This window comes from Protomyctophum bolini (assembly GCF_963924005.1).
Source record: "Protomyctophum bolini genome assembly, chromosome: 4".
Lineage (NCBI taxonomy): Eukaryota > Metazoa > Chordata > Actinopteri > Myctophiformes > Myctophidae > Protomyctophum > Protomyctophum bolini.
The window spans coordinates 6,252,476-6,396,654 of NC_137865.1; the positions used below are offsets into that span (position 1 = coordinate 6,252,476).

Below are 144,179 nucleotides of genomic sequence, written 5' to 3' on the forward strand. Positions count from 1 at the left end.
ATTGGCTAATTGGTTTGAAATGTCGAAATGCCTACGGTGGGTGAACGCAACAGAGGCTGCTGCCGGTCAGAACAGTGGAGCAGCATGGTTCAGTTAACCATGCTCTAAATCTTCCGTTGTTAGCTGCTAGTTGTTAGTTAAAATGTCATCTGTTACTTTGGGTTATACTAAACTTCAGATGACTAAACTGTGGATAGAATGGTAATATATGCCAAATATTTTACAGTATATATATATGAGCTTCTGGCTTGTGGCAGATGGATCTAATTACCTGGATTTAAAGCTGAAACTAAGTGACTTTCCTCTCCTACCCTGGATTTGAACCCAGTTTGATTGATTGTATACTTGATTTACCGTTTGCAAATAGTACAGTGGTATACGATTATGAGGTACGTGATGCTAAAAGGATATGTCCTAAAACATTTGAAGACGTATAACATACAAGAAATCATCGACACTAGGAATAAACATATACCGGTATGTAAAGAAAACAATTGGGAGGGGGGGGGGTCATTTCTGTTGTCAAGTTTAGTTAGAACAGTGGTTCCCAAAGTGGGGTCCTTGAGGGAGTTCCAGGGGGTACCCAGCTAAGTGATAGTTTATGGGTCTGTAACTCTGAGAGTGGCTCCATTTGTACACTCTCAGAGTTACATTAACATTGATTTTACAATATAAATTGGGGGTCCCACTGTCCAGAGATATAAATGCCATTCAATGGGGGTCTGTAGACTAATAATATGCATGTCAAACTGGGGGTCCTTGAAATTAAATGGGTTGAGAATCACTGCTACAGCCGTCAAAATCTTCTCTTATGGGAGTCCCTGGCATATATTTTTCAAATGGGGGTCCGCTGGCTCATCCGTGTCAATTTGGGGGTCCTTGAGATGAAAAAGTTTGGGAACCCCTGAGTTAGAAGACTTCTAGGACCAGTTGTGAATGGCAGACATGATGGTAGGGAGGGTAGGGAGTCTCTTGAATAGTTTTCAGTCACATTTTAGTCACCTGGAATGTCTTAGTATTAGTCTAGTTTTCGTTTTTAGTCGACTAAATATCATAAGATTTTAGTCTGTGACGCGTTGTGAGCTTGTAGATCGGCTATTTTCAGCATGCAACCAATTGTAAAATGACTTATAACTGGATCTCTTGTCCACTCGTCCCTTCCTAACATTTTAGTCCAGTTTTTATTTGTTGATGAAATTGTCAGTATAGTCGTAGTTTTAGTCATCATAGCTTTAGTTTCCAGTAGATTTCGTCAGTGGAAAAAGGTAGTCGACGAACATTTTTCGTCTTAGTTTTAGTCAACACTGGAGGGTATATGGCATTCCACAATTTGGTGGAAGTGCTGAATATATTTTTTGCTATTGAGCTTAATGAGCAATTAGAACCTGCCAGGTTGCTCAGGGGATTAATTAAATCTTGACCATTAGGTAAAAATGTGTGTCATGACCTTTGAATTTGACACGACCTAATTGTATCAATAGGAGAGCAGGGAGACAAAATATATGTTATAGTTACGGTACTGTACTGTGCTCTGTACTGTATTGTAGTGTACTGTGCTCTGTCCTGTGATTATTTTTGGAAGAAGTCTTTGATAAATGACAGAGTTACCTTGTGGGGGCCCGGGTCCCCGGGGGGTCCCCAGAACATGCGCCCTGTTCCGGCGTTTCTCGCGTTTCGAAACTGTTGAGAAATGACAGAGTTTTCCGTGCTCAGACACGCATCCGTGCTGGGTCGCGTACACATACATAGGGACACACATAGCTGCGTAATGGAGCGGAGGCACCGCTCAAAAACAGGCGAAGACATATTCGAATATTATAACCACACCTGGGGTTCTATTAGAGTAATGTTAACTCCATATTAGACACGTACAAAACAGAAACAGTACAAATATCACGGCACTCCATCTGTGACAGAATAACAGTCTTGTACACTCAACTCAACAACTTTTATACAAACCTAATGAACCACCATGTTTCTCTGTCTGGGTTTATATTTAGCTTTGTTGATGTATGTATGGTACAGTATGTAAGTAAGGGCGGCAAAGAGCTCCAATGAGGAGCCACATATGTTTCAAATACAACCAAGAGTACATGCATGGCCGAATGAAGCTCATTAGCAGTGTGGACTGTAGTGTAGAGGCAGCCCACATGAGTGTGCGTGCGTGCGTGCGTGCGTGCGTGCGTGCGTGCGTGCGTGCGTGCGTGCGTGCGTGCGTGCGTGCGTGCGTGCGTGCGTGCGTGCATGCGTCTGTGTCATGCCATAGTTTGAGTGAACTTGAATGCCAACTCATTTGAAGTACCTCAACACATTCCTGCTCTTTATTAAGCTGATCTGTTGCTTGACCCTGTCTATCTCAAAGTAGAAAGTCTGTCTTTTCATTGTGTGTGTGTGTGTGTGTGTGTGTGTGTGTGTGTGTGTGTGTGTGTGTGTGTGTGTGTGTGTGTGTGTGTGTGTGTGTGTGTGTGTGTGAGATAGACTAATGCATAGCATATTGGGCCTCTTGCACCCAAAAAGGGCCCATTTGAGAACAATTCTGACAAGAATTAGTGGAGAGTCCACTTAGTTTGAAGAATACTGTGTTTCTCTCTCTCTCTCTCTCTCTCTCTCTCTCTCTCTCTCTGAGCCACACACACTCACACACGCACACCTTATGCCAATTGGAAGACTTTTGATTTAAAGTCCTCCAGTGGAGTGTGTAAGGGTTCTGTTCTGGTGTGGTATGCAGAAAGCTTTTAACCACAGTGGTTTCCACTCAGGTCTTGAACATGAGCTGCAACGACAAGGACACACACACACACACACACACACACACACACACACACACACACACACACACACACACACACACACACACACACACACACACACACACAGAGACAGACAGACAGACACATCATAGCACCAATCTCACACAACTTTGGTTCTCATCAGGAAAAAAATCTATTGAATTACCATACTGGCTAATTTAATATTTTCATTTTTGCGGGGGCTTCTCCTGTCTTTATTGATAGTACCAGTGGAGATTGACGAGAGAGAGAGAGAGAGAGAGAGAGAGAGACAGAGAGAGACCATGCAGAAAAGGTCAGTGTAACTTTGGCTATAACAATAGCAGGGCTTAAGTAGGTTAATGGATTTTTGTAAAGTAATTAGCAGCAACTAAATGTTTCAAATAATTGTAGTGAAGTAAAAGTACAATATTAGCTTCTGAGATGTAGTGAAAGTAGTGGAAGGAAAAGTATAGAACATTTGAAATACTCCCGTAGATTGAATACAAATCCTAAACATTTTTACTCAAGTACAGTACTTGAGTAAATGTACTTAGTTACGTTACACCACTGGACAGTAGTAGCCTACTATTCTCTATACACCAGGCCAGGACCCCTTAGCTGAGAGAGCGATACGGCTTCATCTCTCTTGAGATAGACTCATATACTTGTTTCACAGCACTATCATGTTGGATTCATGTTGTGTATTTTCAAACACTTAGCCACTTAAAAAAAACGTCAATTGTCAACTTTCACACTGTACATTGTCTGCTCTTTTTTCCACTCTACGCCAAACCTCTTTGCTCATTAAACAGTGGATCTATAATTAAGTTCACAGATCTGCTATAGGTTTGGCAAATTAAAGCTCTCCTGGGGAAGTGATTAATGTAAAACGATTATCCTATCACACAAATATGTGGCGGCCACTCTGTAGCAACCGCTCTGAGGACCCCCTGCTGCTGAAGACCCCTGCTCTGCACTGTTGCTATGACATTATGTGGCGTGGATGACTAAACAAGTCATCCATTGATCATAATGCTTCCCTGGCACGGCAGTGCGCGCTGTCTGTGTGTTGTTGTTGTTGTTGTTGTTATTATTATTATTGACACTTTGGGTGTCGATAGCTGGGGTTGGTGTTTCAACCCCCTCTGGTGTCAATCACTAAAAATGCAAAAGGATATTGAACCAAATAATTGTGCACATGTGTTTGTGTGTGTGTGTGTGTGTGTGTGTGTGTGTGTGTGTGTGTGTGTGTGTGTGTGTGAGTGTGTGTGTGTGTGAGAGAGAGAGAGAGAGAGAGAGAGAGAGAGAGAGAGAGAGAGGGGGGGGGGGGGGGTGAAGTTAAACCCCTGCCTATTTTGTGATGTGACCTCGTTACCTTAATCCCTGCATGGACACACACACACACACACACACACACACACACACACGACAGTATTAAGCATGCAATATCAATCGTTAAATTGTGTCGTAGTATACATGCAAACGGGGAGAAAACACATCAGGATTATCCTCTGTCAAACATAACATTGCGGAATGTAGTCCTCGTTAAGATTGACCATATGACAGGGCGCTCGGCTGGAGCAGTCAGTGGTGAAGTGCCTGCCCACATAACCTCGGTAAAACGGTGCCAAAGTCTATATTCCTAAGCTTAACCCCAGTAAAACAACGCCTAACCCTAAACTAAAAACATTATCCTCATTAAAACAAATAATCAAATACAAGGTTGGGGGAGAGCGTGTTTTTTGGGGCAAGCGTTCCGGTTATACCGTAACTCTGAGAGTACCTCTTAGGGGTCCCGGACTCCCTGTTGAAGACCTCCGGTGCACAGTGAAAAGGAGTGATTGGCCATTGGACACAGCCAGGACAGTCCATTCTCTGTAATGGGCATCCTTATCTGATGTCCTCTCAAACACGCCCTGAGAAGAAGCTTCCCTTCAGGGATGTGTTTGTTTGTTAGTATATTTCAATGCCAGGTGCATTTTCCCATGTAACACTATATCCAAAGGGTGGATCCCGCAAAGGGGCTTCTGAAAGGGATGTTTACTGCAGTGTTATTTGTAGTTTGTATAGAGTCTATAGAGAATCTATTTTTTTTTAAATCACCTCACAATTATTTCTATAATAGTTCTGTAAGAAGACGGAGAACAAAAGAGAGCAGTGATTCATCCTATCAATACTTAAATTACTTTATGTTCTGCTTGGTAAATCATTATACCCACACTATAATACAACATCATGTATCACTTAAAGCTGCACTAGATGTCATTTTCCTCTTCTACCGTGACCGAAGTGCAGAAATCTTTACCATCGACCTATAGAACCTGCCTGCTTGCTCAGGGGATCCACTTAAACTTCACCATCAGGTGTCAGACGCATTTCCAGACAACGTTACACTGATAAGATTCAGTATGTTCTGTTGGCACTGTTTCTTTATTGTCTATGCACCGTGTGATCTGTTTGTTTGCATATGTTTTATGTATATCCTGATGACTGCTGTGCACAAAACAAATTTCCGAAAGGACAAATATCTATCTATCTATCTATCTATCTATCTATCTATCTATCTATCTATCTATCTATCTATCTATCTATCTATCTATCTATCTATCTATCTATCTATCTATCTATCTATCTATCTATCTATCTATCTGCACGCAGGCTGGGGCCAAGAGAAACCGGCTGCTCATTAGATGCAATGTAAAAGCGTGTAAAATGCATCCCATTAAATTGTCAGAAGCTGTTTTCCTCCCAGTGTGGAGGAAGACGTTTTAGGATCGATGTTTGTTTACTCGCTATTGCAACTACAGTATGTCAGCTTCTCGGATATTTTCATGTCAAAGACCCCCAAAATTGTATGTATTTGGCCGCTGATCCCCATCTCAATGTATTTTGTTCCAGGGAGGACCCCCAGAAGCAAAGATTTGAGTTAAGAATATATTTATTCAAAGATTTGTAGTGTGGGGGGGGTCCTTGCTTCATATCTCTCTCTTTGAGTTATGGGGTCCTTGACCTGAAAAAAACGTTGAAGACTCCCGGATGATAAAGAGCAATACTTTTCAAGCTCTGATAAGCCTGTGTGTCATCATGTTCACATCCTACGGTCATTTACAGAAGAGTGACCTGAGCTGCTGATCTGTTTTTCACAGATCAATACGTCTCGTTTCGACCGAACGGGCTCGTTGTAGACAGTCTCGCATCACAAGAAATTGTTTTCTTAACTTGCCGGGACGGCATAATTTGTCTAACAAATGCATTTCGTCCTTTTGCTTTTCCACAAGGGCGCTCTAGTTACTGAACCAACACATTGTATGTAATCGTGAAGAATATGTGCAGGTGGAAACAAATCAATCGCAGAGATTTATACCTCCCTAGCTACACAGAACAACCACTGAAGAACAGTACAACATCATGACGTGACACGCAAGCTTAGATCTGCTATTTTTTATATTGGACAATTCAGAAGTTTCTTAAAACTTTCACCTGTAATGATAGGACAACAGGGTGAATGTGTTTTTTATTTAATTTTTTTAAGTAATTACTTCATAAACATACGTCATAAATGCGATTTGAAGTGAAGTCATATATTATTTGTCTTAACCTTCTAAGGTCGTTACTACATCCTTGAATGCCTGCCTGCTCTGTGGGGTGTACAACAATTTTATTAGGCGCCCTGGAATCATGCAATTTAACAAGTGAAAGGAGGCTTCTGCATAAATTACCGATAATCCACAGTAAATTATGCAAATGTATTCCAACTTTATCCAAATGGATAGAAAGAAGTGGGAATGTGGTAGTAAAGTTTTGAAGTTGAGAACTTGAACCCATGCAGTGGGCATGAATGAATCTTGAAATCTAGGAAAACCTTAAGGTTTGTTTCTCGCCCTCTAAGGGGAGTAGCTCTTTGTTATTTGCTTGACATCTCATCAAGAGAGGGAATAAAAAGACGCTTTAAGGGAGCTTTTCTGTGCTTATATTCTGAGCTGTAAATTCAGTCAGGGGGGCAAACACATTATGGACAAAAACATCCGGGTCAGTTGCAACAACAGCAGTAACAAAGTTCTTTTATGTGCATTAGCTGTCTGAAGCATTTATAAAAGCATAGCTAATCTGAACTCCTCTCTGTTTGTGCACTCTTGAGAAGCAACTGATTCAGTAAACACAACCTTCTGGATGTGGGGTGTGCCTTCCTCTAGTCTAAATGCCCTTGCATATGGTGATTTTCGTGGTAACTTTACCCCAAGGAGACAAACAAGAGAGTCTTGTATCTAAACACTGCAACAGATCTCTCCCATTAAATGGAAAGTACCTGACAAGTGACAACTCTTATTTCCTTTTTAGGAGTTCTATACAGTCTGCTTGTACTGAATGTGCTGCTGAGGCTGTAAGGCCGATGCGGTGTGATGCGTTTGTGAAGAGGTTACGGTTGAATTAGAATGTGGTTCCCAAACGTTTTATCTTGAGACCCAAAAGAGAATAGTTTAGGTCCCGGGTAAAACGTCTAATTTCTCTTTTGAAGTTTAGTTCTTAAGAGTACATTTTAGAAAATATTTTGAAATAATAACTGATACCGTAAATAGGCTACATAAAGAAAAGAAGTCCAAACCTTTTGTATAGTATATATATATCCAGAAATAATATATGGTTGTCACAAAATCCCTCTATAGGCACAGTGGACTTGTCCCATAGATAGCACACCTGCATGCCTCGCACACAGTTTGGAAACCACCTGACTCACTACCTCACCAACGTGCGTGACACCCACCCACAGCCACTATAGAGCACCGAAGTCTGACGTCAATATCGGTAGAGTGCGCAAATCCATGGGTTCATGTACTTGCATTGTAATCCCCATAGGGGGGATTTTAGATCGCCTCATATAATAACTGTGTTTTTATATGTGTTTCTGTGTTTCACTCATATGGATATGAAGAATCGACTGACTAAGAGAAAACGCTATTGTTACTGCTACTGAATTAGTTACATTTTCGCTAGAAACAGACCGTATATCATATATGAGTGACTGACTGTCCTGACAATAACGCTGAGACAGCTTGTTTATTTTTGGACCACAATGCTTATATGAAACGATTTTAAGATGACCCCATGTTGTTCTCCATAGAGAATTGACTTCCGTGAACCGGGGGAAACCAGGGGATGAGCGAGTGACGTCAGGACTTCGGCGCTCTATAGGGAGAGACACCAACGGCCTGATACCACCCACCTATAGAACAAACAGGGTAAATTATCTTTCTATTGCACTCACATATATGCCCATTATAGCGCTATGGTCCCATGTGTCACCCCCATCAGCCACAAGCTCATGTGGGAAGACACACACACACACACACACACACACACACACACACACACACACACACACACACACACAGGTCCTCATTTGCTGTCTGAATTGGTGTTTCTGGGTCAGTGGTGATGCAGCCTGTCTCCATTTCAAGGGGGGGGGGTTAAACTCGCTCCTTGAAGTCAAGAGGTCAGCCCCCTCCCCGCCAAGCGCCAACAGACAAAAAAATAGTTCATCTCACTCAATTATGCCTTTTGAACGGCTCCATGCTGCTCTATCTATTTATCTATGGGTGTGGGAGTATGAAACAGCACTTTCAATATGGCTGTCTGTCTGCGTCTTTTTCTTTCTCCCAATGAATGAGTTCAAACCCCACACCCCTGCTGTGGGGTTTACCGCACTCCCTCGAGTAAGTCAATCGCCATCGGTCCCATATATATGCACGTCAGAATCAGAATCAACTTTATTTTCACATCACACGTTTACAGGTGTAAAACAGTGCACTGGAATTTGTCGTTGTGCTTTCCATTTCCATGCAGTTTTTGTTATTTCCATAAAAAACAAACAAAGGGAAGCCACATAAGGGGGTCCAGGGGGAAGCGAGATCAATCAGTAAGACATTATCTACATGACCATTGGGCATTTTATACAGTAGCAGCGTATTGGGTTTGTTTATGGTTATGTCTGAGTCCTATAGTGGCATGGTATCAGGTTTGTTTATATGGTTATGTCTGAGTCATATAGTGACATGCCTATAGGGGTATGAGGTTTGTGCATATGGTTATGTCTGAGTCATAGTGAGTATATAGTGACATGCCTATATACAGTAGCAGCGTATTGGGTTTGTTTATGGTTATGTCTGAGTCCTAGTGGCATGGTATCAGGTTTGTTTATATGGTTATGTCTGAGTCATATAGTGAGTATAGTGACATGCCTATATACAGTAGCAGCGTATTGGGTTTGTATATGGTTATGTCTGAGTCATAGTGAGTATAGTGACATGCCTATACACAGTAGCAGCGTATTGGGTTTGTTTATGGTTATGTCTGAGTCCTAGTGGCATGGTATCAGGTTTGTTTATATGGTTATGTCTGAGTCATATAGTGAGTATAGTGACATGCCTATATACAGTAGCAGCGTATTGGGTTTGTATATGGTTATGTCTGAGTCATAGTGAGTATAGTGACATGCCTATACACAGTAGCAGCGTATTGGGTTTGTTTATGGTTATGTCTGAGTCCTAGTGGCATGGTATCAGGTTTGTCTATATGGTTATGTCTGAGTCATATAGTGACATGCTGCCTATAGGGCGTATAAGGTTTGTTATGTCTGAGTCATATAGTGACGTGGTATGCATGCTCTCCCACGTGTGCTATATGATTATGATATAGTCTGTACATTTATTATTATTAATTATGAAATCATTAAAGGCGTTGCATGTGAGAGTAGACTGTAGACAGAGAGACCAGACGTGTGTGCGTGTGCGCGCGCGCGCGCGTGTGTGTGTGTGTGTGTGTGTGTGTGTGTGTGTGTGTGTGGGAGGCGCACAGTCTCGCGCTGCGCTGCGGACTCACTCCGTGTCTCTCACTCCGCGTGAAGAGAAGACACGCACCGCACCGGGCTGGAACTTGAAGGACACACACACACAGCTAGAGAGTCAGAGAGAGGATACCATCCGTACAGATACAGCATGAAACTACTGTGAAACCTACTTCACTGGGATTTATTCCCCCGGCAACTGAACTGAACACTTAGTAGTGTTATTTGTCCACCTATAATTCTGCATCACAACATAAGCTGCAACATGGAGGCGCGTACAACAACAACACCAAGAGGCTGGTTAGTTTCTGTCCAGTTGCTTCTCATCTGCCAAATAGGTAAGGATGCTGTCAATTACGTTAATGATGACCGACCGTCATATAATCATATGAAGTCTGTTCGTTGTTATTTCACAACTTTGTAGTTTACGTGCGGTGCGTAACCAAAGAAAGGCAATTTACGCACGAGTTTCACGTGCACGAAAAACACCACAACAACCCCTTGAAAAACATGACATGTATTCATGTGTGCTGCTGCTGTTGCTTTAGTCGGTGGTTTCTTGTTTAATTGCTTTGCATGTAACATTCATGATGAGAGTCAGCTGTGCGTTTTTGAGAAAGTCAGCAGCGAATGCAAATCTCGACATGTCCATATCTTGGGTGAGCGTTCCGGTTGGGTTTGTTTTGTTGTTTACTCATCATTAATAAATTTGACTATGTATCCATATATTTCATAATATTAAGCGTTGAAGTTGTCTTGTTAGTTGGGCGGAGCTGACAGCTGAGCAGGTCTCACGCAGCATATACCGGTAGACTATAGTATAATAATGTCAGTGCACTTGGTTTTACATTTGAGTGATTTGTCCTCACGAACTGGCCGTCTTGTAATTATTTGGTAGGACTAGCCTATACATGTCACGGCTGAGGCTCCCATATCATATGTATCCAAACTCCAAAGTTTTAAACTGGAGCTGTCAGTCATGCACGAAGTCTGTAGGTTTATAGACAAGAAAGTTAGTCAAGCGCTCCATCTGGCAAGAGAGCATATACTACAGTATGAATGGTTAAAACTCCTTGCGAAGTTGTATGTGGAGGTAAAACACTTAAGAGAAATTGGTTATTTGGAGCTGTTGGACATTATGTTGACCAATGAGGCACTCTATATATGACTCAATTAGAAGGCTGTAGCCTAATTTAATTCCAACCAGATACATTTCATGGTAGGAAAAAAAAAGTATCATATCATGGCAGTGATGCAGGCACAGACCAATAAAGCAAGGATGTAGCCCAGAGTTTTTAAGCTACTTCATCACATGTTAATCAGGTCACACAATTCCCACTTCAAGATTGATGCCATGTTGAATAATTTAGCAAATGATCTGTAACTAACCACACTATATTGACTATAGAGTGGTGATGCACGAGTAAGCCAGGATAGGATCGATCTGATGAGAGGAACAGAGCTATTTATTTGAGCTCTTTCATTTATTTTTGACCATATTGCTCTTGTTTTGTGAGTGATTTTCACAACTTAACTTGAAACGTTATTTCTGCCTTGGTACTTGCAGTACTTGCTGTTGATGCAAATTTGAGCAAATAATAGATCATTATCCCACAGTAATTAAGGTATTTCTCTATTTTCTTTTGGACCTTTCAGTCTGAAAATTATAGACCATATACTGTGTACAGTCAGAGATATAGGCTACTGTAACTGATAATTGGTTTAACCTTATAAGCTCATAGTTTAGGGGGCCTATACCGGAGTCCTGCAGGGCTCTGTACTTGGTTGGCCTTAATTGAAAATACCCAATCCACACGTATACTCGTCGTAGATCTTCTATTTTTGAGTAATGTCTGCTCCTGAATAGTGACGATATAAGAAGCCTTTGGGTGAGACGGAGATTGTGAGATATGTACCAAACATTTGGAAAAAGATGGGCGAAGCCAGTTTCCTTAAAGATGGAGTGCCGTGATTCTTTCCCCCCTAAAACATGATCATCAGGTATTAATGAGTGGTGCAACCACTCCAAGGAACAGCAATGTCCTAACGGTTAGAACCTATATGTGACTATGTCCTAACCTATGTGACTATTATTAGAGTACCAGTAGGGGCAAAAGTGGCGCTGTTGTGCCAGAAACAGAGAGAGAGATAGTGTTGCACTGTTGCCTGCTAATTACAGAGAGAGAGAGAGAGAGAGAGAGAGAGAGAGAGAGAGAGAGAGAGAGAGAGAGGCAGGGGGAGAGGGGAGTTGCAACACTCAGTTCACACGGGTGTGATTTTTATTATAAGGAGGAAGATTTTCTTTTCCAATGTGGACACACCCACCAATTCATTGAGTTTGCCTGATGGGTGGTGATCCACCTGAACTGAAGCTGCACCCACAGGTTTAGGGCGGTGGTGGCTCAGGGGTAGAGTGGCTGTGGATGGTAACCGCAAGGTTGCCTGTTCGAACCCGGGCTCCCCCAGAGTTAGTGTCGAAGTGTCCTTGAGCAAGACACTGGACCCTAAATTGCTCCTGAAGTGCTGGTTGGTGCCTTGATGTGCTGGTTGGTGCCTTGCATGGTTTCCGCCGCCATCGGTGTATGAATGTATGTGTGAAAGGGTGAATTGATGCACAATCTATGTACAGCGCCTTGGATAAAGGCGCTATATAAATGCACCATTTACCATTTGTTGTATGATAAAGAGGGAGGGGTTAGGGGAGAGGGTGATATTGATATGTCACTATATCACTGTTTTTCTTTTTTACTGTCAAGGTTTCAGCCTCCAGGAAGAAACCCTAAATATAAGGGAAGACATCATTGCACATAACAATCACACCAAGGGGTCTAATGAAGTACTGCCACCTCATAAACTGGACAAAATACAAAAATCACAGCACTCCATCATTAACCCATTCTGAACGGGAACCCATTTTGGTATTAGCATCATGTTATGCTTTAGCTATTGAAAAATAGCAGATCTACAAGCTCATAGCGCGCCACTCGGTGGCGCGCTATGAGCTTGTAGATCTGCTATTTTTGAAAAATCGAAGAACGACTGACATTTTTAGAATCTGATCTCAGGTCAGAATGGGTTAATCAGACCAGTGTGGGTCCAGTGGAAACCTCGTATGAATCTGATCTCATGTCAGAATGGGTTAAGAGATTGAGGCGCCTGCATGGGCCAGCATGGTGTGAACTTGGATATCGGGGGTTGAGGGGTTGGTAATATACCTGCTGAATGTCCAACCCGCCTCCGTAGCTCTATACCACACTCCTCCTCCCCCATGCCCCTCGCCCGCTTTGCCCCCTTTTCAGCTGAGCCTTTTTAAATGAAGCTTTGATGAAACCTTTGGGCACAAAGGAAGGTTCCCGTTTTCTTTTTCTGTTTTTGAGAAAGCAGCAGAGGAATTGATGGTTAAGAGAAAAGACACATGAGCTGAACTGAATGCCTGGAGACCAGCACCATCTGTCCTCCCGGACACAAGACTGGGCATTTCTCAATGGGTATATATCGCCAACGGTGACCCCCCTCCCCCCTTTAGCTCTCTGCAGAAGTATAGTCTTTAGGTCCTGTGGTGGGTGGGTGGGTGATGGTGGTGTTTTTGTGGGTGACAGATGGCAGTCATGGTTTGTCAGCCTGTCAGTCAAGAAGAGCAGGGTTGCTGGTTGCTGTGTGGGTGAAGGATAACAGACCCCCGCTGTGACTGCCCACTTATAAAGGGTGTGTCACAAGCTGGTGAAAACCTTGTGTAACGTTGCTGCTGCTGGTTAACAAGCCTATAGCTTTAAACAGAATGTTGGGCCACTAATACTTACTCACCGATGATTCATTCTGAAGTGGGGATTGCATAATCGGGTCAAACAACCGCCATGCTGTGTAGATATGGGTCAAGTTAACCTAACCCTTTCAACCTGGCTTCTCCCATTATAGGAGACATTTCAAAAAATAAAAAAGTAAGATCCATAAGCTCACAACACGTTGCAAAGCTTGTAGATTGTCTATTTTCAATATTTTCTGTACAACATATAGGGCTTTAGCGGTTAAGCTACAGCATACGTTGAGAATAATAAAATAATCACACCCGTGTGAAGTGAGGGGCGCTCTTATCACCATCATACGTCCTTCGTCCTTCGTCTCTCATGTTTGTGTGTACGCAATGTTTGCGTTTACACAAACACTCAAAACTGGCTATTCATTATCAATGGCATTTCATGTTGGCGTTGGGACTAAGTTTGTGTTTACACTCACACTAAAAGCTGGACATAGGAGGGGCTATCGCCCCTCAAAACACAACAATCTCTATTGCTGCTATGAATTGTTATGTATTGTCTTTCAATTAAGGACCTTGAATGGCCTCGTCCTTCTCTGGCCTCTGCTTTTCCTCACTCGTTCCTTCCTCTCTGCCTCGTCACCTTTCTTCTCTCCTATACATCCTATACGGTCAGTCAGCATCTCTTTCCGTCCTGTATCTGACCTCTTCTCCTCTCTGTGAGACTCGCTCCTCAAGGCCGCTTGGCACACAGACCTTCCTAGTCCTCACTACCCCCTGGCCTGCATGGAGAAGGAAAAAAAGAAACAGCCAAGCAGATTTCCAATCGCCGGCAGCAGGAGTATTTGATGACCAGATTAGTGGGTATTAGGCTCAGCGGCATTCACTCAAGCATACATGGGGAGGGGGGGGGACCACAGCCGAATCCTCTGTCACCCTCTCTTCTTTATTTCTCTCTCCGGCCACGGCTGAATGGGCCTCGGGGGTTACGTGGGGAGACATCCAGCCAAGCCTGTGCAGAGGTTAGCCCGGTGCTCCCGGGGCTAACCTCTCCTCCATTTCCCCACCTCCAGAAGTGTCCGTCCCCGTCCCCGTCCCACCCCCAGGGGCCTTGCCCCGTGTGAATTATGCTGTCAAGAGGGGAGATTTGTTTCGTAACTGTAGGGGGAGAAAAATAAAAAAAGAAGAGACGGACGGACTGCAGGCAGCGAGGGGGGGGGGAGGGGGACACTTCTGGGGGTGCGTGTCGCGGCAACAAAGCGATCAGCATGAGAGCAGGGGGTAGTAATACGGCTGAAGCGTGACGCGGTGATGGCACTGCAATTTGTCCCGGTGCGAGAAGTGGGAAGGGGAGGAGGAGGAGGGGCGGGGGGCGTTGAGGCAGGACTCTCTCACACTGCGAGGCGAGGAGACCGTGACCATACACACACAGTATACGTCCAGGATAAAGATGTATAGCTTTCTTCCCGATACCTATAACCATAACTAAAAATGTGTTGATGCCGACCGTGTAACGATCCGATACCAGTGTGTAGTATAGTTTAAAATGAATCAATCGAGGACAGTGGTTCTCAAAGTGGGGTCCATGCAGCGACTCTCTGGGTTCTTTGAGGGGGTTTCAAATGGAATATGTAACTCTGAGAGTGTACAAATGGAAACCAAATGGACCCAGTTCTATTTCTACACTGTCAGTTTTGGGCATATATGGCATCAGGAATCTCCATACTGTATATGGGCATAAAAGAGATGCATGAGGTAGACGGACAGAAACAGAAATCTCCATATTATGTGCACACAAGAGACACAGAGACACTACTATAGACTTCTTAACAGGCCCGAAAATGTAGTCTTAATGGTAGTTATTGGTGCAGCTAGAACTAGAAGTTAGTGAAATAATAATAATGCAAATAGTACAGTAAGAGTATAAAACACTAGCGCACCATCAACTGAAGCATTCAAAATACAAAATAATTGATGACTGTAAATGACATAAACCGACATATGCCGATGCAGCAATTTGGGCAGTATTGGAACAGCTTCTCCGACACGTATTGGTCGGGGCGTCATAGCAGAACACCCGACTCTCTGTTTGTTTCCCAGGGAGACTAACCAACCCACACAACTCTTTTCCTCCTTCCTACACTCCCCCCCCCCGACACCTCCACATACGATCTCTCACAGAGCGATGGAGTGCAGGTTAAGCAGCACTTCTCTTGTCATTAGTCTTGTAGCCTCGAGCCTCATTCCTCACTCTCTCTCTGCGTTCTTTTCACACGCAGTCCCCTTTTTTTCTTCCCCTTCCTGCCTTTTTATACATTCAGAACCGGTGCCTCCCTCTTTTTTTTTGTTTTTACGGGTCCATCCGTCCGTGTGTGTTGCTCAAATTTTTCATCCCCACTTTTCTCTGCCTTCGTGTCTAATTCTCCTTCTCTCTCTCTCGTCTCCCCCCTCTCTTCAAACATTCCTCCCTCCATCATCCTTCGGTTTTTGTCCTCCCTCTTCTTTTTTTGTGTCTCCCATCGTTCCACCATCAGTCAGTTCCCACTGACCTCTTACAGTTTTAATCCTCTCCTCTCCATGTGTCTCCCTCTCCCAATCCTTGGTGTGTGTGTGTGTGTGTGTGTGTGTGTGTGTGTGCGTGTGCGTGTGTGCGTGCGGGGTGACCGGGTGGGAGGTCTTCGGGTTATCCAACCATCTTGCCTATGGTGCTGTGGTGCACACATTGGTTCAGCTCTGGTAGTATCCTCCTTGGCGCGGTGCCAGGGCCAGTCTCTGACGCCGCCCTGCTGCCGTAATGGATGACGGGGCATAGCTGCAGGTCCGGGTGGCCCCGTCTTTTGCCTCTGAGAAAAAAAAAAAGGGGGGCTGCTCTCACACCGGGGCCTTTTTGGTCGGAGAACAAGAGACGTCCTGCAGAGTAACTGGTAGAGAGCCATTTGATTTTGTTCCCCACTTTCTCTCATGTCTTTTGGTCCTTTTCAGATGCCCCGCGCACGCGCGCGAGTGTGTGTGTGTGTGTGTGTGTGTGTGTGTGGTCTCTCTCAGCTGTGTTGTGTATCGATGGTCCTTGTTGGTCTCCCAGGCTGTTTTGTGAACTGAATCGATGGCCCTCATCTAACTGAACACTGAATACATACACCATCATCTCAAGGTGATGCGGAAAGCTTGTGTGAAGGACACTTTTGTTGGTCAAAGTACGTACTCTTCACTGAGGACTGTGTGCCTCCTTTTCTTTTGTGGGAGAGGGGAACTATACCCGGATGAATTTTAAAAGAGGCACACGGGCTCACGGGCAGATGTTATATATAGCCAGACGAAAGTATTACAAAAGTATTTGATCGAAAATGAGTTTGCAAGAGAAATCTTGTCACTGTTAAGGTGAAAACTTTCTCACATGAATTATCTTTCTCACATAATGTTATACTTATATAAATATATATTTTAACATTCATTCAATTTAACAATATCAGCGAGACTCTGATCGCACTGAAACCTTGTCCACATTTTTAGTCATACAGAAAATAGATATGTCTATTATAAAGTACTGAAGTCAAACGTAATTCACGTATCCTATATGTGGCTCGTGGTTTTGTTTCCCCATTCTGAATTTCCGATAGACGTGTTTGATATTGTGGCATGTAAGAACTGTGTTCCAATAAACAAATGAGCCTGATGATTTGTCTCGTATGAATGGATCTAATATAAGCATCAACTGACGGCAGGAAAACACTAACTGTTACGCCGACAAATTTATAATATTTTGAGGAAACTAAACCGTGAGCCAGGCAGTATACGTGAATTAAGTTCGGTACTCTATAGACATCGTTGATGATTGACGTCACAGGCTGGCCATTGAAGGCCGAGATCCCATGTGGATCCCCAGATGAGTTTGATTTTACTTTTAGTATATATTTGATACATTAAGATTACTTTGTTGGAAACTAGAGACATATAGGGCTGTATTTTGCGTGTCTTAAGTACCAGGTCTTATTACTTAACTTAACTCATCGAATGCGCAAAGCGTTTTTAAACGTTTTATTATAGCCAAGCGCAAGAAGCGCATAACGTTTTTATACGTTTTATGGTCCAAAAAACGTTTTTTTATTGATTACTATGGTTCAACTATATTTGCGCCCGGACAACTCATAATGTAACACCGATCGGCTCTAAAAAGAGTTAAAACCCCCCCCTGCTGAAAAGAGGTGTTGGTCTGAGAAGCGTCTGGCACCGCCTATTGGTTGGTCTATGCGAGGACGTACGACGTAATGGATACGGCCGTCCGGCATAGACCAACGCAGATGTCAGGGGATCTAAAATGGATGGGACAATGCTCTTGTTTGTGTGAATACACTCGATTCCCCCTCCCCTCCTGTTTCTACATGGTTTCTCCCGAGGGAGAATGGTGGGGGGGGGGGTCTCTTCCTCTTGGATCGCATTGGCAGTTCCCCCCCCACTCCCGAGTCCCCACTGCTTTCAACTGCAAGGCTTGCGCTCTCATTCTCGGAACAAGATACAACGCGATTTGCTCTCTGCCCGTATATAAACCTGCAACGATCGGCATTTGATTTCATAACGTTTCATAACGTTTGCCAGACACATGTGGAGTTAGTCATGGACAGATTGCACATCATTATCGAGGGCCCGCCATGATACGTTGGTCGCTGATCGCAAGCCGTACTGCTGCTGCTGCTGCGCTGCTGCGCTGCTCGCACCCAACCATCCAATCCATCCCCCTTTCTCGTTACAACAGGCTATTATAAACTCACCGTCGAGCAGCCTGCCCTGCACCTAATGTGATAAAATGAACGGCAGGACAAAATCGGATCGATTATTATCTGTCTATCAGCAACATACGGGTGTTTGTCTTGCAACGACAGGTGGTGCTTTCTCGTTTTTTTTCTTCCAAATACGTTGACGTGCTGCTGCCGCATCCATGTCGTTGTTTTTCTTGTTTTTTTTCCCAAACATGTCCAGACACAATCCGATCCAGTCTCGCGTCTCACCTTATAGATACGCGAGACTGGATCGATGAGGTTAGTGGTATGTCTGGACATGTTTGGAGCGGCACACGACAATCGACAATAATGTTGATTATGCAAGATCATTTCCTCAAAGCCTAGTTGCCCCCCCCCCCCCCCCCCCCCGTTACTGCGATTGTTTGTAGCTCGAATCACAGAATGAGTTCAATGAGCGTAGGGAGAGGGCACATATGGGGCTACGATTGAAGAAAGTTTCCAAGTCCGTTTTATGATCAGATAATGTGCATCAAGACTCTCTGCTTTCATAAGAAAAAAACTAATACTGTAATTGCGAATGCAATGAGCACTTACTATGAGACCTAGCAGATCACGTCTGTCTGTCTGTCTGTCTGTCTGTCTGTCTGTCTGTGTGTGTGTGTGTGTGTGTGTGTCTGTCTGTCCCGCTTACTGTATATGTGGACCTGGCCCTTTTGTGCCCATATATGGAGCTGAGTGATTTGTGAGTCATGGTGACACGAGTGTGATGGCGTGGTCCTGCTTTGGGGACTCCTTATATGGTTATGGCTGAGTCATGGTGACATGAGTGTGATGGCGTCTTTTGTGACCCTATATGGAGCTGGCGTGGTCCAAGCACTAACTATGACACCCTGCAGATCATGTCTGTAATTTATTCTAATTGTTATTGCAATTTACGATCTGCGTTCGCCTTCCGCGTTCGCGCGTCTTACTCGTAATAATAAAAATCACACCCCTGTGAAGTGAGCAGTGCAATGTTGTGAAGTGAGCAGTGCAACATTGCACTGCTCACTTCACTGGGGTGTGATTTCTATTATTATTACAGTATTAGTATTTTTCTTATGAAAGCAGAGAGTATTCTGTTTCATACGGTATATAGTATGTACATGTCGCTATAGGCCTTATTTTGTGAATATTTAGTTGTTAGGTCCATGCTCTCTAAAATTATCTTTTTCAGAGAACTTTAGAGATGGCATGGGCCTGAATAACTATTATTCACAAAATAAGGCCTATAGCGACATGTACATACTATATACCGTATGAAACAGTCGACTCTCTGCTTTCATAAGAAAAATACTAATACTGTAATAATAATAAAAATCACACCCCTGTGAAGTGAGCAGTGCAATTGCACTGCTCACTTCACAGGGGTGTGATTTTTCTGGGTGGTATTTTTCTTATGAAAGCAGAGAGTCTACTGTTTCATACGGTATATAGTATGTACATGTCGCTATAGGCCTTATTTTGTGAATAATAGTTCTTCGGGTCCATGCCTTCTCTAAAGTTCTCTGGTGGGCGCAAGCTGCATTCAATAGCCAATTAGTGACAAACTGTATATGTGTACAATGTGTACTGTTTTCCTCCTAAAAGTAGACATTCAGGGCTTTCATTCGGTATATGGTTTGTATAGGATATTATTTGTGCTCAATTTTATATCGGTCTTTTGAACTAAAAAAACTGAACTGAAATGTCTGTCAACTTCAGGCCTCCATATCTCTGTTGTTTTTTTTCACAAGCAGCGTGCAGGCAAAAGCAGGTGTTAGAAAAAGGTCAATATCTCCAGAATGGAAGATGGTAGAATCATAATTTTTTTTTAAAATTGAAGTGGACAAGTTGGGCTTTCTTTTTATTTATGCGATTGTGATTCTCGCTATAAGAGGCCCCTCGCTGTGGGCCCCCCAAAAAGTTCAAAAAGCCCATGTTAAGCCTTCAGCACCAGTAAGCCAGGGTCCGCTAGAACCTGTAGCAGTCTATGTGTTAAGACCTGGAGGAGTGATCAATGCCATTTGGCTATTCTGAGTGGCCAAAGAGCATTGACCACGCCTCCAGGTCTTAAGTTAAGTAATAAGACCTGGTACTTAAGACACGCAAAATACAGCCCTGAGACTTTTTTAGACAAAATATTCAAAAACACTGGTGTTCACTCACTCACTATACTACTGCATTGTCAACGTTGACCTCAAGTATGAATCCAGTTTGATTTAGGGGGGGGGTCCAAGGTGCATGTTTGAGGGACCGAGTCAGGACGTTGTAATCGGCCAACGGCGAGCCCCTGCAGCCGATTGGTCCAAAGGTGCTGACGCAGTAATTGTCCGAGTATATGGCCTCTCTCTCTCTCTCTCTCTCTCTCTCTCTCTCTCTCTCCTGGTAAAACTGGTTTCCAACTTTTGAAGAGAGCCCGGGGCTGTTCTTTTTCACACACCTTTTAATACAAAGACATTAGAGAGATTTGGCACGGGACAGGCATTCAGCAGCAGGGCGTGGTACAATCCTAAGTGTTCGTTCAAAAGGGCAACGTACGTTTGCCGATTTTTCACCCATATCCTATTTTAATGAAGTCGAGGACATGATAAACAATGTAATGTAATATTATGTAATAATGTAATGTGTGTGTGTGGTTCGTGTTTATGTATTTTGAACATGATTTCGGCAACTGTTTGTTTTTTTTGCAACTGTGACAGAATGTCAGTTATCCCTGGACCTGATCTGGATCATGTGACTATATCTATCATGGCTGATGACTGACTGCCAGGTGTGCTTAACTAGTTAAGCCCCTGTATTGTATATACTTGAATGTAGACTACAGTACAGACTATCTACATCAAGATCACATAGTGCATCGTGCTGGGGCACGCTGTGTGCTTGTATATTGGCTATTTTTGGTGTTTAAATGTTTGTGAATGTTGAAAGTTTGAAAGCTTTTTTTGAAAATGTTTGAACATTTAGGGATAGTCACCTACAATGACATGATGCCCAAAATAGGGACATCAGGTAGGAAGTGGTTCAAGTGTCATGAAATAGCCTGGTTTTCTCAAGACTTAGCCCCCTCCTCCCTCCACCCCAGATGCGGTTGGCATCTATTATAATCATTTTATTTACCCCAATGAATAAAGACCCGAGGCCTATTCTACAAATGCCTTCTCGAGCTTGCATATCTGCTATTTTTGAATATCGAACGCAAATACCTAAAATAACACGGATGCTTTCACGATTTTAATGTGTTAAAGCAGTTACCTGACTATCTTCTGTAAAATCCATTTGCAGGTCCTTTTGATATAACAAATATCAAAGTATGATGTTATTGGTACTGTATCCCCAGTGAATGTGTGTGTGTGTGTGTGTGTGTGTGTGTGTGTGTGTGTGCGCGCATGTGCGCTCGTGCGTGCCATGATTACAGTACTTACTATTTGTAATGGCAGATCAAACACAAATATGTCAAGGTTAGCCAAGGACAAAGCGATAATCCATATTTCCTTTGTTCTGTCATTTAGAGACCTCCTACCCATCAAATTTCAATTAGGTTGTCCCTCAAAATAGTGCACGGGTTCCCTCAGGCCCCATTTCCGTGAAAATGGCTGACTGTTAATGAGTCGGTAATTGTGCTAATGTTAGCCTCGTCGAGGGACTGAGCCTGGAGTGGATTAATGCAGGTGAAAAAGCAATTAGCTTTTTAAGCTAACCCCAGAAACCCTGCTGGGTTTCACCCGCTAAGCACCTCCAGGCGTGTCGTGTGTGTATGATAATGTACTACTGTGATCATCTGGAGCATAGCATCCCTGAGATGAGATGCCCCCAATGAAAGCTTCCTATTGCAAGAATACATTTGCCTAGTAATACATAATTTAAACGGCTTATTATATTAAGACCTGAGGCCGATTCTGCAAATGGCTTCTAAAGCAGTAGTTCTCAAACATATTTGTGCCAAGGAGCTAGGACCCCCACATATTTTTTTGTATATTTGGCCACGGCATCTGAAAATGTTTTTTGTTAGGGACCCCCCAGAAGAGAAGATTTGTGTAAAATAAAATCTAAATTATTAGACATTTTTCACCCAAAAATGTAACAAAAAAAAATAATCTTGTAGATCTGCTGTTTTTGAGAACTATGGTTCTAAATCCTGAGAGTTTTCTGAAAACTTATGTTGCTATAATATAGCCCAAGTCTAAAATGACACGGATGCTTTCCCGGTTTTAATGGGCTATTGAAGGAAGACATAATTGCTGTCCTGGTGGGTTGGTTGACTATAGCTCAGTGGGCTAGTATTTTGGCACTGGGTGGGTCCTTTGTTGCATGGCATTCGACCTCGCTCACTTTGGTTGCTTTGCCCGTCCTCTGTGCAGTTTGTTTCCCGTCGTGGTAAAAAAGTGAAGAGAATTAAGGAACACCGCTAATGCAGTGAGACATGTTGTGGCGATCATCATCAGCGCTCTGCTGGTCATCTGTTGAAGGTCCATGTGTCCACAGTGTGAACGCACGCACGCAGTGGCACGCACACAGCACGCACACACACACACACACAGCACACACACACACACACAGCGCTCACACACACACACACACACACACACACACACACACACACACACACACACACACACACACACACGCACACACAAATCTATTCTCTATCAACTCTTTCCTTTGGGCTTTGGAACAACATTGGCACACTCTCTCCTTCCAGCCATTCAGTCCCCCGATGTGGTTGTAGTCGCTCTTCTATTAAATAAGCCGCTTTTGTGTGTCTCTAAACAGTGCTTCTTTCGCCACCATGTGCAGCATTAGATTAGACCCATGTGTAGTCATGTGGCCGTGCCAGGACCGCTCCGCCAGCCTTCCATGTTTAAAGAACAAATGCAATAAGCTTTCCACAGTGTGCCCAAAGCAAGCAGATCTGTGGTGGAGTGCAGCCAGCCAGCCAGCCTCATCAGCCATGTTTATAATGTGTTTTTAATGAAGCGATCTGGAACTTATTTGAGTCTTCTAATCTACATTCTCGGAACCTTTACATCACGATGTGTTTTGGAAGGGGGTCGTGGAAAAATAAACTTTAGAACAAACTGTAATCATAATAAACTGAAATATTTACAAGCGGTACAGAGGCCACAATGTAAAGCTTGTGCACTGTACAGTCAGCTCAGACAATATATCAACACATTTGGGAACAGTTATTTCATCAGGGTGCTATAAAGGTACTGTAAAGATGTCCTAAAAAAAGAAAAAAACACGGTTAGTTTAGATCTCGTTTCTGTCTGCAAACCGAGACTGAATACGTTTACTTCAATAAATTAATTATGGCCCTATTCAAACTGGATAAACTTCGACAATTGGGTGTGAAAGGTATCCGGAGAACGATTTAGTGCATTTTAGTTTTACTTCACCTTCATTTAAATTGCATTGAATTGAGAGAGAGGATAGTTGTTTAGAGTTAAACCTAGAGAAAGTACTGTAGGAATGCTAAAAGTTTAAACACCAGAGTACCGAAACAATGTAATTAACTAGTAAACTATTCCTGAAATGGTAGGCCTATACTTATCATTGGTATTCACATAATACTAACCTTTTTTATCATCATCTAGCTGAGCATTTAATTGCACAAAATAATTTTATCACTTTGGAAATAACATCTGTGATGGATAAAAAAATCCAAACATGAGGGACGCCTTTATTAAATTAAAAAGGCAACTTTTGGCAGTTGCCTTTTTAATTGAATAAAGGCGTTCCTCATTTTTTTACTTTGAGTGCCCGGATCCTCTCTTTTTTATCTATGTCTTGATTCCGTCTTTGATCTGCGGTGAGCACCTTTTTATCATTATCACGTTTTTGCTATCTCCGTTGAGCACCTGGTTAGTTCCTCTTTTTCTATAACATCTGTGAGTTTGACATACTACACAGTATGTTAGCATAACGATGAAGACTGTGTGGAATGAAAAATGTAGGCCTACTTGAGTAAAAGAACACATTGAGTGCAAGTCATGTGGCCGCAATCTGCGGTAAATAAAGATGGTTTTCTGAATCTGGCATTAGAATCCGAGATCCAAGCATTTAAAAAAGGTAAACAGACCGTGAGTCGATGTCCGTGGCCTTCTTGAAGAAATATGGCCTTGGTTTGGAACACAACAGGTGGATTCAATCTTGGTTTGATTGGAACACACAGCAAGTTAACGCCATATGCTCTGTATTTGCGTTTGACGTGTCAGTGAATAAGCTCTTCCTGCTTACATATAGATTCAAAACAAAAGGAGTAAGTATAATATAATGAAAAACTTTATTGTGCTTCCACTGATTAGGCCCATGAGTAAAAACCCCACCCCCAGGGGTCGGGACCCACATGTTGAGAACCCCTGCCCTAGGATAGGTATACCCTCACGAAAACCATGCAGTAATACCTTCCTCCACCTGAGGGGAAAGGAACAGGTTGGAATAACGTGTTCCTTCCACGCACTATTCCAAACGGTGAAACTCCCCCACTGTCAGGTGATAAGAAGTGGCCTGCTCACCCTTCATGTATTGAAGGAATGAGCTCAGTTCGAGGCTGTCCCCATATTGGCAGAGGGAGAGTAGTGTCCAAGATTGGAGTTTAGGCAATTGGCACCGGGTGAACAAATGGGTTGCAAAAAATGGTGTGATAAAAATAATAAAAACTCCAGTAAAGTAAAAAAGTACCACACAATTGTACTTTTTACTAGTAAGTACAGCAGTTGAATAAATGCTATAGTTACTTCCTACCACTGCTACACACTTGTGTACAGCATTAATAATAATTAATTAATTAATTAAAATGCAGTGGTGTCAATTAATTAATGAATTAAATAGAAAGTAGAGCTGAGCCCATCCATGGAATTGTATCCTGTGTATTCTGATCCATGTCTTAATAACCACTTTCAACCTCATGTCCTGATGAAAAAATGACACAAAAAGTATTTGTGGCGACCTGGTAGCCATATAGCCCACCACTATGGGCTCCAATGCCTGACAGACGGTGAATCCTTGGTTCGATGGCTCTCTCTCTCTCTCTCTCTCTCTCTCTCTCTCTCTCTCTCTCTCTCTCTCTCTCTCTCTCTCTCTTTCTGGCTCTCTCTCTATCTATCTCTCTCTCTCTCTCTCTTTCCCGTCTCTACACTGAATCTTTCAAATACATGCTCAAAAAGCCCAGCAAATAACAAAAAAAAAGCATTTCTAAATTCTTATCATTTTAAATGTACAGTAACTGGCAACAATTAAAGTCTTATGCACACCTATAGGCTCTGAGACGGATGCGTAGGCAGGGCTCAATGTATGTGTAGAAAAATGCACCTTCTTCAGGCTACTTAATATTTCAGAAAAACCAGAGCAGAACTCCCACCACAGGACTCGGGCAATCAATGAATGCAGGTGCAACCACTATATTATTAATGGCAAGTATTTCATACAGCTTAAGTTAAAGAATTCTGAACTATCCCTTTAAGTGGTTCACTGAAGCATGATGCTAGTGGGCTAATTGGCAGTGAGAAGGGCTTCCTTTACTATAATGATCCTTTGAGGAGAGTCGGTGCTATACGAATACAAGACCGCTCAGTAAAGCTATGCCTAAACCTAACCTTATTCCTAACCTTCCTCAGTAAAACTAATACAAGAACCATGGGGGTGAGTTGTCCGCGGAAATGAAAGGGGTGTGTTTTGGGGGCGAGCGTTCCGGTTACCGTTCAGACACTGGCCTCTGGTTCAGCCATGTCCTGGATTACACACACAAACACACACACACACACACACACACACACACGCACACACACGCACATTTACTCACCTAACACAGATAGGATCGCCCAAACCAGACTAGACTATACAGGGCTATCATGTTCGACACTTACACTACTACACGTACAGTAAAGACCAGCTGGCCAAGAAATTGTTTAATTAATAGTCAATTCTCTGTTTATTTAATCACTTAAACCCTGCATACTTAAGTTGACTGGGTCCCCCATGTCTTTATACTAGGTCCATTCCTTTTTTCCCTCAAGACCAAATATCGTTGCCGAAATGTGCCGATTGTTGTTCCTGCTGTGTTGTGAGCTTGTACAGTATAGATATGCTGTTTTTGCACAATGTGCAAGGTTCATGTGGTTTCCTGCCGGCATGTTTTCGGGCACCTCTTGTTGCCCTTGCCACGCGAAAACTACAAAAAAACTACAATTCTCGGGTCCTGTGACCGGCCATCTTAAACTGGAAGTCACAGCCCCATCCTGTCCGTCGCTCAATCGGGGTCCTAAACTATAGCATGCGACACGGTAATATGCTGAGGAGCGAGGCGTGAGGATTTTATTGGCATGTTTTATTTAATGCAAGAACAATGCACCTTATTTCAGCATGTTAACTTTACAGCGATCGATGCCATAGCCTCACCAATGAGATGCAGAGTGAATACACTGTAACTGTGCCATCTTATCATGAGCATTAGAATGAGAACTAATTGCATGAAGATGAAAATGGGTGAAGTGTTCCTTTAAGTGGTTAATATGTAGGTTCCTTCCTTGGCAGGCGAACAATCATAGCGTAATATCCTTTAACTTTCATATTGTCCGACATGCTTTCAGAGACCGTGCCAAGGTGTCATTATAGGGAACTGAATTGAATATAATGGAAAACCATGATTTCACAATGATGTCATCGTGAAACTTGGCTATTAGTTCAAACATCTTTAGTCAGCTGTTTCACCTTGTTCTTGTCTCCTCGTCATTACACGAGCCAGAGTAGCCTATTATACATCATTTTCGCATCCACTCAGAGGCTATTAATCGAAGACCAATGAGATTTAGAATCAGAACAGATTCCCTTTTAATACCTTCAAGTTGAAGGCGTTGAAGTGAATCTTTTCTCATACTAAAACTCATTGGTCTGCGGTGAGGAGATCAATAATATCGTGTAGCAGTCATCTGTCTGTGTACTAGAAATGTTTGATGACGCAAAATATGATGACGACAAAGGCATCATTTCATGTCGGGCATTGATGAAGTTTGACTTACAGCAGCACTATACTGTATGTAACTCCTTCTACCCCGGTTTTGAACCCGGTAACTTGTTCAAGTGCTTTTTGATGAACTGAAAATGGTGGGCCCTTTTGTAAACAAGTGTAATGCTTGATGGTGTCGTCCACTCGCGGTTAACAGTTTTTGTATTGAGCTGTACTTGAAATGTACTGTAATTCTGTGAACTGTATATTTATAAAATATTTTTAATCAATCAATCGATACCATTGAGCTAATATAGATATATATGTTCAAGCTTGCTCAGCGCTGCAAGCTTGAACATCTGCCATTTTTGAAAAAAATCTTCTCTTGAAAGTGTTTTTGATTTTGTTTGTATTAGTCCAGCAGGTCGCTTCCTGCCGCGCTGCGTGCTTGCACGTCTGCAATTCTTTTTACACTTACAAAAATAAATCTTGAAAGTGTGAACAACACTATATAGAATCAGCCTCGGGGTCTTAATAGTGTCAATGGAAGCTATACGCTGGTGAGCTATCCCTCACTCGGGGGGCCGGCGGTGGTGGTGAAGTAACAATATAATGAAGCCTACGGCCATCATTTCACACCAAACCCTGACCTCTCTGATCCACCCGTCCTATCTCACACGGACAACATCAGCCCGACACCATATACATCTGACCATCATGCTTTCAAACCTTCACGCTCAGACAACATCAATCTCTATTTATGTCCTTCATTTTGTGTGACTCCCAGCAGACCCCTCAATCACAAGCCTTGTCTTGTTAACGCTAACGACGAAAGGTTTTTAAATAAATAAATAAAATGGCTTTGAGACGGTTAACGCCAGAGCTATCCCCTCCTGTTCGTTCCCCTCTTCCCTAAATCTTCCCCTTCCTGTAAACAAGTCACTCTAAGTGGGACCCCTTTGTTTAAAACATCCACAATCCCACTCTAAATGTTTAGAAGCCGCTGGCTGTCGATGTAATGACCAAGTGCACACACACACACACACACACACACACACACACAAAAAAAAGAAAGCAGCAGTTCTTCTTCTTCTCCGCTGGAAGCTGGCGTGAGGTTTTGTTAGAGATTGTCGCGGCAGTAGACCTCTGGACACAAAGGATGTAGGCGTATAGTGGGGAAGGTATGAGGCTCCATTTATTCATTGGGTCCGTGTAAAGGCTCCCCAGAAAGGTGAACCTTGCAGAATATTTACTCAGGCGGACGGCAATCACTCTCTCCATATACTCGAGACTCGACTGCGTGTCCTAACCTTTAATGTAAATCAACTTTTATTCACAGCCCTAGTTGGAGCAAATCTCTGCCCCCCTACTACACATTGAAGTGCTACAAATTTGCTAAACTACAGGCAGGCATGGGAGGGGAGGGGAATGGATGGACGCTGTGGCCATGGCAATGTGTTCTAAGTCCAGGGGACGTCACTTTGGCTGGTGGCTTGGCTGCAACGGAGGTCTGCTTGTTTTCTGGGGGTACTTTTCAGAGTCCCACGTTTCTTGCATGCTGATTGACCGCCACGCACAGCACGGCCAGATGACCACAACAAGGGCCCCCGGACAGCTCCCCGGTCGCTCTGATACTGATTTGGTATCGTTTTCCGAGGCCGTACTGTATATGCGTAGCGTCTCCGTTCTGCTGGAGTGGAAGGCAGACTATAGAGAGCGTCACAGTCCCGCCCACCTTTCATGACGACGAGAGGCCCGGAAAATAATTCCCCATTCATTTTCCTCATAGACTTTTAAAAAATCACACCCGTGTGAAGTAAGTCGTGCAACTCCGTTGTGGGCGTCCCCGGGGGGGGGGGGGGGAGGGGGAGTTCCAGAACCACAGGAACGCACCCAGGGTGCCGGCCCGATTCCGGCGAGCCGCCCCGCGTCCGAAACGGTTGAGAAATGACAGAGTTACCGTGTCATGGGGGTCCCTCTACTGTACCCTCCACTGTACTGTACTGTACTGTCACTGTACTGTACTGGCACACCCGAAATCACCATATATACAGTTAATATGTGCGTGTGTGTTTGTGTGTGTGTGTGTTAAGTTGCGCACAGGTGGTGAATCTGTACATCCATGCTGTTTTCGTGCTCATACCCAGCCACCCACCCACACACATAGTCACTTAAGGAAGTGGTTGCACCACTTTAAAAGTATTTATTTAAAGACGTTTACGCCGCGGACAAAGCCAACTGGAGTTGTGACAAATCATGACAATAAACACAATGTTTTGGGCCGATCAAATAATTGGGTTAGAGAAGAAACGGGCAGGTTACAACACTTTTTGTTTTGTTTTTCTTCTTACAAATGATTAGATTGGCCCAAAACATTGTGTTTATTGTCATGATTTGTCACAAGTTCGAGTTGGCTTTGTCCGCGGCGTAAACGTCTTTAAATAAATACTTTTTGAAAAGTCTATGAGGAAAATGAACGGGGAATTATTTTCCGGCTCTCTCGTCGTCATGAAAGGGGCCGGGACTGCGACGCTCTATAGGACGATACAGAAGGAAGACTAGATAAATCAATATGGCCTGTCAGTGTTGTGTTGGCTGGGTCTGTGTGTGTTTTGGACTGCGTCCAGAACGGAGAGGCTAATGATGGAAACCTTAGACGCCTGGATTCATTATTCATCTCCAATCACAGAGACTCTCTCCTGGGATGGATCATGTCTTTCTGGCTCTGTCCAGTGTGTATGTGTATCAGACCCATTGAAAGGACAGTTCTGCCAATGAGGGGGCAGAAAACAGCCTGGTCACGTGGTTCTAAAGCCCATAGACAATGAATTCCGTAAAACTTCCGGTTCAGGCCTTTTGTCACACTTCGCCAATAGAAGTCTATGTAGAAGAGCCGCCATTGGACTGGCCCCGTGAAGTGAACAGAGTTGTCGTACCTCTCTCATCTATACGACTGTGGTATGCATATCTCTGCTGTCAGAAAGAAACCACTTAACTCCAAAATATAAATCTTTCAGGAAATGAAGAAAACCTTATATTTTGAAAACAAACCAATACTGCCTCATCAAAGTTGGTGTTGTGGCTTTATATATTGACAACTATACTTCCAGGAGAGGGGGAGAGGTGGTGGAGTTAGTTGCTTTAGCAGACAGTATTTTCGAAACAACACACAGTTAGGAGGTTTCCTCCCGACAGCAACGATATGCAACACACGCACACATGCACGCAGTACTCATTCTAGCTCTCCCTCTCTCTCTCTCTCTCTTTATTTTTGTCCATGTCTCTTTGTCGCTACTGAACCGACAGCAGACTAAAATGCCTAATGTACGCTCCGTCGTACGACAGTGTCGCTGACACAAAAAAAAAAAGACGATGTACAAGTTCACGCCGCATCGTGGATGCAACCCGGCGTGAGCTTGTAGGTCAGGGTCTATTTTCGGTCCTCGACTAAGTATATAAAATCGGTCTAGTCTTATCAGCCCCATACAGTGAAGCTGTTGTGGGGCCGTTCCAGGCCACAGATTACGACGCAATTAAAAGTGGTACTCTTTTTCCACTCTCCAGGCTCCATGCCTGGTCGTCACACACACACAACATGCATGCGTTCCACCTCCGCGCCCCCCCAGGGGTCGGACTGAGGCCTGCTGTGATGTGCCCGTGTCCCCACTCCACCCGGGCATTGACAGACACGGTCCAGAGCCACTTTCACTGTGACGTTCTTCTCAGTGCCAGGCCAGCAGCATGCAGGCCTCCATGGCATGCCACACCACACAGACACAGAGTATAACAACACAGACACACATCATCAAATGTGCTTACTGCTTATTAATGTTCTCTTGACTTTCTCTTGAATGCTCAGTTAAACTAAACTAAAATGTATATTGTTTAGTGTCGGACCGATACCGCTTATCCCCATATTCGATTTTTTTTGTTTTTGTTTTCCGTAAATGAACGTCCTATACTGTACTTGATCATACTACAGTGTCACACAAAAGAATAAAAAAAAGTAGCAGATCCACAAGCTTAATCAATCTGCTACTTTTTTTAAATTTGAATCCTGAAGTGAAAAGTAATAGTTTTGGACATATGAGGTTTCCACCCGACAGCCTTCTTGGATAAAAAAAAGAAAAAGAAAAAAGAAAATACAGGCCAGCACAGGTTCCATCATCATCATCGCTTCTAGGCAGAACTAGAAGTTTATAAAAAAATAACATGATCTTTAATTGGCTACTCGAGTCGTATACGAGCAAAGATTCTGCAAATATTCAGTAGCAAAGTAAATCAGGTCAAAATCACAATGTCATGTGTTTTTTTTTTCTATCTCATCCTTTATCTCTGTACCTCAGTGCTGAAGTGCTTTTATGGTTCCTTCTGCATTTTCTTCATTCACCCTCCCCTCCTTTTAGGGAGGCGGAATGTCACTCATAAAGCCTGCTGTTTAGCCACTTCCACTCCCATGTATGGTTAAACGGTTAAGAATCTTTGAGTCCATCTGATGACACATTGGTTCCTATGAACACCTTTGAACCCAGCAGAGGTTGACTTTCTTGAAGCAGTGAGTTTCATTTGGCAGAGAGTACTGTAGTAGGTCTTCCCCCGTGTGTGCAGATTATTTGGGCCCAAACTTCAAAGCCTACTGTTGACAACTTGTAGGATGTAGAGCACATATAGTATATACTTATTATGATAGATGTCTGTCTGTCTGTCTGTCTGTCTGTCTGTCTGTCTGTCTGTCTGTCTGTCTGTCTGTCTGTCTGTCTGTCTGTCTGTCTGTCTGTCTGTCTGTCTGTCTGTCTGTCTGTCTGTCTTTTGATTGATTGTATACTTCCTAAAGGACCACTTTTCATCCTATCTTCAAATAGGTCCTCACTAATAATCATGATAAAATGGCACGATTTCTTTCTTCTCAGTGTGTGTCTCATATGGAGGGCTGTGGGCAGTTTAGAAACCGTCCTCCAGTGACATCATTTTAAACAAGATTTTTTTTTACAAAGATTTCCATTATCGTGAGAATGATGGCTTCCATTTTCGCATTGCAACTTTTCAGGACTAGCGGCTTGTTTCCATTGGGGTCCACATGTACTCAATTCATCGAAAGGCATTAATGACAGACAACTGGGGAGGGCAGAGGGGCAGTTCCGAATTGCCGCTTGCAACCGTGTGTGTTCTTTTAGAGCGGTTTTGAAACATAGCAGATCTACAAGCTCATAGCGCGCCACCGAGTGGCGCGCTACGAGCTTGTAGGTCTGCTATGGACTGACACTTCTTTATGGCTGTAGGCTGTTGGTAGGGCATTCCACATTTTGGTGGCATACAAGGAATTTAAACCCCTGTCCGTGCCATATCTGGGTTGAACGTGATCTGTGGACCTCCCTCTGGTGTTGTGATTGTGGACATAAACTAGGAAGTGAACGGTAGTGCTCATGCGTGAAACCGGTCTAGGATCTCTGAAGGAAAAAATATATTTTTTTATAAAATGTTTTGATATCAATAAATATTATATTTATAGTATACTTTTGGAACGTTTTTCTTTTTTTTTTTGCACTTTTGACTCAAAAGATTTCAGCTTATAGGAAGTAACCCGAAATATAAAGGGAGAAGACATCTTTGCACTAACAACCACCACACACACCAGGGGCGGTCTAATGAAGTAATGCCAACCTCACAGACATGATGAAAAACAGAAAAACTAAAATCATGGCACCACATCTTTGACGATGCTTTGTAGCACATCATGACACGTCACCTTCTCCGCTGGTGGACCAGACATCAATGACCGGATACTCCAGCTGTTCAGGCACTTTATTAACAGCTTATAGTGCACCAGGCCAAGCCTATTCATACAGCTAATTAAGTATGACACCATACTGATCCCAGATCAGCAGCTGCATACACACAGCAGTGTCGGGCAGAAACCTCCCATCTCCATATTCTAACGTATAAGTTGACGTCCTACTAGCCTCGGTACCAGGCTTTAGTTTTCGTCGGTGCAAAAAAAATGAAAGCCTGGAGGAACGCATTTGCTGCTCTGGGCGTCTAGTGGGAGTCAACCCTTCAGGGTGCGGGCGTCGCTCCAAATGATGTGACGTAGCACTAGGGGGGAGAGGAGGGGCCGGAGGGGGGTTGACTGACAGATCGGTGAGAGCCAATCAGGGCGTGCGCAAATCTCTGCCGCGACCCGCCCCACACATTAGCTCAAGGCTAATAACGTCCTACTTGATCATGACTATACGTCACTCAAAAGTAACAGATCCAGCAAGCTTGAAACAAGGCACGTTTTGAGCGCACGGATGTGCAACTTTTGCTGTTTTTGAATTGGAATCCTGAAAAGTAACAGTGTTGGGACACATAGTGAGGTTTCCACCCGACAGCGATGAGCCAAAAATCCCTTCTGTGAGAGTTGAGATATGGGTGAACTTATGTTGAGGCCAGTCTGGTGTGTGTGTGTGTGTGTGTGTGTGTGTGTGTGTGCTGTGGCTCCAGTTTGGGATTTCCTTGATATTCAGTTTGAACCATGCTGGGAATGAAAGGGATATGATTTTTTGCAACATGTCCCCATTATATAATAAATTGATATAGATATCATCACAGGGATATTATGGCAGTTTATTGAGTGGCAGCTGGGGTCACGCACGGCTCACTGGCTGCAGCTGGCACCTCGCAGGCATGACTTTTTATAGGAAATCAATTTTGAATTATGCGCGTGATGTGCCACTTTCTGCCAAATCTATTCTAATCAGTAAGCATGTTCTCTCCTCTCCATAGTGGAGTACCGAAGTGCTGACATCATTTTGCTCATTATTCATCCCCTTAGGGTCACGGAAGTATAATTTCTCTATGGAGAATAACATTGGGTCACAGCCGGGTCCCAGTGGGCCGGTGACATGCAGGGCCTTCTCGGTGGCCGCCCCCCTTCACTGTGGAACTCTCACTCCCAACTCGCATGCAGTTGCCACTCACTGCCCCCCGCCCTCGCCACATTTAAAATCACGCTAAAAAAAACCACCTTTTCAGACATTCGCATTCACTGGCCGACCACCTCGGAGGTTGGGGGTTCGAATCCACCGTGGTGCGTCCGGCTTTGTCGAGCGTCTATACTGTACCACAACGGGGAGGAGGGTGTTTTTAGTCATAGTCTCTTGAATAGTTTTAATTTAGTTTTAGTCACCTGGAATGTCTTAGTGTTAGTCTAGTTTTAGTCGACTAAATATCATAAGATTTTAGTCGACTAAATCTACAGTTGATTTAGTCAACTAAAATGTATATTGGCGGGCCTTGATGCCGCCGTAATGACTGATTTTACACTTGCTGAAAATAGCCGATCTACAAGCTTCAAGCTTGTAGATGTGCTATTTTCAGCATGGAATCAACCATTAGTTTCCATTTAGTTTCCGTCCGTGAAAAAAGGTAGTTGGCGAACATTTTTCGTCTTTAGTATTAGTCGACGAAAACAACACTGCTCCACATCCTCCCGGTGGAGGCTCCTCACTAGCAGGTGAGCCAGAAGGATACAACAGCAGTGACAACACGCACATGTGTGTGTGGAAAGGAAATAATTGGCATAATTGGGTAAGGAAAACATTTTTGAAGAAAAATAACTAAAAAGGGGAAAAAATAGGACCCCACCACTGGAGCCTTCTGCGGCTTTACAATCCCAGACCATGGGGTGCTGCGTCCATGATCCCATATCATCCCCCCCTTCAAGCAACCACTTCCCCCTGGCATAAGGGGGTATAGTAGCTAGGAAGAGAGGGCAGAGGAGGGAGGGGGGGTCACACTTTTCTGGCATGGGGCACCATTCTCACCCCCTATACCCCGCTGGCTGGCCCAGGCTCTCCCAGGGCTCCGAGCTAATCCTCTTATTCACCAGCAGACTGGAGCGACGCACGGCTCACAGACCAGCACCCCTTTTTTTAACCCATTCTGACCTGAGATCAGATTCATACGAGGTTTTCCACTGGACACACACACTGGTCTGATTATCCCATTCTGACCTGAGATCAGATTCTAAAAAAATGTCAGTCGTTCTTCGATTTTTTCAAAAAAGTGGCGCGCTACGAGCTTGTAGATCTGCTATTTTTCAATAGCTAAAGCATAACATGACGCTAACACCAAAATGGCTTCCCGTTCAGAATGGGTTAATGCATACTATACACTATACAGACAAGGCCGGCCACTCTTGAGTGAATAAACACACTATCACAGTTGTGAAGCTTTCACTCTTTTCTAGACGCTGAGCAAGCAAAGAGCATTGAATCTTTTCTAACACACTCGGGACATTTTTAAAGCACAGCTTTGGGCATCGCAGGTTCTTCTTCTCTCCCGAGATGAATGCCTTTGGCTGCTTCATCGTTATCCACAATATGAACACTAGCGGCCTTATTCCAGGCCGAACATTATTATAAGCGGAAATTGCAGGTCTACTAACCTCACAACAACAACGTGGTGTGAACTATGTAGCTCGGCTATTCTTGGCGAAGACATTTGGTGTAGCGAGAAATATTAGCGGACCTAATTTCGTTAGTAAAGAGACCACACCTCAGTTTAATGAAACGAAAAGTAGATGAATGTGATACGGGATGAGGAACCCAAGGAGGGCAAGGAGGAGGTTGGGGTGAGAGATCACAGGTGTATTTATACTGCGGTGATCGCAGCGAGGATTGGCTGTGGTGAGTGGAGGCAGGTGTAGTGGATGCAGGTGATTGTGAACGGGGAGTGGCTAATGTGAGTGAGGGCAAGTGTGTGGTCGATAGGGAGGCGATTGAGAACGGGGTGTGGCCGTGATGCTAAGCAGAGGGTGGTCTCTGCCAAGCCCCCAGTGCAGCTCTCCAACGTCGAAGCACTGGGCCCTAGTGGTAAGAGGTAGGACTGCAGGCGGACCCGTGGAGTTGTGACGAGGAAACCCCGTGCAGCTGGGCTTTAACATTGAGCGCCCCCGTTTGCACTAATGCATTTTGGACACCAAATTTGTTGTCCAAATCGAAAAAGACGCGGAAGTACACGGTTCTTCCGGGTGCTTCAAAACGCCACTGAGCAACTTCCACTGAAAGGAATAGCGGGGGGGTGGGGCTGTCGCTCCGGTTCAGTCTCTATCCTTTTAATACTCTATGGTCTCTACTCCTGAACCTACGTTGAACACAACTACATTTATAGAGTCCTGGACAAACACCCCAGTCACCTATAGGGTTTTTATAGGCTACTGTATATTGTACACTTTGTTTTACTGTAGTATCTTGTTGCATGTTCAAAGAAAAGCCTCCATCAGTGTTGTTTTTGGCAGCAAAATTAGATTTTTGTTTTAGTCATTGTCTTTTGAATAGTTTTCATTTAGTTTTAGTCACCTGGAATGATTTAGTGTTAGTCTAGTTTTAGTCGACTAAATATCATGCGATTTTACTCGACTAAAATGTATTTTGGCGGGCCTTGATGCCGTCGTAATGACTGATTCTACACTTGCTGAAAATAGCCGATCTACAAGCTTGTAGATCAGCTATTTTCAACCATTTAGCTTCCGTCAGTGGAAATGGGTAGTCGACGGACATTCTTCGTCTCAGTTTTAGTCGACGAAATCAACACTGGCCTCCACATCATTGATTATTAATGAGTGGTGTAGTAGGCTACTGTACATGGAGACGGTTATGATCTTTTGACCTCTCCAGTGTTCCGACTCCAAACAAACGACAGGTGACTCCTCAAAGTCAGGAGTCACTCCCCCCCCCCCCCTTGCTCCGGATGGGCAACGACGAGGTAGGACAGAGCACCTGTGTTGGAGTTTAGTTTGAATGGTTTTTTACTTATAGTTTGTTTCCATGCCATTAGACAAAACAAGGAAAACAAAGCTATAAAACTGCATTTTGTCCCTTTTTAGTTTGAATAATGTGTCCCATATACAGTACTCAAGGCATTACAATTTCAGGCTTAACTTATAGGTATTATACTGTATATTGTATAAGCTGCAGGTGTGCCCTTTGTAGTCGCCACAGACAATAGACCTCCTAGTCGGCTCCTCTGTCCTCCATTGTCACAGTCTCGGTGTGGTCTGTAACTCAAGCTTCGAATGTGTTTGATGTGTGTGTGTGTGTGCGTGTGTGTGTGTGTGCGTGCGCGTGCGTGCGCACGTAATTGTTTGTCCACGTCCACTATTCACACAAGGGCCACACGGGCCAACAAGAGGGGAGAGACCTTGGGCACTGCTGCACAGACCTGGCAGTAAAAAAAAAAGCCACAGCTAATTAAAGTGAAACTGAACCGACGTGTCATTCAGACAACCATGAGGCGTTCAAAGGGAACGGCATGTGTCTGGAATCTATCTGTATGATGTGGAACCACCATGTGGTTATAGACTGTGTTCCCTGAGATTGGGAGGTCGGGTGTTCGATCCCCTGGCATACCGAAGACTATAAAAAGACGGTATATAGTAAGTCCCTCCGACATACTAGCGCCATCATGTCCAGGGGGTGTACTTGTACGTCAAGCTGCCTCACGCTATACAGAAACAGGAGATTGGCTTAGCTGCCCTGTATGAGCCACATGGCTTGGCAATGCAACGTATGTGGAAAGGGCTGTTACTAATGTGTATCAAAATTATATCATTTGGGTTGAATAAAGCCCAACACAAACCGGGTGCGCAGCGACGCGGCAACAGGTGTTGCCGCGCGGCAACGCCTGGAAAATAGATCGGTGGCGTATCGGAGCGTCGGGCGAGGCGTGAACGCGCGTCTGACGCCGCCGGTGTGCGATAGGTTCATTGGAAATAACGGAGGCGGCTGTTTTGACGCGCGGCGTTCGCAGACGGTGTGTGAGGCCCTTAACTTAGACACAAGTTTCAGCTCTAATAAATATAAAATCCAGTGATATGAAATACAAGGAAGAGAGCTGGCATGACATTATTGTGATAATGGTGCAATATATACAGTACATGTACAATATACATGTAGCCTACTTCTGGAATAAACTAATGCATGAGATCCAAATACTGTAACTCCCAGACTTTGATGCAATTATATTGTCAGCGTTTTCCAGGCCAATTGGATCCCTATAGCTGAGAGAGAGATTGTTCCAGATTAAACCTGCAGATTAAAGCTTCGTTGATTGTTTGACAGCACGATCATCAGTGTATGTTAGATTCATGTGACAAGGAGAGGCCAACACTGGTTTCTATTTGTCTATAAAGCTCTAATTGGGAGCTCCCCTTCTTATTTAAACTCTCTTTTACAATGGAAAACTATTTCTTATCATACTGTACACGCTCTCAAGATTATTTGATGCTTGAGACCATACCTGTACATGCCTCCACTACATCCTGGAAAATCTGCCTTCAAGTGCTCTGCCCCACGCACTTGGAGCACCTTACAGACTTCACTAAAGTACAGCTCTCTTAAATCTCTATATCGCTTTCAACTTGATATATCAACGTTGGTAAATATCAACTGTACCTGTTTTAATGGAGTTGATCACTATGTGATGTTCCTTTATTATTACCAGTGATTTACTTAATTCATCTATGTTTTGTTTTCTTTGTGTCATTGTACATTGTTGATGTGTTGTAATCTCGGCACCACTGAAAAAGAGGGTCTCAGCCCTCAGTGTGTTCTCCGAGAACTAATTGAAATTAAATGTTAATGTGTATTTTCAGTATTTAACTAGATAAAGTGCCCCTCGGGCACAGGTCTCCACCAGGGCAGGTCAGAATGTGTCCTCCTGGTGGCGCTATAATAGGCCAATGTGAAAAGGGTGCCATTTCTTCAATATGCCTTGGATGGCAATTGGATGATTTGAGGCTTTTTGTTCCAAAAATGTGTTTCGCAAAGATCCACGTGTTGGTGGCGCTATAACAGGCCAATGTGAAAAGGGTGGGAGTTCTACAGTATATAGGAAAGGTATTTCAATCCAATCCAACTTTTGTTCACATAGACAGAGTTCAACAGAGTTGACCAAAGTGCTTCCTATACAGTCAATACATTGGCACAATAAAACACAAAGCAGTAAAAATACAAAACAAACTCTCAAACTGGGACTTAAGATGTCGTCCCTCAAGGGTAAATTCCTTTGCACGTGCAGCAATGTAATTATACAACAACAAAAACAACAACAGCACACTTGCCGACAATACAACGGCAATAGCAACACAAAATGACAGACAGCATTATGCAGTACAACTACATGCCCAGCGACGCCTGTTGTTTAAGGCGGCTGTGACTGCAGGTATAATATTATCAGGCTTTTCCCACAGTGACTGTGAGCCCTTTTGTGTCTCAAGGTTTTGTAGCGCCCGGAGCAGGGGAGGGGGGGGCATTATAGGGTAAGGTGGTGATTGAGTGCGTGGGTGTGTGTGTGTGGGATACCCTGGTCCTATTGAGCAGACACGTGCTAGAGAGTGTTAGAGAGAACTTGTAGATCTGCTATATTCGGTGGCTCAACCCTGCACTCTTCATTTACTGGAGATGCGGTGTACGCCACTGGATTTCGAAACAATTTAGTTCAGGAGACTTCGGAGATAGAAAAAAAACAATTCTCCTGAATGCTGCCATGTATGGCATGGAAAGGACATTTCTTTCACCTTGCATTTGTGGTCTGGAGAGGGCAGTTGTTTTATACAGACGGGTAAAAGGACAGGGGCTGAAGCCCCCTTTGATGTCTACGTATGTGTGACTGTGTGCAGTGCACGTCCCTGCTATTGAGATTGCAATGCGTGCAATGCACCTTTTGTGGTTTGGTTAGTTCCATGAGGTTGGGGGGGGGGGGGGGTGTGGGGAGACCAATTATTATCCTGTAGCTGACAGCAGTGTTGGTTACTGTATATACGTGTGACTTTTGCCCAGTTAGTTAGTTAGTATAGTCTCTAGTCGAGAGGCAGAATGTTGCCTCGCACAATTTTCCAATGCTTTCCACCTATAAAGCCTGTCGGGCCCGGTGAAATAGTAGAACTTCTATTTATGGCATTCAACACTAAATAAATAAGGCTTAACCCATTCTGACCGGGCACCCATTTTGGTGTTGGCATTATGTTATGCTTTAGCTATTGAAAAATAGCAGACCTACAAGCTCATAGCGCGCCACCGAGTGGCGCGCTACGAGCTTGTAGGTCTGCTATTTTTGAAAAATCGAAGAACGACTGACATTTTTAGAATCTGATCTCAGGTCAGAATGGGTTAATCAGACCAGTGTGTGTCCAGTGGAAACCTCGTATGAATCTGATCTCAGGTCAGAATGGGTTAACAGTGTGAACATCGGAAGTGCTGAATGATGAGAGAACAAGGCACCCCCATACACACACAAACACACTTGTGCTGTCATAATACTGTAAATTAAATTAGTCGAAGCCAAAGTTTTATATTCGTGAACTGTGCTTGTGTTTGGTCGATTATGCCCCGGCTTCAATTCTGAATAGCAGAGCCCAGCTTCCTTTTTTTGCGACATTTACGAGGTGTAATATAGTTACAGACTAGACTCTCTGTAGCGTTTAAAGAGTTGTCTCTGGCTTGAGACACCACGATGTTAGTGACAGGTAACAAAGGCATGGATTAAAGTTCTCTGTCACCACCACTGATCTCAGTCAATACGGATTCCATAGAAGTTAGGGTGTAATATAGTTACAGACTAGACTCTCTGTAGCATTTAAAGATTGTGGACGAGTTGTCTCTGGCTTGAGACACCAAGATGTTATAGTGACAGGTAACAAAGGCATGGATTAAAGTTCTCTGTCACCACAACTGATCTCAGTCAATAAGGATTCCATAGAATCAGCCTTGCCTTCTATATGGAAGCATACCATGCATGCACCGAAAATAGGCGACCTACATGTCAATCATACTGCGACTTGTAGATAGCCTATTTCCGGTTATTCATTACACGCATCACATACTGTAATAGGACTAGGCCTAACGAAATGTTTTTCAGTCGTGAGATTTTGTTTTGCTTTAATTCATATCTTATTAAAGACTCACCGTCCAGGTTGCCATACAGCTGCTGGACATCTCGTCTCACTCTTGCAGACACACTCATTGAACTTTTTTTCGCCTTTATTTCCTTTTTTTTAATGGAGGGACAGACAGTATAGGCTGACAGGAAATGGGGAGAGAGATGATGGGGGGTGACATGCAGTAAAGGCCGTCGGGAGTCGAACCCGCGGCACACTGCCAGACTGCCAGACCAAGGTGCCTGGACCGCTGAGCCACGCGGCCCAGGCCACTCATTGAACTTTTAAGGGTGGTTTATTTATGCTTACTGTATCTGCGTGCCCTGCTGTGGCACAAACGAAAATAGCCTACATCTACAAACGTGTCACGTTATAAGCCTGTAAGTCGCCTATTGTCAGTCTGTGTGCCTCAGTACAAATCAGGCAGACTATGATCACTCAGCCAGGGAAGGGTATACGACCTCATAATCCTTTGTTGGCACTAAATACGGACGTTGGCCGTGCACTTCACTACACTAAACATGAACTCTCACACGCACACACACACACACACACACACACACACACACACACACACACACACACACACACACACACGCACGCCCGCACGCACGCACACGCTGTAATTGAATCCTGTTGATCTGTCTCGTTGCTTAACTGACAGGTGTTTCATGCCAGGGATATTGTTTACACACTACAGGTATTAGTTTCCATTTCCACTTTAAATGGTAGGGGCTTAATTTAGTTGCATCCTTTTACTGCCAACCACAAAGTCTGCTGTCTGAGGCTGTTGGAGTGAGGCCGGGGGCCACGCTGTGGTGACATTAGATTGATATAACAGATACCATTCATTGAACCGTTCCTTTATTTGCAAGGTGGATAGAGTGTCTGTGGTAGGGGATGCTGTAGTATAGGGGATCTTCTTTTATAGCTGTCTGAAAGGCCTACAGCTGAGTTGCTATAACTTAGCAGTGGCATTAACGTACAACGTCATCACTTCTTTCTGTTTTATTATCTGTTGACTTGACAGTGACTGTCTGACTAAGTACAGTGTACAGTAGAAGTCAGTGTGGTGAGTACTAATTAAATAAGCCAATGTTATTTGAAAGCGGTAGATTGAGAACATTGACGCGGGGAATTATGAATGTCTGAAAGTTTTCCACTGAAGGGAATTATAGACTTAACTCATTAGCTTCAGTCTAGAAATAAGTTCAGCACTTTAATCAATTCTTAACCCATTCTGACCGGGCACCCATTTTGGTGTTGGCATCATGTTATGCTTTAGCTATTGAAAAATAGCAGATCTACAAGCTCATAGCGCGCCACCGAGTGGCGCGCTACGAGCTTGTAGGTCTGCTATTTTTGAAAAATCGAAGAACGACTGACATTTTTAGAATCTGATCTCAGGTCAGAATTGGTTAAATCAGACCAGTGTGTGTCCAGTGGAAACCTCGTATGAATCTGATCTCAGGTCAGAATGGGTTAATCCATTTTTAATGCTGATTTGATCTCTGGACTGAGCCGACACAACATCTAACTGACTAATTCCCTTCGTTTCTGAAGACATTCCATTCATTTCTGAGTCACTGTGTGACAGCTGCTTATTATTATTATCCCATTCTGACCTGAGATCAGATTCATACGAGGTTTCCACTGGACACACACTGGTCTGATGAACCCATTCTGACCTGAGATCAGATTCTAAAAATGTCAGTCGTTCTTCGAATTTTTCAAAAATAGCAGACCTACAAGCTCGTATCGCGCCACTCGGTGGCGCGATATGAGCTTGTAGATCTGCTATTTTTCAATAGGTAAAGCATAACATGATGCTAACACCAAAATGGGTGCCCGGTCAGAATGGGTTATTATTGCTGATGTTCACCAGCATACGCATGCACTCAAACCAGTATACATTCCACCAGTAAGCAGAGGAGTGTTAACAAATCCTCTCTCAAGACCCTCTCCACAAAAGAAAAGAGAGAAAGAAAAATACTTGAACTTTGAAGTTCCAACCCCTGAACCTTTACCAAGAGGTCATCGCGGCCTTAGCGGACCTCAGTGTTGGTGGGACATGATTCAGTGAAGAACCAACGGTTCCGTCAGATGGAAAACAAACAAAAGTCAAGGAAATAAACAATTTGTCATTTGCTTCTGGATAGCTTATTGTTCCTTTATTAGCATCTTGGTGGGAGACTTGCATGTCGTGTAAGTAAACTAAGTAGGACAGGTCGTAGTGGTTTAATTGTCTGTCAGCTGAGCAACGAGGGCATCTCCTTTACAAGGTGTCAGACCCCTGGGAGATGGATTACTGATGGATCGCCACACCTACCATCCTTTCCCAGCGCTTTACCACGGCACGCACCTTAGTTACCCAAAGCCATGCTACTCATACTCTGACTGAGTTCCTTGGGATCAAACCCAGAACCGGCGTGGCCCAAAGGCAACTTCACCCAGATATTGGCACATCGTGACTATAAAGCTAACCGGCTAGCCGCACTGAATCACGGTATATCAAATTAGGCATGCAGTGGGATTCAATTCAAAGGAGGCAGACATTCCAGTGTTATGCAATTAAACAGATACAATGTTGCTCATTTGGATAGTTTGGAATATTTTTGTGATGTTATCACAGTCATTGATGTTATCATACTCAACCAAGCTCAATAAAAAGCATCAAGAAGGCCAGCTCTGTTGTTATTGGCCTCCGAATGGAGGGCCTGCGGTCGGTCGCTGAGAGGAGGAGGATCAAGGACAAACTGAACTCCATGCTGGCAAATCCCTCCCACCCCTTTTATGTCATGTTGCAGGATAGGGTGAGCGCCTTCAGTCGAAGGCTCACCTTCCCCCCCGAGAATGCACACGGAGCTGTATAGACTCTCTTTCATGCCAACTGCCATCAGACTCTATAATGCAAAAAGCATAAGAACTGCCTCCCCAAAGTTTGCTTATGGGGTCCCTTAGTGGTTCTGGTCTAGTGTGTTTATGTCCAATTTATTTGTGTTTGTTGTTTTTCTGTCTGTCCAGCTTGATTTATGTGTCCTCTATGCTGTTGTAGCGCTTCAATTTCCCCTTCGGGGATTAATAAAGTATATCTCATCTCATCTCATAGTATAGTTTATAGGGTTCTCAACTATAGATTGCCCCTGTGAGGTCGTGACCCTGTGAAAAAAACCTGACACAGTGAAGTCCCAACACTGTCACAACAACGAGCACGCTCGCAACAAATTCACGGGACCGCGCTCACGTAAATAATACGCTTGCGTTGTCGCACCGCGACTTCTCCGAGCAAAAACGCAGGTCTCATTGAAAATGAACTATAGGCGCGTTTTATCGCTCCCTGTTTGCAAGGCCCTTTATAAACAGTATAATATCCTAACATAAGTAATCTGTACATTGAAACTATACAATCTATAGGGTGCCGGGTCAACAAGTGAACCTGGCATCTGTCTACAGTAAAATGCCATCTAAATTACATTATGACCTTTGCATTTTATAAGCCTGCAAGGTCATCAAGGTATCAGTACGTTTGCTCTATGTAGAACCGTTCTGTATAGTTTCACGTTTTTCTGTTGATAATGGTTAATGTTATACCAAATGTGTATAACCACAATTTCAGAGTTACTTTACAGTACAACACATTAAAATAATATGATACAGTAGCACTATAATGCAATAAATGCAGGATTACTTTCTCTTCATTTAACTGGCAACAATTTGAAGTCCTTTAAGCCTCAGATAACTGTGGCTGCGTAGCGTGTTTTTACTGTTTACCACTAATACACAGTTCATCCGTGCACATACCTGTTGTGTTTGCCTTGGGTGGAAATTCTTTTGGTTATTATTAGTGATGCACTGAATAGTTGGCCGCAGAAAATATCCGGCAGAAAATGGCTAAAAATGCATTTTCGGCCTATTCGGTTTGGGCCAAAATAGGCAGAAAATATAGCACTGAATAGTGTATGCAATTAAATAAATGTCTTATGGACCCATAATAGTGATTATCATTTAAGTTAAGTTTTGCCATAATCATGTCTTTTGCCATAATCGGGTAGGAAAAAAGATGTAAAATTAATCATATTCGGCTATTCGGTATTCGGTTTCATGTGTGAATGTACAGTTGAATATGTCATAGTCTGGCGTTACCCTTTTCTTCTTATTTTTTACGTTACACATTTTGATATAATAATGTGACTCATCGGATCATGTGATACACCTCATAACTGAATGCCTGGAGAAACAGAACGTCCCAGGAATGTGTGGTCGAGGTGTGCTTGAGCAAGACACTTAAACCCTAACTTGTAGATCTGTTATTTTCACTATTTTAATGTAAAATACCCCCTAGCAAACCATAGCCTGCTAGCTGAACACTGTTGCTGACTTTTGACTGACTTCTGACTGACTGACTGACTGACTCACTCACTCACTCACTCACTCACTCTGTCAGCTATAGTGTTTGATATGAGTCCTGCCATTGCTTTGTCACTAAACACAAGTTCCTTATTGCTCTGCTCCAGTTTGTTTAGCCAGAGGCACCGAAAAGCAATGACCCTCAGAGTTATTGTTTAATAACTGTACTTGTAGGCAGCATTCCAAGCATTTTTTTTAGTGGCTGGCTGAAACGCTAGTGAAAATATTTGTTTTCAAAAATTGATGAGCTTGTAGATCGGCTATTTTTCATTATTATTTTTTATATGACTTAAGTGGTTAAATAAAATAATTTCATGTGACATGCATATTTACTAGTGATTGATCAAATCTAAAATATCAGTTACATATTACTTCTATAAATACTCCTTCGGCTAAAAACGGGCATAATAACCGTTGGAAAAGTGGCAATTTTTTTTAATGAAAATGTGGACATTTTGCCTGCATACAGTAGTAGGTTGTTAACCCATTTAGACCTGAGGACGTTTATACAAATACCTTCTAAATCATGACAGTTTTCTGAAAAATGCATGTATCTATGTCAGTGGTTCTCAAACATTTTCATGTCAAGGACACCCAAATAATTATGTAATTGGCCGCCGACCCCCATTTGAAAATATTTTGTTCCAGGGACCCTTCCAGAAGCAAACATTTGAGTTAAAAACATTCGCTCTGAAAGAATATATATTCCGAGATTTGCACCACATTTTCACGATTTTTCAAAAATAGCAGATCTACAAGCTCATAGCGTGGCATCGAGTGCCGCACTATGAGCTTGTAGATCTGCTATTTTTCAATAGCTAAAATATAAAATAATCGGTTAAAACACCAAAAGGGGTTCCCGTCCTGAATAGGTTTGCCTGCATATACAGTAGTAGGTTGTTAATGGCACCCCGACTTTCAGCAGCTGTCACAGATTCTCCTATAAAGGAAACTGAATTTCAATATTTGTCAGATGTGTTAGTAGACACCTTTACAAACACATTGGGGAAAATATTTAGTGGTATAAAGAAATATTGTATATTGTTCTGATAATATTCCATGACTGTTAGTTGTTTTGTTTTGTTATTGTCTCCACCAGGCCGAAGGCATGGGGAGAGAATATTTTTGCACTCCGTCCGTGTGTACGTGTGTCCGTCCGTCCGTTACCAGCTAATCTCCGGCACCGCTGGCCCGATCCATGCCAAACTTTGCACACACACACTCCCTGGATGCCAACGACGAACCTCTGCCCCAAATATACCTCAACGGCCTGTTATAGCGCCACCATGAGGCTGATTTAGGCAAATCACATTTCTGTAGATTACTCGTAGAGATTTTATCCATACATCACTCAATTCGGTATACGCTATCTCCATAGTCATGTGATCAACACGGATCTGCATCATTTCCCATCTTCCATCCTGTTTGGCTAAGATTGGCTTCCAAAGCTCACATGATTGGTTCGTTTCGAACAAAATGCCACAAATCACACAAACAGTGTGCAATTTCCGTGAAACTTTACACGCACATTTCCACTGGGCCGAGGAGGACGACATGCCACTTTCCAAATCAGCCTCACGGTGGCGCTATAACAGGGCAATTCCTGTTTTTTTGCCAATAACTGGGATCTGTATACAACAGACATTTTCAACATTTTCAGGAGTGGCCCGTTTTGTGCAAAATGTCCTGCTCATCCAGAATTCTATCATCAGAGATGCTATGAGTGATCTGGCTCTGCATTTCCTCGACAAAATGAAGAAAATTGTTGCAAAACAAAAACAAACAAAACAAACGTAATACAAACAAATGTTTATATTCCATCACACACACTCCTATCCTCCTGGTGGAGACCTGTGCCCAGAAGGGCACTTTTTCTAGTTTATTTTCTTTCGTCTAACTTTTTCTTCAGACAGCCGCAGGGAAAGAATAATTGTGGTGCCTCGTTGAGCCCCCGGCGCTGTGAGGCACCTCCGGCACTTTCCATCTTGTATCATCACAATTTAACAGGCCATTTACTACTGTGGTTCTAGATAACAGTTAAAGTGACAATTTAATGATTTATTACTGCATCAAAAGTATAATCAACAAACTATACTATACTATACTATATCAACTGGACAAACAAATGGGGAAAATTGTCAAATAAGAACGAGGCAAACAATTTGAAAATAACCAAGCTTGTAGATCATCCATATTTATAAACCGAGTCAAAGGGGGGGTTGGGGGGCCGTGGCCTGAAAAGGTTGAGAATCAGTGCGTTACTAGGATGGTGTTTGTCCTAGGATGGTTGAGGGTCCTCATTCTTTTTGACCCTCTGAAGCAGTTGTTCCCAGAGTGGGGTCCAATGATTTTTTGTGGCTTTCGCCCTTTATTTTATATATTTTATGGAGGGACAGACAGAGTTAAATTAACATTGATTTTACAATATAAATCGGGGTCCCAGAGATAAAAATTCCATTAAATGGGGGTCCGTAGACTAATGCATGTCAAACTGGGGGTCCTTGACATTGAACTGGTTGAGAATCACTGCTAGAGCCGTAAAAAACTTCTCTTGTGGGAGGTCCCTGGCATGGCTTTTCAAATGGGGCGTCCGCGGGATAATTAGTGTCAATTTGGGGGTCCTTGACATTGCTCTGAAGCACCTGTTGTGGTAAATGTCCCGCAGGCGTCAAGAGAAAGCTCCCTGTGTTGCTGCTCAGCCCATCTCACCTACCACAACACATCCTGGGTAGAAGAGCTCTTTCCATAATACCTATTAGAGACGAGCCCCTGGCAGAATGCTCTGCCATGTGTCATAGTGGAATAGAACGATTTCCAGGACCTTCTCTGACTGAGACCTTGCATTTCTTCAGCTGCCTGTGATTTGTGATAGTAGTACAGGCATTTATTTGCCTTGCTTTCTTTGCCACTGCAGCCTCTGCGTGCAAACTCTGGTCCTGTATATACTGTCATCATTGGTTCTCAAAGTGGGGGACACCCAGGGGTCCTTGGGGGGGACGACCGTGTAGCAGGGTGCCCGCATCAAATTTTGTTAACATTATCGTCACAATAATTTTTAACCACTTTAAACCATTATGTTATACTTTGGCTATTTAGAAATAGCAGATACAAGATCTGCTATTTTTTAATATATTGCAAATCTTAATATATATATTTGAGTGAACAGTTCTTTACTCAAATCTTCTCCTCTGTGGGGTCCCTTCCTGGCACAACATATTTTTGAGGTTGAATCGTACAATATTCTCTGACTTTTGTATCCAATTAGCTTAACCCCTGCTTGTAAAGATGAGCAGCGTTGGAATACACTAGACTGGAGCCTTTGGGCATTCGCATGTACTAGAATAGATGATGTGTGCATGCATACCTGTGGCGTTTCATGGTTGCATTGTTATTGCATTGTTCATTCATAATCTGTTTTTTGAGTGGTGCAACCACTCCAAGGAACAGCAATGTTCGTGTTCACCTATGTGTTCACCCACCTTTGTGTTCATTAATGAGCACCGGTATAATGAGTACCAGTAGGGGCGCTGTTTTCCAGAAACAGAGAGAGAGAGAGACAGTGCTGCACTGTTGCCTGCTAATGAGAGAGAGAGAGAGACAGAGAGAGAGGAGGAGGGGGGGAGAGAGAGAGAGAGAGAGGGGAGTTGCACCACTCGGTTCACACGGGTGTGATTTTATTAGAGACTTATTGCTGGCACGACATACCATAACCCACACATGTTTTTTTGTTGCTAATGTAATCTAATCAAAGAAATCAGTTACTGTATGAACGTGCTCTGATTAAACCCCACCTTTTCTTCTGGTTGCAGCTCAAGTGGTGCACGGTTATGGCTACCGGAACCAGCGCAAATTCTCAGAGGACATCGACTGGTCCTATGCAGGTATGTCACTGTTATATGCGTCCCGAAGCTGGGGCCAACTGTTTTTGAGTGGTGCAACCACTCCAAGGAACAGCAATGTCCGTGTTGGTTCACCTATGTATGTGTTCATGAGCACCAGTATGACTGACTACCAGTAGGGGCGCTGTTGTGCCAGCAACAGAGAGAGAGAGATGGTATTAGTGCTGCACTGCTGCAATGAGAGAGAGAGAGAGAGAGAGAGGAGAGGGGAGTTGCACCACTCAGTTCACACGGGTGTGACTTTTGTACCAAAATTAGCAGATCCACGAGCTCACAAAATGTCACAATGCGTTGCAACACTCCACAACGCGTCAGAACACATCACGTTGTGAACTTGTAAATCGGCAATATTTTTAGAAAAATTGAAAAATGGAAGTGTCTATTAGTACTAAAGTCTCCTTTGATACTTCCAGTCAGCCAAGTACAGTACAGTACAGGGTTCAAATCATTAAAATGTAAAAGAATAGGCTAAGGAATAATCTTATAGGAATAATAAAGACGACAGGAGGCCATATATATAGTAGAAGAAGCTGGGGCTTTGTTTCGAGCGCACATGTTGTTCTTTGATGTCATTTCCATGTTATGTTTTCCGTTACCTTCTGGGCAAATAAGGCAGGAGATGCACTTGACGAGCACAGCTTTGATGTACTGATGCACAGCTGAAGGTCACTGTCCTCAAAGAAGCTGTCTTATGAAGTATTATTATAAAGTGTGTGCGTGCGCGTACGTGCGTGTGCGTGTGTGTGTGTGCGGTCATGTGTTCAAGACCATACGTACATACGTACATGAGTCATACTGTGACTCACAGCTGATGACTATCATAGCGCAAATGATCATATATAGGCTACGAAGCTCCAAGTCTTTCACTTTCATCTTACTATAAAGGAATAGCATAATGGAATGCCCTTCCCTGACCTTGCTACAAGATGAACCAATCTGTATATGGTCTAGAATTACAGTGGTTCCCAAACTGTGGCGCGTGCGCCCCTTGTGGTGCGCGAGCGCCTTCTAAGGGGGTGCGCGACATGAAAAGTCTAATGGTTGGTGTTATATTTTAAATATATTAACCTACCGTATGCCAATATATGGCAAGTAATGCAGAATATGGTCTATGCTGCATTATATTATGCCATATTCAGGTTCATATTATGTGCATATATGTGGATAAAAAGGAAATATATGTCTCTATATATAGCAATTTATATGTCCATGTGGGGAAGTGCATCAGCTATAGGTCGGGAGGTAACAGGGGGGTGCATGGCCAAAAAGGTTTATGAACCTCTGGTCTAGAAGACTAGAGAGAATGTTGATACCATTAGTGCTCATGGGGTTGGAGGTGGTCTCCTCACTGTTCCATTGAGACATCTACAGACCAAAGCGTGTCTCTTACAGTACGCGTCCTATGCTGTGGCTCTGCCAGAGGCCACGCTGCCTATTAGTGTATTATATAGAGCTGATCTGGCAAACCTGGTAGTTGGTACGCTCACTACCACAAGCCAAACAAGTATAAACAAGTTACATTTTTACATTCATTATTCAATTTTCATTATAATATGAAAGTCAATGAGATTTGACACCGTGCAGTTGGACTGTTCAGACATCATCACCTCTCCATTGGGAGAGGGAGACAGTGGACATAGAACGTGTTGCTTTTATACCCATTCAATCCGGGAACGCATCCCTGTCGTTTTTTTTTTTTAAAGGTAGAGTAAGTGATTTCACTCAAAAAACCTTAGGTTTCGTTTTTGGCTGTGGGACCTAAGCCTTCGTCCAATCAGGATAGAGAGTCAAAAACTAAACCTAAGGTTTTTTGACCCCCAGGGGTTAACTGGGGACAGGGAGGAACTCCTTATATGGTCAGCACACTCTATAGTAGAGAGGATTATCACAACAAAACAAAAAAATAAGTTATATTTGAATTAAGTGAAATCACTGACTCTACCTTTAAATCTTGGGAGATATCTCCAGATATACAAGCACACAGCCGTGCTGTGAGCTTGTAAGTCTTGTACATTTTCTTTTAAATATTTTTCTAACATTTTGTAATAATTTAGAAATTCTAATCTTCTCTTCTGGTGGTTCCCTGCAGGCACAAACATTTTCAGATGGGGGGTCCGCGGCCAAACACATCAATTTGGGGGTGTATATGAGCACGTGTTGACGCTGTGTGGTCATTCAATTAGATCTGCTCTTTGTGTCTATAACTGTGTGTACGCCTGGTTCTGTGTGTATAATGCCTGATTTATGCTCGTACAGCGCATTGGACAGCAAACAGACAATATTTATGAGCCCACAACAACGCGTGCTGTGAGCTCATTAATCTGCCATTTTCTGGCAGACAACAAAGCGTATAAAGCAAAGGAGGATTGATGCACACATCATACACATTTAACTGCAACATGCATCTAAAACACATTTTTTAGAAATGTCTCCCCTGGGAAATGATTGTTTTACTTATAAACGTGAATACCATGCGGGCCATCATGACTTCACAAAAGCCCTCACCTATTGAGATGGTGATTTGTTGAGGGGCGTGCGGGTGTGTGGGGGGGGGGGGGGGAGGGGGTAAAGATGCAGGAGAATTAATAATGTCTCATTTGAAAATATAATTTAGGAAAACATTCAAGCGTTTGTTTTCTTTCTGCCTCGATCCTCTCCAGATTCTATTGAACCTATTCCCAATTTCCCCCCATTTTTACCCCCTTGTGGTGTCATGTTATAGGGATTTGCATCTGAATATGTTCTCCCCCCAGCAGCAAATGCATTTGATCTTCATGAATTTGAAAGAAGTTCTGGCTGACGCTGGCTGGTTTGGGCATTGTATGGAGAGAGTGCTGTTAAACCCAGGAAATGGCTGGTAAACATGGGGCTGGTGCCCAGCAGCTCAAAATTTCTGTTATGTTACGTCCTTTCTGTCCAACAGCAAGATGGAAAGTGACACTGTAGGTGTAGCATCTGACAGAATGTCTGTCTGTCTGTCTGTCTGTCTGTCTGTCTGTCTGTCTGTCTGTCTGTCTGTCTGTCTGTCTGTCTGTCTGTCTGTCTGTCTGTCTGTCTGTCTGTCTGTCTGTCTGTCTGTCTGTCTGTCTGTCTGTCTGTCTGTCTGTCTGTCTGTCTGTCTGTCTGTCTGTCTGTCTGTCTGTCTGTCTGTCTGTCTGTCTGTCTGTCTGTCTGTCTGTCTGTCTGTCTGTCTGTCTGTCTGTCTGTCTGTCTGTCTGTCTGTCTGTCTGTCTGTCTGTCAGTCTGTCAGTCTGTCAGTCTGTCAGTCAGTCAGTCAGTCAGTCAGTCAGTCAGTCAGTCAGTCAGTCAGTCAGTCAGTCAGTCAGTCAGTCAGTCAGTCAGTCAGTCAGTCAGTCAGTCAGTCAGTCAGTCAGTCAGTCAGTCAGTCAGTCAGTCAGTCAGTCAGTCAGTCAGTCAGTCAGTCAGTCAGTCAGTCAGTCAGTCAGTCAGTCAGTCAGTCAGTCAGTCAGTCAGTCAGTCAGTCAGTCAGTCAGTCAGTCAGTCAGTCAGTCAGTCACGTTTCCATCAATCAACACGACGCACCAGTAGCAAACGTAACACTATCTTGACTTCTCCAAGGACGCTGTCATTGTTTGGCTTTGATTGGGGAAGACTAAGTGCAGTATGCATGAGGCAGGGCATCATGGACTGTAGGGCAGATCTCCAATTAATTTGCCGGGATTTTTTGCATCCTGTTTTTGTGTGGGGCAAGTAGTGGGGAGTATAGTGAGTACTAGTACCTTGAGGAGCTAAAGGCAAACCGCAACTATATATTTGTGTAAATCAGAATTCTTCTCAATCAAACGGTATGCTAGATTCAGATTAACTTATTGTCACTTATTATTAATCATATTCGGATATTCGGTATTCGGTTTTCGGCCAACTGTTTCCTATATTCGGTATTCGGTTTCGTCCAAGAATTTCCCTTTCGGTGCATCCCTAGTACAAACATGTACTGTAGAAGAAACGTGCGCTCGGAAGCTCCAATACAATAAAAACCTGATATAAAGACCAAAACAAGAATATTAATAGTGTTAATAATGAAAGTGCATACTGGAAAGTATACAGACTAGAGGGTTAGTATCACTTTTTACTGTTACTTAAGTTTTAACAGGAGTTTTTAGAGTTTTTAGAGTTTTTAGTTTAGTTTAGTTTAGTTTGTTTCAGAGCTTTGACAGCCGCAGGGAGAGAACTCATTGGGAGCCTTATTTATAAGCCCTGGTCTTTGAGAAACCTTCATTCCATCAACCACCGTTTTATCCCGTTGTTTACTTTCACCCAATCCTATTCCTGTTCCTTTTTCCTTCTTTCTTTTCCCTTTTTTGTCTTTTTCTTTTAGTCGTTATGCTTTTTAATTCCTCCTCACACACACACACACACACACACACACACACACACACACACACACACACACACACACACACACACACACACACACACACACACACACACACACACACGTCTGTGTGTTGTCACTCCCCATCAGGGCGGAGGCAATACTCCAGCCCAACACTCCCTCCTGTCAGGTGCCTGTGTTGTTTTTGACAGACATTGGAATGAAACTTCATTTAGTTTTAGACATATTTGGATATGGTCGGCTGGAATGTTTTAGTGTTAGTCTAGTTTTAGTCCACTAAATGTCATAAGATTTTAGTCGACTAAATCTGCAGTTTCATTTAGTTGACTAAAATGTATTTTGGCGGCCCGTCGTAATGGCTCATTTTACACTTGTTGGAAATAGCTGATCTACAAGCTCACGACGCGCGACACGTTGTGAGCTACATCATCAAGGTTAGTGTAATGAAGGAAAGGACATGTACCTTCAGATTCTTCCCACTGGGAGGGAGGCAAACTGGAGCTGAAAGTTCAATGGAATACATTGAGAGGTGGATGGACAAGCATAATAAACACTATATCTATGAATGATTTATACCATGGGGGTCTTCAACAGGGTGTCCGGGACCCCTATAGGGCCGAAGCCGAAAATCACCGATCTACAAGCGAGGCGTTGTGAGCTTGTAGATCTGCTATTTTTGGGGTGTAGACTATAGGGACAAAAGAGCAGACCAAGAACAAGTCTTCTTGAGGGAGTAAGTGGTTAACTGTCACTATAATTGACAGAGCTGTCAAACAAATCTAGATATCTGATCTGAAATCTATGAAAATGTTTAATCTGCAACACAATTGTATACAAAAAAATATATAGTTGGGGTCCCTGCTTCATCTCTCTCTCTCTTTCTCTCTCTGTCTGTCTCTCTCTCTGTCTCTCTCTCTCTCAGCTAAAGGGTCCTTGGCCTGGCTGAAAAACGTTGAAGGAGGATTTATACCTTCTCAGAATTAGAGACCCATAAGAGTCCATTTGGACCCCGCCTCGTGGTCCCTGGACCCGATGTTGAGAACCGAGTGGTCTTACCCCCCCCCCCCCCCGTCCCCTCGGCCCTCGCCGTCACCCCTCTTAGCTATGTGGGCACCACATCAGACACAATGTGGGTGACATGGTGGTCATGAGGGAGGGGAAGCTGTCACGCACAGTAGGGCAGTTGTGGACACAGACAGGCAGAAGGAGAGCATTGTTTCGCCAGACTTTGCCCACTCCTCCTAACGCCACCCCAATGATACCCCACCCCCGTCTACCCTCCCCTGCCCCCGCCCTCTGACCCTTACTGTCTGTATGATTGCATAATAATATGAGCACAAAACACAAACATCTCTGCATGCACAACCGCTTCGACAATGACTCCGTCCGCTCAGCCGTAGCCTGCTGTTAGGATTTAAGTAAAAGCTGTTAACTTCAAGGCATGATGCAAAGGTCCCCTTTGGTATGGAAGTAACCTCATATAGGTCATATAGGAAAAGATAGAGACGGGTTAGATCAGCCTTCATTTCTGAAATATATACACGTTTTTGAAAATGGCTGCCACCATTTACAGCAATACAGCAGAACCAATATTGTTGCTTCTGTTAAGACTTACTTACTGTACTGTATGATGCTGCCAGAGTTTTTCAGAATAAAGGCACCAGAGTGGCAAGCAGATGGGCAGATTTTTACTCTGGATAGCCCTATACCTTCCATTTACCCCAAAAAACGTTTTGTTTTGTTTACTTTTATATTATTATAATTTTCACCTAGATGTTTTTTATTTTTTTGCAATCTCTCTTAACCCATTCTGACCTGAGATCAGATTCATACGAGGTTTCCACTGGGACACACACTGGTTTGATGAACCCATTCTGACCTGAGATCAGATTCTAAAAATGTCAGTCGCTATTCGATTTTTCAAAAATAGCAGACCTACAAGCTCGTAGCGCGCCACTCGGTGGCGCGCTATGAGCTTGTAGATCTGCTATTTTTCAATAGCTAAAGCATGACATGATGCTGACACCAAAATGGGTTCCCGTTCAGAATGGGTTAATCAAAGTCTCCTTTGACTGACATCTTTTCGAACAACTAAAATTCAGAACAACAAATATCCCAGGAGGCATGAGCTAATTATTTGTGAGATGAACGTATAATGTTGGTCTTTTAACATACAATACGTTAACTATAATTGATAGTCAATAAGTTCTATGGTAGTCAGTAACTATGATAGTTATTGTTCAATGACATCACCCCTCGAAACAAGGAATTCTGGAGCAAACATTAAGTGATGAGGCAAGAGGAGTTGTAGACTATTCAAGGTACTTGATGGGGGAAAGTACATATAGGCACACACACAGATCGGCTGTACGGTAGTTCTGCCAATGAACTCAGGGATTAGACCATGGTTGATTTTTGTCAGGGTCACAGTTATATTTTCTGGGGTCGCGGCCTGAAAAGGTTGAGAACCACTGATGTAGATCACTGAGACGGGTCCGTTTCATTAGTCCGACGGCTTGTTATTCCGACATTACTTACCCTAACCTATAACCATAACGGGGTGAGTCTTAGCCGGCCACGTTTTGTTGGACTAACATGTCGGACTATAATCTCCCAGTGAGACATCATTTCCTGGGTCATCTGTAGCTGTATTTGACATTTTGGTTTATGTTTTGTATCCAGTTTCATGTCGATACTGTACTTTTATTATTATGAATTTTTATACTATTTTATACTATTTTTGGCAGGGGCGCGGGAGTATTCGAACATGGGGATAAATTTGTCTATTTTTTTTTATTCCACAATAATAATAAAAAAAGACCTACTGTATCTATTTCAGGATGATTAACTATGTTCCAGACCCCTATGGATACAAGCCTCCTCTCATCTGGCTATGAGCCACATCGTTTTATCTCCCTGCCTCTAAAACAAACGTTGGGCCAGATAATACAGTAAAACCCTCTGCATGTCAGGGACCAAATATCTTGAAGGGAAAAGTGTGTAAACAGCTTTTCGTGGCAGATGAATCATGGATCCCCTCTGCCCCTTTGAACTGACAGGGAACTAGCTTAAACATATGTTTCTTCTTTTTCTTGGCTTTTATCTACAGCGCACAATAATGTGTCCATCCTTCAACTAGTGAACGCCTCTGGGTTAATACCTGTGAACAATAGCAGGAGGACTGAGTAATCTTTTTCTTTCTTTCTGCTTTTCTTCTGTGGTGCGTTCCATTTGTTTTGGCAATAGCTCAATATCAGTTATCTGATATAGTTATCTATATTAGCAGACATTTGTACAGTTGAGACCAATTACTGACCGACCAAGTCCACTACTGTAAGTGATTCTAGAACTTCTTTCATTATTTCTGGAAAAGAATATATATATATATATTTTTTTTTATTATGTTTGGCTGAAAGTGGTTCATAAAAATATGTGAAAATAAGTACCGGTTTCTACAGTCTATCTATACCGTGTATCACATGTACGTGGATTGAAATGCCAATTTAAAATCCGATTAATACGAAATGTTCGGCGGTGGAGAATAAATTATGCAGAAAATAACTGACTGAAGTTTAATGTAAATACTATAATAATAAACTTTATTTATTTTTATAGGGGTGGCAATTGCCACAAATATTGCCGCTGCTTATCATCAGCATAATAATAATCGTCTTCATAACCTTTGTAAAACAAATTGAGGGGCTGGTTGACATTGACAACACATAGTGCTGCCTGAAGCTCAAATGCAGGGTTTCAATCCTGCAGGGTTAGGAGGACATCAAAGTCACGGATAACAGTTTTCACCCATTCTGGGCGAGAACCCAGTGTTTTAAGCATTATGTTATGCTTTAGCTGTTGAAGAATACGGGATCTACAAGCTCATAGCGCGGCACCGAGTGCCGCGCTATGAAAATGTGCCTGAAATCTTTGAATATATATTATTAGAATTTATTACAGAGCGGAGTTTTGAACTCAAATCTTTGCTACATATTTTCAGATGGGGGTCGGCGGCCAATGTCATATATATTTGGGGTCCTTGACATGAATGAACGACTGACATAGAAACATGGGTTTTTCAGAAAACTGGATTTAGAAGACATTTTTAGGCCTAAATTCAATTGGTTATCCCACTAAAACCGGAAAGCATCCGTGTCATTTTAGATTTTTGCTATAATACTGTATATACGTATACGTGTACACATCACACGTTTTGTTTTACTTCAGAAAACTCTTAGGATTTAGAATGTTGGTTTAGAACAACGGTTCTCAAAAATAGAAGATATAATAAAAGCTCAAAGCGTGTCACACAAGCTTGTATATATATCTGCTATTCTTGAACTTTTTTCAATCATTCTGAACACAACTCTTCTCTTCTTCCGGCCGGCCGGGGGGGGTCAGTATGTACAGTAAATACTGTACATACTGTATTGTTTTGGCATGAAAAAGTTTGAGAACCACTGATTTAGAAGGCATTAATAATAGAATCGGCCTCGGGTCTTAACGGGTAACAGTAACACTATGTTTTTTTTTCTTTACTCCTTACTTGTGCGTGCGTGCGTACGTGCGTGCACACGTGTGTATGAGTGTGTGTGTGTGTGTGTGTGTGCACGTGTGTGTATGTGTGAGTGTGCACGTGCATGAGTGTGTGTGTGTGTGTGTGTGTGTGTGTGTGTGTGTGTGTGTGTGTGTGTGTGTGTGTGTGTGTGGTTTCGCCCTGTCGTCCTGGTAGCCTGCCAGCTGAAAGAGATGAGGTGGTAAAGTGTGCAGTCAGTCAGTGCATGTGTTTCCATGTTTCCATCAGCCATTGACATGCTAATAATGGCCCTGACCTAAAAGCCTATCTGGCCTCATTTAGTCTCCTTTTGTGCTCTGGCTGGAGGTCGGTTTTACCTCAAGCCTGCAAATGAGCCACTTTATGACCTGATCCGGTCTCCCTGTTTTGCGCTGGGTATGTCATTATAGAAGGAAAAGAAGTCCAAAGATTTCCCCCCAAACAATCATAGTAGCCTATTATCGTCTCTGTCAGGTGGAAACCACCATGTTCAAAACGGTTACTTCTCAGGATCCATGTAGAAATAATAAGGCCTGCGGTTTGACTGCTGCATTCCTGCTCCTTATCCGCCTCTCGTTCAAAATATGAACGCTTTTTGGATCATATATCGTTTAAATTAAAACGATAGCAATGTAAGCTACGTAGCAAAGTAAAGCAAACTATTTCTCAGTTTTTTTCCCCCGGATTGTTTCCGGGGGGGTGGGTTTCAGAGTAAAAGCGGCCATGTCTTCCCAGCACCCCCCCCAGAGCTTCTATTTTGAAGGAATCCCAGCGCTGATTGTGTTAAACAAGACTTTCTAAGACTACTACAGAGAGTGCGGCTTGTATGTTCCTTTCTATACGTATGTGTATCTGAATCTGCACCCACTATATCCCCTGAACTCTTCCAGACTGTCCTTGAGTCGAGCGAGCCTTTCCCTTGAAGTATAAGGCTAAATCATGCAATGCCGTGACAACCTGTGTTGATCCTCACCGAGCACAAGATCTAAAATGTCTCAATAGAAAAGCAGGGATAGCCCAAATAAACCCATCGCAGTAGTGTCAGATACAATAATGTATTAACTATTAACATAATCTAGATTGGGCACATTGACATTTTATTCACCCAAAAAAGAAATGCATTGTAGTTTTAAAGTGTTAACACTCCATCTTCCCATTGGTTGTGAGTACATTTGTTGTATACCAGTGTAACAACAGGACTGAGCATACTGCATAGTACTACAATCAGTTGCACGGAGGGGGGAAAAAAAGGAAACTGTGGGACAAATTGACCAAAATGTGCTAAATTAGCCTCATGGTGAGCTTTTACTTTGAGCAATTTTCCGAGTGGTCTGGTTCAGTGTGGCAGACAAGGAAACTAGAGTCAAATTATCGCTTGGATGTTAAGGCTAAATGGAACCACATGTAGCCTCCAACGTTTGAGCAGTGTTGCCACGTCCGCTTATTATAAGCAACTTTGTAAAGTCGGCAGTACATATTGGTATAGTTGCTCCTTTTGGGGCTTGATTTCATAGACGTGGTTTGGCTAAATGTGGCAACACTGCGTGTGAGTCCATGGGGTGAGGTGGTACACATTATGCCCTGCAGATGGTAGCGATGGTACCCCATGTGAACCATCAATCTGTTGAGGTGTTGACAGCCGAGCGTCAACTCTGACTGACGGGACAAAATCACAAGCAGATGGTAGCACATAGTGTTGCCAGATTCTGACTGTTATGAGCACCATATGCACTTGAAACCTATAGGTAAAGAGAAGTCCAACGTGATTCAGCCAGCAGAAGGTACTGTAGCAGGGCTCGTCTCTGCTCAACAGGGCAGGGACGTGCAGAGAGTGTTAGAGGGGCAGGGGCTGACATCCCACTTTTAGACAAAAATAGCAGATCTACAAGCTCACAACGCGGCGCGCTGCAGCTCGTTGAGAGCTTGTAGATCAGCTATTTTCGGGGCGCAACCCAGCACTCTTTAGGTAGTGGAGATGTGGATTTCCAAACAAAATTTGTTCAACATGAAATGCTGCGTTCAAGTTCGGGAGACTTAGGAAAAAAAGGAATTCTCCTGAATACTGCCTTCCGGTATGGCATGGAAAGGAGTGGCATTTGCATTTCTTTCACCATAGTGAAATAGCTGCATTCGTGGTCTGGAGAGGGCAGTTGTTTTACAGACGGGGTAAAAGGGCAGGGGCTGAAGCCCCATTTGATGTCTATGTGTGCACGTCCCCGCAATTGCAGGGACAACTTGCATCAGAGAAAATAATAATATCTGGGCACTTCAGGGGAGACTACTCAGATCAAATATACATGAGCACTTGATTATTGTTTTGCAGGGGGTGACTGATGTTTTCACTTTTGTCTTCCTCAAAGTCAAACGGCACAAAGGAGAGAGGGGAGGGTATGTACTGTATATATCCTCCCCCTTGATGAATTCGGCATAGAAAAAAAGTGAGCAAAAGAATATTCAATATGTCAAATTGAAAAAGTACATGAATATACAATGTATACAAAACGGCGGATCTACTAGCTGGGAGGCGATGTGTTGTGTGCTTGTAGCTCTGTTATTTTCGAAACATCTTGCAAAAACAAAAAATAATAATATTTGGAATATGTTTAAAAATATATATTTTAACACAAATCTGGTACGGGGGTCTCTGGCACCAAATATTTTCATATTGGGGGGCCGGGGGGTCTGCACTATACAGAGCTGTACCAATGCACTATACCGGTTGTGAGTGAGCTACAAGCCTACAACCGACAACCAAATTAAAGGTGTTCATTCAAAACATCAGAAAATATGAGCAGAACAGGAAGTCGTTCAGTCATATAACCCTGCATGTTTTCCAGATTGCTTTTTCAGCAGAGCGCCAAATGCCAATAGTGGACTAAGATTAGATCATTTTGGCAAGTCAACGGGTTGATGAATGAGTGGCATTGTTTTGTCCCCTTTGAAGGGCAACTGACTCTCAAAAAGGCTAGGGGATGAATTCAATCTTTTATTATGTGAGACAAGTTCACTGTAACACTTTCCGTGTAGGATTTTGCGGTTTCCTGCATCCAATATTCTGTCAAAATAAGCACAAATGGACTTTTCTTTTTGGGAGCAGTATATGATTGAATAATAGCTCTGGGCTATATTTGGGTGGCACTGTTTAGGAAACCAGTTAAAAATACATGTGAGAACATTTGTTTCCAATAATGCTACAGAGTAGACCCACCTGGAGGTGGTTAGCTTATTTGCTTGTTAGCCAAAGTAGCGCACCTGCAACCTTCCTGTGTTTAAAAAGGAGAGACGTGGGGGACGTTTTTTGACCGAATGTCACCCTGTTGTTTTGAACATTTAGTGTTGGGAGAGTGTAAAAACAGTGACCTTTTCTTGCGTGTCAAAGTGCAGTAAAGGTCTCGCTTGCTTAGTAGGTAAACTGGTTATGGATCGACTGTGCTTCCAAATACAAAAGAGCAGAAAAAAAGAGGCGGATATTCGTTTGTTCTTTTATTGCTTTAGTTCTCGAGTTGCTAAGAAACGAGTGTCTCCGTGCCAAATGATTCAGGGTAACTGCAAGGTGTTTGATGATATTCATGATGGAGTGAAACGGGAAATTAGGTGAGTTTGAAAGCCAAGTTCTTTAGTTAGAGCCCACATTGGCTCTAATGCCAGCAAGTCCCAAATAAAGTCTCACAAAAGCCACATACATTATTAGTCATAAATGTAAACAGCACGTTGTACAGACAGACATTAACATTAAAGGGATAACACAAAAAAAGTCCTGGGGACGTGTTTCCATTGTGGTCCGACTCCTATATTCAATTCATCAACAACATACACACATTCATCAAAATGGGCTTCAAAGCATTCAGTTCTGTGGTCTGTGACTTTAGGGGACGCTGTTTTCCCTTCATTCCTCCAGCAGTCCTCCAGCAGTGTTGCCATGTCTGCTTAATTGCTTATTATTATTATTATTATTATTATTAAGGCTTGTTTTCATGCCATCATTCTTGTTCATATGCTGTGTCATTTTTATGGTGTACTGTAATTGACGGTACCTTACTATTATAATATATTTTCTGTATTCTGGTCACTTCCTGTAGGCTGTGTTTAGATTTGTTTATCCTTTTTCAATGTTATATTGTGTTTGGTTTGCAGTAAATTAGGCATTTTCCTGCACCTCTGTACCACCATACCCTCGACTTCCGTAAAGTATTGTAATTGAACAGTTGGCCTTAGTGCCACTATTAGCTCCATTCTATGAGTTCTTGGCTCGATGCCACTCTACTCAGCCTTACGCCATAGATGGTGGTGGGTGTGTCAGTTTAATTACCCTCATTGCAAAAACGGCTTGTTCATTCATTTTCAAACGTGTACATAACACGCCTGCTTTGATGTTGTATCCATACCTGACGATGACCCGTTTGGGGTTGAAACGTTGTCATCCCACTCCTTAATAAAACTACCTCTGGGAGCTGCTAACAGTGTGTGTGCCTTCCCCTTTCCTAGTTGTAAATGTGGGCTTGTTTCTAAAGTGTAGTTGATTATTTGGGCTTGTTTCTAAAGTGTAGTTGATTATTTGGGCTTGTTTCTAAAGTGTAGTTGATTATTTGGGCTTGTTTCTAAAGTGTAGTTGATTATTTGGGCTTGTTTCTAAAGTGTAGTTGATTATTTGGGCTTGTTTCTAAAGTGTAGTTTATGGAGAGTTGATAACCAAATGGACCCTTTATTGATTGATTGATTGATTGATTTTTTTTAATTTTATTTCACAGTATGCAGAATGGGTACAAAAAACTTACTTTGTGGACGATCCATGATAATGCATTTAACTTATTTACAACAGAACATTTAAAGACGTACAAATATACACAAGGGGTGGGGGGGAGCTCAGACTTAATTTACAGGGGCCAGTTTTGAATTGCAGCCGTCTGTCTGTACCTCACCATGCAATAATCACACAATCGGGGGTCTCTTTAACTCACCAAACATGAATTATTTTTTTGTTGTTGCCAGGAACCCTAAACCAAAAGCACTGGGCGAAGAAGTATCCGTCCTGCAGCAATGCCAAGCAGTCACCCATCGACATCGAGGAGGACCTGGCTCAGGTGAAGCTGCAGTACCAAAAGTTAACGTTCGACGGCTGGGAGAACGAGACGTCCGATAGAACCACCATGAAGAACGACGGGAAGACGGGTAAGAGACCAGCGCTGTCTCACCCCCCGAATCACAGTCATATTGTAACACATGTGACCAAATGTCAACATGTGACTTGAAGGGCGGAGGTGCAAAAATGTGTTGACTTTTGAGGAATCAACAACAGGACTTTGCTACGTTCAGCATGGTGACTCGCTCGTCTAAGCTTGCTCGGCGGTGCCTCCTCTGTGGCTCAAGTCCGCTTGAGACGGCTCGCCTCTGTTGTTTTAACTGTTTTTTATTGTCGGACCGTCAAAAACACTGAGGACTGGACCAAAACGTCCCAAAGTCCCAAAAACTGGACGTGCCTATTTTCCACAGTTTGACGTTTGGTCAGTAAGTCACAATATATATGACTTTTGGGGGTGAGACGGTGTTGGACGACTTCACAGCGTCACCGACACCTGCTCATGTTAATGATGTCATTGCAGTAATTACTCTGAGATATAGACCTCAAACCCACCCTTAGGCAGACATCACTTAGCAGTTAGCAAACACTTACACAAATATGTACAGTAAGTGTGTACCGGTACATACGTGACAGTGTCGAGGTAAGGCAAGGTGTGGTGGGGTGGGTTTAGAAATGAATAGGAGAAAATGTATAGAACAAAAACAATATATTTGTTTACAGATTCATTCAGAATGAACATAAATGGCTTCATTCAGTGACTATACAATGTCAACCTGCATAGTGCATTCTTCCACCCAAATAACCCACACTACCTTTTTTTTTGTCCACTTTTGTCCTTTCTTTTCCTCCATCCATTGCATCCCAAAGTGTTATCTTTCAGCTGTGTAGTAGTAAGACCGTTTTGGCCTACATTTGGAAAACCTAGGGGTCAATCATGATCCATGCCACATATACAGTAGCATGCTCGTCTATACTCTGGGATATACCATTACCGGTTCTTTATCTGTGAGACTTCAAGGTCTTTTGTGGATTCTTCTCTTAAGTGGCATGAAATACAATAGCCAACAATGTGCGTTCAAGGTAATTGTTCAGTGAAATTGTACACCACAGACAGAGGAGCTTTGCCTGCTGAGGAGTCTAAAGTCACCAGGCAAGTCCAAGTGTTTCAGAGTCAGCAAAGAGAGATCACTGACACGCATTCAGCTCAGTTTAGCCCTTCTTTAGATACTGTAGACCAGGGGTGGGCAACTGGCGGCCGGGGGGGGCCACATGCGGCCCCCAGGCCACCTTCACTTAATGCGGCCCTCAGGTTAATGGAGGAATGTCAGAATACTGATATAATATTGGTTTCAGCTGTTTACAATTCCACAACATGCAAACATGACCCGCTTTAATTACTTACAGTCTAAATGAGTAGCTCATTGCTTAACGCAAGTATAATTAAAGGCATTTGAAATGACATAAAAATGTTAATTTTCAGGATTCCAATTCAAAAATAGCAAGAAATTATTCAAGATTTAAATTCGAATCTACAAGCTCAAAACGCGCCGCAGCGTGGCGCGTTTTGAGCTTGTAGATCGGCTATTTTTGCTACGACAGTAATATATGGCCCTGGGGAGTGAGTGTGGAAATATCGTCAAAGTTTCCCACCCCTGCTGTAGACAGAGCATGCAGGGTTCTCGAGCCTGTGAATCTAGAAGAATCTAGAACGGCTGGTGTTGCGATAGGCATAGATCTGCGATTTTCACAATATTTATCTGTGGAACCAAGTCAAACAAAATGTAATGCCACTCGACTTCTTAAGAGCCAAGTTTAACTGTATTCCATTATGACGTCACGTGAGTGAACCCTGGCTGAATTAGTACTGTACAGTATATACAAACAAACAAAAAACAAACTTTGAAAATGTGTGCATAATGCATATACAGCAGATAATATTTCTGTAGATTTTTCATTTATACATTTCATTTAGTTGCGAGACGTACTATAGGGCATCTAGCCCCATCCCATGGCCTGTTTCTGAGGGGGGGGGAAACGGGTGAACTGACACAAAATGCAGTCAGGGTGATTACAACTGACGATGACTGAACTGTCAATTCATTGGTCTGCTGTGTATGTCCCACTCCAGGCCAACCTGACCCCAAATAGGGCCCATATAGAGTCTAATAATAATAATGCCGGATGGCCTCCCTGTGCAAGCTAAAGCAATCAATAGTACTATGTGTGTGTGGAGCCTCATCAATCATAATTGTCTGGTGTTCAGTGGTTCCTTAACGATTTTCTCTCAACGGTTCAGATTCCGTAACGGTTCCTTTTAACGATTCCTGTAGGCGGTTCAGAAGAAACCTTATACGGGACTGTAACTCTTGAGAGAGTACAAACGGATCCTTGAAATGTAAAACAAGTTTGCGAACCACTTGGTATAGTAATTGTATATAGCACAAGCTCTGACAGTGTGATACAAACTTGATCTCGGAAACTGTTCCAAATGTGATGGATCCGATTCCAGTTCCTCAATGTTGGATCTGGTTCGTCTGGTTCCAGATCCCTAACGTACATAATAACACTTTTGGTGTAAGTGATGCTGCGTTCACACGTTATGACAAAATCTACAAAATACCCAAACATGGCAAGCTACATTGTTGAGTGAGTCACCATTTGAAGTGTTGTTCTATAGTCTCTCGAAACAGACTGTTGTTTTGGTGGATCCTGATTGGTGTCATTCAAGGCTCACTGCATTTAGATGAAAATGGTAGAGGGTTTAATTGAACATTGGTTAATTAATGGCAAAAAATATGTTTTGGGATCCATTTATAGAATGGAGTGGGAATTGTGTGGAGAGAGAGAGAGACGGGGAGTAGAAATAAACGTGGAAAGAAAAACATGATTGTTTGATGATTCACAGCGTGATTTGCTTCGTGTCGCTGGCCTACGTACATTGACTTGTACCGTGTCACTGTGTTGCTGCTAATTTGAACACAGCACGATAGATTTTTAAATTATGAACATTGACACTCTTCGTGACTGTCACTTCACCAGGCAATTCTTGTTTTTTTTTTATACTTGATTGCGTGCCAGTTTCACATACAGCAAAAATATAACGGATCTACAAGCTCACAAAACGTCAGTCTTTAAGTCTTGTTGGTCTCATTCAATTTGCCCATCACTCTCATTTAACCCATTCTGACCTGAGATCAGATTCATACGAGGTTTCCACTGGATACACACTGGTCTGATGAACCCATTCTGACCTGAGATCAGATTCTAAAAATGTCAGTCGTTCTTCGAATTTTTCAAAAATAGCAGACCTACAAGCTCGTATCGCGCCACTCGGTGGCGCGCTATGAGCTTGTAGATCTGCTATTTTTCAATAGGTAAAGCATAACATGATGCTAACACCAAAATGGGTGCCCGGTCAGAATGGGTTAAACAGGCATGAAACCCGAGGCAGATTTTGTGGATTTTGTCAATGCTTGCACGCTGGCACATGTAAATGGAACACAACACACCCATTATTATTTTATTTATCATTTTTACTAGCCTGCCTGGATGCTGTAAACCTGAACAGGAAAACAATCTACAAACTCAGATTAAGGTTTTAAGTATATGCCCCTGTACGTGTCTGGTGCATGTTGCTATTGAACAGCAAACACCATACATGTATGGAGTATGCGCGTGACATCATCGTACCTGGAAGTTATGCGGGAACGCCCACTGAGTGGCAAAAAAAACTACTTTCTGACCATGACAGCCCATTCATCCAAACAGAAAAGTCCTGTCTGATTGCATTAAACAATGTTAAACTCACCGACATTGCAGCTGTACGAAAAGCTTGCATTATCCTCTTTCTATATTTTGTTTCATGAAAATCCACCATAGAAACGTCAGTCAAGAAATGCCTTTGCATTTGATTATTTTTGTCAGAGTTTGGAAGTGCTTGTTTTCAATAACACAACATTTTGCTGCCCTCCTGCGTTATGTGACATTTAGAAAACAGGTGGTACGTAACGCAGGACGGTTGAGTGATTTCCAACGAGCGCTTCCAAACTCCAACACTCCAACATGCTGCTCAATGTGTTGCCACTCAGTCTAGATGAGGGGGGGGCGTGTCCTGATGGGAAAATCATGCATGTGTGCAGCATATACTCTCTATAGTAGAGTGTAGACTGTAGCTATGGCATACTACTACTATATATACATGTGTCACGTTGTATAGCTATGGCATTATTATACTACTACTGTACATGTACTGTATGTGTATCATTCAGATGCATCGTCTTTTTTCCCCCCCTCTCTCTCAGTGGCTGTGAATCTACATGGAGATTTCTTCGTCAGCGGAGGGGGTCTCAGGTCAAAGTTCAAGGTGGCTCGTATCGCCTTCCACTGGGGTCACTGCAACGCCTCCTCCGACGGCTCCGAGCACAGCCTGGAAGGAGTCAAGTACCCCCTGGAGGTAAACGGAGCCGCCCGCCTCATCCATAATGACCTTTCAGACGAGCCTCGCGGGTTTAACCCATTCTGACCTGAGATCAGATTCATACGAGGTTTCCACTGGACACACACTGGTCTGAGTAACCCATTCTGACCTGAGATCAGATTCTAATAATGTCAGTCGTTCTTCGATTTTTTTCAAAAATAGCAGACCTACAAGCTCGTAGCGCGCCACTCGGTGGCGCGCTATGAGCTTGTAGATCTGCTATTTTTCAATAGCTAAAGCATGACATGATGCGAACACCAGAATGGGTTCCCGTTCAGAATGGGTTAAAGTATGGCTTATAGGTGCCTTCAGGTCGGCGAGACATGAGTCCCAAATGTCATGATTGAGATACGATTTCTTTGAAGAACAAGGTCTGTCCTTGTTTTTTTGTAAGTATAGCTGCAGTGCCGATGAGAACAGCCCGGCTTGGATGTATAAGTAACGGAGCAAACCGAGAGGATTTGGATCTGCCGTCACACACCACAGTACCCGCGCCCTTTCCGATTTTTAGTGCAGCGCGCGACAATTGGCTGAATTGTGATTCCAAAATATGCAAGCTTTAGTGATGATATCGGCCATTCAAAAAGGGTAATGTTCCAGTCATAACAAAACCTTCCCAGACCCTCACGTTTTACGTGAGGATTCTGGGAAGAGACAATACAGGACATGGTGATTCATATCATGGAGATGTGAGACTCTATACTAACTGTAATCTTTCCTCTTTTACAGATGCAAATCTATTGTTATGAAGCACATCAATTTAACTCCTTGGATGAGGCCATCAAGGAAGGAGGCAGGATCACAGCGCTTGCCGTGTTGTTTGAGGTATGTGTGTGTGTCTGTGTGTGTGTGTGTGTGTGTGTGTGTGTGTGTGTGTGTGTGTGTGTGTGTGTGTGTGTGTGTGTGTGTGTGTGTGTGTGTGTGCACTGTGCATGTGCGTGCACACGTGCGTGCGTGCATGTGTGTGTAAGTGTGCGAGCGTGCAAGTATAGATATATTTATTATGGCAATACAAAGTTGCAGTCAATTTGTTTTAATAATGACTCATTTTAAGTTAGCCATACAACAACCTCACAAGTGTGATAAATAATACCACACCAACACACTTGTGTCTGCACATTTGTGTGTGAGTAGGCGATAATGAGCGAGTGAGAGTTTTATTCAAATCATGGGTCAGGGTCAAGAGCTAACTGTTTTTGAAAGTTGTTTGACTTTAAGCCATAACGACTCGCTTCTTGGTGAACTTTGTGCATTTAGTGCGGTTGCCTCTGGCAAAGGCCGGCATGTTGAAACCCACAGAAGTGTTCTGGATCTATAAACCTGTGGGAGTGTCTTGCAGACATCTTATTCTTTACTATCCCCATATTTCTGGTTTTATTCCTTACACTTGCATTTCTGTGAGTCATCACAGGGAGTGTAATGATGGGAACTCAAGCAGATGCTACACATGCGAATTATGCATGTGTACTACTTTAGCAGGATTGGGTGGAGAGGGTGTCACGGATGACTGTGTCATACAGGTATGCAGGTATATGTAAGGAGACGGCAGACATGCGAGTGAGTTCAACATGTGCACACATGATCTACCATGTTGTGCACACATGTACGTCGACATGGCAAGCTTCAGCATGGGCAGTCTGTGACTTTTTATCTGTGAAAAGTTAGGAATTAGAATGGAACACTGTGTCTTGATATCGCAAACCACGTACATCTGCTCAACTTTTGCTGGCAGGTTATAGCCTGCCATGATGGTACTGTGCAGTGTGCACACAGTCAAAGGCATTTTGGTCTGTATAATTATTATCTAATGACGCATGTGAGAACAACTCTTCGATTATTTTGGTTTATATTAAAAAAATGAAGGCGGACGAATTCTAAAGATGCGTTCAGACTTGAATTGAAATATTCGCCTCGGTTCACCCCGTTTGTACCGCGCCAGGTCGCACCGCACCTGTTTGCGTACTTTTTTTTCTTCTTTTTAATCGATTAAAATAAATTACCTTCACTGGTCATATTTAATCACTGATTGATGGTCAACTTAATGTAGTCTTGACAATAAAAATGATAAAAGTATAGCATGCAGCACCACCTCCACTCTGCAGTAATCAGACGCAGGACAAACAGACGGTCAGCATTGGTCACATTGTCAGACGTCCTCCCACTATGTTTACTGCAAAGGTTCTTCTGGCAATAAACATGCGGGAGCAAGTCTAAAAGTGTGCTGGTGGGAGTCTGGGACTGCAGACTGACAATAACACCATAACTATACTTAAACACTATGGTACTTAGTTTAGATCTGTGTATGACAACTCTGTTATTTTTTTGTGAATTTGTCATCTCTACATTAAATTGCAATGCGTTCTCGACACAATGCATCGTGAGCTTGTATAACATCACGTACTATTTGTACGTCTCTAAATGTTTTGATGGATTGAACAAGGTGGACCCTCTTGTAAACAAGTGTGATGCTTTATTGGGTCGTCCACTCACAGTTAACAGCCTTTGTATTGAGTTGCGCTTGAATTGTAGTGTAATTCTGCAAACTGTTAATACATATTTCAATCAATCAATGAATCAATCAAGGTAAATACACAATCAAAACCTCTACCAAAAGTGTCATGGCGCTTGAACTTGCAGCCTCCCGCTCTGTGGGGCGTGAAGAGAAGCAACTGCATCGTTGATCAAATGAAAGACAATTTGCAAACTGTATGTTTTATGAGACATTTAAATGTGAACATAAAGCTGCACTATGTAACTTTCCTCTTCTACCGTGCCCCAGGTATGAAAATGTTTTCCTGTTCAAGTGCTGGCCTTTTTACCATTGAGCTGAGCCTGCTCTACCATACAGATTAGACAACATTACATTTGATGCATACAAAAGTTAGCTTTAAGGTGGTGGATTTGGTGGAGTTTCAGATGTAAAGAGAGAGGCCACCAGGGCCCTTTTGAGAAAGAATGTCGTCAATTCATGAATAACTTGTGCGTATACTCTCCTCACAGGCGAGCATTGGAGACAATGAGAACTACGTGGCCCTTATAGACGCCATCAATAGTGTCAGCAGATATGGTATGTCGGCCCCTTTATTCAAACCGTATTTCAACATGTATTGTGGAAAAAGATTCAATTGCATTCAACTAACTTGTTTAGAAAAGTGCCCTGTGATATATATCTTTTATGATGTGATGTTCTTTATTTTCAGAATTTTTGTGTCTCACTTTCTCCTCTTTTCCCTGTTTGCCTTTTCATGTGTTTGTCTCCTTTGACTTAAAGGCGTAGTAATTTGCCCTGTGTTTATGTTATGACAGAAATGATGGGTAAAAAAATGTAGGCCTATATTGTTTTGTTATGTAAACAGGATGTCTCTCTCTGCAGCATAGATTCTGTTCTGACGTGGATCAACTTTTAACGCTGGTTTTATATATTTCACATCAATATTTGGCTGCCAATACCATGTATGACACCTGGATTTACCCACGGAATAAAGGCTATCATCTATCTAGTCTATGATCGAGACAGACAGACAGACAGACAGACAGACAGACAGACAGACAGACAGACAGACAGACAGACAGACAGAACAGAACAGACAGAACAGACAGACATAAATATATTTTCTGTCAGTGAGCACAGCTGTCCTGTGCTCTCATTGGCTGTTGTACGGAACTTCTCGGGGTGCCGTCGCAATCCCGTTCTTAATTACGGTCCAGTCGGCCAGAGAGTCAAATATCAAACCTGCCATATATTCAGAAACGCTCGGCGAGCTCTTTCATAGCCGCTGGATCTTCTCGCAGAGCCTTTCACACCGAAAAACCTCGGCAATCAAAGACCGATTTTGCATCAGATCGGGGTTTTGTTCGGCGAGTGCCGACAAAAAAGCTCCCCGACAGCATGATCGGAGCAAATATCGTGCAGTGTGTAGGGGGCATAACTGACTTACTCCAGACTTGGGCAAGTCACATATTTCCTGTCACTCTTGAGATAGGCCAGGCCATAGTACTACTGGGGTTGGGATGGGAACAGCCGACAGCATAATCTGTTCAATTAGGATAGGTTATCTCACCAGAGGTGGCCATAGTGTCATTTAGGCAAACATATCATTTCCCTCAAAAAATGACTTCATGACATTATTTTTTAAGAAGGTGACGTCACGATACTATGTTTCTCTCCAGGTAAGAGTTCAGAGGTGGCCCCGTTCACACTGCAGGGTCTGCTGCCAAACTCCACCAACAAATACTTTGTGTACAACGGCTCGTTGACCAGCCCGCCCTGCACGGAGACTGTGGAATGGTTCGTCTTCAAGGAGCCCGTGGCCATCTCTAACACACAGGTGTGTGTGTGTGTGTGTGCGTGCGTGCGTGCGTGCGTGCGTGCGTGCGTGCGTGCGTGCGTGCGTGCGTGCGTGCGTGAGTGAGTGAGTGTAATATTGTATAGGTTGATATGGTTTAATAAGGGCTCAGCTGCGTGAGGCTGAAAACTGAATTTCCCCATGGTATGTATGAAATTGGTCTAATTAGATATGATCAGAATCAATTTTATTTGATGTGTAAAGTGAGTGAAATCATTATTCTTCTTTTTTTTCAAGGAGATAAAGGGAGAGCAAGGATGAGCGAGGATGAAAATAAATCAAACGGCTAAGAGAAACATAGCATATTATTATTATATTAATCAAAGATTATGATTATACCGTGTCATTTACAAATTCTCTTTTAAATGCAAATTAGCCTCCCTAGCAAAGGTTAGGATTAGTCTAATCAGTGTGATTGACAAGAGCAGGGACGTGCAGAGTGTGTTAGAGGGGCAGGGGCTAAAATCCCGTAAGAGGGCACTTGGGGCGAAAATAGCAGATCTACAAGTTCTCTTGAGAGCTTGTAGATCAGCTATTTTCGGGGCGCAACCCAGCACTCTTTAGCTGCATTTCTATTTCTAAACAAATGTGTTCAATGCAAAATACTGTGTTCAAGTTCGAAGTTGGAAAAAAAGCAATTCTCCTAAATGCTGCCTTCCACTCTGACGGGTTGTGAGCTTGTAGATCTGCTATTTTCAGCATGCAACCAAGTGTAAAACGACTTGTCTTTTACTCATACTGGATCTCTTGTCCACTAGTCCCTTCCTAACATTTTAGTCTAGTTACTTACTTGTTGAGGAAATTGTCAATATATTTAGTCGTAGTTGAGTCATCGTAGCTTAATTTTCATTTAGATACCATTTCGTTTTCGTCAGTGAAAAAAGTTAGTCAGCAAACATTTCTCACCATAGTTTTAGTCGACAAAATCAACACCGAGCAGGTTGGAGCTCAGTGTCTTGCTCAAGGACAATTTCAGCACACAGCACGAGGAGAAGATCCGAGGATTGAACCGGAAACCTTGCGATAACAAAAAAAGACCTCCTGATACACTGCTGCCCCAGTGTGTTGAATGCATGTATTTCCAAAAGCTGAATGTTTGTTTGTGTGTGTGTGTGTGTGTGCGTGCGCACGCATGAGCATGTGTATGTGTGCAGCACGTGCATGTGTGTGTATACGTGTGTGTGTGTGTGTGTAAATAGGAGGCCCTCTCCATTCATTTCCTGTCTGATGACAGCTGTCTTTTTAAAGAGTGAATGTCCTGGGTGGGATCCTAACATACGGTTGATCTATTGTACACACGGCAAAAGGGCCTGTTGCATAAGACAGCTTTAACAAGCCTGCGCATGACTGCGGCTTTATGTGTAAAGACGCTTCTGTCGCTGCCGTTTGCCCGAAGTCCTTTTGTCGACAAAGTCCTTTAAGGCTTTGCGCTTTTTTCTTTGTGCACGTGCGTCTGTGCGTGACCGCGTGTTTTAATGTTTTATTTAATGACCGCCTGAATATACCTGTCAATCACGCGGTGCCCTCGGGGGGCGACGTGTAGTGACACGTTTGGGATGTTTGCCTGTTGACAGCCTGTTGTCTGTGTGTGGGGAACGCGTCGCCTCGCCCACCCATTCTATCTCAGAGAGGTTCCTGTCTGCCTCCGGTGTGATAGTATATATATATGTGGAATGTTATAACATGTGGAATGTTATGTTGTTTTTCATAGATTTATTATTTATTTCTTCTGAAACAACTGACCATGACTAAGTATTGTAAACCCCATATACTTTGTTGACCATACTTAATCCCCCCTTTTTCCCCCCACCCCGCTACACCTAATCATTTCAGTGAAAATAGCCTATCTACAAGCTTGTAGATCTGCTTAGTTTGCTGAATGTTTGCCTAACATGCCCTCAACACATTTGAGCCTAGGGTTCAATGAATATATATATTATTATTAGGCCTATCCAATGAATTTGAAACATTTTAAATCTGATATCAGCGACTGATGTGATGTGATAGAAATCTTTTTTGTTGATTTGCGTTGAACGGTTTGTTTAACGTAGTAATTAAATGATACCGAGTACTATAACTTGTGAAAGCCTATTCCACTCATTCGCATCATGCTTCCTGTGCCGAACAGATTACTATGTTATTTTCAAACAAACGTGTCCTGACTGGTTTACATTCCAGTTCTGCAATTTGGCTGCCAAAGCATAATTGTTGAAAGTCACGGCTCGCGACAATGACCCTCAGTAGCAGGTCTTGTTTTTGTTTTGTAGAACCAATATTTTATTTAACATTTCTTTTCTTGAAGCATTTTATAGTCTAAATGTATGGCATAGATTCATATACTATCAAAATAACAATATACTGATTATTTCATTGTTTTAGGTCATCACATATGTGTTCATTATACTTTATTTTAGGTCTATATATAGTGGTCTATACTTGGTCCTCTCCTTTTTCCTCCTTTCTCTTCTTTTACCTCCTCTGCGCTCAATGTCTACCATATGCTGAAAATAGACCATCTACAAGCTTGAAAATACGCTATTTTCACTGAATGTTCACCCCCCAGAATATAGGGAGTGGACGATAGGCTTCATGTGGTTAAAGTGTCACAATTTTGTTATTTTTCCAGTTTTTCATGCGTCTATGAGGTGACAGTACTTCATTACGTGCAATGATTGTATTTAGGGTTTCTTCCTGGAGGCTGAACCCTTGACAGTCAAACGTGCCGATGAAAAAAACAGTAATATAGTGACATCACATTATCAGCCCCTTCCCTAACCCCTCCCCCTTTATCATACAACTACAGCTGTGGGTGCGGCTTAAGTTCAGGTGGATCACCACCCACCAGGCAAACCAGGCATACTTAATGAACTGGTGGGGGTGCCCACAAAAGAAATCATGGCACTCCATCTTTAAGGCTAATTGGTGTGGTGTTTCTGATGGCCTTCTATAGCTGGAGATGTTCTGCGAGGTGATGACCATGCAGCAGGCCGGCTACGTGATGCTGATGGACTACCTGCAGAACAACTTCAGGGAGCAGCAGGACCAGTTCATGGGCCAGGTCTTCTCCTCCTACACCGGCACCGAGGAGGTCCTCACGCCAGGTACGTAACACTACGTAGCAAGAGGCTGTGGCTCAGGAGGTATAGAGCAGGTCGTCCAATGATCCCTGGGTCGGCGGTTCGAATCCCGGCTCCTCCTGTCCACATGTCGAAGTGTCCTCAGGCAAGACACTGAACCCTACATTGCCTCCAAATGAGTTGGTTGGTGATGGGCTTGCCGCCATTGGTGTGTGATTGTGGGAAGTGAGGACGCTGGCGTCGACTGTTCGCCGCTTCACGCTTTGAGCACTTGGAAAAGCGCTTTAAAAATGCAATTAATTATTACTGATACTGCAATCTGAGAATCCCAGTCTGTCTTGAGAAATACTGAGACATGGATGGATGGATGGATGGACGCACGTACGCACACACACACACACACACACACACACACACACACACACACACACCAATAGATGGCTATAGCCTCTTGCAGCCACACCATAATAAGATTTACATCAGCACTCGGTCTGACTGAGTTAACATACAGTATGTAGCGTATTCTATCAATGTCAATTATTATTATGTCTACAGTCTACTGTACTTTTTGTGAATAATATATCCCCCAGGCTGGCAATTTGTGCATGAGTGTGCACATGTGCGAGCGAGCGTGCTTGTCCAGTATACCTCCACCCCAAGCAACGCACACTGTACAGTAGCTTACTCTATGCAATATTATAAACACAGACATCCGGCTGTGAGATAACCTTTGTTTGAACTTGCATTGAGCCCCTTGTTGAGGCGTTCTTGACACCTCTGTGCTTTTAAACAAACTAGTGTAGTGATGTAGCTGTTTTTATTCCATTTTTCAGTTTAGAACCATAGCCACATGAAAGCATTTCTTTTAGTAGCTAAAAAAACAAACTTTCCACCGTCCCTCGACTACTACAAGTTGCAGCTGCTACGTTTTTGGGGATTTTGTGCATTTTCTGTTGCTGCCGCAGGCTCTTCCAATCCACATTAATTCCCATCCAAACCATTGACAATTTTGAATAAAATGTCTCTTCAAACAGTCTGAGGTTTCCCCATGGTTTAAGTTTGTCAAGACCACTCATCATTATTTTTTATTGCCGTCGTGCTTGTGTTTTAATATTGTCGAGTTTTATTATGTTTCTTCTTTTTATTTAGCCACTGCTGCTTTTGGTTTTATAATTGTATCATGATGTGTTTTCCAATTTACTCTAGCTATATCGGATTTAAAATTCCCCCCCTATTTGGTCCTATCACCTATCTGGTCACCTGCCATTTGTGTCAACTTGTTTTGTTTTAAAATGTGTTAAATAATGGTGACTTGACTTGACTTGAATCGGGAACCATTGGTTACTTGGCCTCTTAGAAAAGCTAATTAGAAAAATGTACTGTATGTGTACTGTAGCTACTATAGAATCCCACAGATAGACTGACACTGGTAAACAACACAACATTGTGTTATTTAACCAATCAGTGATTGCTTACGTCATCTGAAACGTCCTCCCATCCAGCCCGGTTCTTCTAGATCACCATCGAGGCGTGATTCAGTGCTGTTAAGTTTGGTTCACAACCGAACCGGGCTGAGGTGGAAACACCTGCAGCAGAACTGGTTCTGCGCCAAACAGAACCGTACCGCTCTCAAAACCCTAATGGAAAAGGCCCAATGACTTACTGTCTAAATGGATCCCAGAGAAGTGGATCACAGATGAAGGGAGGACAATTAGACCCAATTGACTGACCTAAATCAGATCGACTTGTCGAGCAATTGATTTTGTCACTGTGTACACTGGTCCCATGTTCAATTAGTGATGACATGTTATTGAGCCATTTGCGTCCGTCCGTGCGTGCGCTTTCCTTTCATGTCACCAGAGACATTTAATTGCCCGCTATAGTCCTAAAAGCACAAATTCCATTCGTTTTGTTATCCCACAACATAAATTAAGTTGGTTTTGTCGACACCACACCATCCTTGATGTGATACTTTCGGTATAGCCTACTTTAATCACTTTTCAATGTTAAAACCACATATCTCTAAATCAATGACTGACAACAGGGACCACAGCTTACACCAGTCAGTGACTAATCTTTTGTTACAGTGGATGGAAGAACATTCAAAGTAATGTAACGGCTCCATGTTTTCTCTTATAAAAGCTATCTTGAATAGGCTCTATTACATAGCAGCCATATTGGAAATAAATTGGGCCTCTCAATTACTTGCATGGTTACCAATTTTGTGTAGCGCAGACATTTTTCGTGTAGCGCAAACATTTTAATTTCAAGGACCCCTATAACCTATAATAAGTGTACATGTGAGCCAACCTATCTGCACCTCGACGTCTTGTTTGACCAGAATGGAACGGCTAGGGCCTAAATGTGTAATTGTTAAGACATGTGAAGGAAGTAAGGAGGAGGCCCAATTCCCTTCCAATACAGCATGCATAGAGGCCTATTCAGTCCAGCTGTTTGTCCAGTGTTTTATGTGCAAGAGGTGATTACACTGTTCTCCCCTGCCCCCTTGTGGTGGAAGCTAGGCAGCACTATTTCTGTTTATATTTAGATCAGAGCTAAATTAACACTTTTACAGTGTAAAGTGAACCCGACGTCAAGTTGTTGTAGGAGTTTTGTTCCCTTGTCAATGTGTTCAAGTAATTCACCAGGCAGGCACCTTCCATAATTAAGTATTATGTTGTGTATTTATTCATTTAAATAGAAACTCTAAATTGTCAAAGTAAAACACATTCACACCACATTTTCATTTTCATCTATCAGACAGAAGTGGTAAAGACCTATTGTATTTTCTTTTTTTCCTCTTCAATGGAACCGTGCTTCAGTGCTTAGCCACTTCCACAAAGAGGATAAGTCAAGTCAGTGAGGGTTTAACACAGATAGCAGCCAACATACAGTACAAGTGTAAATCCCTGTCTATTGTCTAGGAATCTCTAATCTGTTCAAATCCCTGACTCAGTGTGTCTATGATCTTGCGTGCATTATAACAGCATGCCACTAAATATAATCCCAGGGTTTTGAACTCCTCACCCCTGGGACTGTCCCGCTCGTGACATTTTAAGTTGACGATTAATTGTCACGCAATTTCTGTTTGGCATTTCACATTGGAATGTGTAAATAAAATTATACAAATCCCCCTTGTAGTCACAGAGGGAGCATAAGAGGACATGAACTGGCGGTGACAGTCCCCTATAGCCACGCCCTGAAGAAGGCACTGTGTGTGTATACGTCCTAGCGCATCCTCAATGATACCGGGCGAGAGAAGAATATTCTGCATTTTTTTCCTTTTTTTATTTTTCAGTTCGCCTCTCGGCTACCCCATGCTACACTCTGGGCTCATGTTAACTTATACCGTTGAATTCGCTGTTAGCGCGGCAGAAAGAATGCCTCGTCTCTCCTAGTCCAGGGCGCTCTCCGTGGTTTTGTTCTCTCCCTCAAAATATGAACGCTTTTTGGATCATATATCGTATTAATTAAAACCATAGCAATGTAAGCTATAGCAATGTAAAGCAAACTTTTTTTCCGGATTGTTTCCGGGTCGTGGGTTTCAGAGTAAAAGTGGACATGTCTTTTCCGGCACCCCAGAGCTCCTATTTTGAAGGAATCCCGGCACGGATTGTGTTTTAATAAAGGCTTTTAAAATCTTGAATCCTTGCTCAAGAGTGTGTTTGAAGCCTGTCCCGATGGGTACCACTCTTCACTATGAACTAGATTTAACTTCCTAAACCTCATGGACATGCACAAGGACTGGAGTCATCGCCTTTTTGTAACTCAGCTTTTTAATATGATTTGTATCTCTGGGACCTTAAACGAAACATAAAACCCCCAAGAGTTAATTTAACACTAACAATCATTCCCCATTTCCCACTGGAACCGACTGGACCCAACATTGAGAACCCAGTGTCTTAGATGACTCTAAGAATTCCGCCTTTTTTATCCATTGGTTACTTTATTAACAGTTTACAAAAAAAGTGCAGAGGTACAGTACAGTTGTACCATAATTCTAAAAGGATAACACATTAGTGGTATAGTGTATGATATCAGGGTGGTCACCAGCAACATTTGTTAATATAGCGTTAATGAGCAGGGGTTAAAGGTAGAGTAAGTGATTTCACTTAATTCAAATATCACTTATTTTTTTGTTTTGTTGTGATAATCCTCTCTACTATAGAGTGTGCTGACCATATAAGGAGTTCCTCCCTGTCCCCAGTTAACCCCTGGGGGTCAAAAAACCTTAGGTTTCGTTTTTGACTCTCTATCCTGATTGGACGAAGGCTTAGGTCCCACAGCCAAAAACGAAACCTAAGGTGAAATCACTTACTCTACCTTTAAGGTGACTCCTGGGTGTGAGTGACTATAGTTTGTCTTTTTTCTTTCTCTTTCAGTCTGCAGTTCGGAACCGGAAAACATCCAGGCTTTCCCCCATAACCGGACCGCCCTGTTGGTGGTGTGGGAGCGCCCCCGGGCCGTGTACGACTCCGTCATAGAGAAGTACTCGGTCACGTACCGGGTGGTCTCCCAGGGCACCGTGGAGCCCGCCATCTTCCAGTACCTGACCGACGGGGACCAGGACGTGGTAAGGAGGAGGGGGGGGGGGGGGGGGGGGGGTGAGGTAGCAGCGCTGTTGTTTTTGGCACCACATTTTAGATTTCAGTTTCAGTCATAGTCGCTTGAATCAGTTTTCATTTAGTTTTAGTCACCTGGAATGTTTTAGTGTTAGTCTAGTTTTAGTCGACTAAATATCATGAGATTTCAGTCGACTAAATCTACAGTTGAAAAATGTTCGTCCACTACCTTTTTTCACCGAGGAAAACTAAATGGAAACTAAATGAAAACTAAAGCTATGATGACTAAAACTAAGACTAAATGTATTGACTATTTCGTCAACAAATAAAAACGACTAAAAGAAGGGACTAGTGGACAAGAGATCCAGTACAAGTCATTTTACACTTGGTTGCATACTGAAAATAGCCGATCTACAAGCTCACAACGCGTCGCACTGCGACGCGTTGATCGGCTATTTTCGGCTATTTTCAACAAGTGTAAAATCAGCCATCACTGACTGACTGTGTGTCCGTCCAACAGTCCCGTCGCGTGCCCTTGTCCTCAGCAGACCGCTCACTGGTTGTAATGTAATGGTTGTAAACTGTGAGGATTCCCTACTGGGAGGACATAGAGCCCAGAGCCATCTAATAGAAGAGTTACGATATTGAGGGGGGCAGAAACCGAGCGCTCGAGCGCTGTTCATGGGGGGACCAGCTGAAATACATTGTTTTCAACGAGGGCGGCGCAAATAAGAGCAATAAAGTATTGTACAGTAACAACTGAAGTCTCTGTAATGTCTATGTTGTACGATTATTACAAAACAATCTAAAATAAAGGGATTTAAGATCATTAAAGGAGAATTCCATACTAAAAGGCTTTCTTACCTTTCTTTGTAGTTGTTACGTCCCCACCAAAGAGGTCCAGGTGTTATTTTGTGCAAAAGCTCCTTATTGGCTATTTCCCCTACCATAAGCTCTAAATGAATTGCATTGAATTGAATGGGAATTGAATGGGGCTATGGGGTGTTGTGCTAATTCGCTTATTTCCATCGCTCAAAATTATAATTTCTTTACATATATCCTCTCTTCATAATGTAAATAATATCCCAAGCGGCACACTTTACTACTTCTTTCGATGGAAATAAGCGAACTAGCATAACACCCCATAGCCCCATTCCATTTCCATTCAATGCAATACAATTCATTGAGGGCTTATGGTAGGGAAAATAGCCAATAAGGAGTTTTTGCACAAAAAAACACCTGGACCTCTTTGGTGGGGACGTAACAACTACAAAGAAAGGTAAGAAAGCATTCTAGCATGGAATTCTCCTTTAAAGCTGGGCTGTTGCCTGGGTCCAATGCATTTCTGCCTACTTCCGGTCCAGGATTTGTCCCCCTATTTGTCGTCCCCATTCTCAATAGAAGTCTATGTAGGAGAGCCGCCATTGGACTGGCCCCATCAATGAAGTTTGTGTAACTCTTGTCTTACTCTATGGCTCCGGTAGATCCTTCGTCCTACACTCCTCCCACCCAACACCCTCCCTGCTGACAGGCTCCGCCCCCAGCCCGTAGGATTACATCATGCAATGACAATTATCACCCTCCCCCGGCCCAGTCGTCCCCGCCCGGCTTCCCTCCCCCCGACACTCTACAAAGCCGGACGATGTTGTTATTAATGTTATACTAATACGAAATCCCTTCCTCGTCACCAGGGCGCGATCCTCCAGGACATGCTGGCCAACACCAGCTACAAGGTCCAGGTGGTGGCCGTGTGCGCCAACGGGCTGTACGGGCGCGTAAGCGACCAAGTGGCCGTCGACATGCCCCTCCACGACCCCGGTAAGAGCGTCCGTGGTGGTGGTGGTGGCGGTGGTGGCCCTTCCCGTCTCTACGGAGACCCCGCTTAGAGATGTGCATAGTCCTCCTCCTCCTCCTCCTCCTCCTCCTCCTACTCTTCCTCACAGGTTTCATGTACTGAACTGCGTTCTTCGTAGGCTGACCCCCCCCCCCCCCCCCCCATGCGTAGGTCTAGTGGTATATAGGACATACAAGCAAAAGCAATAGAGTCACAACACACTTAGCACCAGTTAGCTTCTGAAATATTTACGGTATACTAAGCATGAGCAGAGTCACTGGCTAAAATGGAATGGTATGCTATACACACCCCTAAGGAAAGGGCTGAATGAAATTAAATAATTCTAAGATTCTAATGACTGTTACCCTCGTGTTGTTACTATTTTACAACATCATTTCCTTTTTTTATATATATATACACACAAATGTTTTCCAACCTCCAGCACTTTATGGAATCTACTATGAATGTTACAATGTTTAGAATTCAAACGTGTGTGTATGTGTCTCTCTGACCTCCCCTGACCTGACCTATGACCCTTCCCGTCTTTTCTCTGGGGTGTCCTGTGAGCATGTTGTCACACACACATGCGGCTCTCTCTCTCTCTCTCTCTCTCTCTCTCTCTCTCTCTCTCTCTCTCTCTCTCTCTCTCTCTCTCTCTCCTTTCCATGGTTTCTCACGGTTCTATGTGTTTCTCTGTACTTCTATTCAAATGTGCTTTCCTCTATAGTTCTAAAGATGATGAAAGAGAAAACATGTTTTGGTTTGGGGTGTCATTGGGGACATTTCCTGTGTCCCACACCATGTCACAAAGAAAAAGACAAAAGACTTTTTTTTTTTTTAAACGGCGCGTCCCTCCCTTTCCACACCTGTAACACAAAGTAAGAGAGCGTTTGCATGCGTGCGTGTGTGCAGCATCTTGTGAAACGTTGGGATTTGGGAAATGGCACTTTGTATTTCATGAACTGAAAGTTGATAAATAAAGTGACAAGCCTTTGCTTTAAAACAAACAAAAACAAATGCTCTGCATCATATTTCAGTGTCAGCTTGCATGGATGAGAGCGGTATAGTTGTGCAACGTTGGGTTGTTTTTTTGCATGACGTATACAGTATGTGTGACCTTAGTATATATATATATTATACTACTGTAGAGACAACATAAGAGTCACTTCATTGTGGGACATTCATTCCTCCGTTCATTCATTCACTCACTCGTTCATTAAACTCACCACCTCATGCTTCATAAACCAGTGTGATCTGGTTTCCATGATGTGTGACTTGGCCTCGACCAGGTAAGAGCCACGCTACCATTTTGTCCCAAATTGCCTGTGTGTGTGTGCGCGTGCGTGCATGTGTGCGTGCATATTTGTGTGTTATGGCTCTGTGTCTCTGCTTGAGTTTGGGGGTGGGTGCATGAGCTGCATGAGACCCAATAGCGTTAACACGTGCATGCATCTGTGTATGTGACTATTGCTCAAATTCGAGTCAATTAACCAAAAATGTCCCTTTTGGTGGTGTCGGGAAATCTTTCCTCATTTTCTTTCCACTTTCTCAACCTGTCACCCCCTGGATATGAACTAAATAAGTTCATATAATGAATAATATCATTCATAATAATGGGTTTTTGATCAAGTTCATCTTTGTCACGGAATGGACTAGAGATGTGCACTGATTTTCAAATGTCCAGAAACACAGAATGTGTACTTAATTTAAACGATATCTTTGCGTGTGACTCAACCTCTCCATTTTGTTTTTACCTCCATCCTTCAAATAGTCCCCCCCCCCCCCCCCCCCCCCCCCAGTCAAATGTTTTAATTTTCTGTTGGAATGGTTCTTGCTGTAACAATTATAACTCGCAATAACTGTTATTGTCAGTGAATTGTAACTCCTACTGATGGTATATTATACGAGTTCTACTAATTCCAACGTGTTCCAAACCTCATATATATCACAACATTCTAAAGTGTTGCGTATAAGCATTCTAATATTGTGCTATCTAATGTTCCAACATGTGCTTGTTTCCAGAAATTGCACTGGATCCAGAATCAAATGAATTTGAGTCAGAGGTAAGTCACTTACTAAGCATGAACCTGATTGTCAGTTTGGTGGGGTTTTTTTTTTGTTTGTTTGTTTGTTGCAGTTTGTATTTATTAAATGTATTTTGCCCACAGGATGACTATGAACCAGATCCGTCATGGACTGAACCGGCCCAAGATCAAGACTGGACTTCAAGCCCCCCAACCACCACCACAACTACCGGCCCACCCAGTCTAACGCGGCCTGGTGTCAGAGCCAGAACAGAGGCTGCAGGCTCAGCAGTCAGGGCTCAGCCTCACACCACCGTGAAGCATCACACTACTGCTAGAGCACCAGTAGGGGTCAGTGTCTCACCAGGAAGCAGAGTTAGAGAACGCAGCAAGGGCTCCACCACCACCACCACCACCACCACCACCATTACTTCAAGCACCGCTCCATTGTACAGCATCGCGGCCACTGAGGGTTTATTCAGTGGTAACGGCGGCGCTCCCACCATCCACGCCACGTCGGTGCTCGCTCCCATAATATACACGTCGACTACAGCACTCCCGGAGGTCCCTCGTGCTGCTGCTGCCGCCGGTGACATCGGCGGCACAACTTTGTCCGTTCAGACTAGGGCCAATAATAGTGGAGAAGTGACGCGTCCCGTTACTGATGCCGACGACGACAACAGGCGAAGTGAGCCCACCGACACGGAGCCTCTTCCGGAACGAGGCACGGTGGGAACGGTCCCGTTTCACGCCCCGAGTCGTCCTAGCGCGCCGGTGTTCTCGTCCACGACTACCTCGGCCCCGTTCGGCGGCATCCACTCGCAGACTACTCAGCCGGTGTTGAATGGTGAGAGCCCCTCTGTCCTCCCCTCCTCGTCCTCCTCTGCCTCCCCCGTGTGTGACACTCCGGACCCCGCCCAGCTCCCCCCCAGTGCCGCCACCCCCAGTCCCTCTGCCTGCCTGCATGCCCGTCCCTCCTCCTCCTCCTCCTCCTCGTCCACGCTGTTGTCTGCGATCTCCTCTGCGGGAGATCCACCGCATGCCGCCGCTGCTGCCTCGCTGCCGGTGGTGGTGGCGTCTAGCGACCGCCCACCGCTCCTCCTGGCTGTCTCTCCCACCCCCACGTCCGTCCCCGCCTCTGGCACGTCGCCCACCCTGTCTCGCTCCCGCTCCTCCTCCTCCTCACGCCCTGTACCCCCCGTGTCTGGTCGGGAGACTGCCCCCGTCTCCCGCGGTGCTGGGTATAACGATGATAACGATGGTGATTTGTTGTCCGGGTCCTCGTCCGGTGCGGCTTCTAGTGGCGACTTTCCCGCGCTGTTCGGCGACACCCCCCCCCGCCTCCGAGGTGCGCCCGCCTCTGTCGCACCGCCCGAGTCCCCCTGGGACCCGTCGTCGGAACTCTCCTCCTCTAGGTCGCCGTCGTCCGCAGTCTCTCTGCCCTCTGTCGGTGCAAGTCTCCAGCCCTCGGTTCTGCTCTCTGGTGACTTCTCTCTCTCCGGATCCACGCCCGGTCTGACCGACGCCGACGTCTCAGGTGGGTTCGACGAGGAGTCGAGTTACGCCGCCGGAAGCGCAATAATAGACTCCTTTGTCTCCGACGTCATGAGTGGTGATGGGTTTCCGTCGGTCAGCAGCGCGGAGGACGCCCTGTCCTGCGCCTGTTCTCTCGAACCCTCAACGTCCTCCTCCACCTGGTTGCATGCCTCGTCGTCAGCCTGGGGAACTTCTAGCTTAGAACCTTCGCCTAGAGCGGGCCTCCCTTCGGGCTCCGGTAGTAGTGGTGTAGACGTCCTTCCCCTTTCTCCCTCTGTGGTCGGCTCCGACGGCGGCCTCTCTGTAGATCACTCTCAGTCTCCGCTGTCCTACACCGCTTTCTCTCCGCCCTCATCCTCCTCACATGCCCCTCTCTTTCCCCTCCCAGCCCCCCACAGTGACCTGCCCGTTTCTGTTGCAGCCACCGTATCCGGCCTGGCGGACCGCTGGCTCCCGTCGCCAGACAGGAGCCGCCTTGTCCACCTCCCAACTCTGACCCCTTCCTCACCCACAGCCTCTCCCTTCACGCCCACGCCCGCCCCGGAAGAACAGGTGACGGGCGACCACGGCGCCGGTGGTAGCGCCGGTAGCGCCGCCGCCGCCTCCGGTTCGGCCCAGTTTGTAGAATCTCAGGAGGGTGTAGATCAGGAGTGGGACAGGGTTCAAAGTTCGGCCTCGGGGGAAAGCGACCTCCCCGATTCGACGGACGCGCGTCCGACCACCTCCTCCTCCCCGGACGAGTCCGACGAGCGCTCCTCGGCTTTCTATTTTGAGAGCGAGAGTGGCAGCAGCGCCTTCGCCACGACGGAGGAGGAAGCGGGAGGTCCTGCATCGACCGCGACCTCCTCCTCCACGACGCCCTGGTCACTGGCCGGCGAGGAGGAGAGCGGCTCAGGGCAGGGTGAGAGCCCGTACGACAACGAGACGTCGTCCGACTTCAGTATACCCGAGCGTGCGGAGAGAGAATCTGAGGAGGAGCTAGTTGAAGGTAAAGAGAAACGACCGTATCACGATGGGGTGGTGGGGGGCCTACATGTACTGTATGCCCCCCAGAGCCAAGTTGGTGGGGGAAAAACTGCATCACATCTCCAGGAATGCCATTGAACCACACAAATAATCAGAGGTCCAAAAGACGACTAATCCACCATCTATATATATGTATCCGTCTGTGGAACAACTACATTTCATCCGTGTCTGTCTGTCTGTGGGCTTCTGTGTGTGTGTGTGTGTGTGTGTGTGTCTGAGGGGCTTGCTTGAGAGAATCAGAACATAATGCATGTGTCCACCTTTTGGGATTATTGCAAATTAAATCATCCATAAGTCAGTGGTAATTGTATGATAGTATGATTCATAATTCATTATTTAGATATCTATTATAGATAAATAGTAGTTACCTTAACCATCACAACGTTTTACAGTTCAGGTTAGAAACTATACAGCAGATAAAAAACACGGCAGGCTGACTTAAGCCTGGCACGACATGATGTAAGCAACACAGCTGCAGCTAATCAAATTAGGTACTGTATACAACGCACCTGCGTCAAAAGTGTTGACAGCACATAATCACTTCATGTGCGGCAAGCTGTGTTGCTTTACTAGCTCGCTGTAGTGTTTAACCTCAACTGGAAAACAGACTACAAAAGAAGCCTATAGCATTTCATCTCCCTTATCCATGTCTTTGCTCCTCTGATTGTCCCATTGTACTCATCTGAAGCAGTTGTGTCAAACACATTGTGGTGAAGTTTCCTTTTTATGATAACTAACTGACTTCACAAGCTAAATTACAACACTTTTCCAAACTATTTAATAAATAATAATAAGAGTTCCATAAATGAATGAGAAAGAAATGTTGTTTGTTTGGGTCCCTGCTCAAATGTTTTGGAACCACTGCCTTAGACCCCCAAAGGCCAAAGGGCTGTATATTGTTTCTCCAGCTTCAACTATGATGACATATTCCCTGATTGTCTATGGATGGATGGAAAGATAACCTCTATGGTATATATACGGTAGTCTACTGTAAACGGCAGACATTGTATACAGTGTATACAATGTCTGCTGTTTTCTTCCAATGAAACATTCTGTATTCTTCATGGTGTTGACACTCAGGGCATGGATAAAGGCTATATCGTTTTTTGTCCTGGAACGCAACAAGCATGTATAAAGTACCATTATCATAACGGAGCTTTTCAGAATCAAACTCTTGCTTGTGCACAGAAATGGCAAGTTTCAAGAAACAAGCTTGTCAGTCAAGGTTAATCCGTACTCGCTGTACCGAAGAACGTACTTTTCTCTCTCGTTGGTTTGCAAACAACAATCGACGCGTTCACTGAGGTCGTGTTCGGTTAAGAATGAAAGTATGCTTCTTTGCTTTTACCTTTAGTTCTTCGCTGCTTCTGCTCAAAAGCTCAAAATCTTTTGAGTTTCTCTGTGCACCGCTGCCCTCGAGTGCTTTTGACATTTTTCACCGTTGTTGGTGTCCGTCAAAGTAAGGTGGGTGAATTGAAAGGGTCGTGACTCATGTTGCGTTGTTGTTGTGTGGGTCTATCGACGTGAGATATGTTTGTGCCGCGATAACAATCGCACATCACGATAACTTCTTCTAATTTAGCCTTTCTTCGCCTTTCTTCCTACTATTATATCCAGAGGCCAGTAACAGCAGCCATGAGTCCAGGGTTGGCATGGTCTGGGAGAGGGAGAAGAAGGCCGTGGTGCCCCTGGCGGTGGTCTCTACCTTCACGTTCCTGGGCCTCATCGTGTTGGTCGGCATTCTCATCTACTGGAGGTATACGCTCACTGCTCATAACTCCCATTATATGACCCGAGGCCCGTTCTATAAATGCCTTCTAAATCAGTATAGGCCTATAGTTCTCACACTTGTTCGTGCCAAGGACCAACACATTGATATGTATTTGGCCGCAGACGGCCCAATCGGAAAATGTTTTGTAGCCTGGGACGGACCCCCCCCCAGAGGAAAAGAAAATCTAAATGATTTAAAAAATGTTTCAAACACAGATGTACAAGCTCACAACGTGGCATGAAGTGACATGCCGGGAGCTTGTATACGTACTGTATGTGTAGTATATCTGCAGTAGGCTACAGTATATCTATTTCTGCAGTTCCACAATGTCTATTTCAGTGTGTTTTATTATTCATGGTTTGTTCAGAGCTTAGAGTCTTATTAAGAGGTTCAGTGATGGGCAGGTGAACAGTAGTTTTATTTTTGTACAAGTATAGGAGACAGGTCTGCAAAGATATTATGTTCTGTATACTACGGTGATTTTGCACATGCGTGTGTGTGTGCATGTGCATTTACACACATTCTGTGGCAAACTATTAATCACTTTGCTGATGTATTATGCCTATGACACAGGCGTCTGTTGTTGGAACTTTCTTTTGGAAATGGTCCTTTCAGGAATTGCCTTTTGTGCTGTCAGTCTGTGACTCACATTATTTAACGAGGACCTTGACGTTTGTTATTGACTTCCAAAAGGACACATATTGGTTTTTCTGACGGATAGATACAGTAGATAGACTGGCAGGGCACTGCGTCAGGCACCCAGAACTTGAGGCAAGTAAATTGACTCTATGTAATGGGAGCCAACCCAGGGCAAAGCCAGGAGGGGAAAGAAGCGTACCACCTATGTAGACGTGCTGCGGCACGACAGCTTGGCTGACAACACTGCAGAGCTCAACAACCTGATGTTGGATAGGAATTTGTGGAGGGCAGCGATCCAGGAATCCCGAGTTGGTGTTGGCTAGACCTCACTCTCGCAGCAACTAACTAACTAGATAGATAGATAGATAGATAGATAGATAGATAGATAGATAGATAGATAGATAGATAGATAGATAGATAGATTATAAATAATCCTTTCACTATGATTGAAAAAGTAATCAAACTGTGAAATCATCAACTTCACAGATGCAATCAAGGACATACTGTTATAACTATTTGGAATATAGTTATTCATGTTTCACATTTCATTTCATAATGTTTATAAAAGCTGTTTATTTCATATTATTATTATTTACAGTTTAAAAAGAACCAGTTGGGACTAGTTAAAAGGATTGAATTGAATATAGCAACAGAAAACAGCTATTCTAAATCAATTCAATCCTTTTAACTAGTCCCAACTGGTTCTTTTTAAACTGTAAATAATAATAATGTGAAATAAACAGCTTTTATAAACATTATGAAATGAAATGTGAAATATGAATAACTATATTCCAAATAGTTATAACACATACTGTCACATGGAATATAATTTAAACAGACTGTACATGCATCTCTCAAACTGTACACCAGGTGGAGACATGACACACAATACAAATGATGACCCATAATAATGCTTCAGGGCTGTTGTATTTCAAGGTTCATGGTTCAACTTTTTCTCAACAATACCAATTACCAAGTAAAAGGCATGTGAAATGCACTATGCGCTAAAAAACCACAACACAGCAGCTACAGTAAAGAGCAGTCTCAAATGTGTTTAAAAAAAACCCCCTAAGCTTTTAAATTAAAAATCAACTAAAAGCAAGTGTGAAGAAATAGGTCTTGAGCTATCTACGGAGGCTGCCTGCATGGCTTAGGTGTAATAATGGGAGTTTATATTCCAAACCATCGGGATGTTTTTTTATAAACCATTGTAGGCATATCGAGCAGGTCAGCAGTGGAGGACCTTACAAGGTTACTTTGTAGATGTTTATTATTATTATTACAAAACATGCATTAACCATTTTATCCCTGTATACGTACACTATTTTCAAAAGATTTGTATACATTTTAGCACTGAGAAAACTGTTTCTTTCGAACTTCACTACGGTAGCGGTGGTCTCAAAAACATAAGGGAAACTTTGACAGAAAAAGACTCGCTCACTGTATAGAAACTAGAAGTAAAACTTTTATTTTATCATGCTCATAAAGTGCTCTGTGCTCAAAGTGCAATTAAAAAGCAAACGTTTCGGTCCTAAGACCTTCGTCGAGTCTAAGGAGTTTTACTTCTTCTTTTTCTGTCAAAGAACACTGAAATAGGACATTTTTACTTTTACTTTTTGTACTTTAAGTACATTTAGAGTATACGGGTATAATTAAGTCTGATGGCTTAGGGCCAAGAAGAAAGTGCGCCATAGTCTTTGTGTGTGTGTGTGCGTGTGTGTGTGTGTGTGTGTGTGTGTGCGCGGCATCAGAAGAATACAATTCAAATCATCTTTGACCCTGAAGGATTACGACACGTCTTAGAGAACAATATAACTTTGGTTGGGGTTGGGGTTTGAATTAATTAACCCTGTGCTGAGGGGGTCATCTTGGGGGTGTTGGGTTTTTTTTTTTTGGGGGAGAGACGTGCGCTTGATGCACACACACACGCTTATGAGGAAATCATGTCAGTGTCTTAAGTGTCTTGTAAGATGAACGGTGGCAGGAGGCCGAGTGTCTTCACTAATCCTGTGGTTGTTGTGAGTCCTTTTACTTCTCCCCTCCCCTCCCCCCTGACGGACTGTGTCACGGTGCTCATTTGACCACCTCACAGCTGTGCATTTTGGGGTCAGTTAGGGTGTGGGGGGGAGGAGAGGGGTGTTGTTTGCAGATCTGGTTGTAAATCTATAGGCTGGATGTACACTACATGTCTTATGATAAAGTGAAATCATTTAAGATGAATTATTTGGCCATGGATCATCTCAAATAGTAGTGATATATTCAATCTCTACAGGGAACAAGGAATTGACATAAAATAAAAAGTCTGATTCAAGCAGTCATATCGTAAAGTGTTGATCTAAAAGTGACATGTGTTGCAAAGTGACACGTTCTGTTGTTGCGTAGATCTGCTATAGTTTTGCTATTTTTGTATAGTGAGTGTGACTGACTGACTGACTGACTGACTGATTCCAGGAGCTAATATATCAAACTACTAGTTATACGAGAAGGTGTGCGTTACCATGCAGCCCCCGTCTCACAAGCATCACTGAAGTTGTTATCATTATTAAAACAACAACATTAGCGTGATTGGCCTTTTGATTCTTAATATCCTGAAATATGTAGCATAATTAATTACTTTACTTTTCTGTACAGGAACTGTTTCCAGACGGCCCACTTTTACATTGAGGACAGCACTTCACCCAGAGTCATATCTTCTCCCCCGGCAGCCATGTTCACAGCTGGTAACTATTCACTCTGATTTAGGGTAATTTAGGGTATTTGGTCACACATAGATAAACATAGATAACTCATTGGCCGCAACAATGGGTCCCAACCCAAGTGTTTGGCCGGGAAACAGTGCAATAAGGAACTACCGGCTCTATTCTCGTCCCTGCCGTTACCCGCGACACTGCCCGCAAGTCAGCCGCTGCCCGGAAATTACGAGTATAGGAGCTTGCTCTGTCCCAAAATGGTATTTTGGTCCAGCGCCACCCGCTGTCCATTATGCCAACACCGGTATTTGCGCCTAGAGGTGTGGTCATGGGCATATTGTCACGCTTTCCCCTAAATGGCTATTTTGATGACACACATTTGGATAGTGGAGTTTAAAAGTACCCGTAAGCCGGAATGCCAAATTAGTTTGGTATAGAGCGGTGCGCGCCACGCGCCTGCAATGGAGATGTCCGCGGAGTCAGGCTGCTTCCTTATTCTCCTATGCATCCCTGATGGTAATTTTCCTATGATCAACATAAGTGAGGGCCTGCATGTCAATTCCTTGTGTCCATTGTGTTTATATAATTGTCTAAAAGCAGTTATTTGACTTGTGCCATGCATTGTGCATGATTCCATAATCCTGGTGTCTATACTGCCTCCCCCTGGCCAGCCGGGGGTGCCTGATTGAGGGGAAACAAACTGGTTGGAATAACGTGTTCCTTCCACGCACTACAGTACGTCCAACCGGGGAAACTCCCCCTGTCAGGTGAAAAGAAGCAGATTCGACTTGCATGCATTGTAGGAAGCATGAGGTCAGTCCATTGCTCTCCCCAGGTTGGCAGAGGGAGTTTAGTTTTTGTGGGATAAATCCCCTCCAAATGACTTACACATGATCACAGGGGTGACTTGACATTGTAATTGGCTAGCAAAATCAGTGGGAGGGGCCTATATTTCCGAATGCAATTTCCCCAGAATTGCACCTTTCCTGTACTTGTACTACTTGCCCGACGGGCAGGTGCCTCTGAGACTGATTACACCTCAAAATACATACATCAATAATAATTATGAACTATTATATCACACATTATATGCATATATTCGAACGGGTACCTACGGACTAGTGAGGAAAACTTGGGAGAATTATCCGTTTTCCATTAGGACAGATTGAAATTGATAATCGTTATACAGTACTTTAACCACTTGAACCCCTGCGTCCCTATTCTGGGGGGAACATTCACTAAATATAGCCCATCTACAAGCTCACAACGCGTCTCTCAAGGTGGCGCGTTGTAGAATAGATCTGCTATATTTGGTGAAGAGACTGTAGACTGAAAACAACGTAAGTAAAGTGCAAGTGACATTGAATTCCAAATATTATCAAAGTATTCTGAAGCACCACTGGGACTTGTGTCAAGGCACCCTAGGGTGCCACGTACGTACGGCACTAGATCTGATCCATATCCTTCTACTGCTTCTACGATTCTGCCCCGCGCAGTACAAGGATATGGGACTTCCAATGTTAAATCTCAAATCGAAATCAGACCAGCCTCTCCTCTTTGGCGTAAATAAAAAGAACGTTTTTGCTACTCACCAAAACAAAGGCGGGTTATGTCAATAGAAAGACTACTTTCCTTAGTGGAAGCACTCTGAGCCCCCCACCACACGTATAAACGGTACTTTTTGGCCAAAAAGGGATATTTTTTCACCGGAGGAAAAATATCCTCTATGAGGCAGTTCTCTGGGCAATATCAGTAGAGGGCGCAGCGGAGTAACTAAAAATGTTTTTTTTCCGGTGGAAACGAAATCCTTTTTTGGCTAAAAAGTACAGTTTATACGTGTGGTGGGGGGCTCAGAGTGCTTCCACTAAGGAAAGTAGTCTTTCTATTGACATAACCCGCCTTTGTTTTGGTGAGTAGCAAAAACGTTATTTTTATTTACACTAAAGAGTAGAGGCTGGTCTGCATTCATGCGAGCGGCGGACGTTGATAGTAACATAGCTCTAATGCATGCATTAGAGCTATGGACCAGAGCTAGTACGGCACCCACTTTGAGAAGCCCTCAAAGCCCTCAGATGATCACATGTTCTGTGCTCTCTCTCTCTCTCTCTCTCTCTCTCTCTCTCTGTGTCCTCTCATCAGACGACCACGTGGCCATTCCTGTGAAGGAGTTTGTCAGACACGTTGCAGAGCTTCACCAGACCAACGGCTTCACACAGGAGTTTGAGGTCCTACATAGATATTTATTTACTACACGTGCCTGATTCCTCTTAACCCATTCTGACCTGAGATCAGATTCATACGAGGTTTCCACTAGGACACACACTGGTCTGATATTAACCCATTCTGACCTGAGATCAGATTCTAAAAAAATGTCGGTTTTTCAAAAAATAGCAGACCTACAAGCTCGTAGCGCGCCACTCGGTGGCGCGCTATGAGCTTGTAGATCTGCTGTTTTTCATTAGCTAAAGCATAACGTGATGCTAAACACCAAAATGGGTTCCCGTTCAGAATGGGTTAATTGATGCAATCTAAGATTCGCCTATGGGGGATTTTAATGCAAAACATAACGCTGCGAACCAGGGTCTGTAGTACACAACTCTTAACAGTTGTGTTATTATTATTTGTAAAATAAATTAGAAGAATCACACCTGTGTGAAGTGAGGGGCGCTCTTATCATCATACGTCATCATCTCATTCCGGCCAATCACAATTTGCGTCCTCACTCACCTTCGTCTTCAATGTTTGTGTTTTACGAAAGGTTTGTGTTTACACAAACACTCAAAGCTGGCCAGCCATTGTCAATGGCATTCAATGTTTGTGCTAACACAGTGTTTGCAAACCCTCACAGCTGGACATAGGAGGACCCTCACAAACATTATATTTTTATGGGCGCTAAATGATGATTTTATTGGCTGAGCACGGAATGTGATGTATGATGATAAGAGCGCCCCTCTGTGTGATTTATTTTATTATGTTGGGCTTTTAATGCTTTGAGCTCTGTGTGCATCTCATAGTCTGCAATGATGAAGTTGTTTTAGTTGCATGATATTATATGTGGTGATTGTTATCACGGGCTTTCTCAGTGAAGGACAATTTGACACACATTTCACTTCAAAGCTGCCGTTGAAGGGGAAAGATCTACCTAAAATCTAATCAAAATCTAAATTCTGTTGTATTGGAAATGCATATTGTCTTTTCATAATGGATGATGTTTTTTTATGTAACATTTGCGCCTCACTGATTCCATTGAGAGAGATACAAACAAATAGCAATTGCCAAGAAACCCAACTGAATTTCAAAACTAGATCAAGATGTTTACCCTGCTTGATTGATTGATTGATTGATTGATTGATTGATTGATTGATTGATTGATTGATTGGCAAGAACGGTCGTCGTTGATTGAATTGTTGATGAGCTTTATGTCTGCCTTGTAATTTATTTATTCTTTGCACTTTTCTTTGTGTTGGCTGTGTGTGATTGGAACATCATCATCATGGCTGTGCTTTCTGCATTCTCACTGCCACCGTTAGATATTGAAAGAGAGTTATGAGGTAAGACAACATCTATTGTCTGATAACTTTAACCATGCTTTATCTCTATATACTTCATGGAGTCCCCCAGGGCTCTGTACCACACCCCCCCTCCCCTTTCCCTGCTCTAGACCAGGGGTCATGTTTTCAGCCCGGCCAGGGGTTCCCAAACTGTGGTGCGCTAAACGCCCTCTAGGGGGTGCGTGACATGAAAAGGGTAATGGCGGTTTCATGGTGTTATTTAACACAAACAGCAAATTCCTGTAAAACACAGAGTAAGGAGATGTATAGAGCAGCTCCTTGTCTCTCAGTGTATTGTAGCAAATGTATCATTTTCGGCCAAATACAACGAAACTGGGCGTTGGGTGGGGTGTCAGCGAGGTCAGGAGGTAAGGTAACGGGTGCACGGCCAAAAATATTTGGGAACTGCTAGCTGATAGAAGGAGATGAAGCAGGGACCTCCCCCACTACATAGGCCTATACAATTGTGTTAAAGATTAAACTTTTCCATAGATTCCATAGACAGCATCATTACGTTGGATTCATGTTGATGCGTATTTAACCAATTAAACCATCAATACTCATGCTGTAGTAAACTACAGTATGTAGCAACTGAGGTTGAAGACCCCTGCTCTACTCTACACCAAATCTCTTCCTTGAAAATAGACAAGCTACAAGCTCACAACACGCTGCAACTCATTGTGAGCTTGTAGATCAGCTATTTTCGATGTGGGTTCATGTGGTTATAATGAATGTTGAATGAAGTATATAGTTGTGTCTGTTTGTGTGTCTCACCAACTGATCCTCATCTACTCACATAAACTGAGGGAGAGCGGAGGGAACTGGTCATTGTTAAAGCTGCAATCTGTACGTTTTATGTCTCAGATTTGAACCCTGGTCTTTGATTTGACAATATTGTCAATTGTCATCGGCGCTTAGTTCTCGTTTAGTTTTCGTTGACGGAAAAAAGGTAACAAACATTTGTCGTCATAGACAAAAGTAACGGGGTTAGCCTGCAGAGATAAAATAATGTTGCGCTTATTGCAGTACTACTCATCAACCAGTACCGGCGCTGTCTTTTTCTCCATGTTTCCATGTCTCCACGTTTCTCCATGTTCCGTCTGTGTTTACAGGAAGTGCAGTCGTGCTGCGTGGAGATGGGCATGACCACCGACAGCTCCAACCACCCAGAGAACAAGAGCAAGAACAGATACATCAACATCCTAGCTTGTACGTACACACAGTACTAGAAGCTAATTGCGCACCTGGGCCTCATTCACACCTAAAAGACACCTGTCTTTGTGTCTTGTCCGTGTTTAATGGCCGCTCCAATGCATTTCCAATGGAAGTCACGTGGTTTTGACAAGGCAGTCTTGTTTGATGGAGCCTGTGTGTTCTTCCCCCCCCTCCCCCCATCAAACAAGACTGTCTTCTTCAAACCATGTGACTTCCATTGGAAATGCATTGGGGCGGCCATTAAGCAAGGACAAGACACAAGACTTTTAGGTGTGAATGAGGCCTTGCACTCACACATACTTTGTGTGTTATTATATATAGCAATGATTACTGTCAGAATATTACAGAGCTTTAACTTTTTAAACAAAAAAAACATTGTCTTAACCACAAAAGAAAATACAGTAGATTTGACTTTTTTTTCCTCACTCATACAGTATACAGTAAATATGTGTTATATATTGTGCTTTTTCCACCCTCAGATGACCACAGTCGAGTCAGACTGTCACCCCTGAGTGACAAAGATGGAAAGGCTGGGGATTACATTAACGCAAACTATGTGGACGTAAGGAACCATTTTTTTATTATGAATAATAATAATAATAATAATTTTCCAAGTGTTAGAATCCAACATGCTGCACAATTGATCTACCTGGGAGGAAAGCACTCCTATTAACCCATTTTGGGGGCGGGGTTCTGTTAGCATTACGTTATGCTTTAGCTATTTAAAAATAGCAGACCTACAAGCTCGTAGCGCGCCACCGAGTGGCGCGCTACGAGCTTGTAGGTCTGCTATTTTTGAAAAATCGAAGAACGACTGACATAGAAACATAGCTTTTTCAGAAAACTGTCATTTTCATTTCATTTCATTTTTTTAGAATCTGATCTCAGGTCAGAATGGGTTAAACTCTGTTTTATGTGTTGTCTCACTGTCTTGTCAGGGCTTCAACAAGCCCAAGTCGTACATCGCAGCTCAGGGTCCTCTGAAGTCCAGCACGGAGGACTTCTGGAGGATGGTCTGGGAGCAGAATGTGGGCGTCATCGTCATGATCACCAACCTGGTGGAGAAAGGCAGAGTGAGACACCGTTAGAGGATGCATGGTTCTGAAAGGGACTATTGTATAGTCAGAGGACTATTGAATGAACAAATTATCTCAAATTATCTCATTTTAACCCATTTAAACCTGAAAAATCTATATTTCTGTCAGTGGTGCTCAAACTATTTCATGTCAAGGACGAAGGACGACGAGAATTGTATGTATTTATCTCAAAATGCTTTTGAATAAACTTTCATTTAGTCACATTTTATTCATCTGAAAAGTTCTAGTTTCAGTCTAGTTTTTAGTCAATAAATAGATTTAGTTGACTAAAGATTTTATTTGGTCTTCAAAAATGTATTTTGGCAGGCCTTGATAGCATCGTAATGGTTGAATTTACACTTACACTAGCAGACCTACAAGCTCGTACGAGCCTGTAGGTCTGCTATTTTTGAAAAATCGTGAAAATGCGGCACAAATCTTTGAAAATTGAACATATATTCTTTCAGAAGACTTTTTTATTTTATTTCGACGTCAGGTCTAAATGGGTTAAATGTGGTCTCCTCCCCCCCCCCCCCCCCCCCCCCACAGAGGAAGTGTGACCAGTACTGGCCTCTGGAGAGCCAGGAGGAGTACGGCTGCTTCCTGGTGACGGTGAAGAGCACCGAGGTGTTGGCCCACTACACCCGGAGGACCTTCACCGTGAGGAACACCTCCGTCAAGAAGGTCAGAGAGGAGAAGGCCACAATGACACTGGACCACACATAGTCGTATGCAGGAGGATATATCGTTGCTGTCGGGCAGAAACCTCCCGTCTCCACATTCTAACCTTTTCCGTGTTTTCGGAAATTAATGCCCTACTTAATTTGTTCATCATAACTACAGCGTCACACAAAAGTATCAAATGTAGCAGATCTGCAGGCGCGAAGCCAATCGACGCGTTCTGAGCTTGTAGATATACGTTTACAGCGATCACGTGGGCCTATAATTTCTTCAATTGAAGCCCAATTCCATTCAACATCGCTACACCTGGTCTATCGATACATGTGTGTATTCTCTGTGTTCATGTCAAGGTATACGGGTTTGTCCATATGTGTTCAAATATATTGTCTATATGCGTTTGCCAGAGAATCACTGTTTACTTATTTATATCCATGCATATTCATATGTTTTCCCTTAAAAAACATGCACTATCTATGTTTCACACAGATTTAATTCCTTTGCTAAATAGTTATTTAAAATCATTGGATCGTACCATCACCATAATGAACCAGTATCGCTGTTAAAATATATCGTTACACCTATGGATGTCCCGATCACGTTTTTTTGCTCCCGATCCGATTCCGATCATTTGAAAATGACGTGATCGGCCCCGATTTCCCCCGATCCGATCGGAACAACCCTAGTTACACCCCTACTAGTTTTCATAGACCATGGTTGCCTATATTTCTCTCACACCTGCCTGCAGGTGTCCCAGAAGGGCCGCAGTTCGGAGCGAACGGTGGCCCAGTACCACTACACCCAGTGGCCCGACATGGGCGTGCCGGAGCACGCGCTCCCCGTGCTCACCTTCATCCGCAAGTCGTCCAAGGCCCGGACCGAACACATGGGGCCGCTGGTGGTCCACTGCAGGTTGGGAGGACCATCATTCCATTTATTTATGTTTTTGTGAATTTTATAGCTGCGACAAAATGAGATGAGCGTGGATATAAGCTCCAGACAGTGTATATTTCCCCACGCATTTTCGGTATCAAAATTAAATGTGACATCCAAATTTGTCTTCCATCTTAGATGCTAAAACATATAGCGTCAATGCTACCGATCTAAAATGAGGTCCATACTTTGCTCTAGAAAACGCCAATGTTCCCATCGCGCTCACCGAATAATCAGAAAAGAACTCAGAACATCGGAGATCTGTTCAACACCACGGACAGCGCTTTAGTTTCCGAGAAACTAAAGCGCGTGTTGAGAGCTTGTAGATCAGCTATGTTCGGGGCGCAACCCAGCACTCTTTATCTCCTGGAGATGCGGTGTAACGACATAGATTTCGAAACAAACTAGTTAAACGCAAAATGCTGCGTTCAAGTTCAGGAGACTTTCGGGGGAAAAAAGCAATTCTTCTGAATGCTGCCTTCCGGTTGCATGGAAAGGAGCGGCATTTGCATTTCTTTCACCGTAGCAAATGCAGATGCTGCATTCGTGGTCTGGAAAGGGCAGTTGTGTTTTACAGACGGGTAAAAGGGGCAGGGGCTGAAGCCCCCTTTGAGGTCTATGTGTGCACGTGCCCATGCTGCTGTGGACAGGACAACATGTGTGATGTGTTACAGCGCTGGCGTGGGTAGGACGGGCACGTACATGGTGCTGGACAGCATGTTGAAACAGATCCGAGACGAGGGCAACGTCAACATCCTGGGCTTCCTCAAACACATCCGCACACAGAGGAACTACCTGGTTCAAACAGAGGTAACATAATAACGTTACCTTTTTATTTTTGTAAACCTTATTTTTCCTCGTTCATGTTATTTTTTTGTAACGTTTTTTCAGGCTAAATGTCATTACAGTGTATAGCATTATCTATATTATGTTGTCGTTGTTGTTAATTAAGCACAGTCTTGTGGAACAGCCACACCAACATTTCACGGAGTTAGTGACTCATAGAGTATAAATAAAGCCTCTTTGACTATCGATACGTTGTGTCTTATCCAGGAACAGTACATTTTCATACACGATGCCTTAGTGGAGGCCATCTTGGGGACAGAGACGGAGACAGAGGTGGCCTCTGGTCTCCTTCACGAGTACGTCAATGACCTCCTGACCCCCGGGCCGTCGGGGAGGACGCGCTTAGAGAAGCAGTTCACGGTATTTGGAACTACACATTATTACATTATTACATCGCCTAATCACAATTATTTGAGATAATCGCAATTATTTTTGCAGAATTGTCATAATTGAAAGAAAGAAAGAAAGAAAAAAAGGGAAAGAATAAGAAGAAAATAAATTACAAAACGTTTTTTCATGTCACCAGACCTAAGAGATTGAATTTTGTAGGAGAATATATGGAATGAATGAATGAATGAATTAGGGTTTAATTATTTGTTTCACTTTGCAGTTGATATCCCAATCCAATGCCAAACAGTGTGACTATTCTGCCGCTCTGAAAGAGTGCAACCGAAACAAGAACAGAAATGCCTCTTTGATACCCGGTGAGTTCCAAACTCTGTTTATTCACATTATGCTTCCTAGTTCCTATAGCTTCGGTGTTTGGTGTGACCTTGAGGCAGCACAGTACTGCAGCAACTGTGGAGGCCATCCATTGAACCTGAAGAAACCTCTTATTTCCATATTTTTCGTAAATTATGCTATAGGGTTTGTCCCTATCGGGGGGCGATCGCGTCATTTTCAAATGATCGGAATCGAGTCGGGAGCCAAAAAAGGTGATCGGGACATCCCTATTATCAATATTACTGTATATCCATTATCATGATATTAGACTGGAAATTGTATGTGATTTGGGACATTGTACTATCGTGTTATGGCATAAAGGTTTTCTATCAAACATAAATATCGGATCGGGGAAAACGTGATTGGGACATCCCTAATTATTGCCCTAGTTGTTCATAACTCAGCGCCATACAAACGCACGGCGACGTGTAAACAGGACGACTCATAGGCAACAGGATTAACGTTTATCCGTTTAACAAGAGAGAGCCGTTTCCTCCTAGCAGGAGCTGTACCCCAGGGATTCTCAACCTTTTCAGGCCTTGACCTCTCAAAATAATCATATTTGAACTGGGACAAGCACTAGGAGTTGAGGCATTATATTTAGTTTGACTCAGTTCCACAGATAAATATTGTGGAAATGCAGGTAGTTGATCTACAAGCTCAATGTGAGGCGTGTGATGAGCTATTTTCACAATTTCTGCCTCTTTTTTTAGGTAATATTTTACATTTTTTTATGTTTTGTAACCTTTTACGCAGTAATGGTGTTTTTCATTAAGCTAAACATCTGGGGACCCCCACAAAATCACTGTGCCGACCACAGTACTCAACTACTGTATATGGTTGATGTGGATACAATTATTATAATGAGAGTGTGAGAAAATGTCTTTAGAATAATTCTGTGTGTTTTGCAGTTGAGAGGTCGCGGGTAAGCCTGTCTACGGCGGCAGGGGAAGGATCAGACTACATCAATGCATCATACGTCACAGTAAGAGCATTCATACTTCAATCGATAACGAGTAACTAGAAGAAACACACTTTCTACGAAATGTTACTGTGGTGCCTGCAGCTCGCAAAGTCTGTGCAACCTTGTGTTCGGGGAGGTGGTGTGAGTTGGTTGGTTGCAGTTGGGGTTTGGAGTTTGGACGACGTTTGAACAACGTTCGAACGACGTTTGAACGTCATTCGAACATCGTTCAATTGTTTTTTTTTTATAAATTAACGTCCTACTCGTTCAAACGTCATTCAAATGTATGTTTGTGTGTTTTATGTTGGTCACCAACAGCAGAATTTAGGAAAGTATCTGCTAAAGTAGCAAAATGTGCGTATGACAAAAACACACACATGTCTCTCTTCTTCAAGTAAAACATGTTGATTAATTAACACTTTCATTGCTGACGCAGGGCTACCGGCAGAGCCACGAGTTCATCGTCACCCAGTGTCCACTCCCTGGCACGATAAAGGACTTCTGGAGAATGATTTGGGACCACAACGCCCAGGTCATCGTGTCCCTGCCCGGCGCCCTGGTACCTGGGTGCCCTACGACACCCGACATGGAAAACACACAGGGCGTGGTCAGTAGCCTTCTGCATGTTGTATTTACCCTCAGAGTTTCCAGTTAGTTCTATGGTTTTTGTGGGCCGACTATTTGTTCCTGTCAAATGGTCAGATTGACAAGAACATCTGGGCCCCCACTCGGTAAAAAGAATGTGGGCAGAGGTGTACGGTCCAACCCTAGCACGGGAATGGAAGAACATGTGTTGATTATAGCTCGTACAGAAAACAGCCAATTAGGTTTTTGCCAATCTAGCATTTTGTTTATAGCCAGTCTATGGCATTAATTGTGTCCACTGCTTTCTGTAGTGTTGTTGTTGGTAGGAATAAACAGCAGAAGGACCTGAGGAAGTGGACAAAAACATAGCTCCTAAAGAGAGAGAGAGAAAAAAGCTTGTTTAAATACGTAAATCGCAGATGTTGTTAACAGCAGATTTTTTAGCAGCAGCCATACGTCTCAACTTTTCCCATTTTGTTATTGATGTTTTTGATGGCGTCATTGTGTTGAGAAGCACTTGTTAGTCGAGGATATGAGTCGAGCCTTGACGACCTTGCAGGCTTATGCAAAGGCTAAAATGTCATTTAGATAGCATGTTATGTAGACAGATGCCAGGTTCACTTATTGACTTCAAAGCAAGGACGCCTGCACGACTCCAATGACTCGAAGAGTCGAATGTTCAGAGAAACTAATGTTTCTTTGAACATTCGACTCTTCGAGGAAAGTTAACTTTACAAGAAATTCTCCCAGGAGAGAATACCAGCACTCGCGGACATGTCATTTGATTTAAGGCACTTTTTTATTATTTTAGAAATTCGCACAGTATTCTGCAGAGCAGACAGCACAACGTACGCATTTCGGCGTTTAGCTTTCGTCAGCGTTATACAGACTATGCTGTCAACAACAGTATCACATTTTATAGTGTCCGTAGGGGGCGACACCTTCCTCTGTCCGTGTCGATGCAAATAACATAGCCAACAAGAACCCAAAAGTGCAGTCATAGTAGACAAATTCACAATATTACACACCACTTTGAAAATCAATAATGCATTAAAAGGCAATCTCTGAGTCCTTTAGACAATGTAAGAGGGGAGGGGGGGGGGGGGTTCAGGGTTCATATTGCAAGTGGTAGAGAATGTAATGTTATTTACTTAATTATACTTATTGGCTTGGCTGGCATCCTATAGTTTGTTTGTTTCAATGTACAGATCGATTTTCTTATAATATACTGTTTACGTTTACTGCTGATAGCTGGTCAGTATGACAGTATTGATCCTAGATTTCAATGCATTTGATGTATTACCTCGCGTTTACCTTGCTTACTGTAAATCTGGATGAATGCAAAAAATGGTAAATTGTCCATCGCACAATCGCTTGCCAAAACGAACAGATCTACGTACAAGCTACAGTATACGTGTTTCGATGCGACACGATGTTAGCCTGTGAATCTGTTCTTTTTGACAAGCAAAGCGACACGGTGGTATTCTTGCTCTCACACGGTTCCATCTCCTCATGTGGCTGGCCTCCTTCTTGTCTTCCTCACGCTGTCGTCAGACGGACGAAGAAGAGGAGCCGTGTGTCTTCTGGCCTCGCAGAGAGCAGCCGATCAGCTGCGAGACGTTCACCGTCACCCAGAGGAGTGAGACGCACGTGTGTCTGGCCAACGAGGAGATGCTGGTGGTCCAGGAATATGTCCTGGAAGCTGCACAGGTGACGTTGAATTCGCTCCATTATGGTAGATATACAGAATACCTTAGGCCAGGTATAGAGGGTATATGCGCATGCATAAAGTGAATGGCAGATCGAGTGGCAAAGTGAGTGGCAAAGTGAATTTAATGTTGTTTAAAGTCATTTAATGCAATCAGACAGGACTTTTCTGTTTGGATGTATGTGGTGTCAAGGCCAGAAAGTAGTTTTTTGCCACTTTTTTGCCACTTTTTTGCGTTCCCGCATAACTTCCTGGTTTGATGATGATGTCACGCGCATACCCTCTATAGTTTTACATTTCTCCGACCCGGATACACCTCCATATTCTCCAAACCACAGAGCAACCACTCGAAGAAGTCGAAAGAGTAAAGAGAGTCACTATACCAGCTTCTGTACCCATGGCTGAAAGTGATGGTTCACTTTTTTTTGTGTCACATTTCTTTTGTTTTGAAGGCCGCTAGAGAAACACGTACTGCCCTAAAGTGTTTTTGTTCACGCATGTGTCTCATTCTACTTACTTACTTTATTTGTTTATTTGGACAGGACAATGCATATATATTTTTTTTTTTCTTTAAAAAATTTATCCCACGATTTTGTAACCCAGTTTTCTTTTCACCCAGTGCCAATTGTCTAATGTAATCCTGGGCGCTACACTTCCTCTGCCAACCTGGGGGGGGGGGGGCAGCGGACTGACCTCATGCCTCCTTCTATGCATGAGGAGTCCAAGCTGCTTCTTTTCAGGACAATGCATATTAATGGACGTCACATGGACGTAAATACACCGGATATTTTCATCCGCAGTCCTCACAAGAAACACAAAGCGGAAAACAGTGGAATACAATGTATACTCATACATGTGTGTTTGTTCGTTGACAGGACGACTATGTCCTGGAGGTCCGACACTACCGCTCCCCCCGCTGGCCCAACCCAGACAGCCCCATCAGCAACACCTTTGAGCTGCTCACCATGGTCAGAGAGGAGAACGCCAACAGGGACTGTCCTGTGGTCGTCCACGATGAGTAAGACCTCCTTCCGTTGTCTCGGCCTCAAATCTGTCCATTATAGGTTAAGGTATAGCTCTCCACCAAACAGACTAGACTAGATTACTACAGACTGGCAGTCGAATGATGTCGGGAGATCAGTCGGTTGGTGCGAAAAGAAAGTCGCTGAATGCACCTGAGAGACGATCACCGAGGTGCTAAAAATAGCCTATAGTTTGATGGCGTTTTCAACAACAAGCCCACTGCTATCCGACGGTCGAAAGCCCACCAAAAACTATTATAGAACTATTAACTATAAACTATTAAACTTCCCACACCAACACTTTCTGATATGAACAATAAGGCCATCACCCTGTATCACTTTTTCAACCTCATGCCATCAGGACAAAGATACAGAACCTTACCATGGAAAAAGGTTTGTTTCAGTAGGAGCTTTGTCCCCTCAGCCATCGCGGCATTAAACAAACTGCCCCGCCGATAGGATGGTTCTGTACACAGTGGGGACCTCATGTTTTTGTATTGTCTTGGTGTTATGTTTTTCTGTACTATGTGTTGTTTTGTTGTTGGTGTTGAACAGACCTGTGAAGATGAATATCCTTCTTGACAATAAAAGATTATTATTATTATAAACAATTTTAAAACTACCGTATTTTAGACTCAAGAAAATGTATAGAACCTACAGGTATTCTCTGTATTACGTCAAACCTACCGTAGTCACACAGCCGTCTACTCACCTGTTCTAAGAGAAATTCAGTTCAATTCAAGTTTAGAAAAGATTCACTGAACACTCACATGTTCAGTGTGAGCTGCTCAGGGAGAGAGGGCAGTATGCAGAGAAAACCATAATGTAATGTTTTTGTTTTCTTTCTTTCTTTTCAGCGTTGGGGGAGTTGTAGCAGGGACGTTCTGCGCTCTGTCCGCTCTGGCTCACCACCTGGAGGCAGAGCACTCTGCGGACGTGTTTCAAGTAGCTAGGATGACCAACCTCATGAGGCCAGGAACCTTCACTGACATTGTAAGGGGGCTTGTTTAATATCTCACAAAGTTATGATATTATCGTCTCTGTCGGGGGCAGAAACTCTCTTATCTCCATATTCAGATTTAGTTTAGTTTTTTTTTAATTGGGGGGCAGAATCTTCATTAGCATCATTGGTAACACCTGTGAAGGAAGAGGTCTCTCCGATATGGCTGCTGTGCATATAGCCTATATCCCCCCCCCCCCCCCCCCTGGCTGTAAAAGATCCTTTCTACACTGTGTGCACCCGGTATGACCACTAGAGTAGGTCAGAGTGTGTGCTTGCGCCCTCTTGAACGTCCATATTGTCCGATCTCTCTCCTCACTCAGGATCATCTTCAGTTCCTGTACAAGGCCATGCTGAGTCTTGTGGGGACCCAGGAAGATGAAAGAACGCGCCAATCATCTGACAACAACGGTACCATTGTTGTGGGCACTGCTAGTGCCGCGGAGAGCCTTGAATCCCTGGTGTAACGAAACAAACGAAACAAACAAAGACTCTCAACTCTTCCAATATGAACTATTTTATAAGGAAAAATAAGCTGCGCTTTGCCTTTTGTCCGTCCTCGCCTATAGGCTGCCACCGATGGATTTGTATTCCCTTTTTTCACACGGGCTAGGGTCATAATATGACAATAATTCCACTTTGGTCATGTCTACACTAGCTTGAGTTGGCCAATGTCGCATGTTCTGCATTATCCACATAAACCCCCAGAGTCCCTATTCTGAGGGTGAACATTTGGCGAAAATAGACGATCTATACACGTTGTGTAGCTTGTAGGTCGGCTATTTTCGTCAAAGACATGTGGTGTATAGAGATAGAACGCTAGGGAGTCAATTTGGATAGACTCCTGGGCTGGGGGACCTCGCCACGAGCTCAGGCAAAGTCAGGCATTTAGAATAGCCGCAAGAAAATCTTAGACGGATGATATGTTTAATATCTGGCTGCTGGCATCATCAACAAATTGTGTGCAGGTGATAATTCTTCTAAATGTTCGAGTTTGGAATCACTTTCAGTGACGCAACGTGAACGTCCTGCTGCCTCCAGCGTCGTGTGCAATTTCGTGGGTATACGCAGGACCGTTGAGTGACTTCTACACTTTTTCCACAGCTGTACGGAATTCAAAGACAGAAAGTAGCTCAAAACATGTCTACGGTGGACTTTTATGATTTTTATGAAACAAACAAAGACGATAATCCAAGCTTTCCGTACAGCTTTCCTCTTTGTCTCTTTATTGTTAATGGTGTTTAATGTTTGTGTTGGCGCCGTTTGTTTTACATCACCATGCGCATCACCTAATCACACACTGTATTTTTGGATGAATAGGCTGTCAAGGGTTGGTAAGATGCCAGATATTAAACATAGCATGTAAGAGTTTCTTGCTGGCTACATTTAGACAATGGTCAAGAAGTTTTTTTTATGTTTTAGCTTGGCCTCGCATAATTGAAGAAGATTATTTTATACTGAACATGATGACACCCCTTCGATCTGTAATGTGTGCCTTTTTATATTTTCATCCTGTAACTCTTAACGGCTTTGATACAAATTGCAGACTAACAATCCTATTGACCATATTCACACAGCGGCCATATTGTTCTTGCATCATCATCATTAACGTCAACTGATATGAGAACAAAATGGCTGCCATGTAAATATGGTCAATGGTTTAATTCTTTCACTGCCACCCTGAGATGTTTGTCTAACACCTTTCCATAAGTTACTTTGTATTTATTGGCCTAAAGCTAAAACGGGGGGAAAAAGGGAAAAACAAAACGTTTTTTTACATCAAAGGACGTATTTTGTTTTAGCTTATATTTTGTAGCTGTCATGCACTGTACTGAACGACTCGTTTTCTTCGTGTAAATACCATTGTGATGGTAGCAGCAGTGTGCTATTGAAGTGGGAAATGAACAAGGGCCTGGAATAATAATAATCTAATGTAAATAATCAATTCAATGGACCAAATTTCTATTTATACTTTTAGATTTTTATATTTGACCAGTTTAGTGCATTTAAATGTATTGTTTAATTCTATACTTAGTAGAAATGTGTTAATGCTTTTATATTACAGTTTTCTGTATTTTGTAACAGACTAAATATGATGCATGGGTTACTGACACTTTTTAGTGATAAATTGATGATTAGATAGGGCATTAAATAAGTGAAAAAGGAAGGATTTGGAGTGATTTGTCCATTTTGTTTGCACTATAATAAACGCCCATGGTCCAAAATGATGAGAAACGAGGATATTTTTTTTTTCAAATTTTCAAAAAACATGGGCTATAACCCATCGTTTTTTCCGCAATTTTCCGCAACACTCCGCAATACTCCGCAATTTTTCAAAAAACATGGGCTATAACCCATCGTTTTTTCCGCAATTTAAACACTCCACAATAGCAATAGCACAAACTTTGGCATGCAACTAGTCCTATACTTACACCTAGTCTAGAAACCCCATTCAAACCTATTTAGGTTCATCGTACGGTGGACATGTTTGCCTGATGTTCCATAGTTTTAGAAATATAGCGCTTTCAAGTTATATGCATGACTGTTTCTAGATTTTATTGTGTAAAGCACTTTGGTCAATGTCGATTGTTTTAAATGTGCTATAGGCCTATAAATAAAGCTTGATTTGATTTGATTTGAAAGACAGATGTACTGGACCTCAGAACATTAAGATTCAACATTAGATATATAATGTTCTTACACACCAGACATTTCAGCCAAAACCATGTTTAATATTTGATATGAAATATAAAATGATGTGCAAGGAAGGAGTACAGTTTAAACAACATACATTGCACATTCAAGTATACTGTACAGTTCATATGGAGGAAATCAGACACCAACCGTAATAATTTGGCTTCGTACTGGATTGGACTGACTATGGAGTTACATTTGTGTCTTTATTAACCAAACAAAATGATTTATTAACCAAACAAAATGCTTTATTAACCAAACAAAAGAAACATATTTGAGAGAGAAAAAATCTAAACGGAACAAAAAACTATTTTTAATTCAAACAAATTAAAAACGCAATCAAAAAATATATTTGCAAGCTAAAAAAATAAGATTTGAAAGAAAAGAAAAAATAATTGAGAACAAAACTTATAAAAATTCAAGAGTAAAAAAATAAGGAAAAACTGTTTAAGAGTTAAAAAAAAAATATGGAAAAACTACATAAAACAAAATACTTAGTAAAATGTTTGGGTAATAATAATATGTGTTGTGCTAAATAAAATGTTTTTAATGTTTTTTTTCCTCGTTTGCGAATGAAAGTTTTTTTGTTCTGATTGCAAAACGCCTTCTCTCTCAAAATGTATGTCTTTGGTCTCGATTTTTTTTTCTCTCTCTCTCGGATTATTTGTGTGAGGTGAAAGTTCAATTGAAAGTTCAGAAGGCGGGTCCTACACTGAAAATATGTAAGACACCTCTCCATTGGCCACTGTCTTAAACCCTCCCCATTGGCCACCTTCTTACACCCTCCCTATCCACCGGAACACGGAAGGCAGAGGAGCCAGTAGATGCAGGAGATGTGGAAAGACAGAGTGCATCGATCTGAAATGTGATGTGGAAGAATTACCGGAGAGGTGCATCCATTGTGAAGGAAATCATGGTGCAGGAGCGGCAATATGTCCTAAAAGAGTTACGTACGGCATACTATAGCGCGCAGTTTTTCATCATTTTTGAAGATTTGAAAAAAATGACGAAATGACAAAAACGATGGGTTACAGCCCATGTTTTTTGAAATTTTGAAAAAAAAAGTTAGCCTCGTTTCTCATCATTTTGGACCGTGGGCTATAGCCCATATCGTACGGCATACTATAGCGCGCCGTTTTTCATCATTTTTGAGGATTTGAAAAAAATGACAAAAACGATGGGTTATAGCCCATGTTTTTTGAAATTTTGAAAAAAAAAGTTAGCCTCGTTTCACATCATTTTGGACCGTGGGCTATAGCCCATATCGTACGGCATACTATAGCGCGCCGTTTTTCATCATTTTTGAGGATTTGAAAAAAATGACGAAATGACAAAAACGATGGGTTATAGCCCATGTTTTTTGAAATTTTGAAAAAAAAAGTTAGCCTCGTTTCTCATCATTTTGGACCGTGGGCTATAGCCCATATCGTACGGCATACTATAGCGCGCAGTTTTTCATCATTTTTGAAGATTTGAAAAAATGACGAAATGACAAAAACGATGGGTTATAGCCCATGTTTTTTGAAATTTTGAAAAAAAAAGATAGCCTCGTTTCACATCATTTTTTGCCCATATCGTACGGCATACTATAGCGCGCCGTTTTTCATCATTTTTGAGGATTTGAAAAAAATGACGAAATGACAAAAACGATGGGTTATAGCCCATGTTTTTTGAAATTTTGGAAAAAAAAGTTAGCCTCGTTTCTCATCATTTTGGACCGTACGGCATACTATAGCGTGCCGTTTTTCATCATTTTTGAGGATTTGAAAAAAATGACGAAATGACAAAAACGATGGGTTATAGCCCATGTTTTTTGAAATTTTGAAAAAAAAAGTTAGCCTCGTTTCACATAATTTTGGACCGTGGGCTATAGCCCATATCGTACGGCATACTATAGCGAGCCGTTTTTCATCATTTTTGAGGATTTGAAAAAAATGACGAAATGACAAAAACGATAGGTTATAGCCCATGTTTTTTGAAATTTTGAAAAAAAAAGTTAGCCTCATTTCTCTACATTTTGGACCGTGGGCTATAGCCCATATCGTACGGCATACTATAGCGCGCAGTTTTTCATCATTTTTGAAGATTTGAAAAAAATGATGAAATGACAAAAACAATGGGTTATAGCCCATGTTTTTTGAAAAAAACGATGGGTTATAGCCCATGTTTTTTGAAATTTTGAAAAAAAAAGTTAGCCTCGTTTCACATCATTTTGGACCGTGGGCTATAGCCCATATCGTACGGCATACTATAGCGCGCCGTTTTTCATCATTTTTGAGGATTTGAAAAAAATGACGAAATGACAAAAACGATGGGTTATAGCCCATGTTTTTTTAAATTTTGGAAAAAAAAGTTAGCCTCGTTTCTCATCATTTTGGACCATGGGCTATAGCCCATATCGTACGGCATACTATAGCGCGCCGTTTTTCATCATTTTTGAGGATTTGAAAAAAATGACAAAATGACAAAAACGATGGGTTATAGCCCATGTTTTTTGAAATTTTGAAAAAAAAAGTTAGCCTCGTTTCTCATCATTTTGGACCATGGGCTATAGCCCATATCGTACGGCATACTATAGCGTGCCGTTTTTTATCATTTTTGAGGATTTGAAAAAAATGACGAAATGACAAAACGATGGGTTATAGCCCATGTTTTTTTTAATTTTGAAAAAAAAAGTTAGCCTCGTTTCACATCATTTTGGACCGTGGGCTATAGCCCATATCGTACGGCATACTATAGCGTGCCGTTTTTCATCATTTTTGAAGATTTGAAAAAAATGACGAAATGACAAAAACGATGGGTTATAGCCCATGTTTTTTGAAATTTTGAAAAAAAAAGTTAGCCTCGTTTCACATCATTTTGTAACGTGGGCTATAGCCCATATCGTACGGCATACTATAGCGCGCCGTTTTTCATCATTTTTGAGGATTTGAAAAAAATGACGAAATGACAAAAACGATGGGTTATATCCCATGTTTTTTGAAATTTTGAAAAAAAAAGTTAGCCTCGTTTCTCATCATTTTGGACCGTGGGCTATAGCCCATATCGTACGGCATACTATAGCGCGCAGTTTTTCATCATTTTTGAAGATTTGAAAAAAATGACGAAATGACAAAAACGATGGGTTATAGCCCATGTTTTTAGAAATTTTGAAAAAAAAGGTTAGCCTCGTTTCACATCATTTTGGACCGTGGGCTATAGCCCATATCGTACGGCATACTATAGCGCGCCGTTTTTCATCATTTTTGAGGATTTGAAAAAAATGACGAAATGACAAAAACGATGGGTTATAGCCCATGTTTTTTGAAATTTTGAAAAAATAAGTTAGCCTCGTTTCACATCATTTTGGACCGTGGGCTATAGCCCATATCGTACGGCATACTATAGCGCGCCGTTTTTCATCATTTTTGAGGATTTGAAAAAAATGACGAAATGACAAAAACGATGGGTTATAGCTTATGTTTTTTGAAATTTTGAAAAAAAAAGTTAGCCTCGTTTCTCATCATTTTGGACCGTGGGCTATAGCCCATATCGTACGGCATACTATAGCGCGCAGTTTTTCATCATTTTTGAAGATTTGAAAAAAATGACGAAATGACAAAAACGATGGGTTATAGCCCATGTTTTTTGAAATTTTGGAAAAAAAAGTTAGCCTCGTTTCTCATCATTTTGGACCGTGGGCTATAGCCCATATCGTACGGCATACCATAGCGCGGAGTTTTTCATCATTTTTGAAGATTTGAAAAAAATGACGAAATGACAAAAACGATGGGTTATAGCCCATGTTTTTTGAAATTTTGAAATAAAAAGTTAGCCTCGTTTCTCATCATTTTGGACCATGGGCTATAGCCCATATCGTACGGCATACTATAGCGCGCCGTTTTTCATCATTTTTGAGGATTTGAAAAAAATGACGAAATGACAAAAACGATGGGTTATAGCCCATGTTTTTTGAAATTTTGAAAAAAAAAGTTAGCCTCGTTTCTCATCATTTTGGACCGTGGGCTATAGCCCATATTGTACGGCATACTATAGCGCGCAGTTTTTCATCATTTTTGAAGATTTGAAAAAAAATGACGAAATGACAAAAACGATGGGTTATAGCCCATGTTTTTTGAAATTTTGAAAAAAAAAGTTAGCCTCGTTTCACATCATTTTGGACCGTGGGCTATAGCCCATATCGTACGGCATACTATAGCGCGCCGTTTTTCATCATTTTTGAGGATTTGAAAAAAATGACGAAATGACAAAAACGATGGGTTATAGCCCATGTTTTTTGAAATTTTGAAAAAAAAAAGTTAGCCTCGTTTCTCATCATTTTGGACCGTGGGCTATAGCCCATATCGTACGGCATACTATAGCGCGCAGTTTTTCATCATTTTTGAAGATTTGAAAAAATGACGAAATGACAAAAACGATGGGTTATAGCCCATGTTTTTTGAAATTTTGAAAAAAAAAAGTTAGCCTCGTTTCACATCATTTTTTGCCCATATCGTACGGCATACTATAGCGCGCCGTTTTTCATCATTTTTGAGGATTTGAAAAAAATGACGAAATGACAAAAACGATGGGTTATAGCCCATGTTTTTTGAAATTTTGAAAAAAAAAGTTAGCCTCGTTTCTCATCATTTTGGACCGTGGGCTATAGCCCATATCGTACGGCATACTATAGCGCGCAGTTTTTCATCATTTTTGAAGATTTGAAAAAAATGACGAAATGACAAAAACGATGGGTTATAGCCCATGTTTTTAGAAATTTTGAAAAAAAAGGTTAGCCTCGTTTCACATCATTTTGGACCGTGGGCTATAGCCCATATCGTACGGCATACTATAGCGCGCCGTTTTTCATCATTTTTGAGGATTTGAAAAAAATGACGAAATGACAAAAACGATGGGTTATAGCTTATGTTTTTTGAAATTTTGAAAAAAAAAGTTAGCCTCGTTTCACATCATTTTGGACCGTGGGCTATAGCCCATATCGTACGGCATACTATAACGCGCCGTTTTTCATCATTTTTGAGGATTTGAAAAAAATGACGAAATGACAAAAACGATGGGTTATAGCCCATGTTTTTTGAAATTTTGGAAAAAAAAGTTAGCCTCGTTTCTCATCATTTTGGACCGTGGGCTATAGCCCATATCGTACGGCATACCATAGCGCGCAGTTTTTCATCATTTTTGAAGATTTGAAAAAAATGACGAAATGACAAAAACGATGGGTTATAGCCCATGTTTTTTGAAATTTTGAAAAAAAAAGTTAGCCTCGTTTCTCATCATTTTGGACCATGGGCTATAGCCCATATCGTACGGCATACTATAGCGCGCCGTTTTTCATCATTTTTGAGGATTTGAAAAAAATGACGAAATGACAAAAACGATGGGTTATAGCCCATGTTTTTTGAAATTTTGAAAAAAAAAAGTTAGCCTCGTTTCACATCATTTTTTGCCCATATCGTACGGCATACTATAGCGCGCCGTTTTTCATCATTTTTGAGGATTTGAAAAAAATGACGAAATGACAAAAACGATGGGTTATAGCCCATGTTTTTTGAAATTTTGAAAAAAAAAGTTAGCCTCGTTTCTCATCATTTTGGACCGTGGGCTATAGCCCATATCGTACGGCATACTATAGCGCGCAGTTTTTCATCATTTTTGAAGATTTGAAAAAAATGACGAAATGACAAAAACGATGGGTTATAGCCCATGTTTTTAGAAATTTTGAAAAAAAAGGTTAGCCTCGTTTCACATCATTTTGGACCGTGGGCTATAGCCCATATCGTACGGCATACTATAGCGCGCCGTTTTTCATCATTTTTGAGGATTTGAAAAAAATGACGAAATGACAAAAACGATGGGTTATAGCTTATGTTTTTTGAAATTTTGAAAAAAAAAGTTAGCCTCGTTTCACATCATTTTGGACCGTGGGCTATAGCCCATATCGTACGGCATACTATAACGCGCCGTTTTTCATCATTTTTGAGGATTTGAAAAAAATGACGAAATGACAAAAACGATGGGTTATAGCCCATGTTTTTTGAAATTTTGGAAAAAAAAGTTAGCCTCGTTTCTCATCATTTTGGACCGTGGGCTATAGCCCATATCGTACGGCATACCATAGCGCGCAGTTTTTCATCATTTTTGAAGATTTGAAAAAAATGACGAAATGACAAAAACGATGGGTTATAGCCCATGTTTTTTGAAATTTTGAAAAAAAAAGTTAGCCTCGTTTCTCATCATTTTGGACCATGGGCTATAGCCCATATCGTACGGCATACTATAGCGCGCCGTTTTTCATCATTTTTGAGGATTTGAAAAAAATGACGAAATGACAAAAACGATGGGTTATAGCCCATGTTTTTTGAAATTTTGAAAAAAAAAGTTAGCCTCGTTTCTCATCATTTTGGACCGTGGGCTATAGCCCATATTGTACGGCATACTATAGCGCGCAGTTTTTCATCATTTTTGAAGATTTGAAAAAAAATGACGAAATGACAAAAACGATGGGTTATAGCCCATGTTTTTTGAAATTTTGAAAAAAAAAGTTAGCCTCGTTTCACATCATTTTGGACCGTGGGCTATAGCCCATATCGTACGGCATACTATAGCGCGCCGTTTTTCATCATTTTTGAGGATTTGAAAAAAATGACGAAATGACAAAAACGATGGGTTATAGCCCATGTTTTTTGAAATTTTGAAAAAAAAAAGTTAGCCTCGTTTCTCATCATTTTGGACCGTGGGCTATAGCCCATATCGTACGGCATACTATAGCGCGCAGTTTTTCATCATTTTTGAAGATTTGAAAAAATGACGAAATGACAAAAACGATGGGTTATAGCCCATGTTTTTTGAAATTTTGAAAAAAAAAAGTTAGCCTCGTTTCACATCATTTTTTGCCCATATCGTACGGCATACTATAGCGCGCCGTTTTTCATCATTTTTGAGGATTTGAAAAAAATGACGAAATGACAAAAACGATGGGTTATAGCCCATGTTTTTTGAAATTTTGGAAAAAAAAGTTAGCCTCGTTTCTCATCATTTTGGACCGTGGGCTATAGCCCATATCGTACGGCATACTATAGCGTGCCGTTTTTCATCATTTTTGAGGATTTGAAAAAAATGACGAAATGACAAAAACGATGGGTTATAGCCCATGTTTTTTGAAATTTTGAAAAAAAAAGTTAGCCTCGTTTCTCATCATTTTGGACCGTGGGCTATAGCCCATATCGTACGGCATACTATAGCGCGCAGTTTTTCATCATTTTTGAAGATTTGAAAAAAATGACGAAATGACAAAAACGATGGGTTATAGCCCATGTTTTTAGAAATTTTAAAAAAAAAGGTTAGCCTCGTTTCACATCATTTTGGACCGTGGGCTATAGCCCATATCGTACGGCATACTATAGCGCGCCGTTTTTCATCATTTTTGAGGATTTGAAAAAAATGACGAAATGACAAAAACGATGGGTTATAGCCCATGTTTTTTGAAATTTTGAAAAAAAAAGTTAGCCTCGTTTCACATCATTTTGGACCGTGGGCTATAGCCCATATCGTACGGCATACTATAGCGCGCCGTTTTTCATCATTTTTGAGGATTTGAAAAAAATGACGAAATGACAAAAACGATGGGTTATAGCTTAAGTTTTTTGAAATTTTGAAAAAAAAAGTTAGCCTCGTTTCTCATCATTTTGGACCGTGGGCTATAGCCCATATCGTACGGCATACTATAGCGCGCAGTTTTTCATCATTTTTGAAGATTTGAAAAAAATGACGAAATGACAAAAACGATGGGTTATAGCCCATGTTTTTTGAAATTTTGAAAAAAAAAGTTAGCCTCGTTTCACATCATTTTGGACCGTGGGCTATAGCCCATATCGTACGGCATACTATAACGCGCCGTTTTTCATCATTTTTGAGGATTTGAAAAAAATGACGAAATGACAAAAACGATGGGTTAAATTTTGGAAAAAAAAGTTAGCCTCGTTTCTCATCATTTTGGACCATGGGCTATAGCCCATATCGTACGGCATACTATAGCGCGCCGTTTTTCATCATTTTTGAGGATTTGAAAAAAATGACGAAATGACAAAAACGATGGGTTATAGCCCATGTTTTTTGAAATTTTGAAAAAAAAAGTTAGCCTCGTTTCTCATCATTTTGGACCGTGGGCTATAGCCCATATTGTACGGCATACTATAGCGCGCAGTTTTTCATCATTTTTGAAGATTTGAAAAAAAATGACGAAATGACAAAAACGATGGGTTATAGCCCATGTTTTTTGAAATTTTGAAAAAAAAAGTTAGCCTCGTTTCACATCATTTTGGACCGTGGGCTATAGCCCATATCGTACGGCATACTATAGCGCGCCGTTTTTCATCATTTTTGAGGATTTGAAAAAAATGACGAAATGACAAAAACGATGGGTTATAGCCCATGTTTTTTGAAATTTTGAAAAAAAAAAGTTAGCCTCGTTTCTCATCATTTTGGACCGTGGGCTATAGCCCATATCGTACGGCATACTATAGCGCGCAGTTTTTCATCATTTTTGAGGATTTGAAAAAAATGACGAAATGACAAAAACGATGGGTTATAGCCCATGTTTTTTGAAATTTTGGAAAAAAAAGTTAGCCTCGTTTCTCATCATTTTGGACCGTGGGCTATAGCCCATATCGTACGGCATACCATAGCGCGCAGTTTTTCATCATTTTTGAAGATTTGAAAAAAATGACGAAATGACAAAAACGATGGGTTATAGCCCATGTTTTTTGAAAATTTGGAAAAAAAAGTTAGCCTCGTTTCTCATCATTTTGGACCGTGGGCTATAGCCCATATCGTACGGCATACCATAGCGCGCAGTTTTTCATCATTTTTGAAGATTTGAAAAAAATGACGAAATGACAAAAACGATGGGTTATAGCCCATGTTTTTTGAAATTTTGAAAAAAAAAGTTAGCCTCGTTTCTCATCATTTTGGACCATGGGCTATAGCCCATATCGTACGGCATACTATAGCGCGCCGTTTTTCATCATTTTTGAGGATTTGAAAAAAATGACGAAATGACAAAAACGATGGGTTATAGCCCATGTTTTTTGAAATTTTGAAAAAAAAAGTTAGCCTCGTTTCTCATCATTTTGGACCGTGGGCTATAGCCCATATTGTACGGCATACTATAGCGCGCAGTTTTTCATCATTTTTGAAGATTTGAAAAAAAATGACGAAATGACAAAAATGATGGGTTATAGCCCATGTTTTTTGAAATTTTGAAAAAAAAAGTTAGCCTCGTTTCACATCATTTTGGACCGTGGGCTATAGCCCATATCGTACGGCATACTATAGCGCGCCGTTTTTCATCATTTTTGAGGATTTGAAAAAAATGACGAAATGACAAAAACGATGGGTTATAGCCCATGTTTTTTGAAATTTTGAAAAAAAAAAGTTAGCCTCGTTTCTCATCATTTTGGACCGTGGGCTATAGCCCATATCGTACGGCATACTATAGCGCGCAGTTTTTCATCATTTTTGAAGATTTGAAAAAATGACGAAATGACAAAAACGATGGGTTATAGCCCATGTTTTTTGAAATTTTGAAAAAAAAAAGTTAGCCTCGTTTCACATCATTTTTTGCCCATATCGTACGGCATACTATAGCGCGCCGTTTTTCATCATTTTTGAGGATTTGAAAAAAATGACGAAATGACAAAAACGATGGGTTATAGCCCATGTTTTTTGAAATTTTGGAAAAAAAAGTTAGCCTCGTTTCTCATCATTTTGGACCGTGGGCTATAGCCCATATCGTACGGCATACTATAGCGTGCCGTTTTTCATCATTTTTGAGGATTTGAAAAAAATGACGAAATGACAAAAACGATGGGTTATAGCCCATGTTTTTTGAAATTTTGAAAAAAAAAGTTAGCCTCGTTTCTCATCATTTTGGACCGTGGGCTATAGCCCATATCGTACGGCATACTATAGCGTGCCGTTTTTCATCATTTTTGAGGATTTGAAAAAAATGACGAAATGACAAAAACGATGGGTTATAGCCCATGTTTTTTGAAATTTTGAAAAAAAAAGTTAGCCTCGTTTCTCATCATTTTGGACCATGGGCTATAGCCCATATCGTACGGCATACTATAGCACGCCGTTTTTCATCATTTTTGAGGATTTGAAAAAAATGACGAAATGACAAAAACGATGGGTTATAGCCCATGTTTTTTGAAATTTTGAAAAATTGAAACTTTGAAAAAAAAAGTTAGCCTCGTTTCTCATCATTTTGGACCGTGGGCTATAGCCCATATCGTACGGCATACTATAGCGCGCCGTTTTTCATCATTTTTGAGGATTTGAAAAAAATGACGAAATGACAAAAACGATGGGTTATAGCCCATGTTTTTTGAAATTTTGGAAAAAAAAGTTAGCCTCGTTTCTCATCATTTTGGACCGTGGGCTATAGCCCATATCGTACGGCATACTATAGCGTGCCGTTTTTCATCATTTTTGAGGATTTGAAAAAAATGACGAAATGACAAAAACGATGGGTTATAGCCCATGTTTTTTGAAATTTTGAAAAAAAAAGTTAGCCTCGTTTCACATAATTTTGGACCGTGGGCTATAGCCCATATCGTACGGCATACTATAGCGAGCCGTTTTTCATCATTTTTGAGGATTTGAAAAAAATGACGAAATGACAAAAACGATAGGTTATAGCCCATGTTTTTTGAAATTTTGGAAAAAAAAGTTAGCCTCGTTTCTCATCATTTTGGACCGTGGGCTATAGCCCATATCGTACGGCATACTATAGCGTGCCGTTTTTCATCATTTTTGAGGATTTGAAAAAAATGACGAAATGACAAAAACGATGGGTTATAGCCCATGTTTTTTGAAATTTTGAAAAAAAAAGTTAGCCTCGTTTCTCATCATTTTGGACCATGGGCTATAGCCCATATCGTACGGCATACTATAGCACGCCGTTTTTCATCATTTTTGAGGATTTGAAAAAAATGACGAAATGACAAAAACGATGGGTTATAGCCCATGTTTTTTGAAATTTTGAAAAATTGAAATTTTGAAAAAAAAAGTTAGCCTCGTTTCTCATCATTTTGGACCGTGGGCTATAGCCCATATCGTACGGCATACCATAGCGCGCAGTTTTTCATCATTTTTGAAGATTTGAAAAAAATGACGAAATGACAAAAACGATGGGTTATAGCCCATGTTTTTTGAAATTTTGGAAAAAAAAGTTAGCCTCGTTTCTCATCATTTTGGACCGTGGGCTATAGCCCATATCGTACGGCATACCATAGCGCGCAGTTTTTCATCATTTTTGAAGATTTGAAAAAAATGACGAAATGACAAAAACGATGGGTTATAGCCCATGTTTTTTGAAATTTTGAAAAAAAAAGTTAGCCTCGTTTCTCATCATTTTGGACCATGGGCTATAGCCCATATCGTACGGCATACTATAGCGCGCCGTTTTTCATCATTTTTGAGGATTTGAAAAAAATGACGAAATGACAAAAACGATGGGTTATAGCCCATGTTTTTTGAAATTTTGAAAAAAAAAGTTAGCCTCGTTTCTCATCATTTTGGACCGTGGGCTATAGCCCATATTGTACGGCATACTATAGCGCGCAGTTTTTCATCATTTTTGAAGATTTGAAAAAAAATGACGAAATGACAAAAACGATGGGTTATAGCCCATGTTTTTTGAAATTTTGAAAAAAAAAGTTAGCCTCGTTTCACATCATTTTGGACCGTGGGCTATAGCCCATATCGTACGGCATACTATAGCGCGCCGTTTTTCATCATTTTTGAGGATTTGAAAAAAATGACGAAATGACAAAAACGATGGGTTATAGCCCATGTTTTTTGAAATTTTGAAAAAAAAAAGTTAGCCTCGTTTCTCATCATTTTGGACCGTGGGCTATAGCCCATATCGTACGGCATACTATAGCGCGCAGTTTTTCATCATTTTTGAAGATTTGAAAAAATGACGAAATGACAAAAACGATGGGTTATAGCCCATGTTTTTTGAAATTTGAAAAAAAAAAGTTAGCCTCGTTTCACATCATTTTTTGCCCATATCGTACGGCATACTATAGCGCGCCGTTTTTCATCATTTTTGAAGATTTGAAAAAAAATGACGAAATGACAAAAACGATGGGTTATAGCCCATGTTTTTTGAAATTTTGAAAAAAAAAGTTAGCCTCGTTTCTCATCATTTTGGACCGTGGGCTATAGCCCATATCGTACGGCATACTATAGCGTGCCGTTTTTCATCATTTTTGAGGATTTGAAAAAAATGACGAAATGACAAAAACGATGGGTTATAGCCCATGTTTTTTGAAATTTTGAAAAAAAAAGTTAGCCTCGTTTCTCATCATTTTGGACCATGGGCTATAGCCCATATCGTACGGCATACTATAGCACGCCGTTTTTCATCATTTTTGAGGATTTGAAAAAAATTACGAAATGACAAAAACGATGGGTTATAGCCCATGTTTTTTGAAATTTTGAAAAATTGAAACTTTGAAAAAAAAAGTTAGCCTCGTTTCTCATCATTTTGGACCGTGGGCTATAGCCCATATCGTACGGCATACTATAGCGCGCCGTTTTTCATCATTTTTGAGGATTTGAAAAAAATGACGAAATGACAAAAACGATGGGTTATAGCCCATGTTTTTTGAAATTTTGGAAAAAAAAGTTAGCCTCGTTTCTCATCATTTTGGACCGTGGGCTATAGCCCATATCGTACGGCATACTATAGCGTGCCGTTTTTCATCATTTTTGAGGATTTGAAAAAAATGACGAAATGACAAAAACGATGGGTTATAGCCCATGTTTTTTGAAATTTTGAAAAAAAAAGTTAGCCTCGTTTCACATAATTTTGGACCGTGGGCTATAGCCCATATCGTACGGCATACTATAGCGAGCCGTTTTTCATCATTTTTGAGGATTTGAAAAAAATGACGAAATGACAAAAACGATAGGTTATAGCCCATGTTTTTTGAAATTTTGGAAAAAAAAGTTAGCCTCGTTTCTCATCATTTTGGACCGTGGGCTATAGCCCATATCGTACGGCATACTATAGCGTGCCGTTTTTCATCATTTTTGAGGATTTAAAAAAAATGACGAAATGACAAAAACGATGGGTTATAGCCCATGTTTTTTGAAATTTTGAAAAAAAAAGTTAGCCTCGTTTCTCATCATTTTGGACCATGGGCTATAGCCCATATCGTACGGCATACTATAGCACGCCGTTTTTCATCATTTTTGAGGATTTGAAAAAAATGACGAAATGACAAAAACGATGGGTTATAGCCCATGTTTTTTGAAATTTTGAAAAATTGAAATTTTGAAAAAAAAAGTTAGCCTCGTTTCTCATCATTTTGGACCGTGGGCTATAGCCCATATCGTACGGCATACTATAGCGCGCCGTTTTTCATCATTTTTGAGGATTTGAAAAAAATGACGAAATGACAAAAACGATGGGTTATAGCCCATGTTTTTTGAAATTTTGGAAAAAAAAGTTAGCCTCGTTTCTCATCATTTTGGACCGTGGGCTATAGCCCATATCGTACGGCATACTATAGCGTGCCGTTTTTCATCATTTTTGAGGATTTGAAAAAAATGACGAAATGACAAAAACGATGGGTTATAGCCCATGTTTTTTGAAATTTTGAAAAAAAAAGTTAGCCTCGTTTCACATAATTTTGGACCGTGGGCTATAGCCCATATCGTACGGCATACTATAGCGAGCCGTTTTTCATCATTTTTGAGGATTTGAAAAAAATGACGAAATGACAAAAACGATAGGTTATAGCCCATGTTTTTTGAAATTTTGAAAAAAAAAGTTAGCCTCGTTTCTCATCATTTTGGACCGTGGGCTATAGCCCATATCGTACGGCATACTATAGCGCGCAGTTTTTCATCATTTTTGAAGATTTGAAAAAAATGATGAAATGACAAAAACGATGGGTTATAGCCCATGTTTTTTGAAAAAAACGATGGGTTATAGCCCATGTTTTTTGAAATTTTGAAAAAAAAAGTTAGCCTCGTTTCACATCATTTTGGACCGTGGGCTATAGCCCATATCGTACGGCATACTATAGCGCGCCGTTTTTCATCATTTTTGAGGATTTGAAAAAAATGACGAAATGACAAAAACGATGGGTTATAGCCCATGTTTTTTGAAATTTTGAAAAAAAAAGTTTGCCTCGTTTCTCATCATTTTGGACCATGGGCTATAGCCCATATCGTACGGCATACTATAGCGTGCCTTTTTTTATCATTTTTGAGGATTTGAAAAAAATGACGAAATGACAAAACGATGGGTTATAGCCCATGTTTTTTTAAATTTTGGAAAAAAAAGTTAGCCTCGTTTCACATCATTTTGGACCGTGGGCTATAGCCCATATCGTACGGCATACTATAGCGTGCCGTTTTTCATCATTTTTGAAGATTTGAAAAAAATGACGAAATGACAAAAACGATGGGTTATAGCCCATGTTTTTTGAAATTTTGAAAAAAAAAGTTAGCCTCGTTTCACATCATTTTGTAACGTGGGCTATAGCCCATATCGTACGGCATACTATAGCGCGCCGTTTTTCATCATTTTTGAGGATTTGAAAAAAATGACGAAATGACAAAAACGATGGGTTATATCCCATGTTTTTTGAAATTTTGAAAAAAAAAGTTAGCCTCGTCTCTCATCATTTTGGACCGTGGGCTATAGCCCATATCGTACGGCATACTATAGCGCGCAGTTTTTCATCATTTTTGAAGATTTGAAAAAAATGACGAAATGACAAAAACGATGGATTATAGCCCATGTTTTTAGAAATTTTGAAAAAAAAGGTTAGCCTCGTTTCACATCATTTTGGACCGTGGGCTATAGCCCATATCGTACGGCATACTATAGCGCGCCGTTTTTCATCATTTTTGAGGATTTGAAAAAAATGACGAAATGACAAAAACGATGGGTTATAGCCCATGTTTTTTGAAATTTTGAAAAAAAAAGTTAGCCTCGTTTCACATCATTTTGGACCGTGGGCTATAGCCCATATCGTACGGCATACTATAGCGCGTCGTTTTTCATCATTTTTGAGGATTTGAAAAAAATGACGAAATGACAAAAACGATGGGTTATAGCTTATGTTTTTTGAAATTTTGAAAAAAAAAGTTAGCCTCGTTTCTCATCATTTTGGACCGTGGGCTATAGCCCATATCGTACGGCATACTATAGCGCGCAGTTTTTCATCATTTTTGAAGATTTGAAAAAAATGACGAAATGACAAAAACGATGGGTTATAGCCCATGTTTTTTGAAATTTTGGAAAAAAAAGTTAGCCTCGTTTCACATCATTTTGGACCGTGGGCTATAGCCCATATCGTACGGCATACTATAGCGCGCCGTTTTTCATTTTTGAGGATTTGAAAAAAATGACGAAATGACAAAAACGATGGGTTATAGCCCATGTTTTTTGAAATTTTGGAAAAAAAAGTTAGCCTCGTTTCTCATCATTTTGGACCGTGGGCTATAGCCCATATCGTACGGCATACTATAGCGTGCCGTTTTTCATCATTTTTGAGGATTTGAAAAAAATGACGAAATGACAAAAACGATGGGTTATAGCCCATGTTTTTTGAAATTTTGAAAAAAAAAGTTAGCCTCGTTTCACATAATTTTGGACCGTGGGCTATAGCCCATATCGTACGGCATACTATAGCGAGCCGTTTTTCATCATTTTTGAGGATTTGAAAAAAATGACGAAATGACAAAAACGATAGGTTATAGCCCATGTTTTTTGAAATTTTGGAAAAAAAAGTTAGCCTCGTTTCTCATCATTTTGGACCGTGGGCTATAGCCCATATCGTACGGCATACTATAGCGTGCCGTTTTTCATCATTTTTGAGGATTTGAAAAAAATGACGAAATGACAAAAACGATGGGTTATAGCCCATGTTTTTTGAAATTTTGAAAAAAAAAGTTAGCCTCGTTTCTCATCATTTTGGACCATGGGCTATAGCCCATATCGTACGGCATACTATAGCACGCCGTTTTTCATCATTTTTGAGGATTTGAAAAAAATGACGAAATGACAAAAACGATGGGTTATAGCCCATGTTTTTTGAAATTTTGAAAAATTGAAATTTTGAAAAAAAAAGTTAGCCTCGTTTCTCATCATTTTGGACCGTGGGCTATAGCCCATATCGTACGGCATACCATAGCGCGCAGTTTTTCATCATTTTTGAAGATTTGAAAAAAATGACGAAATGACAAAAACGATGGGTTATAGCCCATGTTTTTTGAAATTTTGGAAAAAAAAGTTAGCCTCGTTTCTCATCATTTTGGACCGTGGGCTATAGCCCATATCGTACGGCATACCATAGCGCGCAGTTTTTCATCATTTTTGAAGATTTGAAAAAAATGACGAAATGACAAAAACGATGGGTTATAGCCCATGTTTTTTGAAATTTTGAAAAAAAAAGTTAGCCTCGTTTCTCATCATTTTGGACCATGGGCTATAGCCCATATCGTACGGCATACTATAGCGCGCCGTTTTTCATCATTTTTGAGGATTTGAAAAAAATGACGAAATGACAAAAACGATGGGTTATAGCCCATGTTTTTTGAAATTTTGAAAAAAAAAGTTAGCCTCGTTTCTCATCATTTTGGACCGTGGGCTATAGCCCATATTGTACGGCATACTATAGCGCGCAGTTTTTCATCATTTTTGAAGATTTGAAAAAAAATGACGAAATGACAAAAACGATGGGTTATAGCCCATGTTTTTTGAAATTTTGAAAAAAAAAGTTAGCCTCGTTTCACATCATTTTGGACCGTGGGCTATAGCCCATATCGTACGGCATACTATAGCGCGCCGTTTTTCATCATTTTTGAGGATTTGAAAAAAATGACGAAATGACAAAAACGATGGGTTATAGCCCATGTTTTTTGAAATTTTGAAAAAAAAAAGTTAGCCTCGTTTCTCATCATTTTGGACCGTGGGCTATAGCCCATATCGTACGGCATACTATAGCGCGCAGTTTTTCATCATTTTTGAAGATTTGAAAAAATGACGAAATGACAAAAACGATGGGTTATAGCCCATGTTTTTTGAAATTTTGAAAAAAAAAAGTTAGCCTCGTTTCACATCATTTTTTGCCCATATCGTACGGCATACTATAGCGCGCCGTTTTTCATCATTTTTGAGGATTTGAAAAAAATGACGAAATGACAAAAACGATGGGTTATAGCCCATGTTTTTTGAAATTTTGGAAAAAAAAGTTAGCCTCGTTTCTCATCATTTTGGACCGTGGGCTATAGCCCATATCGTACGGCATACTATAGCGTGCCGTTTTTCATCATTTTTGAGGATTTGAAAAAAATGACGAAATGACAAAAACGATGGGTTATAGCCCATGTTTTTTGAAATTTTGAAAAAAAAAGTTAGCCTCGTTTCTCATCATTTTGGACCGTGGGCTATAGCCCATATCGTACGGCATACTATAGCGTGCCGTTTTTCATCATTTTTGAGGATTTGAAAAAAATGACGAAATGACAAAAACGATGGGTTATAGCCCATGTTTTTTGAAATTTTGAAAAAAAAAGTTAGCCTCGTTTCTCATCATTTTGGACCATGGGCTATAGCCCATATCGTACGGCATACTATAGCACGCCGTTTTTCATCATTTTTGAGGATTTGAAAAAAATTACGAAATGACAAAAACGATGGGTTATAGCCCATGTTTTTTGAAATTTTGAAAAATTGAAACTTTGAAAAAAAAAGTTAGCCTCGTTTCTCATCATTTTGGACCGTGGGCTATAGCCCATATCGTACGGCATACTATAGCGCGCCGTTTTTCATCATTTTTGAGGATTTGAAAAAAATGACGAAATGACAAAAACGATGGGTTATAGCCCATGTTTTTTGAAATTTTGGAAAAAAAAGTTAGCCTCGTTTCTCATCATTTTGGACCGTGGGCTATAGCCCATATCGTACGGCATACTATAGCGTGCCGTTTTTCATCATTTTTGAGGATTTGAAAAAAATGACGAAATGACAAAAACGATGGGTTATAGCCCATGTTTTTTGAAATTTTGAAAAAAAAAGTTAGCCTCGTTTCACATAATTTTGGACCGTGGGCTATAGCCCATATCGTACGGCATACTATAGCGAGCCGTTTTTCATCATTTTTGAGGATTTGAAAAAAATGACGAAATGACAAAAACGATAGGTTATAGCCCATGTTTTTTGAAATTTTGGAAAAAAAAGTTAGCCTCGTTTCTCATCATTTTGGACCGTGGGCTATAGCCCATATCGTACGGCATACTATAGCGTGCCGTTTTTCATCATTTTTGAGGATTTGAAAAAAATGACGAAATGACAAAAACGATGGGTTATAGCCCATGTTTTTTGAAATTTTGAAAAAAAAAGTTAGCCTCGTTTCTCATCATTTTGGACCATGGGCTATAGCCCATATCGTACGGCATACTATAGCACGCCGTTTTTCATCATTTTTGAGGATTTGAAAAAAATGACGAAATGACAAAAACGATGGGTTATAGCCCATGTTTTTTGAAATTTTGAAAAATTGAAATTTTGAAAAAAAAAGTTAGCCTCGTTTCTCATCATTTTGGACCGTGGGCTATAGCCCATATCGTACGGCATACTATAGCGCGCCGTTTTTCATCATTTTTGAGGATTTGAAAAAAATGACGAAATGACAAAAACGATGGGTTATAGCCCATGTTTTTTGAAATTTTGGAAAAAAAAGTTAGCCTCGTTTCTCATCATTTTGGACCGTGGGCTATAGCCCATATCGTACGGCATACTATAGCGTGCCGTTTTTCATCATTTTTGAGGATTTGAAAAAAATGACGAAATGACAAAAACGATGGGTTATAGCCCATGTTTTTTGAAATTTTGAAAAAAAAAGTTAGCCTCGTTTCACATAATTTTGGACCGTGGGCTATAGCCCATATCGTACGGCATACTATAGCGAGCCGTTTTTCATCATTTTTGAGGATTTGAAAAAAATGACGAAATGACAAAAACGATAGGTTATAGCCCATGTTTTTTGAAATTTTGAAAAAAAAAGTTAGCCTCGTTTCTCATCATTTTGGACCGTGGGCTATAGCCCATATCGTACGGCATACTATAGCGCGCAGTTTTTCATCATTTTTGAAGATTTGAAAAAAATGATGAAATGACAAAAACGATGGGTTATAGCCCATGTTTTTTGAAAAAAACGATGGGTTATAGCCCATGTTTTTTGAAATTTTGAAAAAAAAAGTTAGCCTCGTTTCACATCATTTTGGACCGTGGGCTATAGCCCATATCGTACGGCATACTATAGCGCGCCGTTTTTCATCATTTTTGAGGATTTGAAAAAAATGACGAAATGACAAAAACGATGGGTTATAGCCCATGTTTTTTTAAATTTTGGAAAAAAAAGTTAGCCTCGTTTCTCATCATTTTGGACCATGGGCTATAGCCCATATCGTACGGCATACTATAGCGCGCCGTTTTTCATCATTTTTGAGGATTTTAAAAAAATGACAAAATGACAAAAACGATGGGTTATAGCCCATGTTTTTTGAAATTTTGAAAAAAAAAGTTTGCCTCGTTTCTCATCATTTTGGACCATGGGCTATAGCCCATATCGTACGGCATACTATAGCGTGCCTTTTTTTATCATTTTTGAGGATTTGAAAAAAATGACGAAATGACAAAACGATGGGTTATAGCCCATGTTTTTTTAAATTTTGGAAAAAAAAGTTAGCCTCGTTTCACATCATTTTGGACCGTGGGCTATAGCCCATATCGTACGGCATACTATAGCGTGCCGTTTTTCATCATTTTTGAAGATTTGAAAAAAATGACGAAATGACAAAAACGATGGGTTATAGCCCATGTTTTTTGAAATTTTGAAAAAAAAAGTTAGCCTCGTTTCACATCATTTTGTAACGTGGGCTATAGCCCATATCGTACGGCATACTATAGCGCGCCGTTTTTCATCATTTTTGAGGATTTGAAAAAAATGACGAAATGACAAAAACGATGGGTTATATCCCATGTTTTTTGAAATTTTGAAAAAAAAAGTTAGCCTCGTCTCTCATCATTTTGGACCGTGGGCTATAGCCCATATCGTACGGCATACTATAGCGCGCAGTTTTTCATCATTTTTGAAGATTTGAAAAAAATGACGAAATGACAAAAACGATGGATTATAGCCCATGTTTTTAGAAATTTTGAAAAAAAAGGTTAGCCTCGTTTCACATCATTTTGGACCGTGGGCTATAGCCCATATCGTACGGCATACTATAGCGCGCCGTTTTTCATCATTTTTGAGGATTTGAAAAAAATGACGAAATGACAAAAACGATGGGTTATAGCCCATGTTTTTTGAAATTTTGAAAAAAAAAGTTAGCCTCGTTTCACATCATTTTGGACCGTGGGCTATAGCCCATATCGTACGGCATACTATAGCGCGTCGTTTTTCATCATTTTTGAGGATTTGAAAAAAATGACGAAATGACAAAAACGATGGGTTATAGCTTATGTTTTTTGAAATTTTGAAAAAAAAAGTTAGCCTCGTTTCTCATCATTTTGGACCGTGGGCTATAGCCCATATCGTACGGCATACTATAGCGCGCAGTTTTTCATCATTTTTGAAGATTTGAAAAAAATGACGAAATGACAAAAACGATGGGTTATAGCCCATGTTTTTTGAAATTTTGGAAAAAAAAGTTAGCCTCGTTTCACATCATTTTGGACCGTGGGCTATAGCCCATATCGTACGGCATACTATAGCGCGCCGTTTTTCATTTTTGAGGATTTGAAAAAAATGACGAAATGACAAAAACGATGGGTTATAGCCCATGTTTTTTGAAATTTTGGAAAAAAAAGTTAGCCTCGTTTCTCATCATTTTGGACCGTGGGCTATAGCCCATATCGTACGGCATACCATAGCGCGCAGTTTTTCATCATTTTTGAAGATTTGAAAAAAATGACGAAATGACAAAAACGATGGGTTATAGCCCATGTTTTTAGAAATTTAAAAAAAAAAGGTTAGCCTCGTTTCACATCATTTTGGACCGTGGGCTATAGCCCATATCGTACGGCATACTATAGCGCGCCGTTTTTCATCATTTTTGAGGATTTGAAAAAAATGACGAAATGACAAAAACGATGGGTTATAGCCCATGTTTTTTGAAATTTTGAAAAAAAAAGTTAGCCTCGTTTCACATCATTTTGGACCGTGGGCTATAGCCCATATCGTACGGCATACTATAGCGCGCGGTTTTTCATCATTTTTGAGGATTTGAAAAAAATGACGAAATGACAAAAACGATGGGTTATAGCTTATGTTTTTTGAAATTTTGAAAAAAAAAGTTAGCCTCGTTTCTCATCATTTTGGACCGTGGGCTATAGCCCATATCGTACGGCATACTATAGCGCGCAGTTTTTCATCATTTTTGAAGATTTGAAAAAAATGACGAAATGACAAAAACGATGGGTTATAGCCCATGTTTTTTGAAATTTTGAAAAAAAAAGTTAGCCTCGTTTCACATCATTTTGGACCGTGGGCTATAGCCCATATCGTACGGCATACTATAACGCGCCGTTTTTCATCATTTTTGAGGATTTGAAAAAAATGACGAAATGACAAAAACGATGGGTTATAGCCCATGTTTTTTGAAATTTTGGAAAAAAAAGTTAGCCTCGTTTCTCATCATTTTGGACCGTGGGCTATAGCCCATATCGTACGGCATACCATAGCGCGCAGTTTTTCATCATTTTTGAAGATTTGAAAAAAATGACGAAATGACAAAAACGATGGGTTATAGCCCATGTTTTTTGAAATTTTGGAAAAAAAAGTTAGCCTCGTTTCTCATCATTTTGGACCGTGGGCTATAGCCCATATCGTACGGCATACCATAGCGCGCAGTTTTTCATCATTTTTGAAGATTTGAAAAAAATGACGAAATGACAAAAACGATGGGTTATAGCCCATGTTTTTTGAAATTTTGAAAAAAAAAGTTAGCCTCGTTTCTCATCATTTTGGACCATGGGCTATAGCCCATATCGTACGGCATACTATAGCGCGCCGTTTTTCATCATTTTTGAGGATTTGAAAAAAATGACGAAATGACAAAAACGATGGGTTATAGCCCATGTTTTTTGAAATTTTGAAAAAAAAAGTTAGCCTCGTTTCTCATCATTTTGGACCGTGGGCTATAGCCCATATTGTACGGCATACTATAGCGCGCAGTTTTTCATCATTTTTGAAGATTTGAAAAAAAATGACGAAATGACAAAAACGATGGGTTATAGCCCATGTTTTTTGAAATTTTGAAAAAAAAAGTTAGCCTCGTTTCACATCATTTTGGACCGTGGGCTATAGCCCATATCGTACGGCATACTATAGCGCGCCGTTTTTCATCATTTTTGAGGATTTGAAAAAAATGACGAAATGACAAAAACGATGGGTTATAGCCCATGTTTTTTGAAATTTTGAAAAAAAAAAGTTAGCCTCGTTTCTCATCATTTTGGACCGTGGGCTATAGCCCATATCGTACGGCATACTATAGCGCGCAGTTTTTCATCATTTTTGAAGATTTGAAAAAATGACGAAATGACAAAAACGATGGGTTATAGCCCATGTTTTTTGAAATTTTGAAAAAAAAAAGTTAGCCTCGTTTCACATCATTTTTTGCCCATATCGTACGGCATACTATAGCGCGCCGTTTTTCATCATTTTTGAGGATTTGAAAAAAATGACGAAATGACAAAAACGATGGGTTATAGCCCATGTTTTTTGAAATTTTGGAAAAAAAAGTTAGCCTCGTTTCTCATCATTTTGGACCGTGGGCTATAGCCCATATCGTACGGCATACTATAGCGTGCCGTTTTTCATCATTTTTGAGGATTTGAAAAAAATGACGAAATGACAAAAACGATGGGTTATAGCCCATGTTTTTTGAAATTTTGAAAAAAAAAGTTAGCCTCGTTTCTCATCATTTTGGACCGTGGGCTATAGCCCATATCGTACGGCATACTATAGCGTGCCGTTTTTCATCATTTTTGAGGATTTTAAAAAAATGACGAAATGACAAAAACGATGGGTTATAGCCCATGTTTTTTGAAATTTTGAAAAAAAAAGTTAGCCTCGTTTCTCATCATTTTGGACCATGGGCTATAGCCCATATCGTACGGCATACTATAGCACGCCGTTTTTCATCATTTTTGAGGATTTGAAAAAAATGACGAAATGACAAAAACGATGGGTTATAGCCCATGTTTTTTGAAATTTTGAAAAATTGAAATTTTGAAAAAAAAAGTTAGCCTCGTTTCTCATCATTTTGGACCGTGGGCTATAGCCCATATCGTACGGCATACTATAGCGCGCCGTTTTTCATCATTTTTGAGGATTTGAAAAAAATGACGAAATGACAAAAACGATGGGTTATAGCCCATGTTTTTTGAAATTTTGGAAAAAAAAGTTAGCCTCGTTTCTCATCATTTTGGACCGTGGGCTATAGCCCATATCGTACGGCATACTATAGCGTGCCGTTTTTCATCATTTTTGAGGATTTGAAAAAAATGACGAAATGACAAAAACGATGGGTTATAGCCCATGTTTTTTGAAATTTTGAAAAAAAAAGTTAGCCTCGTTTCACATAATTTTGGACCGTGGGCTATAGCCCATATCGTACGGCATACTATAGCAAGCCGTTTTTCATCATTTTTGAGGATTTGAAAAAAATGACGAAATGACAAAAACGATAGGTTATAGCCCATGTTTTTTGAAATTTTGGAAAAAAAAGTTAGCCTCGTTTCTCATCATTTTGGACCGTGGGCTATAGCCCATATCGTACGGCATACTATAGCGTGCCGTTTTTCATCATTTTTGAGGATTTGAAAAAAATGACGAAATGACAAAAACGATGGGTTATAGCCCATGTTTTTTGAAATTTTGAAAAAAAAAGTTAGCCTCGTTTCTCATCATTTTGGACCATGGGCTATAGCCCATATCGTACGGCATACTATAGCACGCCGTTTTTCATCATTTTTGAGGATTTGAAAAAAATGACGAAATGACAAAAACGATGGGTTATAGCCCATGTTTTTTGAAATTTTGAAAAATTGAAATTTTGAAAAAAAAAGTTAGCCTCGTTTCTCATCATTTTGGACCGTGGGCTATAGCCCATATCGTACGGCATACTATAGCGCGCCGTTTTTCATCATTTTTGAGGATTTGAAAAAAATGACGAAATGACAAAAACGATGGGTTATAGCCCATGTTTTTTGAAATTTTGGAAAAAAAAGTTAGCCTCGTTTCTCATCATTTTGGACCGTGGGCTATAGCCCATATCGTACGGCATACTATAGCGTGCCGTTTTTCATCATTTTTGAGGATTTGAAAAAAATGACGAAATGACAAAAACGATGGGTTATAGCCCATGTTTTTTGAAATTTTGAAAAAAAAAGTTAGCCTCGTTTCACATAATTTTGGACCGTGGGCTATAGCCCATATCGTACGGCATACTATAGCGAGCCGTTTTTCATCATTTTTGAGGATTTGAAAAAAATGACGAAATGACAAAAACGATAGGTTATAGCCCATGTTTTTTGAAATTTTGAAAAAAAAAGTTAGCCTCGTTTCTCATCATTTTGGACCGTGGGCTATAGCCCATATCGTACGGCATACTATAGCGCGCAGTTTTTCATCATTTTTGAAGATTTGAAAAAAATGATGAAATGACAAAAACGATGGGTTATAGCCCATGTTTTTTGAAAAAAACGATGGGTTATAGCCCATGTTTTTTGAAATTTTGAAAAAAAAAGTTAGCCTCGTTTCACATCATTTTGGACCGTGGGCTATAGCCCATATCGTACGGCATACTATAGCGCGCCGTTTTTCATCATTTTTGAGGATTTGAAAAAAATGACGAAATGACAAAAACGATGGGTTATAGCCCATGTTTTTTTAAATTTTGGAAAAAAAAGTTAGCCTCGTTTCTCATCATTTTGGACCATGGGCTATAGCCCATATCGTACGGCATACTATAGCGCGCCGTTTTTCATCATTTTTGAGGATTTGAAAAAAATGACAAAATGACAAAAACGATGGGTTATAGCCCATGTTTTTTGAAATTTTGAAAAAAAAAGTTTGCCTCGTTTCTCATCATTTTGGACCATGGGCTATAGCCCATATCGTACGGCATACTATAGCGTGCCTTTTTTTTTATCATTTTTGAGGATTTGAAAAAAATGACGAAATGACAAAACGATGGGTTATAGCCCATGTTTTTTTAAATTTTGGAAAAAAAAGTTAGCCTCGTTTCACATCATTTTGGACCGTGGGCTATAGCCCATATCGTACGGCATACTATAGCGTGCCGTTTTTCATCATTTTTGAAGATTTGAAAAAAATGACGAAATGACAAAAACGATGGGTTATAGCCCATGTTTTTTGAAATTTTGAAAAAAAAAGTTAGCCTCGTTTCACATCATTTTGTAACGTGGGCTATAGCCCATATCGTACGGCATACTATAGCGCGCCGTTTTTCATCATTTTTGAGGATTTGAAAAAAATGACGAAATGACAAAAACGATGGGTTATATCCCATGTTTTTTGAAATTTTGAAAAAAAAAGTTAGCCTCGTCTCTCATCATTTTGGACCGTGGGCTATAGCCCATATCGTACGGCATACTATAGCGCGCAGTTTTTCATCATTTTTGAAGATTTGAAAAAAATGACGAAATGACAAAAACGATGGATTATAGCCCATGTTTTTAGAAATTTTGAAAAAAAAGGTTAGCCTCGTTTCACATCATTTTGGACCGTGGGCTATAGCCCATATCGTACGGCATACTATAGCGCGCCGTTTTTCATCATTTTTGAGGATTTGAAAAAAATGACGAAATGACAAAAACGATGGGTTATAGCCCATGTTTTTTGAAATTTTGAAAAAAAAAGTTAGCCTCGTTTCTCATCATTTTGGACCGTGGGCTATAGCCCATATCGTACGGCATACTATAGCGCGCAGTTTTTCATCATTTTTGAAGATTTGAAAAAAATGACGAAATGACAAAAACGATGGGTTATAGCCCATGTTTTTTGAAATTTTGGAAAAAAAAGTTAGCCTCGTTTCACATCATTTTGGACCGTGGGCTATAGCCCATATCGTACGGCATACTATAGCGCGCCGTTTTTCATTTTTGAGGATTTGAAAAAAATGACGAAATGACAAAAACGATGGGTTATAGCCCATGTTTTTTGAAATTTTGGAAAAAAAAGTTAGCCTCGTTTCTCATCATTTTGGACCGTGGGCTATAGCCCATATCGTACGGCATACCATAGCGCGCAGTTTTTCATCATTTTTGAAGATTTGAAAAAAATGACGAAATGACAAAAACGATGGGTTTTTTTGGCCCATGTTTTTTGAAATTTTGAAAAAGAAAGTTAGCCTCGTTTCTCATCATTTTGGACCATGGGCTATAGCCCATATCGTACGGAATACTATAGCGCGCCGTTTTTCATCATTTTTGAGGATTTGAAAAAAATGACGAAATGACAAAAACGATGGGTTATAGCCCATGTTTTTTGAAATTTTGAAAAAAAAAGTTAGCCTCGTTTCACATCATTTTGGACCGTGGGCTATAGCCCATATCGTACGGCATACTATAGCGCGCCGTTTTTCATTTTTGAGGATTTGAAAAAAATGACGAAATGACAAAAACGATGGGTTATAGCCCATGTTTTTTGAAATTTTGGAAAAAAAAGTTAGCCTCGTTTCTCATCATTTTGGACCGTGGGCTATAGCCCATATCGTACGGCATACCATAGCGCGCAGTTTTTCATCATTTTTGAAGATTTGAAAAAAATGACGAAATGACAAAAACGATGGGTTTTTTTGGCCCATGTTTTTTGAAATTTTGAAAAAGAAAGTTAGCCTCGTTTCTCATCATTTTGGACCATGGGCTATAGCCCATATCGTACGGAATACTATAGCGCGCAGTTTTTCATCATTTTTGAAGATTTTAAAAAAATGATGAAATGACAAAAACGATGGGTTATAGCCCATGTTTTTTGAAAAAAACGATGGGTTATAGCCCATGTTTTTTGAAATTTTGAAAAAAAAAGTTAGCCTCGTTTCACATCATTTTGGACCGTGGGCTATAGCCCATATCGTACGGCATACTATAGCGCGCCGTTTTTCATCATTTTTGAGGATTTGAAAAAAATGACGAAATGACAAAAACGATGGGTTATAGCCCATGTTTTTTTAAATTTTGGAAAAAAAAGTTAGCCTCGTTTCTCATCATTTTGGACCATGGGCTATAGCCCATATCGTACGGCATACTATAGCGCGCCGTTTTTCATCATTTTTGAGGATTTGAAAAAAATGACAAAATGACAAAAACGATGGGTTATAGCCCATGTTTTTTGAAATTTTGAAAAAAAAAGTTTGCCTCGTTTCTCATCATTTTGGACCATGGGCTATAGCCCATATCGTACGGCATACTATAGCGTGCCGTTTTTTATCATTTTTGAGGATTTGAAAAAAATGACGAAATGACAAAACGATGGGTTATAGCCCATGTTTTTTTAAATTTTGGAAAAAAAAGTTAGCCTCGTTTCACATCATTTTGGACCGTGGGCTATAGCCCATATCGTACGGCATACTATAGCGTGCCGTTTTTCATCATTTTTGAAGATTTGAAAAAAATGACGAAATGACAAAAACGATGGGTTATAGCCCATGTTTTTTGAAATTTTGAAAAAAAAAGTTAGCCTCGTTTCACATCATTTTGTAACGTGGGCTATAGCCCATATCGTACGGCATACTATAGCGCGCCGTTTTTCATCATTTTTGAGGATTTGAAAAAAATGACGAAATGACAAAAACGATGGGTTATATCCCATGTTTTTTGAAATTTTGAAAAAAAAAGTTAGCCTCGTCTCTCATCATTTTGGACCGTGGGCTATAGCCCATATCGTACGGCATACTATAGCGCGCAGTTTTTCATCATTTTTGAAGATTTGAAAAAAATGACGAAATGACAAAAACGATGGATTATAGCCCATGTTTTTAGAAATTTTGAAAAAAAAGGTTAGCCTCGTTTCACATCATTTTGGACCGTGGGCTATAGCCCATATCGTACGGCATACTATAGCGCGCCGTTTTTCATCATTTTTGAGGATTTGAAAAAAATGACGAAATGACAAAAACGATGGGTTATAGCCCATGTTTTTTGAAATTTTGAAAAAAAAAGTTAGCCTCGTTTCACATCATTTTGGACCGTGGGCTATAGCCCATATCGTACGGCATACTATAGCGCGTCGTTTTTCATCATTTTTGAGGATTTGAAAAAAATGACGAAATGACAAAAACGATGGGTTATAGCTTATGTTTTTTGAAATTTTGAAAAAAAAAGTTAGCCTCGTTTCTCATCATTTTGGACCGTGGGCTATAGCCCATATCGTACGGCATACTATAGCGCGCAGTTTTTCATCATTTTTGAAGATTTGAAAAAAATGACGAAATGACAAAAACGATGGGTTATAGCCCATGTTTTTTGAAATTTTGGGAAAAAAAGTTAGCCTCGTTTCACATAATTTTGGACCGTGGGCTATAGCCCATATCGTACGGCATACTATAGCGCGCCGTTTTTCATTTTTGAGGATTTGAAAAAAATGACGAAATGACAAAAACGATGGGTTATAGCCCATGTTTTTTGAAATTTTGGAAAAAAAAGTTAGCCTCGTTTCTCATCATTTTGGACCGTGGGCTATAGCCCATATCGTACGGCATACCATAGCGCGCAGTTTTTCATCATTTTTGAAGATTTGAAAAAAATGACGAAATGACAAAAACGATGGGTTTTTTTGGCCCATGTTTTTTGAAATTTTGAAAAAGAAAGTTAGCCTCGTTTCTCATCATTTTGGACCATGGGCTATAGCCCATATCGTACGGAATACTATAGCGCGCCGTTTTTCATCATTTTTGAGGATTTGAAAAAAATGACGAAATGACAAAAACGATGGGTTATAGCCCATGTTTTTTGAAATTTTGAAAAAAAAAGTTAGCCTCGTTTCACATCATTTTGGACCGTGGGCTATAGCCCATATCGTACGGCATACTATAGCGCGCCGTTTTTCATTTTTGAGGATTTGAAAAAAATGACGAAATGACAAAAACGATGGGTTATAGCCCATGTTTTTTGAAATTTTGGAAAAAAAAGTTAGCCTCGTTTCTCATCATTTTGGACCGTGGGCTATAGCCCATATCGTACGGCATACCATAGCGCGCAGTTTTTCATCATTTTTGAAGATTTGAAAAAAATGACGAAATGACAAAAACGATGGGTTTTTTTGGCCCATGTTTTTTGAAATTTTGAAAAAGAAAGTTAGCCTCGTTTCTCATCATTTTGGACCATGGGCTATAGCCCATATCGTACGGAATACTATAGCGCGCAGTTTTTCATCATTTTTGAAGATTTGAAAAAAATGATGAAATGACAAAAACGATGGGTTATAGCCCATGTTTTTTGAAAAAAACGATGGGTTATAGCCCATGTTTTTTGAAATTTTGAAAAAAAAAGTTAGCCTCGTTTCACATCATTTTGGACCGTGGGCTATAGCCCATATCGTACGGCATACTATAGCGCGCCGTTTTTCATCATTTTTGAGGATTTGAAAAAAATGACGAAATGACAAAACGATGGGTTATAGCCCATGTTTTTTTAAATTTTGGAAAAAAAAGTTAGCCTCGTTTCACATCATTTTGGACCGTGGGCTATAGCCCATATCGTACGGCATACTATAGCGTGCCGTTTTTCATCATTTTTGAAGATTTGAAAAAAATGACGAAATGACAAAAACGATGGGTTATAGCCCATGTTTTTTGAAATTTTGAAAAAAAAAGTTAGCCTCGTTTCACATCATTTTGTAACGTGGGCTATAGCCCATATCGTACGGCATACTATAGCGCGCCGTTTTTCATCATTTTTGAGGATTTGAAAAAAATGACGAAATGACAAAAACGATGGGTTATATCCCATGTTTTTTGAAATTTTGAAAAAAAAAGTTAGCCTCGTCTCTCATCATTTTGGACCGTGGGCTATAGCCCATATCGTACGGCATACTATAGCGCGCAGTTTTTCATCATTTTTGAAGATTTGAAAAAAATGACGAAATGACAAAAACGATGGATTATAGCCCATGTTTTTAGAAATTTTGAAAAAAAAGGTTAGCCTCGTTTCACATCATTTTGGACCGTGGGCTATAGCCCATATCGTACGGCATACTATAGCGCGCCGTTTTTCATCATTTTTGAGGATTTGAAAAAAATGACGAAATGACAAAAACGATGGGTTATAGCCCATGTTTTTTGAAATTTTGAAAAAAAAAGTTAGCCTCGTTTCACATCATTTTGGACCGTGGGCTATAGCCCATATCGTACGGCATACTATAGCGCGTCGTTTTTCATCATTTTTGAGGATTTGAAAAAAATGACGAAATGACAAAAACGATGGGTTATAGCTTATGTTTTTTGAAATTTTGAAAAAAAAAGTTAGCCTCGTTTCTCATCATTTTGGACCGTGGGCTATAGCCCATATCGTACGGCATACTATAGCGCGCAGTTTTTCATCATTTTTTAAGATTTGAAAAAAATGACGAAATGACAAAAACGATGGGTTATAGCCCATGTTTTTTGAAATTTTGAAAAAAAAAGTTAGCCTCGTTTCACATCATTTTGGACCGTGGGCTATAGCCCATATCGTACGGCATACTATAGCGCGCCGTTTTTCATTTTTGAGGATTTGAAAAAAATGACGAAATGACAAAAACGATGGGTTATAGCCCATGTTTTTTGAAATTTTGGAAAAAAAAGTTAGCCTCGTTTCTCATCATTTTGGACCGTGGGCTATAGCCCATATCGTACGGCATACCATAGCGCGCAGTTTTTCATCATTTTTGAAGATTTGAAAAAAATGACGAAATGACAAAAACGATGGGTTTTTTTGGCCCATGTTTTTTGAAATTTTGAAAAAGAAAGTTAGCCTCGTTTCTCATCATTTTGGACCATGGGCTATAGCCCATATCGTACGGAATACTATAGCGCGCCGTTTTTCATCATTTTTGAGGATTTGAAAAAAATGACGAAATGACAAAAACGATGGGTTATAGCCCATGTTTTTTGAAATTTTGAAAAAAAAAAGTTAGCCTCGTTTCTCATCATTTTGGACCGTGGGCTATAGCCCATATCGTACGGCATACTATAGCGCGCAGTTTTTCATCATTTTTGAAGATTTGAAAAAATGACGAAATGACAAAAACGATGGGTTATAGCCCATGTTTTTTGAAATTTTGAAAAAAAAAGTTAGCCTCGTTTCACATTATTTTTTGCCCATATCGTACGGCATACTATAGCGCGCCGTTTTTCATCATTTTTGAGGATTTGAAAAAAATGACGAAATGACAAAAACGATGGGTTATAGCCCATGTTTTTTGAAATTTTGAAAAAAAAAGTTATTCTCGTTTCACATCATTTTGGACCGTGGGCTATAGCCCATATCGTACGGCATACTATAGCGCGCCGTTTTTCATTTTTGAGGATTTGAAAAAAATGACGAAATGACAAAAACGATGGGTTATAGCCCATGTTTTTTGAAATTTTGGAAAAAAAAGTTAGCCTCGTTTCTCATCATTTTGGACCGTGGGCTATAGCCCATATCGTACGGCATACCATAGCGCGCAGTTTTTCATCATTTTTGAAGATTTGAAAAAAATGACGAAATGACAAAAACGATGGGTTTTTTTGGCCCATGTTTTTTGAAATTTTGAAAAAGAAAGTTAGCCTCGTTTCTCATCATTTTGGACCATGGGCTATAGCCCATATCGTACGGAATACTATAGCGCGCCGTTTTTCATCATTTTTGAGGATTTGAAAAAAATGACGAAATGACAAAAACGATGGGTTATAGCCCATGTTTTTTGAAATTTTGAAAAAAAAAGTTAGCCTCGTTTCACATCATTTTGGACCGTGGGCTATAGCCCATATCGTACGGCATACTATAGCGCGCCGTTTTTCATCATTTTTGAGGATTTGAAAAAAATGACGAAATGACAAAAACGATGGGTTATAGCCCATGTTTTTTGAAATTTTGAAAAAAAAAAGTTAGCCTCGTTTCTCATCATTTTGGACCGTGGGCTATAGCCCATATCGTACGGCATACTATAGCGCGCAGTTTTTCATCATTTTTGAAGATTTGAAAAAATGACGAAATGACAAAAACGATGGGTTATAGCCCATGTTTTTTGAAATTTTGAAAAAAAAAGTTAGCCTCGTTTCACATTATTTTTTGCCCATATCGTACGGCATACTATAGCGCGCCGTTTTTCATCATTTTTGAGGATTTGAAAAAAATGACGAAATGACAAAAACGATGGGTTATAGCCCATGTTTTTTGAAATTTTGAAAAAAAAGGTTAGCCTCGTTTCACATCATTTTGGACCGTGGGCTATAGCCCATATCGTACGGCATACTATAGCGCGCCGTTTTTCATCATTTTTGAGGATTTGAAAAAAATTACGAAATGACAAAAACGATGGGTTATAGCCCATGTTTTTTGAAATTTTGGAAAAAAAAGTTAGCCTCGTTTCACATCATTTTGGACCGTGGGCTATAGCCCATATCGTACGGCATACTATAGCGAGCCGTTTTTCATCATTTTTGAGGATTTGAAAAAAATGACGAAATGACAAAAACGATAGGTTATAGCCCATGTTTTTTGAAAAAAACGATGGGTTATAGCCCATGTTTTTTGAAATTTTGAAAAAAAAAGTTAGCCTCGTTTCACATCATTTTGGACCGTGGGCTATAGCCCATATCGTACGGCATACTATAGCGTGCCGTTTTTCATCATTTTTGAAGATTTGAAAAAAATGACGAAATGACAAAAACGATGGGTTATAGCCCATGTTTTTTGAAATTTTGAAAAAAAAAGTTAGCCTCGTTTCACATCATTTTGTAACGTGGGCTATAGCCCATATCGTACGGCATACTATAGCGCGCCGTTTTTCATCATTTTTGAGGATTTGTAAAAAATGACGAAATGACAAAAACGATGGGTTATATCCCATGTTTTTTGAAATTTTGAAAAAAAAAGTTAGCCTCGTTTCTCATCATTTTGGACCGTGGGCTATAGCCCATATCGTACGGCATACTATAGCGCGCAGTTTTTCATCATTTTTGAAGATTTGAAAAAAATGACGAAATGACAAAAACGATGGATTATAGCCCATGTTTTTAGAAATTTTGAAAAAAAAGGTTAGCCTCGTTTCACATCATTTTGGACCGTGGGCTATAGCCCATATCGTACGGCATACTATAGCGCGCCGTTTTTCATCATTTTTGAGGATTTGAAAAAAATGACGAAATGACAAAAACGATGGGTTATAGCCCATGTTTTTTGAAATTTTGAAAAAAAAAGTTAGCCTCGTTTCACATCATTTTGGACCGTGGGCTATAGCCCATATCGTACGGCATACTATAGCGCGCCGTTTTTCATCATTTTTGAGGATTTAAAAAAAATGACGAAATGACAAAAACGATGGGTTATAGCTTATGTTTTTTGAAATTTTGAAAAAAAAAGTTAGCCTCGTTTCTCATCATTTTGGACCGTGGGCTATAGCCCATATCGTACGGCATACTATAGTGCGCAGTTTTTCATAATTTTTGAAGATTTTTAAAAAATGACGAAATGACAAAAACGATGGGTTATAGCCCATGTTTTTTGAAATTTTGAAAAAAAAAGTTAGCCTCGTTTCACATCATTTTGGACCGTGGGCTATAGCCCATATCGTACGGCATACTATAGCGCGCCGTTTTTCATCATTTTTGAGGATTTGAAAAAAATGACGAAATGACAAAAACGATGGGTTATAGCCCATGTTTTTTGAAATTTTGGAAAAAAAAGTTAGCCTCGTTTCTCATCATTTTGGACCGTGGGCTATAGCCCATATCGTACGGCATACCATAGCGCGCAGTTTTTCATCATTTTTGAAGATTTGAAAAAAATGACGAAATGACAAAAACGATGGGTTTTTTTGGCCCATGTTCTTTGAAATTTTGAAAAAAAAAGTTAGCCTCGTTTCTCATCATTTTGGACCATGGGCTATAGCCCATATCGTACGGCATACTATAGCGCACCGTTTTTCATCATTTTTGAGGATTTGAAAAAAATGACGAAATGACAAAAACGATGGGTTATAGCCCATGTTTTTTGAAATTTTGAAAAAAAAAGTTAGCCTCGTTTCTCATCATTTTGGACCGTGGGCTATAGCCCATATCGTACGGCATACTATAGCGCGCAGTTTTTCATCATTTTTGAAGATTTGAAAAAAATGACGAAATGACAAAAACGATGGGTTATAGCCCATGTTTTTTGAAATTTTGAAAAAAAAAGTTAGCCTCGTTTCTCATCATTTTGGACCGTGGGCTATAGCCCATATCGTACGGCATACTATAGCGCGCAGTTTTTCATCATTTTTGAAGATTTGAAAAAAATGACAAAATGACAAAAACGATGGGTTATAGCCCATGTTTTTTGAAATTTTGAAAAAAGTTAGCCTCGTTTCACATCATTTTGGACCGTGGGCTATAGCCCATATCGTACGGCATACTATAGCGCGCCGTTTTTCATCATTTTTGAGGATTTGAAAAAAATGACGAAATGACAAAAACGATGGGTTATAGCCCATGTTTTTTGAAATTTTGAAAAAAAAAGTTAGCCTCGTTTCTCATCATTTTGGACCGTGGGCTATAGCCCATATCGTACGGCATACTATAGCGCGCAGTTTTTCATCATTTTTGAAGATTTGAAAAAAATGATGAAATGACAAAAACGATGGGTTATAGCCCATGTTTTTTGAAAAAAACGATGGGTTATAGCCCATGTTTTTTTAAATTTTGGAAAAAAAAGTTAGCCTCGTTTCACATCATTTTGGACCATGGGCTATAGCCCATATCGTACGGCATACTATAGCGCGCCGTTTTTCATCATTTTTGAAGATTTGAAAAAAATGACGAAATGACAAAAACGATGGGTTATAGCCCATGTTTTTTGAAATTTTGAAAAAAGTTAGCCTCGTTTCACATCATTTTGGACCGTGGGATATAGCCCATATCGTACGGCATACTATAGCGCGCCGTTTTTCATCATTTTTGAGGATTTGAAAAAAATGACGAAATGACAAAAACGATGGGTTATAGCCCATGTTTTTTGAAATTTTGAAAAAAAAAGTTAGCCTCGTTTCTCATCATTTTGGACCGTGGGCTATAGCCCATATCGTACGGCATACTATAGCGCGCAGTTTTTCATCATTTTTGAAGATTTGAAAAAAATGATGAAATGACAAAAACGATGGGTTATAGCCCATGTTTTTTGAAAAAAACGATGGGTTATAGCCCATGTTTTTTTAAATTTTGGAAAAAAAAGTTAGCCTCGTTTCACATCATTTTGGACCATGGGCTATAGCCCATATCGTACGGCATACTATAGCGCGCCGTTTTTCATCATTTTTGAGGATTTGAAAAAAATGACGAAATGACAAAAACGATGGGTTATAGCCCATGTTTTTTGAAATTTTGGGAAAAAAAGTTAGCCTCGTTTCTCATCATTTTGGACCGTGGGCTATAGCCCATATCATACGGCATACCATAGCGCGCAGTTTTTCATCATTTTTGAAGATTTGAAAAAAAATGACGAAATGACAAAAACGATGGGTTATAGCCCATGTTTTTTGAAATTTTGAAAAAAAAAGTTAGCCTCGTTTCACATCATTTTGGACCGTGGGCTATAGCCCATATCGTACGGCATACTATAGCGCGCCGTTTTTCATCATT

The 144,179-nt window shown here is 41.4% G+C and overlaps 1 protein-coding gene across 6 annotated transcripts; it reads left to right on the plus strand.

Moving 5' to 3' along the window:
- The first annotated feature begins 7,989 nt into the window (after window positions 1-7,989).
- Window positions 7,990-107,720, plus strand: ptprz1a (protein tyrosine phosphatase receptor type Z1a). Of its 6 annotated transcripts, none has more exons than XM_080762515.1 (31): window positions 7,990-8,008; window positions 49,202-49,273; window positions 63,190-63,369; window positions 67,582-67,733; window positions 68,487-68,582; window positions 70,758-70,824; window positions 71,928-72,085; window positions 75,054-75,204; window positions 79,563-79,753; window positions 81,434-81,560; window positions 83,599-83,639; window positions 83,745-84,447; window positions 85,525-86,124; window positions 87,780-87,918; window positions 91,204-91,292; window positions 93,402-93,487; window positions 94,793-94,813; window positions 95,926-96,022; window positions 96,508-96,590; window positions 96,967-97,101; window positions 97,654-97,788; window positions 98,531-98,694; window positions 99,390-99,525; window positions 99,769-99,921; window positions 100,172-100,265; window positions 101,196-101,269; window positions 101,685-101,855; window positions 103,388-103,543; window positions 104,417-104,559; window positions 105,421-105,556; window positions 105,887-107,720. In XM_080762515.1, the coding sequence occupies exons 3-31, from the start codon at window positions 63,348-63,350 to the stop codon at window positions 106,028-106,030; spliced, it is 4,464 nt and encodes a 1,487-aa protein (XP_080618641.1). In that variant the 5' UTR covers window positions 7,990-8,008; window positions 49,202-49,273; window positions 63,190-63,347; the 3' UTR covers window positions 106,031-107,720. The 6 variants fall into 6 exon arrangements, with proteins under 6 accessions (XP_080618641.1, XP_080618637.1, XP_080618638.1 ...); XM_080762511.1 differs by lacking the exon at window positions 7,990-8,008 and adding an exon at window positions 9,674-9,950; XM_080762512.1 differs by lacking the exon at window positions 7,990-8,008 and adding an exon at window positions 9,674-9,950 and having other exon boundaries at window positions 101,685-101,852.
- The last annotated feature ends 36,459 nt before the right edge of the window (window positions 107,721-144,179 follow it).

Coding starts and splice junctions, on each gene's coding strand:
- ptprz1a (XM_080762511.1), top strand. CDS start 9,878: ATGGAGGCGCGTACAACAACAACACCAAGAGGCTGGTTAGTTTCTGTC. Junction 99,922..100,171: donor GCTTAGAGAAGCAGTTCACG/GTATTTGGAACT, acceptor TTCACTTTGCAG/TTGATATCCCAATCCAATGC. Junction 105,557..105,886: donor CAGGAACCTTCACTGACATT/GTAAGGGGGCTT, acceptor CTCCTCACTCAG/GATCATCTTCAGTTCCTGTA.